Source organism: Aulostomus chinensis, chromosome 1 (genome assembly GCF_037954235.1).
Source record: "Aulostomus chinensis isolate RoL2024-O1b breed Wild chromosome 1, RoL_Achi_v1.0, whole genome shotgun sequence".
Lineage (NCBI taxonomy): Eukaryota > Metazoa > Chordata > Actinopteri > Syngnathiformes > Aulostomidae > Aulostomus > Aulostomus chinensis.
In genome coordinates, this window is record NC_141320.1 from 66,453,645 (window position 1) to 66,597,823 (window position 144,179).

Sequence of the window (144,179 nt, forward strand, 5' to 3'; positions counted from 1 at the left end):
CTATTTAAAACCAACAGACTCACAACAAAGAGGTGTGTTTTTCCCTCTGATGGCCGTGACATGTTGCCAGAGGTTGCAGCCAACATTCTCATGCTTTATGTATGAGCTGCTTGTCTGTCCCAGGTGTCCATAACATCCTATGACAAGCCGACAGCACAAACAGATTGTGAGGTACTTGAATCTCACTGCATTAATGCCGAGCGCATGATGCTGTAGGTCACAATCCTAACTGCACATCCGCGGGTGGTGGAGCGGCAAAGAAGACGCCAAAGATTGATTTATTCATTTCTTGACTAAATGCGTACACATATTTGAAGAGTTGGGATGCTTGTCAGCTTGTCAAGTCAAATGTAACAAAGGTCACCTCAGAAGACATTTATGACCCGTAATTTCTCCCAATCTGATTCCAGTCCTGCTTTTGATTTAAATTAATTTTTCTTCGTAGGGAAACAGCCGTTTTGTTTACATCTGGCTCACAGATTGCACCTTCGACATGTGAAATATGGCACTGAGATTGTGACAGATGTAGACCTAGCTAATTCCTATCCGACGCTGCACGTATTAACTTACACCGGGGAGCTCCTTGAGCATATGGACGCCAAGGTTTTGCAGTGTGCTCTTCAGAGAAGCAAAAAATCCTCAGTGTCAAATATTTGAACGCCACCTCTGCTGGTTTATTTTTAAGGGACTGTCCTACCTTCTCTCCACTGCTTAATTCAAGCACAAGAAATCAGCGTGGAAATCTCCCTCCTTTGAGCCTCCCCACCCCGCTGGTCTCCACGGTGCTCTCCTTAAGCAGGTCGTGTATCCATATTTGAATGCGCCACCGGCTGCGTAGGTAAAGACGGGAATTTGTAGTGACAAGGGGAGGGCATCAGCTCAACAGAGGTACCTAAGGAAAGAGACAGTCTCCTCCCGTGAAGGCAGATGAGCCTTGTCAGCCGGCAGTTGGTGCAGTAATTATGAATGGTGCGTTGAATTTCCCTGGGATTCCAGGAGAATGGCATAATGGAGGAGGCACTAAGAATTTTATAAGCCAAGCTGGGGTGAAAGAAGGCAGGAAAATCAAACATCCACTGGCTCTGAAAGAGTGGCATTTGCCTTGTCTGCGATATGTTGTCTCAGTAAATAGAACACCAGCCCCCAGCAGCTGGGCTCTTATTCTTCTGTAACAGTGGTTTTTGTATTCAGGTTTTTCATTGATACACAGTACTGACATTGAGTGGTGAAGACTTGGCCTGCTCACTCACCTGTCGTTGGATGGCTTTGTGGTGTTGGGCCTGTAACGCTGACCTTTGGCCACCAAAATGCTCTCAGCTCATTTCTGCTTGAGATTTGAAGAAACTGTCTCAAGGTGTGCGGAGATCTAACACAAATCTATCACGAAAACCTGGGTCTTAGTGTCGAACCTGAAATGAGGGAAGAGTTCATTCTATTATGAAGCTTCTTGCTTTGGAGGCTTCTCCTCCTTGACAAGAGTAATCTTCGTTCTTTGAATGCAAATGAATCATTTTATAAAGTTATGAGTAATTCTCTTTCAGGTGCCAAATCGCTGCACCACTGTTTGCTTTTAAACACCTCAAATCCTCCTGCTGCAACGCTGTGTTCTCCCCTCCTGGTACAAATATTTCCTCAGGCCAAAGCTTTGAACATGCGTCCAATCAAATGTTAAATAATGGTTAAAAATGAATTAAAAGGAAGCGTGTTGTTTACCTTGCTGCTCAAATGCCCAAGCTCCTCCCCGAGGGCTTGAGGTTTCTGTAGATTGTGTATTTACCCTGCGGAGGCATCCAGGCTGACAGGTACATCTGTTCAGGTGAGCATCGCCTCCAGCAGTATCAGTGAAGCTGCTGCAGACTTGCTTAACATCCCAGTGGTTGTTAGCCTTTCCTTCCTGCTCCCCCGGTCAGCCTCAGTGCCCCCCCCCCCCCCCCCACACACACACACACATCACTTCAGTGATGCAAACCCTCCCCACTTGTGACTTGTGGTCACACCGAAGCTCACCGCTGATTCGGAGGTCCCTCAGCGACAGCTGTCCTGATTTCAAATGACATCAGAGTCAGTCCTCAGTCACTCTGATCCTGTCAAGGCGTCGGCTGAGATGGCGGACGGCCTATTTATACCCCAGTCACCTGATCTCTCACCCTTCCGCTGGCCAGGAATATTAACTTGACAGCAGCATATTCCGGGGTGTGTGATTGCCCCGGAGCCTGCAGATACCTTTGCGTAGTTTCTGTCTACCTTGATAAACACACAGATGTGGTCCAAACACTGGTTGGGGTCCTGGGGTCACCCCTGCCGAAATCAAAGTTTGATAGTCTGTCAACACTGAAGAGCGATCAGGTGTAGATCCATATACCCAGGTGAGCCCCGTCTGTCTTCACACCGACTGGAGTTATGACAAACGGCCACTAATTCATTCACTCACTCACCTTCTTTACCTCCTACAGATGGAAATGCTGTATATCTGTCATCCCTCCTTCCCCCTAACAGACTCATTTTTTAATGCTTTCATTCATAATACATGACATTAAGTGTCGTGCGATCCTGCCCCTTCTCCCTCCTTTTCACAACGTTAGTCATCCATGTATTTTTCTCTAACTGCTGGGTGGTTTTCAGGAAGTGCCGCAGCCTTGGATCTTTCCCTCCAAACACATTCGAGGTGTTGACCGACGTTGGACAGCGGAGGAACTGAATTGCCGTAATCACATTTACTTGGCCCTTATCTGCTTGTTTGACATTTTGTCTCAGCAGCCCGACAACCAAAAGTCTAGGTCGAGCTGAACCGCGAGCTGTCAAAACTCGCTGCTTGGCCCGTGCCATGTTAAACAGCCAACATCTGGGCCCACCGTAAACACTCAGCCCCTCATAATCAGCCCCACATGGCTGCGCTCAGGCTGCACGTGCTCCCGTCCAGCGCCTGGACGTAAGGAGAACTGTCAGGTCCATCAGAGCGTTGGTCTCGTGTGAAACGGATACAGCGTCAGGATTACAATTTGATAAATATTTGAACTGCAGCTCTCCTCCTATTATAATTAGGGCAGGTTTCAAACGGGCCCCCTGCGTTTGATCTCCACGCCATCCTGATACGGAGCTTAAGATGGGACATTTATTTAATTACAGCTGCACCGCAAAACTCCAGCAGCTGGCAGTTAAAAGAGCGCCCTCCCTCAGATACAGTTACACTCCCAGATATCATCAATCTGTGATTTCACTGCATTCCAGGAGTTATGTGATGAACGCTGCCGTTCAATCCGCTTTCCCTCAAGCTGCCTGGTCTAATTGTACTCTCTGCATTTCCCAAAATAACTTTTGACAGCCTTCTAAAACGCAGTGTGGCCTCGCTGCTTGTATACAGCGAGCTGGCAAAGTGCTTGATGAATTCTGGCCTTGAAATCTCTAATTCAGGGCAGCCCGGCGTTTGCTGTGGCTGCCCTGAAACCTCGCTCCCTTTTTACTCTGTGCTCCTGCGAGAGCAGAATCATGTCTGTCCGACCCGCGAACTGCAGATTTTTGAGTTTGTGCCAATTGATTGAATATAACCTCAAAGGTCAATGTTTAGAATAAAGATTTTCATCTCTTTTTTTCACCATAAAATCTTCCTTTAGCTGCTGGAATGATTTAACAACCATCACCCAAGATATGAAGACTTAATCTGCCAAATTAGAAAAAAAAAAAGCCATTCGTTAATTGGAAAAAAAAATGAGTAAAAAAAGCTGTAAACATATAGAATTGAATACTTTTATGTATTTCAATCATTGACAAACAGTGAATGTATCATTCACTGTTTTTTTTAAAGTTTAATATATTTTGAGGAAGTTCAATAAATTATGACTCATGGAGTGTTGTTGTTTTTAATTTTTTGTTATTTTAGTTTTGTTATTTTTATCACTATTTTCCCAACCTATAGCCTGTTGAAATATTTTGATTTTACTTTATATAACTAGCGATTTAAAAAAAAAATGTTTTTACCTCGGCATGGTCGTATTGCACTCTCATAAATCTTGCTTCCAATTTTACTTTTTCTTTTTTATTTTCTGTAATAGAAAATTTGTAATAAATAATCCTTTCCACTAAGCTTTAGCTTGTTAGGAAAACATAAAATAAGTTTAGTTTTGCAAATGAAAACTCAATTTGATAAATGAATTTGATTCTAATTGACCAAACCCCTCCGAGTGTCGTAATCCCCCTCAGGTTGGGGACAGATGTTCTCAGTACTGAGATCAATGAGGACTTGATTCTGCTGTCTTTGTTCCCTTCTGTTGGCTGCAACCACACCACAGTTTCAGTGAGTCAAGGAACACATGAAAGGTTCCAATTCACAGACATAAGAGCTTATAAATGTAGAATAGTTGGAAGAACGATGCCCTCGCTCCCATGTCTGCTGCTTTGATTCCATTTGGCTCTCGCCCAAGAGCCCACAGATTAAAACCAAAGTCTCACAATGAGCGTATCTCCACTGCCACCTGAAATTGATCACTGTTACGTATTTCAGTTTTCTCCGTAGCCGCCATCTTCCATCAGGTTAAATGATGCAGCTGAGTGTCAACTCAAGTCCCCTGATCCGGAACAGTGGCTGTGCTCGGGTGCAACCCCTTAAATGTGGGTTTGTGGGTCTTGCTGAAGCGGAGAGAAAAATCTGTTTGGAGACAGTTCAGTTTTTATCCAAATTAATCAAACTGGCCCCATATAAAGTGGTGGGTGATTTTTAATTTCTAAGTGCAGTAACCCTAAAAAACAAAACAAAACCTGGACTCTCTGTCTTTAGTTTTAAGTGCTCAAGTACGTGCTGGGTTTGTGATGATGCACAGTTTTGCAGTAAAACCCTGGGTTTTACTGCAAATATTCAAGCTTCATGTTCACTCTCTACTGTGGCTTTAAAGGGCAAATGAAGCAAACAAGTTACCAAAATTTACAAGATGGATTTCCATTCTAATCGGCAATTATACGACCGTGGACTCTTCATAGCATCGCCGCCATGATTTGCCTGTGGTTTCCCAGATGTTGGTTTCTAAACATGCCAGGAACGAGCAGAGGCATTGATGTGGCCTCACATTGTCTGCGCTCTGATGTGTTCTTTGACATTTTTCCCCTCAATTTGTTGAGTGACTTTTAAGCAAATGCTGGAAATGCTGCAAAATTGGGATTAGGCTTGTTTCGATCCGCTGGTTTAGAGCGAGTATTTTTTGTGTATTTTTGCCAGAAGATGGCAGTGTTAAGCACAGCAGAGTTTGTAGTAGGTCGCGTAAACTGCTGGTCAGCTGGAATTAAAGCTTTGTCAGAAAATTGGTTTCCATCTTTTTCTTTTTCAAAAAAGGCAAAGTCCCTCCAAGCGTAAAACAATCCTCACGTGAACCTTTTCTAATGTGAAACTCAAAAATGCATCAAAACACGCAAGGTGTGGAAACACAACTCGTGAGCTAAAGCTGATGATGGCCACCTGAAAAAAAAAATCCCTGCTGTTTTAACAACTCGTCTTTCCCTCAGATTGGATGTGAGGTATTTTATGTTTGGGCACCAGCAATCCTGGTTCCCTCTGGAACCACTGTTATGTAAGGTATTGTTGCAGCATGGGGGTAATGCAACAGTGCAGCTTATGTAATGTGCATTTCTGTACGATTCTTCTCCCCACAGAGTCAGGGGTGGCGGCCTGCCGGCCTGCTGCTGCTGCAGCCGCCATCTGTTTTCATGTTAGAATTATCTGTGGTGTATTATTTTGACCCCGACTTGCTTCCCTCTTATCTCCACCCTTGTTTTGTTATTATTTAATGTTGTAACACACCAGGCTCATTTAAAGTTCCATCTTATCAGATGAAAGATGTGTTCCCACACTGACATGCTCCGCAGACTTAGGTGTGTGCAGGAAGTGTGTGTGTACGTGTGTGTTGAGGCTTGTTCTCTACCCAAACCTATATATCATCCCGGGTGACGACGTGTCCGAGTGCAGGGCCGACCAGCGCTGGCCCTCAGGGGTCAATCTCTTAAATGAGATTTCAGCACCGCTGACCCGTGTTGTGGTTCTCTCACCTTCTGCCAGGAGGACAGGGATGATCTTTGACCTGGAGATCTGTGAGCAGCCACCGTCCTCCTTCAAGTAGCGACCCCTGAACGGAAGTCAACCATGCCTAAGCCTGGGAGACGGTGTGGAGAGGTAAGGCCTCGGTCTGTAGACGACCACAGACGTGTGAAATGAAAAGTGCAGCTCCAAAAGGAGAAGGCTTTGTGTTTGGGGAAAACGCGCCCTCTCGAGAAGCTAGGAAAGACGAGAGAGAGCCCCGTTTGTAAATGAGTATCTTTCTGTTTGATGCCAAAAAGACTGATGGACGGATCCAGCAGATACGTGTCCAGCACCAGGACAGCATCCATCAATGTGTTCATGTCCAGAACTGTCCAGGAAATGAATAATGCACTGTATAAAAACAGTCTATCCAGCTCCTTCGTCAGTGTGATCAGGCGGGGTGTCTGCAGTTGTTAGTCCTGCTGATCTTATCCTATGTTTTCATGAAATACAACAAATTCATTATATCATATGACACAAAAGGGCTGAAATTAAATGCCTGTTTATTTACCATTAATATTTGCTTGTGCGCTGTCTTCGGTGCACTCGCTTCATTTTATTTGTTTTGTGCAGTTATGTCAATTAATAATTATCAGCTATGATGTAACGCTGGTATTCTGCTGTATGCAGATTTAGGAGAAAGATTTTGGTCATAATTACTTGGATTAAATACCAGTTAGAACCACTGTCAGACCTAAATGGGGACCAGTAGCATTGACGCCGCTGTGTGGGACTGTAATATTCCATATTGCAGTTTTACGTTAAACAATCCACAGTTGACTCTTGTTAGGTATTTGTTTCTGTTCAATTAGCTCAAATATTTAACACACACCACCAGTGTTGTGGTGCATGAGAATGTTAACGCTCCGAGGCGGATAATGCAGAGGAGCATACCATGTCCCAGAGGCCGGTTGTAGCCTACATACAGGACTGTATGCACACGAGCGCCAGAGCTACACACACTTGCTGGCGTCCTGTATAGAAGGTCTTTAATGTGCATATGTGCAGTTGTGTTTTTCTTTCTTCCTGACATTTTTCAAGTGCTGTATGTATGTCATTAATTGAGTCTCCAGCTCCCTGGAGTGGTTAGCTCTGCTTGCACTGGGGGGATAGAGGGGGAAATGCTCTGTGTGTGTAGTTGTCACACACACACACACACACACACACACACACACACACACACACACACAGTGATCGCCTGACGATTATGCTTGATCAGTGTCAAACACAAACTACTGCAGCGGGCGCTTTGAAAAGGAATATGTTGTGTGCGCAGACTTTTTCAGACCCTTAGTGGTGTTTCTCAGTGAGCGCACTGATTTATCCAGTTCACCCAGATCTGAGAAATATAATCTTTTTGGTTTGTTCCTTTGGTGATAAAAGCAGCACAGTCTACATATCCATCCTAATATTTTAGAAACGGAGAAAAAAAAACAGCCCTTTTTTGTTTCATTCAGAGAGAAATCAAATTTTGTTTGCAGAGAGGTTTACGGCGAGCAATAAAACACATAAAATCACAGCCCCTACACCACCTGGGAAACATAAGTTGATAAGAGCAGACAGGGAGTCGATACCTCGTTATAGAGCAATATAAACTCAATCATCAGCGCAAAACTCCAAGTACTAGAATGTACACAAGGAGCCACATTAGTTCATTTGTCAAGTAAGCCGTAAATGAACATTTAGATCTTTATGTACTCTGTCGCTCAGTTGCACACTGGAGCGGCGTATAAAAACATTGGCGTGGCTTAATGACAGTGGGTGGAGACTAAAAACCTGACCTGCAGAGAAGAAACGCTGCAGCTCCGTAATCCCAAAGCAGGTGGCATACGCTGCTCTGCGGCAGAACTGTCCCAAACACACCGTGAGGAGCCCGGCACATGCTGGACGGAGCCTTTTCCCTCACAGGTCAGACAGATTTTTGAGACTGACCTGAAACTGACAGGCGTTCTGTGTTTAATGCTCTGAAGAAAACGCTGGCGCTGATGACCTCGGCAGAGTGTTCATTTGTCAGTGAGGCTCTGATTTCATGTCAGACAGGGTGAGGCAGGGCAGAAACGACTTCCTCGTGTGAGAGGAGCTGCTACAGTCAGGTGCTCTTCTCCACCTCAGGGTTTGACTGCTCCAAGTGTGCCGAGTATACAGTCAGAGGTTCTGGTTCTGTACCGAGTGATAGCACAAACTAACTAATTTATCAGTGTATCTGAGGATGATAATAAAAATGATTGATGATAATTGATCTTCTCCCCTCAGAGGGAGTTTGCTCAACCAGTCAGCCTCATAAAGGTGTTGAAGCTCTGAGCTGTTGCTCTAACTAGCCTCCGTGGAGTACGTCCATGCAGCACGGGAGCTGTCTCAAGCGTTGGCAAACTCATCTGGATTAAAGCAGCATGTCTCACTTATAGCGCTAACATGCATGTCTGTGGGAGAAGACATGGGCCGGCTTTACTTGTTTTCTCGAGGCCCAATCAGAGGAGTGTTTCTTGCGGTGCAGGGCGGCCCTTACAAACAGCGCTGAGGTCAGTCGTCTGGAATCCCTCGGTTGTTTAGAAGCCTCTGTTGTTACAGTTGGGCTTTTCTGGTTGAGGAAAAGGAGGCATGAGAGAGCGCTGGACTCCCAGAGGGAGAAAACTGAGCAGTTTGACTAAAAGTAGAGAGGAAGAGAAGTGTGAAGCTGTATAAGAGTGAAAACCTCTACACAAAGGAGTCAATTATATTCCAAGTACCACAAATCATGCTAAAAAATAACAAATAAGTGATTTAAAGCTAATCCCAAAATCTTATCTTTCCTGTTTAGCAGCTGATAAGACGAACTGAGGTCTGGCAAGCCTCACTTTTATCAGCCAAGATTGCATCTGCAGCGTGGAGAATCATGCTACCTGACACGAGAACGTCGTCTCACTAATGATTGCAGTTTTACGACCAAAAGGTGAACCAAAGTTGAAGCAAATGAAAGAAATCCCTTCAACTGACTCTGCTCGCAGGGCTGTCTGATGAAAACGAATCATTGCGAGCAGTTCTGCCTTGTAGGGACAGAGAAGTGAGCGACATTAGCGGGGATGTCATGTTTGATTGGGGTTTATTAGCACTGCCTGTATTGTTCCTGTTCGTCAACAGACTCCCAGGTAATGTGGTGATAATCATTGCGGAAGCCTCCATCTGCTCGTTTGTGGGGAGGGGGAGCTGCCCTCGTTTCCAATCCATTTTCCCAGGTGCTGATGGGAGGCCGCGGGGTGGAGTGGCAGCCCTCTGGAGCGGCGGCGCTCACCAACCAGGTTGTCTCCGCTTGTACCGGCTAATGGTTCAAACCCAGCTGGCTTCAATTTGGAGCCAGGCTCTTGAGTAATACATTTTGCACTTTGGCTCACCACCAAGAGCACGGCATTTTGATGCTGCACGCTACAGCGAGTCTATCGCTCAGGTGTTTGGAGCGAGCGCCATAAAATCTATAAACAATCCGGTCACTGCGGCTCCGCGATGTCATTGCAGGCGGCGGGGTCAAGGTGTGGCGTATCGAGAAGTGGATGTGGAAGCAGCCAGTAGTGAAGGGCTGTCTCTGGCTTGTGAGAGGCAATTCTCCACGCTTGTAATTACACGTCTTTAATTGATAACGCGGAAAAACTGCATTGATTTGGTGTCAGACGAAGGAGTGCTGCGCCCTGGCCTCTAATTACTTCTCTGTTCTGCAATGTCAGGTTCGCTTTCTGCCATCGCATCTGCGGCGAGGATGCAGTTGATGAGTTCACACCTGAGTAATTTTCTCCTCCGTCCACTGCCTGTAGCTGCAGGAGAGGGAAATCACAAACATGCCGTCAGATATGATTCCATGTGCTGGAGTGCCCCTGAGCCACGTGTTGATCTGCCATCGGCTGCAGGTGACGAGCACGAACCTCTCCTGATCAATATCACAGGATTGGTAATAACCTAAACTACTGGGGTGCATAGGTAGGAGCGGTCACTCGAGTCCGGACTGCCATATTTCATTTGACATCATTTCTGTCATGCTGCTGAAAGAACCGTGAATGTGTGAATTCATTCATTGTGCACCAGTGCTACAGAGAAAAGGGACTTCAATGGTGAAATGATTGATTTTCTCACATTTCTCCTCATGCACCACTTTGTGACTCCAGAATGCAGAAAGAGCCAGCCACGTATACTTAGCTTGAAGCTAATGGAGACTGACAAACTGCCACATGCCTCGTCCAGAATAATCCACGTTGTCTTAATCCAGCTGTGTGCACAGTAATCCGCAACCAAATAGATGTGAGATGAAAAGACCTTCCTGTTCACCATCACTCTGACCTGGTGGTGTTCTTCTGGTGGCTCAAATAAAATGGCATGTTTTATGAATTCTGGATTTCCTAAGAAGAGTCACTTAAAGGCAAATTGTACTTTTTAATTGAAATATCCCTTTAAGGGTTCTATACATTTCCCTGATTGTTGTTTGACCTCTTCACATTAAGCAACAAATCAATGCAAAAAGGGAAAGAAAGAAAATGGCAACGTAGACTATGAGGCCGTGGACGAAGGTTCCCAGGCTCCTGCCCCCCCACCTCCACCCGCTTGGCAGCTATCACTGTCAATTTCCTCACCGTCTAAATCAAAGCGTGACGCGTTGTTACCTGATTCTGCATAATGCAACCAATTTCTGCAAGTGTGTGAGAGTGCTGCTGCTGAGGTGATGACAGAGCACGACCAACTGGCCTCACATGGGACTTCCTGAACTGCAAAATGATTTTAGGGCAGAGGAGAAGCAGATTCCAGAGATTATTTTTTTCTAAATGCTTTTGAATGTCTTGAAAGTGAGTTGCTTGAAGACGTAACGCTGAGCAGATCAGATCATTTGAACGAAACCGGGTACTTTATTCCTCCTCTATTTTTTCTGTTCTCTCTTTGAAAGATTAGCGTGATCCATGATTTATTTTTATTTGCATTTTGCAGAACAAACTGGACTACGACCAGGATTTGCTGTGTGTGCACACCCCCTATCGCATCTAGTTTTTTGCATTTCAGTTCCTTCGAAGTGTTTGTGGGAATGTGGTTCTCATGTCAGGGAGAGTTGTGCCTGACACGTCATACTTTCAGATTTTTTTTTAATTTTTTAAAATTTTTTATTGACAAGCCTGTAAAGGGAAGGAAACCCACCCTGAGTGGCTCACCTAGCAGTGGAGGGGGGATGACATGATGCTTCTCAGGTGTCACCGCTGCACAGGGAAAGCAGAAATACAGCATCACAAGTAAGAAGCAGTGATATGTGGACATGCAGTATAAATAAAAACAGCATTCACACAAGGAAATAAAAATATCATCAATAGGCACAAGTGGACATCAAAGAGAAACAACTAACATCAAAAACCGTTGAAGTAATTAATAAAGGCAGTTGTTTTTCTCTGACTTCTCATTTTACTTCCCTCGTTCGGAGGAGAACTATTGAATTTCTGGTGACAAGTAAATAGGAACATAGTCCTCTTTTTTTAAATGGTAAAAAAAAAAATTTTACAAAATCTTTCGACAGGATTGTGTAAGCAAACAATTCAACATCGGTTTGTGATATTCTTCCACTCAAACTGACGCATGGAAAATAACAAGGCCACCTCAAACCCGTGGGAGGAGCTCGCACCAAAAACACAAATACATAAATCTCCTGTGTGAAACAGTGTTGGAGTTGCCTGATTTAAGATGCTTGAATCTGATGGACAAAATACTTGCAAACTGGCTTTTGAAAAAAATGCCTTCTCAGTCTTCTGCACCTGGTGAATGAAAACATCGGCGCGTTTAGATGCCTCTGTCACCACAGTTTAGTTGTTCTGATAATTAAATGCACCCCTGAGAAAGCACACCGCGTTCTCCTCTTCTGAGGTGTGTAAATGTGACTTTATTAATGTCTGTTTTAGAAATAAAGAGATCGGCTCCACACCAACAGGAATGCTTCAGAGCCATTTAACATGCTTTTAATTAGATTTTAATTACATTACCTGAGCTTAACAAACCTGTCGTTGTTGAGTTTGCTGCCAGATGAATTTTGGAGGAATGAACGAAGACAAGCAGGGAGTTATTGTTGATGCACAAGCAGGGAAAAGAATTGTGTGGTGTTAAATGAGAGGTGTGTGTGTGTGTGTGTGTGTGTGTGTGTGTGTGTGTGTGTGTGTGTGTGTGTGTGTGTGTGTGTGTGTGTGTGTGTGTGTGCGCGCGCGTGCGTGCATGGGGGTAAATAGCTGGGTTAGAGAGGAGGAGGGGTGTGTCTGTGAGAGCATTGTGAAAAAGTGTGTGTGAGCCAAATGTGTCAGAGAGTGTGTGTCTGAGGGAACTTGTGTTTTACAGCAGGAATGTGTGTTTCACAATGTGTGTGTGTGGGGTTTCCCAGCCTGTAGATGGAGCTACACTCTACACTTCTCTCATCCTCCATCTGTACACAATGAATGCATTGTTCTCCCCCCTGCAGCCCCCTCACTCACAATCCTCTCTCTCCTCCAACAGATTTGGTATTTATGTTAATGTACACCTCTGTGGATCTTTTGCCTCCCAGTGGTTAGATACCCTGTTGATATGTGGCTTTGCTGCTTTGTGTGTGTGTGTGTGTGTGTGTGTGTGTTTGTGTGTGTGTGAGCATGTTGTGGGTGGATATGAGCTTGTGAGGGAAGCTGGAGGGGTTTAGGGAGTCATAGGACAATTCCTGAGACGTTTTCCTTCCCTCCAGGAATCAGAGAGGAAGAAATAAAAGATAAACCCGGCCGCCAACAAGCAGCTTTAAGAAGAACTAAACTAAACAGGAGCTTGATGTTGTGAACCTGCAGACTCGGCATGAGCAGCATATCTATAAATGTGGACCTGAAGGTCGTGTTGGACCTGACGCGTCTGACATTTGACCCTCAAGTGTACCACACGGCCATTAGAACTCTTCGCTCCCTCCTCTGGTATCTGCTGCTTCATGTCTGCCTGTAGAGGAGCAGCAGAAGTAGCTCTGGTCCTGCATCAGCATCTGTTTTTCATTGCAAGCATTTTCAAATTCGAGTTTGATCTCCAAAATCTGACATTTCATTGTCCCCAATCCAGTTCTACTGCATGTAATCTTGTTGTGGCAGCTTGAAAGGTTTTAGGCCTCGTCATGGTCTTTTTGTGGTAACAACATGAATGGTAATACGGAAATAATACCATGAAACTCTCTTTTGGCCGCAAGTCACATCAGTGAGGAGAGTTGTGTGTGAACATTGATCCAGGAAAGTTGCTCTTCATCCTGACTCTTATCAAACATGAAACCAAAAATCAGACGAAGAAAAAAGGACTGACAAATCAAATTGCAGGAGAAATGCAAACCCAAGCACTTTCAGGATTCTAATCTAATCCACCTCCAGGATGAACATCAAGAAACGTTGCTTGGGTAAAGGTGCAAACAGTGTTCAAAAAAAGAATGCAGCATCATATCGATGACGTGTGAGGGATGGGAGGTGTTTACTGCTTCGTTCCGTCGTTCAAATTAAAATGTAAAATCAGGCTTTAAAGGAATGGTCTGTCACTACAGCCCCTCAACAAGGCTGCTGAAATCCAGCCTCTTGTTGTTTTGCATAACGAACAGATGAAATCAAAAATTACTTGGTGGTGGCAATAAAACTCAGGAGTTAAAATAGAGGCCAAGTTTTTAAAAAAATGTTTGTTTTTTGTTGTTTTTTTTAGCAGGCTCTTCCAACAAAGAAAATCAAGCAAAACTGATGCGATTTTCTTTTGCATGCTCGTTCAAATTTGCTAGGAACTTAAAGAAGAAAGATTAATGTTGTAGTGGCCACTGGAAGCGTGATACCAGTGTGACTGAAGGCTCGAATCAACCGTTTATGGTGGGATTTCACAACATCCAGACATGCAGCGCGTATCACAACATGGCGCTCTTTGGAAACCACAGCTGATGATATTGCTTCAATGTCCCTATTTTTCTCTCTGTTAATAGAAAGAATGAAAATGTTTAGTTTCCTTGTTGCTCAGCCCTCTTTGTCTTAAATTACATGTGATATTAGAATATTTTAGGATAATATCATGGCTCAGAGTATTAAAGAAGCAGTGTGCATTACAGCGGTGGTAATTCTGGCCCCTCAAACGGTGTGTGAAATGGAGCTACAGTCAGGTCATTGTTGATCCCCACCTCTAATAGAATAATCAATCTTGCTTTTGGCAAGTCTGCCAGATTAATTTTTAGCAGCTAAACATTTACCAGCCCAGCTCAGTGCCGCACCGCAGTCTACCTGCCTCGCCGGGCTGGCGTTGGATCCTTCCGCAGGAGCCTGAGTTGATCATCTCTGCCTTTATCTGCTGACATCCTTCCACCCTTAAAACAATTGTATCTTTCCAGTTTGTCAGTCACAGATTTATTTCATGTAAAACACTCACAGAAGGCGGATTAACGCTATCTAGTTGTGATAAACTCTTATCTCCTGGCTCCCCAGAGCGCTCCGAGGGTGACCTGTTTTTGCTTCCCTCCCTCGCCAGCTCTCTACCTCCGCGGTTTCATCATTTAACCATCTGGGTCCTCTCCCAATTTGCTAAATCTTCTCAGAGCAGGAAGTTTATGAGGAAAAGGTGAGAGCGAGGTGAGGCAGTAATGGATGGATTTCATACAGGAATTAATTAGAAAGGACAAACACACCGGGAATGGACTGCGGGGTAATTACGTTTATAAATGTGTCAGCGCAGCCAGTTTTTACGATTTAGCAGGTACAGTACATCACAATACAGAGTGAGGCGAGAGGTTGAGGCGAGGACATAAACATGCCCCCGTGTGTGTGTGTGTGTGTGTGTGTGTGTGTGTGTGTGTGTGTGTGTGTGTGTGTGTGTGTGTGTGTGTGTGTGTGTGTGATTATCTGCCTGTTCAGGGTTTACATCCAGCAGGTAAACTTTCGGCAGCTGCAGCATCCTGTACGCTCAACTGAGGTTTACACAGCATAAACGCATCACTTCCTTCTCATTTAGCGTGATGTAAACCATCCATATACCCGCCAGGACACTGAGCCCCGTCCTGTAAAAGCAGGAAACGTTACCTTTGGCCTCGAGCGCTCTGGGTGGCACTGCCATGACGTGGCCTGGGGATTAGCCTGATGACAGGTTGTATCCATTAGGGTCGGCCATCATGTGAAGTATTCACTTCCTCTCGCCGCCTCCCAGTCCAGTCACAGGTTCACCTGGGTGAAATATTTAGAAGTCCTTCTAAATATCCCTGCTGTGGGTTGGCTGCTCTTCCGGGGGAGCGCCGCTGTCACGTAGAGTTACAGCCTGTTTACCCTCTGTCTCATTTACATCTCCAGCAGCATCTCGACCGTCTTTGCTGTGTGCAGTTAGATTGTTTTAATGAATATACTTACACAGCAGGTTGAAATGTGTGGAGGCACAAATTCCAACCTGCTGGTTTGAATCCTATCAAGTGTGTTCGTCCTGTTTGATGACGTTTTAGTCAGAGAAAGCCGTTTCACTCTCCTGTGCTTTTAGTCCATGAGGTGAGTTTTAATTTCTTTCGTTCCATTCAGTTTCAATCTTGATCTTTTGATTCAAGTACATGATTTGGTGATGGGATTATTGTCAATTTCAGTCTCATTATTCTCCTCTAGAAGTTTTGTCTTCTTTTAGTCAATTTGATATGGATTTTCCGGAGTAATTCACACTAAACTTAACCATTTAAAGGCGGGGAAGCTGATCACGGAGAAGTTAAGACGGCATGAAAAGAAAGCAACGCTCTTCTACCTTGCAACATTTTCTTTCTCTGACAGTTTAGCTCAGTTTGCCACATTGAGATGTAGATTTTTTTTTCTCCTACCAACCAGTATTTTCAAATTTTCTGAACCAAAACCATATTCCCTACATTTCTGAGGAGTGCCAATCTTGGACTTGAATGGCGTCTGAACACGGTGAGACCGTCGACATCGAAGCTGGTCGAGGGGGACGAGTCCAACTATCCGGACTTTTCCATCTTTGAGTTTCAAATCTTTGCATGAACCAAATAATCTCTCTTACCCTGATGTAGTTCTACTTTCATGTTCAGGAAATGGTTACTTTTCTTTTCAGGACTGTTTAGCTTTGCTGACTGAAGTGTGAATTTCCGTGTTGACAAAAATAGTCTTTGACCTGAGAGGGTCAATCTGTCAAAGCTTCAGGAAAACCGAATAGTCATGAGTTTCTTTTCCACACACAAGCCCGGCTCTTGAGGGAATCTATGCAAATGCATAAAAAAAAAAACCTTGGATGTAAATATGTACTTCTAATATATTCTGAACTGGGGCTTTCATACATACATACACAGTGCGTGAGGGAAGAAATACACCTCGTCTCGTATCTTAAGAGTGTGGGTAGCAAAGGATGCATGTAACCTCATTCCACATCCGACACTCAGTGACAAATACATAGTTTGGGGCAAATTTCCATTTCATGTTCGACTACACCGCACATCTCAAATTAAGAGCGCGGCATTATCATCGACAAGGAAATACATTGCGTTAATATTCTCGCTTCACAGTTGCCAAAGAATTAGTTCAGATCTTCGCATAAATTAACGGTGGCACAGTTTAAAAATAAGTAGCTCAAGGCCATGCTCTCAGAGCAAGGCAGCGAGTGCTCTGCCTTAATTCACCATTTGTTTTGATGTCTGCATTTGAAGAGTTTGTTTCCAGGACATTATAGATGCATTTATATGGAGAGAGAGGAAAAAAACTCATTACCTGAAGCTCATCGTGCTGAATATGCAGAGGATCATGTCTGAAAAGCGTTCAAGCAGGAACTGCTAGTTTCTTGTACTTTGCTGTTATCAATCATCTGAAGGTGTGGCTGCTCCCAACTTGAAACACACTCCATTAACGTGGCAATTTTTAGATTTAACGTAGCATCGTGAGCTAAATGTTGATTGCGCAGTGTAATAGCTGTAGATAAGTAACACTGTCTGAGTTTCCACTCATCCTTTCCCGTCTGGGTTGGTAGTTTCCACGCCAGGGGGAAAACATGGCACCAACAGTTGGAAATGTGACGTTCTCAACGTTATTGTCTGCCTCTGTTCTGATCTGTTTCTGTATGGATCAGCAGAGGGAGTCCAAAAACTCTGGAATAAGTTCTTTTTGAACGCTGAGTTCCATCGTCCTCACTGCCTGACATCAGGTCCGTGGTGAACATGAGCTGAGGATGTTCCCACGACATAAAGTCTTCCAGTTGATACCACATTCATCGATTTTGTAGCTTTTTATGCGTCTTAAAAACAGATGCTTGTGGGATGACCCCCAACCCCCCCCCGCATTGGTGGATTTTTCTTTCTTTGTATGAAATCATTCACTCCTTCACTACAACAAACATTTCATTCAATTTTTTTTCCAAAGCGTTTAATCGCAACCGTGTTGTGAAGGCGTGGCTGCGTGTCGCCAGCCAACACGTTGACGCCTTCATCTCAGCCGCCCACCTGTGCAGAGGATGAACCACTGGCCTTCACTTTGGATGCTACACAAGGTGAAAACAATAGCAGCTGCGCACTGTCACTAAATGTACTTTAACTATACTTTTAATAGGTGTAATGCTCACAAAGTGAAATGAATTAATGTCAAACACATTAGTGGCCACATTATATGTGTGAGTGTAGCTCCACGGTAGAAAATGGCCATAAGTGCAGTCCATTTACCATTTACAAGAGTGTAAATCCCCAAAATGTGAGTAAATATAGAAGAACTCTTCACGAGGTCCCTGCAAAGTGCACTAAACCGTGTCCCTTGATCTCCGTACTGCTCCGCTGCTTTTAGTGTTGCCTCCTTTACGATATTAATTCACTCCAGAGAGTTTATCGGTTATGTGACTCACAGGTACAACTTCTTCTTTTTATGTCTGCACCTGACATGAAGCACAAGTTTCCCCTCGTTCTCTGCTGGTGTCAATGCCACAGGAAGTGCTTTCTACACTTTCTCTTCCTGCCGTATTGTGTTCTGTCCTTGACATGACCTCTCCGTACTACTGTCTCCCTGAATCCACTTCCTGTCCACCGACAACCTTGAGTATTGTTGAGTTAGCAAGAGTTAGCAGTTGAGGGTGTGTATGTGTTTGTGTGTGTGCGTGTGTGTGTGCTGTCGAGGCCTCCTGGGTCATCGCTGCGGGAGTGAGGATCTCCTCTTGATACATGTGTTCCAAAAGCCTGATCTGGATTCAAGCTGGACACATGCCAGTCCGCTCCTTCAGCCTTCATCGCCGCTCTTGAACGTGAATGTCCAATAAAAACAAGAAAACAAAACAGGTGTTTCCAGGGCGACGTCGGCGCCTCTGCGCTGGTGTACAGTCTGCAGAACCGGGTGTTTTTGGCAAGATTTTGAGAAATTTGCAGCCTTTGTTCCGCCTTGGCCTGCAAGAGAACATGCCAGTTTTACTGTTATTGTTTTCTATTCAAACCTCAGTCGCGTATTTGAACCAAGAACATTAGGAGACATCCGTGACATCATCGGAACAGGTGACTGAGAAAGGAAAACGGCGCCTTGTGTTCAGGATGGTATAGCTGCTAACTGCTTTCCTGTGTCTACCAACTCAATAAATGTGTGATTATTCATCCAAAGTACGCGACCCTCTGTCCACTATTAGTGTTCTGAGTCTGAGAAGGATTTATAGCTCAGGTTCAGCGTGTCGTGTTATTATGCAAGCGTTAAGACAACATCCTGCATGAATACAGTGACAGTAACCGCCGTTGTGTAAACCCGAGGATTTCTCAACAGAAAGGTGTTTCCTCTGTGAGTGTGTGTGTGTGTGTGTGTGTGTGTGTGCTATGAACAACAGTTACCTGTAAAATGACTCAGCTGATTCCCCCTTTTTGAAAAATCTGATGAAATAAAGGGAAGATCATCACGTTTACAGCGTGTGTGGCCTTCCTGTAGCCATCAGTGAGTAACCAACCGCCACTGCTCTAACCACAAAATGTCAGGTGCTGTTAACACACACACACACACACACACACACACAGAATAAACCAGACGCCTCAAGTTACAGGTCAGACAGGCCAACAGGTGGAGGGAAAGAAAAGTGGGGAGAGAGAGAGAGGAGAGAACTCCTCCACCACAGCCAAGAGTTTTCATTTCTTAAGTCGGTCAACGAGCCATTCCCTCACCCCACCCCCCCTAAAAAAGTTTTTAATTATCTCAACTTTCCTCCCCGAGCTGTTTGGCTGTCAGCAAGTGCAGCTTCAGCCTCATGCTCGGCTGAACATCCCTCCATCCATCCACGGCAACTTACTGTAAACTCGCAGGCCTCCAACTTCTCTCCGAAGGGGCTGACAGCACTTGATTGCTCCTGCCTCCATGACCCCAGTTAAGAAGCCCACAGGAAAGAGAGAAAGTCCAAATAAACAAGTTGTTTACAGAGTTCTGGATCTATCGATGCTGCTAAACCTGGGATAAATCCTTCCCACTATTTTAAAAAATAGAAACTTAACTCAATGAAAAAATTTACCAAGGCGCTGCAAGTTATTTGTCTTGTCTGGCAAGGTTTTCTTCTAAGTTTAACATTTCGAATTATTCATGAATTTAAAAACAACCACCTCCGCTACAAAGAAGGAATGAAAACGTAATTCTTCAAAGAAGAAGTGAATTTTGACCTTAAGAATCATTAAAATGCTTCCAATGATCACCAGTGGACAATTCAAGACACATTTTAAGAAAGTTTCCTTGAGTATTTGAGTGTACTTCTGTCCATTTCAGAGCAAAATATTACACGCTGTACTCCACGACAGCCGTTGATGTGACTAGATGTACTAAGTAAAATTCCAAGTCAGTTGGAGGATTTTATGCCGTATTTTTGGATCACCGTTCCTCCACCCTGCTAAAGATAACCTGGAATGTTTGAGACTGTCTCTTGGCGTCAGACGACCCCGCAGTTTCTCAAACGAACCCTCAGGAACCCTGAAAGCGTGCGGCCTCTCCTGAGCAGTCAAAGCAAACCTAAGAAGGTTTATTGGAAATCCAAAGGGAGATCTAAAAGTTTCCAAGACGTCAGGCTTCATTTTGGGGAAACCACCTGAGACAAAATGTGGTAGAATCAGTGGAGTTCAAAGAGAACAGAAGAATGGAGGTGTGGCGCTGCGAGCTCGCTTGGAAATTTAAATACACGTCACTCATGCGTCTCCCACCTGCTGCGACTTAGCGATCCCAGCACTGATTCTGTTGTTGTCACCGTCTAATCACTCCCTTCAGAGGTGTACGGGGTGGGGGGGTGAGAGGTGGGCTGGGCGGGTGGGTGGCATCTCTGTGGCAGGGACAGGTTTTATTTGACAGGAGCGCCGCCTCTATCCCACGGTCGAACACAGGAAGTTTGATCAGCGTTTTGTCACAGCGTCGAGGGGGGGCAGAAAAGGTGGGGTGTGATGGAAAATTATAGAAGTGTCAAGCCTCTCTTGTCGCTGTTCATTCAGGAGAGAGCCTCAATTTGAGCGGCTGCGGCACATTTTCATGCAAATAACGCCGTCGCAATTTTTTCCCTGGCGTTTCCCTAATAGCTTCTTACAAATGATGTGCCATTACAAGGAGGTTTATTTAAACAAATTTAATACGTCTTTAATCAACCCTCACCCAGCGCCTTTCAAAAGGTCACACGCCACATCAGGACGGGCTCAATATAACCCCCCCCCCACCCCCGCCCCGCCCCTCACATCTCAGTATTAGCTCAAGGAGGGCGAGGGGGAGAGAGGGAGAGAGAGAATTATTTCACGGACAACTCATTTTAAGCAAATCTTTATTTACATTTTTATTCAGTTATTAAATTTTATTTCAGCGTGAGACAGGAAGGGTGGGGGTCTCCCTCCTTGCACCTCCACACACACACACACACACACACACACACACACACACTTGCTTATGAAGTCATCTAATCTAGGAGGAGGGAGTGCGAGGACCTATAGTAGCACGCCTGACACGCCGCGGCCCTTGATCTTTTGTGGCGTATACAAAGAGATGGATATGAAGGCGTGAGCTGCACTTATACTGCACACAATAAACGTACAAGGAAGCTATTTAGCATCGTTTACAAGTCGCACATAAAAGTACTATAAAACATCATGTTTTAATGTATTTGCTTTCATTTTAATTCAGGGAATGTATGGAAAAGCACAGTAACTGCTTCTGAGTAGATGTTAAAAGCTCCTTACTGCCATCAACATGAACTTGTGATGCCATAAATACACTCCAGAAATGTCAATATTGTCAAATACTGATTAATATACAGGAAACCAGCAAAGTTTTGTTTTTAACAACTTGATTTACTGTGAGCGGTTCCTGCTTGCTCGTTGGTGTCTGGAGGGGTTGCTGGTCCCTCACCTCTGCTCCCTCCATCACCTCCTCCGGAGCAGCAGGGTGAACAACCCACATAGCACTGCCTCCTCTCTTCTCATCATTTTTTAAACAATTGTTTCCTTCCTCTGTGAAATCATGTTGTAGGTGTGAGTTTTCCCACACTCTGCCTTCTAGAGTTTAGGAGGGTACAGTTTTGCCACGTTGGGGACCTGCAGTTGCAGAGCAGGGCTGCCAGAAGTGGGACCTTGGGGCCGAATTTGATGTTTTATACTGGAGGTGTAATGATAATGATATCAATAATAATAATAATGAGAGTTTAAAAATCATGAAAAATTCCTTTTCGCATACAAAATACATTTGAACAACAAAAAAAAGTTTGCTTTTGGCCCCCACCCAGACTTGGAGTGAGAGTTCTGGCCCTCCAAGGGAGAAGGACTTCATGTCTGTGTGTGTGATGCTGCTCATGAAGGAGAGGCTCCGTGAATCTACAGTGGGAGGGAAGGTAGTTTGCAAGTTGTTGAAATTAACCCTGCTGTCTGAGATGACGTGTGCATTTGTCCTTGTGCGTTCTCGCGTGTTGTTTCATTACCACGGTCACGCGCGTGACACAACCCGGTGTCAGTAAACACACTCATTTAAATATGCGACAACACCGCCGTACTGCTGAGAAATTTCAATATGCAAGATTGGGAGTGTGACCTAGAGGTGAACGCTGCCTCCTGCTAGCCCCGCCCCCTCCTGCTGGCCCCGCCCCCTCCCCCCACTGTATGCAGGCTGCACATGTATGCGACACGCACCAATCCTCCCATCATGCCTTCACATCGGCGACGGACTTTAACTGTCCGGAGTGTTTGTGAATGTGACGTCTAGATGTTTGTGATGCGATGCGTGTCAGTCATCGATACTGGATTACTTCCTGTTTGTATGAAGCTTCAGCCTCACACCTCCAACCAAATCCCACGTGGCTGTTTTGGGGATCAAGTTATTCCAAGGGTTTAGGGGGTGTTGGATCACGGCGGCCGTGCCGAGCTGAGCATCTTAATTTTGGGGGGGTTAACCCTTTCCAGGCTAATGCCTTTTTCTCAGGGTGGCATTTACACAAAATGAATTGCTTGCTTAGACACAGCTAACTAAATAAAAGACAGCGGGGGCTGATACTATGAAAAATGGATTTTCATTACTGTTTCATTGATTCTAGTAAATAAGGGCCCGGGGCCTGCACCGCAAAGGCTGCAAAACGGTAATAATTTAATCTAAGGTGACACAGACCAAAATGTATGTGGACAAAAAAATCATCCCTGAATATTAAACAAGGGCCCCGAGACAAGCGAGAGGAGGGGGAGAGAGTGTTTGCAGGCGCATTTAAATATATGCAGATTGCCGTCCAACCTATTTAAAAACAAGAATTAGGTATTCCTGTCATAAATCACGTTTGCTGCTACGGATATGCCTTGTTATGTCGGTGTTTAACGGAAACCTGAAAGGTTAAAGTACTCAGTGCATTAAATTGTACAAGGATAATTAATACTTTTCTCCTGGCTATTTATAAAATATGGAAAATAGAGTCGGCTGAACTGTGACAACACACTCGTTTGAGGAGGAGGGCGAAAATAAAGAGGGGAATAAAGAATGGCAGTAACACACATTCACGCACATAGCACAGGAAATCACAGCACTGAAGGAACAAACACGCTGCAGGCTTTTTTGTTGGTAACCAGGTAGAATGAGATCAGATGGAGTCGATTGATTTTCAAGATGGTCATTTAGCCCACACAGCCAATAATCTCCACATTGTTACGGAGGTGACACCCGGGGGCTCAGGAGCACTGATGTCCTTGTGCGTGTCACTAATTAGTGTCTGTCTGCTGCAAACTAGTGCAAACTCCCTAATTTGACAAGTCTATTCCAGAGGTGTTGACCTCTCACTCACACTGGTGGCAGCGCCGTCAGAAGTGGCACCTCTGAGAGTGAGGTGTCATGTCTACCTGACTTTGTTGCACCTCTGCTGACACGCTGTCGAGGTTCCACTCGCACCGTTGGCCTGGAAGCGACGCGCCAACTACGTTGGCCACTTTAAAGAGCTGATGTGTGAATGCAAACGGTCGGAGTGCAGTTGTTACATAAAAAAACAGTGGGTCATTTGGCAAACCGCGGCCTTCTTGTGAGCAAAAGGCGACTTGACAAGTGTCCGGGCCCATTACGCCGTGTTAGGCTATTCACCGACTTGTGCTCCAGTGGTTATTATGGGTGCCTTAAACATGCGCCCAGACGATCATGTCAAGGCGGGGAGATAATAGCCTCAACATACAAAAGCACAACATCTGGAGCGAGAGGGTCGATGGTGCTGAACCGTGGCCAAGGTCTGAGTAAAGGTAGAAGCATTTTTTCATCTCCTGTTAATTCCCTTCCGCCTTGTGAGCATCCTCCAACAACAAGGCGGCTTTTTCTCCTCGCCGTGCAGGCCTGCGTTTTGCACTCTCCTCCTGACTGGGCGCTTAGTCACTAGCTGTCCTCTCAAACTGTATCCATCACAGCTCAGGAGAGAAAATAGAGGAATAGTTAAACTGATGTCGGCGCTGCACTGAGCAATACTTCAGTGAACCGTTAAAGCTGCTCAGATCCATCCCTCCCTCACTGCTACCACCACTGACCTTTTCCACATTTGCCAACGTCTGAGCGCCACTTTTCATCTTAATCACTTCGATTAGGCTGATTCTTTTAGTGGAATGCCATGTTTAGACCAACATGGACTCCTGAGCCGTCTCCCTTCAGGCTCGAGGAATGTAGAATGGGAGAAAAAAAAGACGGTGGAAACGTGAACTATTAGAAGGACAAAAAAAGCTGTCAAACTAGAGAAGGCCAAGGTTCAGGACGCCTAAAGATGGAAAGAGCAGGATACATTTCCATGTACGAGCTCAGCCATTTCAGCTTAATGTGAACCTGCTGCAGACCCACACGACGCCACGTGGGTCTTTCCTTTCCTTTGACCTTTTTTGAGTCAGTACATTAATAATGTGAGTCACTAAATTCTCACCTAACTGAAACACCATGTAGCTTATTTATTAATCTGATAAGGCACCAAAAATCACTGCAGCGTTCACAGGGAATTCTGATCACTGGCAGAATTAAAATTTGAAAAATGAAAATAAAATCTGGACCGTCCTCCGTCTTGAGATATTTTGATAGTAAAATAGATGAAATAATTTGAAGAAAAGGCAACATCTTTACATATTTTAAGATATTGACTGTAACACACCCTTTAATGTTTCAGTTTTGATCAAAATTTGGTTATTTTTTTAGCTCTTGAATTCCACTAATAAAAGCATCAAAATAACATTCAGCTGAGACGTGGTCAGTTTCCTCCAACTGGATGTTTCCAAGTCAGGTAGGTTTAGGGGCAGAGGCAAACTCAAGATGATCCACCAGCAGTTATCACTTAAGAACTGACTGGGATTCATAAAATATTTGCTTGCAACAATTAGACAAACATAAACCAAATAGTTCTGGTTTCTGCGAATGGAGCGAGCCTCTGGCCATGCTGGAGTTGTTGATAATAACAAATGAACTCGTTACCAAGTTCCCTTCTATTTTATTTCTCATCAAGCAGTGGAAATTAGTTGATTTGGCGGCAGGAGAGAGACGTCTGAGAAACCATCACTCGTGAGGGACAGAATGAGGACGGTGATAACCTGGTGAAAATGATGAGCGTCACCAGATGTCTAAAAGCACTGACCAGCTTGTAGACACCAGTCTTACGTTACACCCGGTCTAACCACACGCTATCTGCTGATCTACAAAAGCACAAAAAAACCCAAAACTTGGAGCAACATGGAGTCTAATTTCTTTGTGGTTTGTGGTGTAATTGCATAACAATGGAGCCCCCCCACCCACCACCACCCACCCCTCAGGCCCCAGGTATCCTCTTATGTCCCAACCGATGGGAAGTCGGCCAACCACAAGCCTCCCTGAAAACGGTTGTATCTATTCAAGGCTTTGGTGGAAACACCTTTGCTTCATGCAGACAAATGCAGCAAAGGTTACATTTCCTTCCGTGACTGTGGTCCGTGTCAAGATCAGTGAGCATTCTCACCTGCCACCCTTAGTGGAATCATGTGAGTCGCCCACGTCCTGATGCAAATTACAAGCTCCAGCTTTTAACCCTTTAGTTTCGAAGGGATCCATCACTGCCTTGAGCCTGCCCACTGGATGTAGTCTGGAACAAATCACCTGATTCCACTTGGCTCAGACGTCAGCGCTCCAGAGCAGGGGTGCCCCCCTCCTCCCCTGAGGGAGGCCTGAAGCTGACACTTGATGGTTTGCTGCAGGACACAAATAAACTCATCATGTTGTTAAAAATCGTTTTTAGCTGACATCAAACTGACATCCTGCACCAGGTGTTACTCTGATGGATTTATGAAAAACCATATTGATATGAATGTGAAAGAACATTATCACCCCACAAAAAAATGAAATGGCCTCACCAGTGATTGACAGTAGGATTTTTTGAATATCATATTTCATATTTTACTATGAGGTAATAATTTATGTCGAGCATCTGGTGGATCAAATTGAACCCACTTTGGGCAGCCCTGTTGTGGAGCATCAGCTGTCAGTGTCAGAGGTGAGACTCATAAGGCCTCCGCCAGAGTCATTTTTCATGGAGGTTTGAAACCTGCGCTTGCAAATTCTGTTTCTTCCTCTCACTGAGGCTGAGCAGTGTCTGCTAATGATTGATGGACTCACCTCTTGGCTGCGCAGCTGTGGTTTTGTCTGAGCTGCAGCTGAAGGACGTTGGGATAGAAGATGCGACCGGTGAAACAACAGATGCAAAATGCATGGAGCTGACATCGTGGACCAGGATTGCTTCTGAGGGATTCAAGGCTTCTTGTAACGTCACATCCTCACTCATGCAGTTCCTCACCCCGGGTTATTGCTGTTTTCTAGTTTGACCGAGGTTAGCACCACACTCGCTGCTGTTGGATGACCTGACTGTATTTGGGAAATTCTCCAAATGCTTTTACATTTTGGCTGCAGCTGGCAGGTTCCCCAGTCCTTCCAGCTGCATTGGCACAACATGAACCATCAGTTGGATGCTCCTAAACCTAGTTGGCTTAAAAAAATGGCAGAAGGGTTGATGAACCCGGGAAATGACCAGTTACTGTTTGGAGGGGAGCGCCTGCCGCCTCGCTCCCTGCATGCTGGGAAGTGCACGCGTTTGTTAGTGGCTGTGCTTCTTTCCTGTGTCCATCTTCACAACAAATGGCATCAAGAGTTCTTCCTTTAGTTTGATACGTTCTGCTAATTGTTAAAAAAAAGAAGAAGTAATCAGAGCCTAAGACTTGTGTTGTATTGTTACATCGGCGCGTTAAGAACGGGCCTGACAGAAGTGACGGCAATTTTTATGTCAACTTACAACATAATTTTGCTCATTGCGGTTTTCAAGGCGTGCGTATTTGTTCGAACACCCTCAGGAAGGAGTTGTGACTGTGTCAATGTGGCAACACTGAATTAAAATTTTGTTTTCATATGTGCTCTTGTCCCTGTTTGGCATGTAAGGACAGGAAAAGACAGTCTCTGGAAACATTTGGGGAAACCTGAAGATCCCGTTTGCCAGGTTTGGTGATGATTTTAGCAAATTGCGGCTGATAAAAATCTATATGGCAACCACTTCCATTTTTCCGGCTCCAGCAGCGTCACTGGAGGCAAACAGTTACACGCTGAACACTTTTATGCTTTTTCCTCCTGTTTTTCATGAAGCACTTGAATATCGCCAGGTTTCCTGAATGGTGACTTCATCTACGTTTTCCGTGGGCTCTTTCCACCGAGCAAGTTTTGAAAATCAAACATCCATCTGATAACTCGTGTGAGGTCGAATCATCTGGGCCACTTTTAAAAAGCCAGTGTGGCAAGTCGATGTTGTGTTTCGAGCATGAGGTTCAAAAGTTGTGTCATGAATGAACCTCCAACTTTGCCCCGTCGGTGGCGCTTGCAGTGCTTCATTTGGGTTCTTTGCCCTTAAGATTTAAAGGAGCCCCTGTAATGTCAGCGCCCTTAATTCCTCATTTCCTCACAATCTACAATCTACAGGACGATCAAGTGTGCCAATCTGCTGAAGACTAAACTGACAAATCTTCTGGGTATTAGCTTCCCTCACATCAGAGGCAAAGCCACATGGAGTCACTTTCTAGTTAATTGACCAGAGGTTTGCTATCTCGCCCTTCTTCCAGGTTAGGTAGGTGTTTTTAGTTAGAGTATAATTTACAGTCTGTGGCACTCAGACTAGTTAGAGCACATGAAGAAACAATTTGGTACATGTGTGTCCTCACAGGAGTCCCTTGTGTTTTGGGGTTCCTGTTGCTCGGAGTGTTTTCACTCCTAACAAACCTCACTGTAATTTTCTTGGACTCTAAACAAGATTTCCAGACATCTCTTGTCCTCACCTGGCCAAACAAACAGCACCAAAGGGTTTCACGGAGCTCTTCCGGCACGCTTGCTGAGTGGTCACCGTATAGCTTCATGGTGATATTACAATAAGAGTGCAGATGCATACAACCTGGCTGCCGTCCCACATCTGCAGACGGATGATCTCTGGCTGCATGTGCAATATGTTAAGAGGCCTCCTGCTGCTGGCGGAGAGACACCTGCATGATTGATGCTCCCTATTTAGCGGCAGGGAAGAACAAGTGCACCTCCACCCAAGGGAGTGTTTGCTAGCATCTTGTACTGGACATCTGTGGGTGGCCAGAGGGAGATGGGAAGAGACAGTGGAGGCAGCACTGAAGACAAAGGGTAAATAACTGAAGAAGATACAAGGGAGTGAGTGAGCGAGAGAGAGAGAGAGAGAGAGAAAGTTGAAATGAAAGAGAGCAAGCAACTTACATCTGTTGCTCATTATCCTTCTGGCCTCCTCGCTGGTAATCGCTCCATCTGACATAACTCACAGCAGACCTCGCTTTGACTACAGATGGGAGTCGACGGGAGGGGTAGAAGTTATTCAAGGCAAAGATGCAAAAGGTACCACTGATCCCCAAATTCAGCATCATTACAGGGAAGGTCCTTTTTTTTTTTATAAGTCTTTTTTTTTTTTTTTGTCGCTGAAATAACAAAAAAAAAAAGAAACAGTAAGTAAAAAGTAAGAAATGACGTCTGCAGTGGAGGGTAAAATAGTGTTTTATCATAATCAGATTCTCCTCGGCATTTCTCACATCATTGAGTTCTGGAGGATGTGTCAAGGCTGTTGAGACCTCTGCCTGCTCTTAATCAAGACGTCTCGAAATGAGATCTGTAGTCGCTGCAAGGAGGCCCCGGGGCCTGGTGGCCCTCTTGTACACTCGTGAAGGTCAGGCCCCTATTGTGCTCCTCCATGGTTAAGTGTTCTTTTTCAATCACGGAGCTGCTCGCGCTCTCAGAGTATCAAAGAGATGTTTGCAGTGTTCAGTGTGCACATTTTTTGTGTAATTAATTTTTTTGATTCCGTGAGAGCAAGAGGGACATTGAAAGAGTGGTTTAGAATTCAGTGAAGCTCCCAAAATATCTCGACTTGTCAAGCTGGCCAAAACCGTTTTGGACATTCCTGCAGACCCTTGATGTTCATGACCTCAGCCGTGTTTTACAGGAGCGTATAATGGCGGCATTTCAGTCTTGTGACAGGGATCAAGCCTCTCAAAATGTGTGAAGTTGCATTGATCTCTCAGCTGACTGCTCGTGGCCACATATCCTCAAGAGCCGGTCGCGTCTTTGTTTTGCTGGATGATTTCGTACAGTTGTTGTTCAGTAATGGCCGTCAGAGTGATGCCCCACTCTTCATCGGCAATGCTCGGCAATTTTGAATGATTTTAATCCCCTGATGGAATCACATATTCAATTTCCTGGTGAGAACGCTTATGTATTATTGCTAATAGCTCTGTATGCTAATGCAACAATCGGAAGGAAAGCAAACTGCTAGCGCTGCTGGTTGTGATGCAGCGTTTGTCTTGTTCCTAAAATCAGCCTTCAACTGAGTTTGTACTGTGTAGTTTTGTTTCTGAACAGCTTAGAAGCAAAGACGCCAGGTAGCATCGGCAAGTTTCCTCCTCTGATTCTTTCTTTGTATGTTGAGCGAGTCGCTGTCTTTTAAAACATATTTTAACATTCTAGCATTTGGTGCCAACTACTGTAAGAAGACACATAGTCCAGCATTACACAGCAATGAGCCGCCTCTGTGGATGACAGCGGCCCAGCTAGGTAAGGACCTGGAGCAGCTTGTCTTTAGTACACGATGTCTCGGCGGAGCCTCACAGGCAGTCCCAGTAATGCAAGTACACTTTCTGAAGGTGTATTTTCAAGCTGTTGTTGAAGGAATCAAGCCGACATTTAAAGGAAAGAAGAAGAGAACTCCAGGAAAGGCAGCTGTAACAACACAGACGGGCAGGCGACTCAGAGCAGCGGCTCCAGGTGACTGCACACCTTGACTTCCATTTATCAAAACCCTGTTTACTCTGGCTGACAAGGCCGAGCCGCCGAGAAATTGACTTCCCAGGAAAGATGGATGCTGCGCGCTCCGCATCTGTGAGAAACGCCTGGCAGCTGTGGCCAGAGGCAATTCCCAAAGATGTGGAGGGGAACTTGTGTTGCGCGGAGGTGGCAATCTGCTCTGAAGTACGTCTCGAACAAACATGTGACTACATCATGAAAGTAGATTGGTGGCAGGATTCCCTTTGGTGCGGCCGACACCTGGGAGCTGCCCATGTAAAGGAATGTCTTCAAGTTTGGAGTTTATGTTGGATTTAATGAGTTTTCTTAATCATGACGTCCCCCCCCCCAAAAAGGAAACTGAGCTGTGAAGTAATATATTTTAAATCTTAAAGTCGTCAGCACAGATTTAATTCATTACTTGTTTCTGTTTGGACAAAATCTTGATGGTTTTCTGGAGTTCATCAGAGATTAACGCCTCATTTCCATTCATGAAAGTTTGGAGTCTGGAAATCTGTTCACTCACTTGGAAGTCCATTCTTTTTCCTCTGATATCTTTTTCGTCTCCCTCTGAAATGTGAAGCTCCTCTTGATTGCCCTGACTATGCTGAAAAGAATTAACTTTTGTTGCAGAGTTTGCGCGAGCTGAGAGAAGCTAAGAAGCTACTTGTGAGCTAACAGGCTACTGCTATTATTGCAGCTCGCAAGTGTTCAGTGTGGATATTTCACATCTAGGTGTTGAAAAACAGACAAAATTAGCCTCCCACTCGGGTGGTTTCTATCGCCTCGTGTTGGCGTGCTCTGCATAGTATTCAAAGTTAAAGATGCCAGATTTCAGTCCATAGAAACAAGATTCAGGAGTCACAAATCTGTTAATGAATGTTCAAAACAGACCTCAGCAATCACCTGCCTGCAATAACATCATCCAGATATTGAAGTCCTTGATGCAGAGATGCTTTAAAAAGTTCTCTCTTCATTAGATAAGTCAGCAGAATGTGCTGTTGGGCCCTCATCGTGTCATCATGTTCATCAACAAACTCTCAATTAAATTTGTACAAACCAGTTGACACACAGTAACCTTGGAGCTCTCAGGGCCCCGAGACTGCCGGGGCCCCGGGGCGATTGCCCGCTTTGCCTGGATGGTAATTCAGCCCTGACTTGCAGAGCGTGAGGTCCTCAGTCCTTCAGAGAGGAAAGAAAAAGCTAACAAAAGTAAGATCAAAGTTCACTGTAGAGTTTTGACTTCTCCGTGGAAACAAATTATGCTCATAAATATGACTAAATGATAAATAATCCTGGTCCACTGCTACTTCCTGTTGGAGCTCCAGTTTCACTGCCCACACAGCTCACACTCTTTGGCTTTTGTAGGGCAGCTTCCATGTGACACAATAATGTAATAAGGTAAGCTTCACTTAAATACAGGAATCTGAGGTTTTTTTACTGCTTCAAAAGGATGCATAATAACGTGCTTCTGAAATTGCCTCTGGGAGATGGATAGGCGTGTAGGAGGGTGGGAGAAGATGTAGAAAATGTTCCTGAGCTCAGATAAGCCAACATTTCCTCCCCTGTTTGGGTTTATTTTCCTACGGCTTTAGAGTCAGGCCTCATATCCCACGCTACAAAGCCTCTGCTCAGTTGAAACTGGAGCCATCTCAGACCTGGACTTGCTGTGTCCTTTTGCGTGACCCCCGCCCCCAGCATCGACCCTCCAACTGATATTTCCTGATGGATGCAGTGAGAATGTCCTGAGAAGATCATCTTCAAACCACGTACGTACATTAGTCTACTTGCATTTAACCCACTGCAGAATCAAGGGGAGAAAGTAATCAAATCGTTATCAGCACTACTTTACAGCAAAATGGCAAATCATGCGTGACATCTTTCACGCTGCACTCAGAAAAACACACGTTAAAATACGAATCCCCCCTGCACCACACGACTGCTGCTTTAGGGTTTGTCTTCAACGTCACAGAAAAGGAACAAAGTCCAACCGAAATCACCTTTGATGCTCTTTTGGAGTCCAAATTAGATTTTAGGTCTTTTTTTTTTAATTTTTTTTAATCCATTGGTTTAACTTAAATGATATGAGTGATTTGTTCCAACCATTTGGTCGCTGTGGAGCGACGAGGAACTTGGCAGCATTCAAATAGCGTGACTTTGCTGTGGTTCACCAGGTTTAGGTTCACCAGAGTGTCCTGCGGTTATAATTCATATGACCACGAAGTGGCGTCTGTCACTGAACAGTCATTTTGGATGCATTTCCTGCTCATCATCTTTTAGAACATCTCCAATAGTCAGTGTTATTAAAATGAATAAAGTGTGTCTTAATGTTTAGCTGGACTACGCCGAGTGCAACAAATCGTTATCAGCGGAGCAGCTGATTAATAATGAGCCTTTAAACACGTGAAGGTGCTGGACAGGATGTTGCTGTTAAGAAGTCGGACAAATTGGAGTCAGTTGATCCGTCTGTGGTTGTTGTGTTGGTATCTTCTGTCTGTGGTGGAGAAACGTGTGATGGCTGGACGCAGCTGCATCACAGGAGCAACAACCCTGACAGTCGCAGTGGCGGGAGTCATCGTGGACCCCTGAAGAATTTTACTCAAGGTGGCACAAAGTAGAGAAACAACGCAATTCAATTAGAGTTGTACTTGAAAGCAGTCCTTCTGGGGTAACCTGGGAATGGCGTGGGTGCAGTCCCGTTTATAAACCGGTCTTTTCTTTTTTCTTTTTCCTGTTGCTGAGGAAAATAAACGGCATGGAAGCCCCCCTCTCCCCTCAGGCTCTCTCCCACGTTTAGCATGTTATCCTCGACATCTGTAATAATAAGGGGTCATTTGTTGTGATTACGGCTTTTTTTATCTGCGACCTGCATCTTCTATCCACAACATCCCTGTCGTTACACCTTCCTCCCTTCGCTGGCGTGTTTACCCTCTCCATGATAAACTCTCGCCCAGGCGGCTACGCTTAATGCACTGGTACTGTGACAGATGTGCTTACTTAGTTACAGTGTACAATAATATACAGTAGAGTGGTGGCCACACTGATGCAATAATCCTGCAGTTGTTCTGCAAGTGCTCTGGGAGCTAATATTTAGAGTTTTATCCAATCTATTATAATTGCTGCCTCAGTCCCCCAATACACTCTTACTCATTTACTACATCATTTTAGGTGTTGTTTGATTTTGGAAAAAATATTTATGAAGAGAAAGGCAAAGGAGAGTCATTGTACATAGAAGCTAAAGGTCTGAGCTTTTAGGGGGTGGAGGTTTTGGGGGGCTTATTTCATGTTTTTATCTGCAACAGAGGCAGAGGAGTAAAGACTGGAGCAAACCTTGTGTTTAGGAGGTGATTTGCAAGGCTTTCGTTGAGTGTTTTTCGATCTTGATGGTTTAAAATACCAGTTAAAGCTAAATAAGAACTGCGGTATTCAAGCAATAAAGAAAACAGCAAATCGCGTGATTACAGTCCCTACTTCATTTCAATATCATGTTAAGATTGTTAAGCGACTAATTTTTCAAGATGGAATTATACGAAGACATGATAGTCAATAAACACTGCAAATCTAAATGTAAAGTGTTCTCTATTACTTAGGATTACTGCAACTACTAGAGTAGAACTGCGCTCCCAGCTGGGTTCGCACTGAAGGAAGACGTCTTGTTCAGTCATGCTGGAAGTGGACGCAGCAGTCTGAAGTGAGGGGAAAACATTCTCCTAGATTTGGTTGGAGCGACGAGGACGAACTGTCAGAGGACGTGACAGTCTCGCGCCGGAAGAATAATGTAACTTGTCAAAGTGGTGCGAGGACTCGTCCGGCGTGGTGACGAGCAATAGTAGCGGTGTCAGAAATGTCCGAGGCCGTGACACATTAAAAGGCAACGACTTCCTCCTGAACCGGCGTGAGGTTGTGCGCAGAGAAATTACGTTTAAAGCATCTTTCTTTGTGTTGAAGTTCAAGAGAGTCGGCAGCATCACTTTTATTTATCTTGTCCTTTTATTGCGCTGATTGTTTTATTTTCTACCCATGTGTTACATTTGTCTATTAACTTGTCATCTTAATGTTATGTTGAGACATTTATAGGCCTATTTTTCCAATTTAACACCATTTTCATACTTGATTGGTAGTGTCTTGGCAGATTTGAGCACTATTCATTGAAAGTAACAGCAGAGAGACGCTGCGTTCCTTAACTGTGCTCATATCTTCCTCCATCTCTATTATCCCTTCCTCCACACCTTAGAACAGATTAAAGCATCGCTCGCTCACAATCTCCCCACAAATCTAACAGGATTAAGGGGATGAAAAGACACACTTTTACGTTTCCAGACAATTACCTTTTAAGAACCCACTTTAGTACTTTTTGTTTGTCAAAAAAAAAAAATCCCTCACCATTTTCTGAACAGATACAAATCAGTGACACAGCGGTGAATAAATCCATTTATTTTAAGCATTTATTCGCCTCTTAGTCGCCTTAAAGGGTTGCTTCACCCAAATTACAAATAAAAAACACACTGTTGTCAGCGGAAAATAACCAGATGCAATTGTATATTTTCTCTTCCAAATTAAAGTACAAAAACAACAAAAAAAAAGCTCTTCAGGACAACATGTACACGCAGGTTCTGACCTCTTAGTTGCAACAGTAACCACATCATTAAAGTGACCGGCGATCTCCTGAAAGCTTCGTGTCTGGACGTGTCCTTCATGTCATTTCAAGCCACTTGAATGAGCAACACTTCCTGTTAATATTAAAAAACAAAAAATAAATATCTCTCTTTCTCCAGTTTAACAATGTCGGAGATTTTCCACACAACTAAGCGGCATCAGTTTACATCCTCGCTATTTTTTTTTTATCCTTATTGTTTACTTCTCAACATACATTTTATAATGCTAATACAATATTCTCTGAATAAAGGTCACGATCTGATTGTCCTCCATGAAATCGATGCTGCTCTAATGCAGAAGGAGTACAAGAATAGGAACATTTGTTTGTGTATTCAGTACAAAACAATGTTTAGTTTATCCCACAATAGTATCCAAGGAGTACCATCAGATATGTGAAGTTTTACTCCACTAATACTTTTCTCAGAAATATTTGGAGATCAGTATCGTGTTCCGTTTGAGACCCCATGAGTGGAGACTTCTCCCATGCAGAGTGTGGATGTCAGTGAAATCACACACTTCCCAATCACTGCTCAGTGGAACTGCAATAATGACTCCATATTTATGCTCTAATCATGAAACAGGATGTCGAACTGAGCCAGAATGTCCTCACTTCCTGTCCTGTGAGTACATCTGGAGCTCAAACGCCGTAATCCAGTGAAGAGAGGCGACAGAGAATTAGGCAGGTGGGTTTAGCTGCCCCCCCCCGACTCACACACACACACACACACACACTACCACGGAACGGTCCCTCAACCGTCCAACTCCCCTCCGTCATTAAATCTCAGCCCCAGGTTAACTCTGTCTTGGCTCAGGCTGCCGCCACCGCAGCCCATAACGGCACATGGAAACTTTCAGATTTAAAATGATTGATTTAACCCATTTAGACCTAAAAATGCCTGAATCCCTTTTGTATTTTTTTTTTAAACGACAAAACCTTGAGGGTTTTTCTGATAGAATTGTCCACTAAAAGCTGAATTTCTATGCCTCTGTCACAGACAGAAACATGGAATCAAACCAAAAAAGCTCAGACATTTGGCTGCTCTGGATAATAAATTGCCCTTCTGTTCAGTACATTTTTAAAAATAAATTAAAGCACCTAATATGTTGTTTCATCAGGCCTTAGAAAGACAGATTATTTTGGACAGTAACTTTCTTGTGCTTCCTGCAGGGAAACACTTGGGTGTCGCTGACCTGCCACCTGGTAAACGCTGACGTACGTCCAGGCCTGGTTCTTGCTCTCGTTTATGGTCCACGCTTGCAGACAAACCACAGATCAGTGTCCAGATGCTGCACCAGCGTCTTTACCGCCTTTTATGGCTTTTAAATGATGTAACACCCCTTCTAAACTGTTTCCTAAGCAGTTCTGCTGTTGGTTATGACACCCACAAGCTGGTGTAATTGTTCCTGTGTACTGTAGTTATTTGGGGTGAAATACTCCACTTTATAAACATGCTGGAAGAAAGATTTCCAAACTCAAATGTCCTGATGAATTCCATGAGAGATGCTCTTATCTCTCTGAGCAAGCTGCCCCCCCCCCCCCCCAAAAAAGAGGAGTCACCCAAACCCCTGTGTAAAAGGCCAAACTTGCTGCTCCAAAATGAGCAGGAATAAATTCAATAACAGCAATTAAACAGGAGGAGGAGGTGCAGGAGCCATTTGCCATTTTTCCAACGGGGTTTGACGCATGATCGTGGCATCACACGTGTTGTTCTGCTGATTGGCTGAAGGAGTTTGTCTGTCAAGACAAGAACTCCACCCTCTCACGGCGGGGGTTGTAGACGGGAGGGGGTCCAGGCGTAACCTCACGGCTCAACTCAGCTCAGGCTATCATTCCACACCCCTGCACCCGGTCTGGTGAAAATCCATGTAATCCTGCTGACGGAAGGTGAACGACGCTGATCACATGACCTGTGATGCTGAACATTCACTTATTGTTGACGGAGTTAGAATCCCTGCAAGTATGTGGGATGGCAAAGTCATCTTTTGTAAACTTTTTTCAACTATTAGATTAAATACCGAAACATGCTGTATAGTGACAACAACAATGCTCTTTGTTTCTCTCACCAGTTGTAGAATAACAACAATGTAACAAGCAAGAATAAAGATGGATATATTGTTATATATTTTTTTAACATTTCAAAAAATCACGCTGTGCCCCGACCTCCCAAAGCATCCCTCGCCCCTCCGTTTCTGTCTGGACTCTCATGTAGAGAAGCGCTTTGTTACTAGAAAGCAAAGGCAGAGCGAGCAGGCGGAGCGTAGCTTTGCAAGTAAGTTAGAAAAGTGAAAAGGTAGACAAACAGCACATCAATAGAGCAAGTTCAGCAAATACAAACAGAGAGAATGTGCAGCTCACAGCAGGTGGTTGGCGGTTGCTTGTCTTTTTCCTACAGGCATAAAAAACTGTATGGTTAAGTGTGTGTGTGTGTGTGTGTGTGTGTGTGTGTGTGTGTGTGTGTGTGTGTGTGTGTGTGTGTGTGTGTGTGTGTGTGTGCTCCTGAACCTCCCCTGCATTGTTTTCTCTGTGTGTTAGCATCGACACGCATGCTTGCATGTACGGTTGTTTCATCCTCTCAGGCTCTGAGGAGGTGTGTGTGTGTGTGTGTGTGTGTGTGTGTGTGTGTGTGTGTGTGTGTGTGTGTGTCTGTGTGTGTGTGTGTGTGTGGGGTATGGATCGAGTCAGTGCAGCCAGGCATGTTTTCAAACACATGCTAGCGGTCGGATCAGGGTTCCTTCTCAGGTTTGACACTGTGTGGGGGGGGGGGGGGGGGTGGTGTTTGGATTCGACACAAAACAGGTTGAGGGATCATATGGAAGGATTCACCTTTTGGAAAAAATACTACTACTTCCAGTACATCGGGTTGTGGTCACCGCCGTTGTGATCTCTTAAGTTTTCCTTCATTTCTGCAAAGTTTGAAAGTGAATTTTTAAATTTTGCCAACAGAGCACAGGTAGGGCTAGACTGACTGATCCAGGACCAGCGAAGAGTACTCGCCCCCAGATTCCTACTCATCCTCTGAAACGGATAAAGAAAAGAAAAGTCACATTTGAAAGTTAAAAATAGGAGAAGGGAAAATGTGCCAAATGTAATAACACATCTGAAACCAAACACTAAAAAAAAAAAAACGGTATTAAGACAGAGGTGCAGCAGGTAACTACAACAGTGTTAAATGAAACCAAGATGGAGGAAACATAATATTAGATCAGAGGAATAAATACAAACAGCACACAGCAACTGAAGAAATAGCAAATGAAAGAAATTTGGAAAAACGAGAGAGGGGAGGAAAGTACCTGCACTAAAAATGAACTGCTCTTGAGAGACCCTTGGACTGGTAACCCTGAGAGAGTCCTGCAGGCAGGAGACGTCTCGCGTTCGTGGCACATTTAGTCGTCCGTACAGCCGAGTTCTGCAGAAAGAGCAACTTCTCCCAGAATAACTCAGGAAATAATGACAAGTAGGGATTAATCAAGAAAACGAACGAAGTAGCAGGAGCAAACATCACATGTGGCTGAATGATGGCGAGCTGACATGGGTGTTGGTCACACAACATCAAGGAAGTGCGTGTTTTCTCTGTTCCTGAAAGCCACCAACCTTTCAAGCTGCTTGAAAGTGTTTGAACCCAACATAAAGCACGTTAAGCCTCGTTTTTACCGTTTTCCCATGAGCCCTGCTGCTTGATCTGTCTACTCCTTTGCCTAAACAGGACCCCCGTGTCAGAAGTCGTTCAATCCTTCCACCATCTGCCGTCACAGCGCCCTCCCCGTTTTGTGCCGTAAAGCACTCCAGCAGGTTTCCCTCAAAATATGAACAGGTGGCTCGTGATGAAAAATGTAGTGTAGAGACAGGCTGACGGTCTTATCAGCTATCTTGTCTTTATACAAGTGTAGCTGCTCATTAGTGACATTAATATTAAAATAAAGATTAGAACAAATGTTTATGGAGGATCTCAGGTGAGAGCGCCGGCGAGCTGGCGCCGGCGCAGCAGCTTAAACACTGCAGCAACACTTCAAAGTGTTCCCATAGAGTTGCATAGAAGAGTGTGTTGGAGAGCAGAGGGGGACTTTAGCACACCAGATGGACTCTGTCACGCTCCGGCTCGAGGCCTATCTGCCGGCCGCAGAATTTCATTAGTAGCTTGGCCGCGGTCGCAAGTTTGAAGAGCATAAGAGGTTCGATCAAAGGATTAGCAGCACATCTGAAGCAACAAATGGTCCACTCTTTTTTTTCCCCCTCCATTTTTCTTTTTTTTTATTCTTACGCCCTCCCACCTCCACAAAGTGCTTAGACCTGGCCAAAGTAGAGCAGGGGGGTGGTGAGAGAGAGAGAGAGAGAGAGGGAGAGAGAGTGGCAGCAGAAAAAAGGTCCCAGTCTAATTGCTAAGATGGAAAATGACGTTATAGAACCTCTACTGCTGTGAATTAAGGGAATTAGACAGAATGCAACGTTTGATTCACCACCTTAATTTTTTGGTGCATTTCCTTACCTTTATAGTGAATGTTTACTTCGTGTGTATCAGAAAAAAAGCAGATTTTTGGAGGGTAATTTTCTAACTTGATTAAAAGCTCAGTCAGAAAACAAAATCGGCTGATTTTTGTACGCCTTTAAATCAGTCAAAGTTTGCTTTGATGAGTTGCGCTCCTCTCTGTGTAGTTTTTCAGTCAGTGTGGTTGGTAAATGTACGTCACATGTACATTTCATGTGAAGTGCGTGTCAGATTGTAGCGGTGAAATTCCCTCCTGACGGGCTGCTGGGCTGTGAGTGCTTAAAAAAGGTGACTCAGCTTGACTTCTTGGTGGAGTTGCTTGAACGCTCGGCTAAGTAACAGTGTGTCGAGTATTTTCTTTTCCTCCTCCTTCTCTATTTGATCAATGAACTCGATTACTGCCATGTCCTGAGGATCCTCCACCACAGCACTCCCTCATCCACTCCTCCTCCTCCTCCTCCTCACTCTCTCCCTCCAATGATGCATCACTCCAGACAAACCTGACACCTCCACAAGCCCCCCTAAAAATCTCGTCTACAAGAGGGGCTTGGTTGGAGCACCCAGGCTTCCTCCCCCACCACCACCTCCTAACAGCACCCAGCCTCCGTCTGATTCCTCTCCGCAAGGGTAGCCTCTAATAGATTCCCCCAGCTCCCATGTATTATTAATGCTTACTGCTCTCCAAGGTGGCAGTGACAAATAGGGAGCAAAATTCACTGACTAGCGGTGAATGTACTTTTTAGTCATGCTTGAGCTTCCTCTAGTCCATACCGCTGCCAGTTGGAAGATTTCTTCCTTCTCTTCCTTTCACTCATCATCTTTCTTCCTCTACTTTTTCCAGCTGCGAAGGAAGAGCTCACACATCCCTCCTCAGAAGGGCTCATGGGAGTACAGTAGCATACAGGAGGAGGAAAGGAAAAACAGACGTATCTTTATTTTTTTCTCTTGTAGAGTTCGTTTGTGCAAGACCGGACTTTATTTACACGGAGCAGAATTCACGCGGTGTGACTACCTCTGATGCAAACATTTTGACTTGTTTGCATTTTTTAGCTGTTTATTCATGACACATTTTCTGTGAAAGGCCCGGCAGCGATGTGGTGATGCTAAAGTCTCACAGTTACACGAGGATAAAGGCTAGGTAGGCACGTAACAGACTCCCAGCTCGACAGCTCACCACCAGCCTCCAGGGACGGCATCTACAGAGGTTAACCCAGATTTGTGTGTCTCTTCAGGCCTTCACCTCCTCCTGACTCCGCTACCTGGATGTGACAGAAATAGGAGCAGCGCAACAACACGGAGCTTTTCCCTCCGTGAAAACAGTTCACAACAAATCACAGCCTCCCAACCTGTCAGGCGCCGTGCACCAATCAGACAGCTTACCTGGAAGTGGTCGCCTGAGTCGCTGTTTGTGTTTCACAAAACTCTGAGTTCAGAGAACATATGCCACGCGGTTAGCGCCTTGATGCAGAACACCTCCTGGTGATGTTCAGGGTGGGTTTCTATAGTGAGACCCAGCTTCACATATTGAGCTGCAGATGGAACGCAAACGCCATCATCTTAAAGCTATCATGTAGAATTTGACTTTTTTGTCACCAGAAACGTGCCTGCAAGCGTCCTCACATCTCACTAAAATACTTGCCTTTGTCACTGGCAAAATGACAGCAAGTGTTCAGATGTGACGCTAAAAGCTTTTTTGTCCTCAGAAAAAGGCTGCAAATGTCTGGAAATCTTACTGAAAATTCCTGGTTCGTCGACAGAGCGGCCCAACATCTATTCACTAGTTATCCACAACTGAGATCACCGAATAAAAGCAGGCTTCCTTTTTTTCCACTTCTCCAAAGAGTGTCTCAATTTGAGATTCGGTAAGATTTGCTGCTGTTTTCATTTCCATGTCTAATAACTTGTGGGGGGAAAACAGCATTTTTATATGCAAATGATCAATTAAGGGAGTGTCGACAGCCATTCATGGGTAAAGATGGGAGTGGAAATCAGGCTCGTGCACGTGCATACAACATCAGCATGATTGAAATTTGTAAAAGTGGACTATGCATATGCATGGATTTATAAACCAGACAAAAAGAGGGCGCATTGCTGCCTTTAGAGAAGAATCTCAAGTTTTCTGTGCCGTGGCGTGGTAATGACCTCAGAGCGCAGAGAGTTAAATTAAACAGGGAATACAACCAGAAAGACTGTCTTCTGCTTTAACACCTTTATTCCTCAGTGTAATAAAATATGTTGAAAGGCGTTTGGTGGAAATAAAAGGTCTTTGCATTGCGTATGAACCTATTAATATCTGTTTGATCAAGGTTTCACAGGAGAGCTCCTCCCCTGACTCTTATCAAGGCGATTCTTCACAGGTTGCCACTTTGGTTCCGCTGAAATAAGTAATTACAGCGGTGGGTCAAACCTTTTCTCAATGATTTGGAGGATGGAGGTGGAGGGTTCAGTGCTCCCTGTCTCACCCCCCTTCACTCCACTTACCAACCAACCCCCCAACCCCCCACCACCCCCACCCGCCTCCGTCTTCATTCGCTGAGCGCCGTGACGCGAGAACCCACTCTACAGCTGTTCCCCTGTTGATCAATTAAAAACATGCTTTGGTGAAATAATTAGCTGACATTTGCTCCTACTTAACAGATGTTTCTGTGGATTCTGCCGGTATAAAAGTACAGAGGTGGAGGAAAGGGTGTGTGTGTGTGTGTGTGTGTGTGTGTGTGTGTGTGTGTGTGTGTGTGTGTGTGTCTGTGTGCACGTGTGTGGTGCGTGCGTGTGTGCATACATGGAGGGAGGAGGAAGGCACTTCCTTTGCAAAAAAAAAAGGTTTCTCTCTTTGCATTTCAAAGTTGTGTACATCTTTTAATGTAATTACGAGAGGTGGGCCCTTCCCTGAAATGATCTGAATGCTAATTTGAGCGTTGATCATCATAGTTAACCATCGTTTACATAATTACCCTGTAATTAGCATCACATTAAAGCAATATTATTGGCATTAAGCAATTAATTAAACCCAAATATGGACTGTTGGATTGTTTGCCTGTGCTGCCTTAATCGTATTTATTGTGGTGAACCAAACCAAATCCATTGTACTTCGATTGCCCAAACAAGGATTTTCACTTGGCTACTTTTGGCTGCCTTTGAAGGCTCCTGGAGTTGGAATATTGATTCAGATCCCACTTAGAAAACAAACAGAAAGTGAGTTTGTGTGGCCGAGTTCTTATCATCCACTGTGGCCTCTTCCCTCTCATCATCATCACCGTTAATCAAATTAATACCATCATCACTCCCCCCATGCAATGTCTCCGGCAGATGAAATTCCCTCTCCAGAGTGAGGAAGGGGGAGACGGAGGCACAGCTTCCCTAATGGCGGACGGCTTGTCAGGATTAGGGCAACGGGGGCTGTAAAATCTACGCCTGATGAGGTGACTAGCTCTCCCTCTCAGCTCCAGCGCCTTACAGATTTGCCCACCTCTCCGGAACTTTCTCCCCCTTCGCGCTCCCTCTCTTTCTCTCTGCTTTGAAGCTTTTGAGTGCATGCTTCGATGCCATCCATCCAACTTTATGTTTCAGGCTAAATTGGCTGATTTCATTACCATTCAGGTGTGGAAGGTGGGGGGGCTCCTTCTCAAAAACCTCCTTAACTATTAGGAAAAAAAATGCAGCTGAGGGATGTCAGTGCAGGCAGGGTGAAGCAGGTGCAAAAGGTTGCCAAACGAGACGCCGGGCCAACTCCGGCGGCTAATCCCCGAGGTATTTAATGAACTTTTTCTCTTAAACCGCCTCTGCTAATACTCCGAGGCCACGCTCTTACACGTAGCCAGAGCACTAGAAGCCACAAAGACGTCGAGCGCTGTTTTATACCTGTAATAGAGGTTTTTAAAGAGCAGGTCCTCCATTTAGAAAAGGAATTATTTAAATTTGCAGCTCTTTTCAACCTCAGGCTAGCCTGTTTTTGTGAAGAAATGTAAGGAATGTTATTATTATTATTGAGAGGTGCATTGCCAAGCTGTTGTGGGAATTCCAGTGGATGTGTAGTTTTCGTGAAGCCCGCAGTGCTGGAGATATTTGAGCTCCCCGTAACCTTTTTGCCGCTCTTATTTTCCTGATTTTCATCTTTTGCCTTGTCTGATTTAATAGCACCCCTCCACACCCGAACACACACATACATACAAGAAAAAGAACGCCAAAGGAAAGATCTCACGAGCAAGGTTGACTGTCAGAACAATTGGGAGAAAATAAAGCTTCCTCGCTGGCAAATTACCTTTCTGCTTGTAATTCCAGAGGTTTTAAACATTAAGTGAACAGGCAGGCAGGAGAGGAGACACAAAAAATACTGGAAATATCCCAGGGCTATTTCTTTTTGCTCCAGACGCAGAGAAACAAAATGAACTCCCAAGTTCAGGTTGAGGCTCAGCGTAGCCCTGGGGTTGGACCGACGAAAGTGTGTGTCTTCTCTCACCTCACACACACATCCAGCCGTCCTGTTGTAAATGAAGTGACAAGACAATTTGCATTACTGCCCTTGACTTACGCCTCACACACACGAACATGCACATAATTACACACCGCCTCACACTTGCAAATATTCATCATAATGAGCGTGTTTGGTTATTTTACCTTACAGGTGTTCCCCCATCTGACAGCATGAATATGTAGCTGTGTTAAAGTGGAAGAGCTGAGAATGGGGAGGGGCAGGCGCCAGTGTTTATGCCCGTTTGTAGTCATGTGTCACGTCGGGTTTGGATCTCGGCGGTAAAGCCTCGGGGTTAGGTGTTAGGTTCAACACTTGCGCAGAAATCAGGATGACCTGTGCTGCCTGGGGGGCTGCAACACCAAGCACAACAAACTGACAGAGGCAGGGGGCTCACACACACCGCCAGGGTTGAATCATGGGAGGAGGAGGAGGAGGAGGGGGGAGGGCTTTTAATTGTGTCAGGGTGTAGGTTTAATTCCTTCACCCAATTTTCAGGGCCTGGTTCTGGAGTCCTGGTTAGAACTCCCGCCCTCACAAACTCAGACTTGGACCCAGAAAGTTAACAGTGTGTGAAATAATGAGATGGAAGAAACGATGCACCCTAATATCGTAAGATCACGCTTTTTAAATCACATCTCTTCTTCTTTGCTCATACTGATGGAAAAAAGACCAATAACTGTCATTTCTGGGTTCTTCCAAATGTTCTGGAGCAAAGAAATCGATTTGACACTAATAATCTTTACATGTGGCCCTCAGTACAAACAAAGTTTCATGTGAACTCAGTTTTTGTTCAGTTGATACCAAGGTTGATGAGTATTGGCTACGGAGCAGTTGCACAGGCAGAGGTCCATGAATGTGCATCTCTAAAGCAGATGATCCTGTGACCTTTCTGGACTCTAAATGCAAATGCAGCAAATCATCATATTGCAAAAAAATCTTGCAATTTTAAAGAGATAAAGAAACAAAACGACGACTAATTCCGTTCTTGCGCTCACCCTCAGTAATCTGTTACCTTGGTGAAAGTGTCAACAAAGACTGAGGGGGGCAGAATTCATGTCCGCCCCGGTGTTCCTATTAAGTGGCTGTTCCTTCTCCCAGCGTTTTCCTGCTGTTCCGCTGCAGCTCCAGATGTAAATGCTGTTTTCTCACTCTGATCCACGACGACATTGACGTGACCGAGGCTGCAGATGCATCCGAGGCCGTGACATGAATGATTCAGCCCTTCTTGATAACCCTGTAGCGCTGCATGCATCATCACGTAAGGGCCAGTCAAAGGTCACCGTAAAGATGTCATACAAGATGCAACTTGACAAAGGATGTGCAACAGAAACACGACTTCAAACTTCATAACTTAATGAAAGTGTGACACAGAGCAGCGGCCGTATGACGAGGAAGAAATAAAGAAACCGCTGGAGGAGAATGGCGTCAACGCCACTGTGGCTGCCCACCCGTAGCAGATCAATAGAGTGGCCAAGCATCCGACACCCACAGTGGCATGTTGGAGCGCAGGGCCGGGAATAAGTCTGGGGGTTCAGGGTGCGCCGGTCCATCATGGCGTGTCACAGCAATGAAATGAGTTGTCTAGAGCCACCAGATCAATGGCTGACATAAGAGGTGGAGAGGGAGGGCGGGAGGGAGGGAGGGAGGCGAGCAGGCTTCCAAGTTATTACCTCCACCTCGCTGTCAGAAATCCCGGCGTGATGCATTACATGTGTTCCCTGTTATGTAGTGTGTGTAAGGGGAGCACAAACAGAGGGGAACGGGAGGAAAAATGCAGTTTCCGCTCCATTCATCCTCCATATAGCTTTGTGTTTTCAGCAACGGGCGCCAGAATCACCTCCGTTTGAAAATATCTCTCTCGCTGTGGCGTGTGACCCGTGCAGCTTCTAAATGTCCGCTGATCTCCAGGTTCACGGCGAGAAATACATCTACTTACCATGATTTCTCCAGTTTTTATATTTAGAATTCATCAATTTGAAAACAGGCGAGAACAATGTGAGAAGACCCCCCCCCCCACGCACATACACACACACACACACACACACACACTTGGATGATCAAAAACAAAGACGAGGAAATAACTCTGCGACTAAAGACATCTGAAGAACAATCCGCTGGTTTCCCCCTCTGAGCTTGTGATGATGAATACCATTTAAATAAGGGCAGGCCCCGCCCCTCGAGTCACTTGATGACAATTGATCGTGACATGCTAATTTTTCAAGGGTAATTTCCAAAATGCGGCTCACACGTAACGTCTGGACTTATTAATACAAACGGCGTGGCTCGGCCTCCTCGCACCCCCTCCACACACATGCGCGCACACACACACACACACACACACACTCGCTCTCGCTCCCCGTTCAGCACGTGGCGTTGTTCGTCTGCTCCTGGCAATAATAAATCACGCTGTGACAAGTGGCGCACTCTTAACCTTGATGGACTGAGAATCAACGACCCCCTTCAAATAACGGCTGATTACGCGATTGGCATCGATCATTGCTCTTGTCTTCTTCAATAAGGAGGTGCTTATTCCGCCTCTTTGACCCCCGCGTCCCAACCGAAAATAAATAAAATAAATAACTAGGATTTACTGAACCTCTAATTCCTCCACTGATGGGTGTTCAAACCTGATAAAATGGTGCTTCTTTAACCCCCCTCTATCTCAGGATCCTCCTCTTGAGGTTTTTAGATGTAAAATATGAATTTTCACTCACACATTTTCAGGATTTAAAGTGAAAGGTCGATGAGCTAAAAGGTTCTTGTGTTATTTTTACTTCCACCTCCCACTCGGGGAGTTCCAGGCGAGCCACGGGTGCTACCTCAGGTCCAGCACGCCAACCTGTCTGTCAGTGTTACTCACAGGGGGGGTTGAATGAGCCATGACAGGTGCCAATCCGCGGCGCCCGGCGATAACGGTGTCACCCAGCCGGCGCTCAGAGGCGACCTCGGCAGCCGCCTTTACAGACGCCAAACATTTGAAGTTGTTTAGGAATAACAAAGCCGATGCTGTGTGAGGCGTCCCTGCTCACTCCCGGCTTGATTTATGGCCTCTGAGTTGAAGTGATAACCTGTTTAACGCTCGGGTGGATTATTATTTTTGTGTGCGTGTGTGTGACATTTACCTTGCTGTCACATGGTTTATGCATGCAGCTGGTGATGCTTTTGACATTCTGTCTGCTGCAATAAGGATTCACACAAAGTTTATCACCAAATCAGCCCTCTGATGTCATCTTCTACCTACTTCGTCTTCATTAAACTACAGCGCGTCTGATCATCACCTCAACAATATGACAGAGGAATGGAGTATCTGTTAAATATCAGGCACCGTGCTGCTGCTTCCCAGAGGAGACCCTCTTCCTGTTTACACTGGGTGTCTGTGGGGGGGGCGAACAGGTGTCAGGAGCCCCCGCACACATGTACATCACCTCCATGTATTTGTATATTCAAAGTAAACACACACACATACGTGAGGGTGACTAATCACGTATAACGTAAGCGCATGTGAGCGTGATCAGAAATCCGTATGTTAAAATATCAAATATTAAAATGTCAATTTACAAATTAAAAATACCTTCATTGCAGGAACAGGTTTCGTGACTGAAATCTCTCTTAAATTAAGTTTTTCTTTTATTTTCTGGCCTAAAATACTTGTTTTTTTTATTGCTGCATCAAACCATCAGGTCTTAAAATTCTCTCATGATAGGATTTATATATATATATATATATATTTTTTTTTTTTTTAAACACTGATGTTGACTGTCATGTGTGCCTCTTGCGCGTTTTACAGTTTACATGCAGTTTTAAATTTCATTCCATGCTGAGTCTTTGCTGGCTAAACTACAGTCCCGCCAGGTGTATTTTTCTAATTTCTAGCACAAAAAATGTCAATAAACATAAAATCGGTGGATGAGCGCCCACAAGACGTGGATGACGCCGGATGCTGACCCCGAGAGATGGTAAACACATGCAGTTTTATGGGAGATTTCCTGTTGTTAGCCGTCAGTCTCCGTTTGCGTCAAGCTAAGTGTACGTGGCTGGCTCCTCCTGCATTCTGGAGTCAAGCAGAAGTTTTGCAGGTGGGGAAAAAATCTCTGTGAGCTCAAGACTCACAAAATACTTTTTTTGGGTGAAGTGTCGTTGTACTTGTAACACATGACTAATGTAACGCTGCTGGTCTTGTTCCGGATTGTTACATGATGGTTGAAAGAAGGTGGAGTGGTGTTTATTGGCTACCCCCCCCCCCCACACACACACACACACACAGATAGAAAGCTAGGTCCAGCGCTGTTTTCCCTCTCTCTCTCTCAGCAGATTCCCCCTCTGAAGCCCCTCTACTCCTCCCACACAGTGGAGATCAATTTGTCTTGCCGACAGGAATCTATATTTTTCTCATCGCAGGTGCCGCTGCTTCCAGGTCACCCCACCCCTGCTCGCCTCACGCCCCCAGCCCACCACACCATCACCTCCTGACAATCTGCTGCTGTTGCATGAAGAAACGAACCCAAATCCATGAATAACCTGCATATCTGAACAACTAACTTCTTGCTAGTGTTGAGTGTGCAGTGTCTGAGCCGTGTTCTCCAAAGGTGTTCCACAGAGAACCTGAGGGGGGGGAAAGTACTCAAAAGTGGTTAGGAGGAGAAGGAAAAAAGCTTGCTATCAGCTGGGGAGCTGGCGAGGGAGGGAGGGCTTTTACAACACGTTTTCCTCCCGCCGTTGTCTACCTTGGTCCAAGGAAGGACCAGCGGGCTCCCAGGTGGCCGCCGCTGCGATCAATACTACACAAGAGTTGAATTAGACCTCACATCTACCTTGGCAGAGGAAGGGGGCCGACCTGAAATCCCTTGAACATTAACTTTCTTTCCAGTGAGTTAACCAATAACTGGATGAAATGAGAGGGAAAAGAGCAGCTGTCTTTCCTGTTTCTTATCCTCTCCTCGCTCTGTCTCTTCTTCTCATCCTTGCGTCTCGCTCTTGGCGCTCCAACTCTCAGTATCTGTTTTGCCTTAAAAGAGGCAGTTGAGCATAACTGAAATGCACAATTAGCAGATATCCAGAAGAAATGGGACACACACGCACATGTGCAAGCAATGCATGCATGTGTAAGCATTGCGCGCACACACACACACACACACACATTTTTCTTCATATACCCTTAATTGAATCATGTAGTGTCATTGACTGAGGCCTCAGCAGCTCATGGCGACACGTTTATCTGTGCAGTAAAATTAAGATGTCATTGCTTAAATCTGACGTTCTTGAAGAAACCGTCCTCAAGGCAGCTTTGTTAGATCTCATCCTGAATTTGTTGAGCATCCTGGAAAGTTCATCATTGTTCAATTAACGTTTCACTCAGAAAACACACGCAACAGCCTGTGTTTCATGATGCTGGCAGGATCCACGGGACTGTTGCAGTTGGATGATTTTGCAGATTCGTGGTCTGATGGACATATTGTGCGTCTGCGGACATCAACAGTGGTTTTTTTTTTGTTACATTTCTTAAATTTGTATTTCTGAAGTCTTTGTTGCCACAAATTCTAATTTAAGTCATTTTTTTTCAACTGAAATAAATCAGGCCCCTCATGTCGAAGTTCAATCTTTGGAGCCACGACTCTACCTAATCCTGCATTTTTAATTATAGTTGCACGAAAAACCATATTCCTCCATGAATCCTTCCCCAAATGGAAGTGCAACCTCAGTGCACGACTAATGTGTTACATTATTTTGAAAAGGCCTTTCAGTGTCTGATTCCTGCATCCACTGCATCTCCTGGTCCTCCTCTGATTAATGGCCCTTTTTTGCTTTTCTTGATGTGAAGAACAGAGATTTGTTCAAAAAGAGAACCAATAACAGAAATAAAGAGTTCTTGTTATAACATCGGGTAGAGAGGACAAAAGCAACACGCACAAACCTCAGTCATTGTTGAGTCTCCTGGCGCTAATCTGAATAATCTCGTATGATTGTTCTTTTTGGCAGGTGAGCAGCATCGCCGTCATCCTCCCCCTGCACCTGCGACCCCCGTCTGCTGGTGGATCAGGTAGGTGGCTCTCCCCAGCCAGATGCCTTCTGCTGAATTCGGGTCAGGAATGCATGCACACCTCACACCGAGACACATGCGCGCGGGCGCGCGCACACACACACACACACACACACACACACACACACACACACACTCTCACTCCTGGATCAATAGGAAGCACTCAGTGCAGCTGACGCCCTTTCACACCTGATACCCCCCCCCCTCCCCCCCAACAGACACACTCCAACCTGGTGAGGGAGCAATTACAGCGGACGGCAGGAGTTACCCAGTGTCCCCCCTCTTGTCTGGAGTGATATCTCCAAGGATTACAGGTACTTAGCTCCCATTATGTCTGCTCTATTACCTGCCTCTTAACACACACCCGCTCTCTCTGTGCTCGCCTGTTTGCACAACAATCTCTCCCATCGGCCCGCTACCTTTTCACCCCTCAAGGTGCGTCCGTGAGTGTGTGTGTGTGTGGAGCCACGAGTCTGTGCTCTGACACGCTCACTTCACACAGGTTTTATGAATGTGCTCTTAGTCTGTCTCTCACCTTCCCTTTTTTGTCACACAATCACATTTTTCACTTTTTGTAGTTACACAAAAACTGTCATGTCAACACACCTGTGCGCACACTCAAGATTCACTCATACAAATTATATCCTCGCTCTCTTTGAGCACATATTCATGGAGCTGACACACACACACACACAAGAGGTAAGCTGATCCGTCTGACAGACAACTGGCAGCTTGGAGAGCCGAGAGCGCTGAGAAGGTAATTACCCGTGACAGACGTACCTGTGTAGGTTTCACCTCCTCCTCTCCTCCCCCTCCTGCCGCCTCGCCTCACTCCAACCTGTACTTATCACAGTTACCATCTTGCCGCAGCCACTGAAGAGGTTTAATTGGAAGATTAAGGTGTTTTAGGCATCGATTTCATGTCGGCTCTGTTTGTTTTTTTTGTTCCTGAGCGTAGAGGCACTTTCCCACCTCTGGGGGCGCTGTGTGTGGCTTTTGGCATTTCAAACTATGTGAGCTGCAAAAGGCTGAATATTAGGAGTGTTATCCGTCCCTGCTGCTGGTTCATTGAAACAACTGTTCACAGCTTTTACAAGTGCTGATATTTTGTCAACAGTCCATCCTCTCCTGATTGATTTTGTGGAGTGTTGGCTCACCTGAAGTCTAGAGTGTCTTGATCTTATTCCTCCCCTCTCTCCAGATTTAGTGATGATACTAATCCTCTCAATTAGCTTTTCTCTCACTTTACCATTAGCCGGCAGATGAATTATCATCGTCATGGCGAAACCAGCACTGGAAAACCATGATACCAATTTTATAAAATTCCACAAAGCTAGTAGCGAGCGTCGCGCACATGTAGCTGGTGCAGCTCGGCTAATGTAATGTAAGCAACTTTCCAGAAAGCCACACTCGGTCCTTTTGCACTTAGAAGCCGTGTGGAAGGAATGAAAGCATGCACCTACTGCTCCTACACAGGTTTGCATACTGTTAATAATTTCACATCTCTATCGGCCAGGTGTTAAAGGGTCCCTGAGGTTTCATTTCATCAGGAATCAACAACCTGTTATAAACACCAACCACTTTCCCCTCTTTTCTCCTGTCAAACCGCAACCATCTGGCACCAAGCCACGAAAATAGACTCAAAAGCGTTGGTAACAATTAGTAGTCGTTGTACCAGGGGACCACACAACAACCCACCTGTTTTTCATACCCTGCCACCCCCCCCTCCCCCCATCAGGACGCTATCAATAGCCAGACACCTGTTTCCTGCCAACGCAAGCTAGGCCGTCTATAGCTGCACCTGTATGTGCTTACACAAGAGCCTCGAGAGGAGCATTTATGTGGATGGGACTGCAGGGCTGATATCAGGCTCTGCTAATGCAATCACAGGAAGGACAGGGAACACTTGACGAGCGTGAAGCAAGCCAACGGTGGGGTGAATTCACTCGAATCAAGTCAGGATGTGGCTTTTCAAAAGAAGCTCGAACGGGAAATCTTTTGACCCTAAAACGACTATTCAGATGATTAAAATGATTGGTGTGCGTGGAGGGTAATCTTCAAGCAGGGGAAGATTTAAAGGGACAATTAACATGACGAGTAGTATTTGGCCATTAACGTTTGTTGTTTGGATCTGACATCTCTGGCTGAAAATGATGAATCCTGTCTGACTTATGAAGTCACATCTCATGTATTTAGTAATCTACCTTTAGGTTCTGGTTGCTCGTTATTTAGCCTGATTTCAGCCACTATGTTGCTGATGGGGCTCGTATTTATGGTAAATTTTTCTTTTCTCGATCATCTGATTCCAGGGTCTTTCTCGCTACAAAAGTAGGGTTTAGTGTTGTTGCCTGAGCTCACCAGCTTGGCAACTTGTCAGCGATGTTGTGATGCAGGGATGAGGGCTAACCCAGAAGTTCCCTGCAACTCTGCAAAACTCATTTCTGGGTTTTAGGGCTCATTTTCCCACCGCTTCATGAGTTCTAAATAATAGAGCGTTGGTCACTCATTCAGAGGGGAGGGGAACAGTCACGTCCCTACTGAACAATGTCACACCTCATGTATGTCCAGTGGGAATGTCTAATACGCGTGTAGGATCTGCAGTGATAATACAATACAATCTGGGTTCTTATGGATTCTTGCAGTACCGCAGGAACCCCACATCTCTCAGGCTCCAGTCATAAAGAGGACGGATTGTGAACCACAGGTTGATTAACCCTGTGACTTCAGCCTGATAGTCAATCAAACAAACCCTTATTTCAAACAAAACAAAGGGCGACTCATTAAGACACGATCTCCGCAAAGTCAACAGCTAGTGCCGTCTGTCTGGCGCAGGCGGTTATTCAGCGGGGAAAGCAGTCATTCAGTCAATCCATTACCTCCAAACCAAACAGAGCCAGACATCAAGGAGCAAGCTGCAGAGTCAAGCATGGAAGGGCAGGTGATTAATGCCAACACAGTGTTTCCCTGTTCGCGGCCAAAGTGTTATTGATTTGATTTTGGAAGGGTGAGAAAAGGTTAGCATTTGCGGGGCCGTGGTTTGAGGTCAGCGGCGTGTGATGGGGAGCCCCTCCCTCCTCTGTAGGGGGCTACTGAAGCAGTCAAGCAGGAAATGGAGACAATCCCCAGCCAGTGACGTTCTGTCCTTTACACCAGCGATATGTGTGAAGTCGCCAGCTATTGAGTGCCACATACTCCTACACCTAACAGGCGTTATGACTGTGAAATAGCCAAAATGGCAGGAGGTATACGGTGTGAGAGGGAGAATATGGGTTAATACACGGCACTGATGGAACATTTCGTCATCTTACATCAATCAGAGAGAAGCAGCAGGTACAACAGGGTGAGGAAGTCTCGATTTCCTCATTTCCATTTGAATAAAAGCGTTCAGCTCACAAATCATGAGAACTTGTAAATAAATGAGCTTCATCCAAAGCACCCATGCTCCCCGGTACGTCAGGTACATGACAAGCTCACACTCCCAGTTAATTCTCGACCCCCCCTGCTCCCCCTCCCTACTTTCCCTTCACTCCATGTCATTTTCAGGGGGGAAAAGGTGCCGTCGTCATATGACAGTAATTAACAACTGGCAAAAATATCCCCTCCCTTAACATGAGGTGAGAAATCACAAAAGCCGGAGTTATTTTCTCATTAATTTACCAGCCCTGTTCTCCTCTACGCTCCAAGACAGCAGCACGAGTCCTGAGGTACGAGCTTAATAAGGCCCCGTACGGTTTGTTTGGGAGGGGGAGGAAGAGCTGCTGCTGATGAAGACTCGGGCTGAATTCACTGTACATCTTTGATTAGGCTCACAAATATACAGTATGCCTTGTTTTCTGTGGTAACAGCGACTCGGTGTCGGAGCGCTGTGCATTCTCTCGTTTGTGTTTGATATTGTAAAATAATAACTTCCCCTCTCCAATTTTGAACCCCGGATTCCAAAAAATATTTGCAAAAGGCGATGTGACCGTGTGCATTTCCATCCACCACAGTAGAAGTTAGGAGCTGGTTTTTTCCTCTAGGCCAGAAAGCTTCATGAGCGTTGGTGAGAGGAGCAGAACAAAGAGCCATCAAGGGGTTTTTTCAGGTCCCTGCATGACCTTCAGCACTCAGGGTTCCACTCGGAATGTACCAACCCTTAAACAGGTTCCTCAAAGTGAACGCCAGGACCTTAGAACCTGTTAGGAAAGGTATTTTAACCTTTTTTGAGAAGATGGTCAATCTGACTTAAGGACTTCTTCCTCTGGGTTCATCAACCTGGGCATCGGGCTTTAAATTGCTGCTGAAAATTCAATGAAAACTAACAAATTATCAGTGACAGAAGATGAAGACGTGTGGAGGACAACACATCAGAAAACTCTTGGCTCCGGCGGTCTGAATTCTAGGTTAGATTTAAGTCATCTGGCATCAAAACCTGCAAACTCTGACAACAGATGAAGCGAGTTTAGGTGTGAGCCCCCAGGATGTCGTATCTTCTGCCGACTGTGGTGGCCTTTCAGGTACATTTTGGACTGTAAGTGAATTATTTGACACGTCATCCACTCGACCGTAACTCAGGGTGACCCACAGGGGCGTGTACGTCACGGACACGCGTAGGGAACGCTCAACAGTAGAGCTCTAAGACGTATGAGGACCTTGCTGCTTTCTCAGCGACCGACAGATGGTTTGATATTCACAGATAGCGGTCTTTATTTTTTACCCTCCCTCTGTCTACTTGGCTACCTCTACCCTCTGCTCCTTCAGCTTCCTCGAGCAGTAATGGGATTTGACTGAAATAGATTTTTGAAATCCACCTCTTGCAGATTGAAGTTGGCACCACCTCCCTTAGCACCTTTAAGCAATGTTTGGCACATTTGCAGCTTTGCACCTTTGGAGCTGTTCAAGAAACTCACACACTCACCTCTGTCATGTGAGCCGTGCCTGTACCTAATTACCTGATTTTAGAGTTGGCCGGCATCATTCAAGTATCTGGCCGTCTCAACCCACAGCTCCGTTTTATTCTCTCTTTCTCTGCGCCATCCTGGATTTCTGCTGCCAGACAATTCCTCCATAACTCACACTCTCAGACTGAAGAAGCACCTCCTGGAGGCCTTGGGGATGTCAGAGTTTGTCGTTCAGGATTGTTTTGGTACAAGAGGGAGAAATAAGACAAAAGAGCCCCCCTTTTCTGCTGCCATACACCCCACTACCTTGTCACCCCCCTCCCCTCCTTCTTAGCCACATTGCATCAGACTAGGGACTAGGTGCCATTGCGCCTGCATATTTAAAACCACCTAAATGTGTGGAACAGGTGGCGCACAATGCACTCGTTGTTATTTGGTTCACGCAGTCAAGATGGCAGATTTCATAATGCTTTCAAATGGCACATAACAGGGAGAAGCCTTGCAGGACTGCCAAGAACAATTTCGCCAGGAGCCAAAGAGGAGCAGCAGGCTGCAGCTCGTACCTTTTCAACAAAGTGAAAAGGGAAGTAGAGTGTCTCCAAACGCACATTGTGGGACACTAAATCACCTTTTAACAATCACGTTTGGTTACTCCATTTTCGTAAGCGTTTTATCACTTGTAGCGATTTGAAAATGTCGAGAAACAGACATCCAAAGCAAGGAGAGAATAGGAGGTGTTTTTGTTTGCGAATGCATGACAGAGGAAGCAGAGACGGGGCAGGTCTCTTATTAAAGATTAAAACAAGCGTTTCCTGTTGAGAAGAAATGAAGTGAAGACACATCACTCATGCTGTCAGTCACGCATCACCCAGAAATTTGAAATACATATCAGTTTCAGGATAGAAACAATGAGAGCTTCGACCGTTTCTGGCCATTCATATCAGTATTGACATCAGCAAGGTTTGTACATCATCATATTCAGGAAAAACTCAGCCAACAAGGTGAAAATAAAATGATTTCAGCCTAATTTAAGACCACTTCAACTTTGCTGATGTTGGAATTTCTCTTTTTTAAGAGACCTATAGTCCTCTTCAGACCATTAATCGTGAAACGTGCCTCCTCTCCCCTTTAAAAATGAATAAAAACAAAATTAAATGTTTCAAACTGCTGATGTCCTCCCGGTCAGCCTCTTGGCGAACCTGACAGCGTCTCATCCGCCCTTCAAATAAGCCCACAGATGTCGCGAGGACTCCCCCACCTACGCCACCGCCACACACACTCGCTCGACCCACCTCCAACACTGTTTGTAATGAAATCTAACACTTGGAAGAGGAGAAGTGGACTGACCACCTGTGCACCGAATTGTCACAGACACACAGGAGGGAACAGAGGGAAGAGGGGGAGCACGGGGAGACGGCGGGTGAAGACGGAATATTGAACAAATGTTGGTGAACAAAATGTTTCAGTGAGCAACTCCTTCGATGAAGCGTCCCTTGCTGGCTGGAGGCTGCTCATCTCTCGCTCTTCATACTCAAACCAACGACAAGTACACGTGCATATAACCGTTGGCCAGGAGCAAGACACCGGGACGGTAGCTACCATTGCGACGCAGTACCGGGTGGGTTTTTGCAAAAATGTCGGCATTTTTGCAAAAACACAGGTTTCTAGTGCAACATCAGTTCACTAGCAGCTGGTTTTCTGGAGAGCAAACGTCTGGACATTTGCAGTCACTTTCGTAGCAGCATATTTCTTTGTTACCCCCAACTGTCGTTTTCCCAACCCGAGAGGCATGTCTGATATTTAGCTTGATGTTATCACTGCGGGGGTTGGTGCCGGTTACTGAGTGCTGGTGTTACTGGACGTTTTTGGGATTATGCACGGAAAATGGTGCAGAACTTTTCACAAGCTATCATACGGATGTGTCCTGAGAATACTGACTCAAGATTGTTGTGGAGCGAGTGTCCTGAGAGGAGCGAGATGAAGTTTGAGAGGGTAGACAGACACTGTGGCAAGAGATGAGCTTGTTTTCTGATTGTAGCACTTGTAAAGACACACACAGATACTTCTACGCCACAGTAAACAATAGTTTCTTTGAAACTGAGCTAGAAAGAGAGGATGGGTGAACACACACCCACTCAAGCACACCTACACACACACTCTCCATGTTTTGTGACAAGAAAGGAACGCTCAGAAATGAGCCCTGACATGGCGTGTCACAGTCACAGGCCTTGATCAGGATTCGCTCGCAGGACCTCCTACTCAGCACACACACAAACAACACAGGATCCAGGCGGGAGGGGGAGGTAAAAAAGCTGAGGGCCATGTTGGAGGAAAAGGGGAACCCGGCAACATCTGCAGTCTCCGTTGTTGATAGCGTAGCTGCCAGCTTGGAGTCTGATCACAGGGCTGGAGATTCTGCAGTCTGGGCTCTACCTCTTGGCCAACCTCCCCCCTCCTCAGATCCATACTTCCAAACCTCCTAGCTACCACCTGTTAGTTAATTTGCAGCGACGAAAGGACACCGTGCTACTCAGAAGTCAAACTTCTCCTTCCTATCTCCGCTCGTTTCTTTGTGTGCATCTCTCTACATCCTCCTCTCTCTTGGAGATTCGCTACACCCACGACAGAGTTTTTCCGGACTTGGAAAGGTTCAAGGCGATCTTTTTTTTTTTCCTGTCTTCCCCCTGAGTTGAGGCTTTGATGTGAGAAGACTGGAGTCACAAATCCTTGTCCATTTACCATCAGAGAGCATCCCCTAACTCAGGGCTTGGCACAAGCCCACATGGCTAACGATTTGAGATACTTTAATTAGGCCAAAATGTGTCTAAAGATGCAGTTGTGCCCCCAGACTTCCAGAGCTTCCCAAGCTAAAGAGATAAATAGGCTAAATTTCTATGTAGCAGAGATTTTAGAAGTATTTTTTATCGTTTCATGTCTTTCAGCATTGAGTAATTCCTTGCTGGAGGGCCTCATGTGGGCGGGGCTCACATTTTTTGGAGCGATCCAATCGGGCTTGATGCACTACAGAAGGCTCAGCTGATGATTTACTTAAAAAATATCTGTTTTTGCTCTGTTCAGTTTCAGGATCTATATATAAAGGCAGCAAACACGGAAGACAGAAGCTCAGCCCCAGAGTCACTCTGGATTTCTCCATCTGCAACTTCTGGTGTGATATTTGGAACAATTTAGACACTGTAATTTCATTACTCCTCGAAAATCCTCTCCAGCTCGACACAGTTCTTTTAGATTGTTAGAGAGCAAGACTCTCACAGTGACACGTCACTGTTGAGAGGTATTTTTGGAATGACATCAGCCAGCTTTTTTATCGTATCGTATTTAATTCTTTTTCCTCGACTTCTTGTGTCTGTAAATTTGTGCCCAGTTCCTCGTTAATGTGAAGACCTTTCACAGGCGCTCAGGGATGTTTTCATCCCATCTCTCCATGTAATTGTGTGTGTGTCTGCTTTTATCTGATAATCTAAAGTCTTTATCACGTTACTCTAACTGCCTGAGTGAAGGTGGTTATTGGTCAGATTTGCTGGCTTGTGTTTTCCACTGTTAGACGTGAATGTGACCACTCTGATCCTCACCAAACCCGGTGAACCGTACAACAGGAAAGACACAATGACGCTTTGGGGTGAAAATCCTGGCGGTTTTGTCACCACAAATAAACTGAGTGGACTTTAATTTCTACACCACGTCATGTTTTTTCATGTGGTGAAGTACATGCGGTACATGTACGAGTGTTTTCATCCAGCGAGTCACCGAGGATATGAATACTAGCTGTTGATCATATCAGCAGCGTGAGGCTACTGGCTTGATAGCAAACCTGCTGTCCCTTCTCCCTGCCCTAAAGATGGAGTTCATAAAGTTATTTTTGAGTTACAGTCTGGCATCCATGAGGATTTGCAGCAATAGATAGCACACTTTTGTGTGTCAGCATCGATCCCCCCCCCCACTCCCCCTTTAATAGAGGAGTAGCTTCTTCAAAGCCCACTGTTTGCCCAAAGCAAGCTCGAAAATCTTGCCTTTCAAAGCTCCATTCTGTCTTTGTAGTTACGATACATCCCCCCCATCCCCGTCTCATCGGGTAAGGGTGAGGGGGAGACAAAAACTTCCAAAGGTGGCACATGAAACCCCCCCGTGTAGGTGTGTGAAGTTCTGATAGTTGTGTCCGTCTTGGAATCGATACAATCCCCCCCTTAAGCCTGAGAAGTAGCCAGAGACGAGGTATTTCCAGACCTTAAATCAAAAGCCTCTTCTTCACAGAATCAGCGCCAGACAACTTTCACCACGCCAGGCCAAACGAGAGCGCCACAACTTGGGAAAAGTGTGTTCCGCGCCGTCGTCTGCTCAATTACAACTTGTTTCTTTCTTCCTCTGTGTCTGGCTGTCGCCATCGCTGTCTATCTCTCGCTGTCTCACTCTCCCCTCAAACTACTGCGAGGTGTTAAAAAGGAACCAACGGGGGATCTGTGCTCCATTATGCAGGTCTGTTCCTGTGCTGTCTGTTGCCGCCTCTTCGCACCTCATATTGCATTTTTGCCCATTGAGACACACACGCACACACACACACAAGCACACGAGGGAATTGAACTTTGGCAGCCAGTGTGGAGTTTGTGCCAGGTGTAAGGCTAAGAGGTGCCTAACTTCTCCTCCACCCCCTTAGGCCATACAGCCATGTTTGAAAAGAAAAGACAAGAAAAGTGGTTGTGTGATCCAGGCGCCCATTACACGCTGTGTGGGCGAAGCTGCTGCTGCTTTTTGTTTGTCTCTGCTGGCCGCCTGATTCTGCACAAGCTCCAGTAAAGGTACCCGACATTTTAATGATCAATATACCCTCGTCACTTTAATCTGAGTCACAGAAATCCACACATTTAACCTGTTTTCTCCCCGGCAACTTTGTGCTTCCTCACCATCTGCCACTAAAGGAAGACTGTGGCTTGTAGCTTGGTGGCTTTGTCATGAAATAAACTGCTGGTATCACTTTAAAAATATTCCCCAATATGTTCGTCACAAATACGGGGTCAAAGGTCAGCAATGTACCATCTGGTCATTCCATAGGCTCTAAATTTAAGATCACGCTGCTCATGGAAGGGAATGTATTTGATGAAGAGGAAAATAACCTGAACAGCATTTTAAGGGTGATGAAATAGAAAGTCTGAGTTTTACCGTTGGAAAGCTGTTCTTCTGGCTTTGCTGTGGAAAAAGTGGGAACAACACGGAAGCCACGAGAAGTCGCATTTGAGCGCTCAGAGCCCTGGAACGGGACGTGAAAGGCTGCTTCCAGCTGTGTGTGTGTGGCTGCGGCTCTGATTCCTCGTTTGCAGTTTCTACAATCTGCTTCAAATTTGCTCGACATTGAATCTGCTCACAGCTGATGGAGAGTGAAGGAAGGGATCTGAAGGTGATTGGTAATAGCTGTTGTAGCTAGTCCAGCTCACTCGCTAACTCTTGCTACACATTATATAGGATCATAACATGGGATTCAGTACACAAATTAATCACATGACGATTAACCTAACATGGTTTTTTTCCCATGTTTCTGCAAAGATGATGTCAGCTCAGTAAAGCTCAGATTAGCTGAGTTGTTTTGTCCGTGTGAATTTTCCACGTGGGAATCTGGTTATTCCAACGTCACGTGAATGCAGCATGAGACGAGTCACGGGTTACCTACTTTATGAAGGCGTAATGAAACGCATCATTACAGCATTTGGTCGGAAAAGGCAAAAGAGAGAAATGGGAGCCGTTTATCTCTCTGAGGCTCTGTACATTAAACCCTCTTTCAGAGAGTTTAGCAAAGCAGCACAGTGAACTTAGCGCTGACTTACATGTACTGTGTGTGTTTTACATTTGTGTCGTCGTGTCTGGAGTATCAAAGCCCACCGGAGGCCTGACTTCATGATGCACTTACAGTTTTAAGCCTGCGCTGCGAGCGTTCTCCTCAAGCTGCGCTGCCAGGAAATGAAAGTCGACATTGACCAGCCTGCCCACATTCAGATCCACTTTCTCGACTCAACAGGCGCTCTCGTGACCCCTCTCATCGCCCGCCCCACCCCTATCGCTGGTATGAATAATACATGGCGCCCCCGCTACCTGTTTCTATGTGTTCATGTGAGGTCGCGGAGGCCGAGCTTACACACACATGAAAACACACTCAGTCAACACAGAAAAGCAGCCAGCGAGTCTGGCCTCTGGGGCCTGACCCTGCACACGTTTGGCTCACACATATACACACACACACGCACGCGCACACACATACACATACACACTCTCGTGCATGGTAAGATACACACACCTATATCTGAGCAAAAGTAGAGACACACACTAGCAAACAAAGCCCACACACACTGTGTACCTTGGAGGCAAGGTTGGGGGTTGAAGTGAGCACTGCTGGCAATAAGGTGAGCAGCTGTGCAGCGTCGGGGATGAAAGACGAGCGTCAGGAGGCTTTCCACCGTGTGTGTGTGTGTGTGTGTGTGTGTGTGTGTGTGTGTGTGTAGTCAATCTGTGTGTCTTTGAGCGGACATCTGAGAGTCAGTGGTGGTCTTTCTGCATGTGGAGAATCTGAAAGTATTTATTCAACCTTCTTCTTCGACTTTATCGGCTGATGTGCAGAGTGTACTTCTTAGCCGGTGTATTGGTACTTCATACTGGAGTATACAGTATATGATGCGAGTTCTCAAGCAATAACCACCCAGTTACTTATTGGAGGGGCTGATTGAGGTCTTTGTAACGTATGTTGGTGATAGTTTGTGTGCACAAACTTAAACCATGAACCTGATATTTAACAGCCATTTCTGGACAGAAAAGCTTGAATTCTGAGCAGAAATGTCAGCTTTTGTTCTGAATTTATACGGTTAAAAAAAAAAACATAGAATATCTGGATTATGTGAACAGGAAATATTTTACTTTATGCATTTGAATAAGAAGTTTAATGGGACTAGTGACATTTTGTCTGAAGAACTTACACACAAAAATATGATCGACTCAGCAAAATTGGCTTCAAACCAACCAGCTACTGTACTGAAAAGCATCGGGACAGTTGTCAAGGTCACATGATCACGAGTCCTTTTTTATTCAGTTATTTGTTGTCTCCTTTTCATGATGAGCGATTGGTTATCACGTAGAATAAGCAATATTAATATGAAGGGCTGGTGAAATGAAGCGACAGTGTTGTGAGTAAAACACTTTTTGTAATTGCATTTATTGTGATTTTTGATGTGATGATGAATTGAATGTATTCATTTATTAAAGGTGAAAGTCTAGACTGCAGGTGAAAGGAGCCGTTGTGGTTGAGAAGGGTGAAGTCCGGCTGGTTTTGCTTCCCTGAACCCCTCCCTTGTGTTGTTTTTCTCGTCTTTCGGGCATCCTGCATATGCACATGTGCTCTTACATCGTGTGTCTGAGAGTGTTGTGGGGGTCGGGGTGGTGTGCCACCACGCCTGCAGCTATCCCCTCCTTCCATGCAACCTGAATCCTTTTGGAAAGGGAAGTGGAGTGTATACAAGTGAGATGATCAAATAAATCAGCTGGATTCGTCTCCTCTGCCTGCCACATGAATATTAAGCACATTAGGATCATGGGAGGAAGTAAATATGTCACGCCTGTAATCCCCAGTGAGCTGCTGGTCACTTTGGGTTTGTGTTGCAGGAGAGACGAGGACTATTTACTCCAACATGTGAGGCATTTAGGTGACGCTCTCAGTGATTGCAACAATGAAACAAGGCAACGGAGCCCCACCCCCTCACGTCTCCTGGCCAGTGATGCTGTCTCCCTCTGGGCCAATCAGTAAAAAATATGTCACTTTGTTCTGGTGTGTAATTGCACTTCCCCCCCAGAGACAAATAATGCAGTTTGGAAAAAGTCTGAATCAACTGATTGAATCAAAATCTGAATGTTTGACATCAAACTTGAAGATGAAATGGGAAGTAGTGAATGTTTGGCACCTTAAATCAGAGGACAGGACAAACGCAGGACATTTACTGGTGTGTTTCTGGTGAGGAAAGCAGGCGGTGTCGGTGAGTCGTTTGCAGCCGCGCTTGTCTGTTTGAAGTGGGTCTGTTGTGCTGTCACAATTATCTTCATCTGCAACTGAGAATAAAATGAATGTCTGGCATTTAGCTTGAGGTTCTTGCTACAGGCGTTAGCTCAGGCCCAGTGGTCGCTCCCGCTGTTGGACATTCCCGGGATTATTTCATGAGGATACGATGTCACATTGTTGCATGTCCACATGCACATTTCTGACATGTTCCACGTATTCGCACGCTGCAGATCTGTAGATGGGATGTGTAGAGATGGAGGAGAAAGATGGAGCCAACATTAGCATCATTAGCATCTGTGTTTTTCCTCCTTACTGCCATTCATCACTTTTAGTGTCCTTAAGGGATTTGGGACACAAATAAGTCTACATATCAGTCATGAGACCTTCCATAAAAACCATATTCACTGGGTTGAAGGAGAGAGAGGAACGTTGCTCCTACAAAATTCCACAAAGATCAGATGTGCAGCCAGACACACTGAATCAGGCTCTAACCAGGCTACAAGAGAAAGCTAGCACATCTGAGTGAAGGCTCCCTGTGTGTCTATTTTCTCCCTCTCTGAGTCACTCCTGGCCCTGGCGAGGCGACCTGTGCAACACCTTCCCCAGGCCAGATGGCGGTGTCGAAGGCGACAGGAGCAGCAGAAATCTGCCAGAGCAATCTGCTGCGAGCAGGTGTCTGCTAATTGTCTCGGAGAGCTGTGGCAGCGGCAGGCACGTGCCAGTGCTACCTGAGTGGAAACAAATATCTTCATTTAGCCCCGCTTTGTCGCACTTTCAAGCTCTGATAATAGGCAGAGCCAAGGGGAGGACGGTGGGCTGCAGCAGGCAGGCGAACACGAGTACCTTTGTCAAACAGAGAGAGCCACAATGGCTCTCATCACCACTGGCAGCAAAACACTCTTGACAATCATAATCATGCTTAAGTGGATACAGAAGAAAGGCAAAACAAGCTTTGGCAAATAGTAAAAGCAGTTTTGCATGAATGTGCTCCGGAATGGGATGACGTTGACAGCCTCTGGAGACGATGCTTTCATTGAGCTTGAGTGTGGAATTCAAGAAAATGTTGCAGATCGATGCTGTGAGATCTGGATGTTACTGCAATTAAACCAAAGTAAGAAGCACCGAGGCAAACAGAGAAGTTTTGCATCATTCCTCGAGTATGTTCCTGTGTTGCTCCAGCAGAACTTTTCCTTTATTATGCTGCCGTTCACACATGGCTAAGGAGAGCGAATTCCGCTCTGTGATTTATTCAGGCACCGGCTGGTTGCTCCGTAGACTCTGACATTCCCATTGTGTATTTTGGGGGAAGGAGGGGCTCTGGGAAGGGATGTTCACTCTGACAACAGAGTTTCTCCTCCTTGTCAAGAGATCTTTCAAATGGAGCCGTCCGAGCGTGGAAGAGGAAGCAAAGTGCTGCTAATTGAAGTGCTTCTCTGTTTTACTGACTTCCCACAGCAAGTTTTTGTTATTGTCCGTATTCCTGCAGATCCCTTAGTTTTATGTACTCCGAAACAAGCTTTATCGAACAAAGCTGACTTGTTCGGTTTGACGCTCCTCACAGCAAACCTCTTCATATCAGACAATTAGCAGAAGGAAAAGCTAATTAATGCATTTTTTAATCGTCTGCTTTGCAAATATTGTGAGGAAGTTGAACAAGATGCGGTAGGTGGCGCGGGTTCTCCAGTCAGCACATGGCAGTATTCTGACGCTCGTTGCTCACATCAGCACGTTTCCACTCGCTTCTCAGAAACCGAAGAAGGAGAAAGCCTCTGATCTCACAGCTGATCAGTCATTCAGTGAAGAGTTGGCTTGAACCAAGCAAAAATGAGCTGAAATCAGTGTAGGACTGAGGAAGCTGTGTTCCAGCAACAGGCCTCGAGGTACCACAACTCAGTTAGTAACGTCTGGCCGTTCTCGAACTGCAAATGTTTGCTTTCCCAAGCACCTCCAAACACCCGACAGCTGAAACTAACCAGGTTTGACCCCTGCAAACGTAGGAAATTGCAGGGAAATCGAAGCAGATAGAGCAGGTGGAGGTAAAGTGGACTGAAGTTAATTACAAAAGTAAATTACAGAGCTTTTACCAAATCCCCTGTAGGAGTGCATTGAACCACGGTGCAGGAACATCAGAGAGTGGAAATTTCTCTTGAGCTGAGGGACCGCCACTGCTGCCCGCTGCATTTGTCCAGATGCATCCTACAGAGCGCTCCCCGCTAAGGGAGAAGCGAGGCCAGCTCTATTTTTAAATCTTAAATAAGTCCTTAAAAGCTTCCCACGATACTGATTGATCCCTTGACCCGGCTCTCCTCAGGCTTTCCCCTGGTCCATTAAGAGCTGTGTCACCAGAGGAGTTATAGCATTACCATGTGTGGCCTCTGTTGTTGCTCAAGCAGGAAGTGCCCAGTCAGGTTTAAGTGTACTGTTTCCCCACAAGCCCCTGTTGAGATCTGACTCTAAACCTGCTTCCTGCCGTTTGTGGCTGGTAGGCTGAACAGCCCGGGTCAGCGCTGGACTGCCTCAGAGCTCTCTGCCTCTCCTGCTCAGTGCCCTGCTCCCTCTCAGCTTGCTTCGCCTCCATGTTGCAGGCTGCAGAGGAGCACCATGCAAAGCTGCTCCTCCTAGATGCACACTTCTGATGTGAAGCTTCTGGGGAGTCTGGTTTTCACTCATCCAGGTCGTGGTATCTGCTCATTTTTTCAGTAAATAAAAGAATTAAAAAAAACAAATTATTTAAAATAAATGTCCCAATGTCTCGTTAAAAACATGCAAAACAATGGCTGCAGTTGTCTCAACATCTCACTCCAAACATGGGTTTAGTCGCCTGGACATGTCACACCTGGGTTAGAGAGGGATGATCACGCATTCATCTACCTGGAGAGACGTGCTGTACATCCTCCCCCGCTACCTGAGGCCATGTCTCTATTCTGTTTCTTTTCTGCTCCATCTTCTCTGCATTTTTCCCAGTTAACTGGATAATTACCAAGGTAAACTGGGTTTGAACAGGTGCCTGTTTCCCATTCTGGGGCAGGAAGACAAAAGTTCCCCCTGGATTTCTTGCCTAAAGCTGTCCTCTTGTCAGAAGAGAGACGACTTGCTGGGAATAGTTGTTGAGAGCGCTTGTAAGGTGTGTGGTGTCTTTGGCTCTGTAACTGCGAGGCCTGTTTTCAGCTCAACATAATGAATGCAGCAGAACTGGCATGAAGCAATAGAGGGAGAAGGTTTGTCAAATTAAAAATGCCAGCTTTATGAGATGCTGTTTGAATTTTCTGCCGCAATATTCGGCTTTATTTTCTCCTGCTTTCTGTAAATAATGATCAGCTGTAATGCTGCAGGAAGACGTTTTGTCAGAGAGGTTCGGAGGAGCCCGGCCTCCCGTTCATTTATTTACAACACTGTTTTTATTTCTTCTCTTGGTACATTTGAGTGTCATTTTACTAGGAGACAATAAAATGCAGTGTTGATCCAGTTATTTTACACCATTTTTTATATGACAGGCTTTATTGTGCGTTATGTTGTAGCTCATTCCTCAGCTCCGTACAACAGCTAGCCAGTGTGTAATTACAGCTTGTAGCGAGCACTCAGACGGAGCGATACGTGAATGAAAATCTGCGGGGGAGCTTGATTTATGAAGCCTCGCTGTGCTGTGTCTGGAGTCCCAATCTTCTCGCTCATCTCACCTCTGGGGCTCCACACCCAGACACGGGGCTGACGAGAGAGGTGGAGGGTGGCCTCGAATGGCCTGGATCTGGGTCTGGACCACCAGGCAGCCTCTCTCTTCCTCCACCCCCCACAAACATCCTGAATTTCAGGAGGAAAACAAACAAGTCTTTGCAGAGAAAGACCTCAAATCTGAGAATTCCCATACTCGAGGCAGCTCATGCAATTATCTCACCATTAATCGTCTCAACTCAATGATTCAGTCTTCCTAAATTCCTACATTTCCCTCTATAATATTTAGAAAATCTCTGTCTCGTCTGGCGTCTGCCTCCCCCCGATGGTTTCAGTGGCACTGCTTCGTCTTCATCCACCTGGAGGAAGTGCCTGATACGGAATCATTCAGCTAGAAACGGGTGTAAATGAGCCTTCACTCCTGAACTGTCACTGCACGGGAGTCTTTGTCGAGATTGTGCTACTTTGGTTATTTAAGTTTGTGTTTATTGTGAAAATTGGCACAAAACCAGATTCTGATTTGTACCAATAAAAGGTACAAAGAATTTGTCTCGGTATGTTTGCTAATTACAGTAACGGCGTTGGAAACAAGTCCTCGAGAGTCTTGATAAGTGGAATAAAAGTAAATCTAAGATGAGAAGTCTGTCTGTAGAAGAATGTGCTGCAGCGAATGCGAAACCAAGGCACCTTTCAGGTCGAGCCGTAGAAATCCAGCCTCCTGCTTCACATCCTCAGGCTCTTTTTCAATTTAACACAATTTACATTTCCTAATATGTTTCTTTTCATAATTGAAGTATGATGACGACGCCATAAGCTCGCCGGACGGCACAGCTGTGTGTGCCAGCGTGCTTGGCTGGAGATGAATCAGTGTGTTTAACTGTTTGTCCTCACAGTACCTTCGCTGCATCCAAGCAAGTCAAGCGCATCAATCCAATATGGTGTCATCTGCCGAGCATGCTGCACAGGTGTTAGGAGGGAGCGCACTGGAGTCGGTAAATCTGCCTCTATGTCAGGCAGAATACTTTTTCATTTTTGCAGAAAATGTCTCTTTCTTGGTCCCTGAAGCTGAAGCGCAGGGGTCAGATGTCACCGTAGGAGGTGCTGATTGAATTTATAGAAATATTCAAAGCAGAGCATCAGGCAGAGCCTCCCACTTTTATATGGAAGCCGTTTCCTGTTTCTGTCTGCTGCCGAGGGGGAGGGATGAAGGTTTTAGTGGACACTTCTATCGCGTTTGTAGGGAACCTTCAGGTTTTAGGAGGTTATTAATAAAAGTCAGGCTTTTTTTTTAGGCTTTCCCAGGTCTAAAAGTGTCGTGGCTTCCATGTCGGCATGAGGGGGTGAAGTGGCCTGTGCAGTGAGTTGAAATGGTGCAGTAAATCATGAAGAATGTCCTGCAAAATACCGTCCTGAAGAGCAGGCTGAGAACTCGGTGGCAGATGCTTGCGTGCTGCCCTTTGACCCTCCAACCATTTCTCCTAAAAGTAAAATGAACAAAACACGTCCAGCAAGATGTTAGGAGGCGTCATCTCCTGCTTTACTCTTAGTATTTTATAGTTTGAGCAACGGTTTATAGGAGGAGTGACTTCATTTTGTCGAGTTAAGATTTTATTCAAAGCAGCATGAAGTTTTAAACCTGTAAAAATAAGTCCAGCTTATCAGAGTTTAACTTTAGGCGCTATGTTTGCACTTAAAAGTTTTTAGGGGACTTTAATGAACTTTAAATGTTCATGTTTCAAGTGTTATGATTCAAGAGGTTTACACCTCATTAAAGAGTAAATTAGCTCATCTTAATGAGCTCTGGTCAGCAGGCCTTATCTTTCCTCACGTTTTTTTTCCATCCTCAGTCGTGCTCTGGTCAAGCCTGGCGTTGCTATGGCAGCGGCCGTGGTCACCACCCATCCAGGAGCAATGGCAGCATGACCATCGCCGCTGATGAATTTTAATCTTCTAATTGTCAGTGCAGCGCTGTCGCTGCTTCACTCTTGTGAAAACAGAGATTAAAATGTATTTGGCACTCGTATCCGTTGCTTTGCCCTTTGAGTCGGCCCACATTTTACGAATCACTTGTGGCCACAAGACCTTAAAGGGCCACGAGTTGGACACCAAACACAGCCTTTGGTCTGACCTTTGATTGCCCCCGAGGGCACGTTTTACCAGACGGTTATTTAGAGTCAGCATGTCATCCGTGGATGGAGTTATCTGTGCTAGGAAATGATCTGACGCCATCCTGGTTTAATACAGGTTGGAGAGCCCAGAAGGAGTCGCACTTTAATTGTCCAGGTTGTAAAATGTTTGTGTGACCTTTTCGGCCGAGGATGGATGAGAGAGGAGGCTCGGAAGGAAATTGCCTGGCAGCTTGTTTAATGCAGGTGGAGAAATGTAACCCACTTGGTGATCACCAGTAACCTGGATAATGAAGTTCCCTGAGAACATAAAATTTATTGACCATTTTGACTGTGGACTTGTGGAGTTATACACATCACAAATGCAAATTGTGAATAAATCAGCACAACTCATTAACCAGGATCTAACACTTGTTTAAATGCCACGTCTGCGTCCCTTTCCAGTCGGGTCGGTCTTAGTGTTCAGGGAACCACTGGAGTCTCGAGATCGTGTGTCTGAGGATTTGTACCTGTGAGAAAGGTTAAATAAGGTATAAAATCTGACCTTTGTACACCGAGTACGACATCAGCTGTCCGGGAAGCTGGTTGGAACACCACTCTCTGGTTTCAGTCATTATTAAACTTCCAAAAATGATTTCACACCACTTTGCTAATAAATTGTCTTTGAAAATCAACGCTTTTTCTGACTTTACCTGAAATTCGCACATTATTTCAGCAGAATGTTTTCCCCAGACTAAAGTCCTCAGTTCATGTTTAATCTGAGAGCCTTTCGTCCCAATCGGAAAACCTGGATCCAGATTAGGAATATAGTACCATCTGAATCCACAAAAATGGATCTTCTGGACTAAACACTGCTGAGGAATTTAACCAAAATTCATCTGAGAGTTGTCTGGAAAAAATTCTACTAAACAAGCAGCTTTCAGTATCCAGCACACCTCATAATATTACCCGTAATTCCACCAAATTATATCAAAATTTGTCCAACGGTTTTTCAGATATCCTGCTGACAGACACACTGCAGTGATCACCCCGCCCCCCCCAAATAGTACTATAATTAAACTGATTTATTATAACAAAGTATCATATCTGAGGGTCATAAATCATGTCTGACAGTATCTTATAAACACCTGACTGGCGTTGTTCTCCCCAGCAGCCCTGCAACGACGCCCATGCGCCCCTCAACATGCGCTAATTGTCTGCACTTCCTTCCACAACAATTTCCTAGCCAGACCTCTTAAGAGCTACATGGTGATTATACAATAACCCCACAGTTGGCGGGGGCTCGCTGAGCGTTCTGTGACTTGAGAGGAAAGGAGAGTCAGTCATTCACTCTCCGCTGACTCTTTGACCCGCCGATGAAATGTGCTCCCGCAGTAGAACCGCCTCCTTTGTGAGCCCACTCTCCCTGCACCACTCCCAGGAAACTCAGTTATAAGATCTAATCTAAATTAATTAAAAGGAACATGCTAACTTTTGGGTCCCCAGAGCCAGAGACGAAGATAGAGACCATCTCTCCTGTGTGCTGTATCAGGGGGCTGAGACCCACGCCAATTAGCTTAGCACAATGAATGGTAGTGGATGGGAAGTGTTAGCATACCTCTATCAAATAGACTTTTCTCTGTTTGTGCTTCAGTTCTGTGTTGGTCAGGAAAGTAGTTCTGGCTACGTGTCTGATTCAGTAATTTCAACTTCTTGTCATTGTAAAATGTTACTTCAGGCAGTTGAGAAGAGCGTATTTGTTGACCTTTGACACAGTGATGCTAACAGTTCCCACCTAGTCTCAGTCATTGTGCTAAGCTAACTAGTCTCAGCTCGCTAATACAGGAGAGCAGGGGCTCTGTCTACCTCTCTGGCTCTGAGGGCGATGCACAATGCATATTTCCTAAGACGTTGGTCCTGTTGGGGTATTTCCTGCTGACCAGGACTTCTTTCCTTCTCAGTGCTGTAATTTCACCTCTTGTTTTGCAGCAACATGTAGAAAACTCACTTAAGATATCAACTTGTAAATGGGATCACTGTGATTAGAAAATGTGTTTTTCCAAATATGCATTAACAACAACATCAGTTTTTCCTCTGTCTTGCTTGGTTGGCTGGTGATGGTTTATTTAGATAGGAGCACACATCACGGAGCAGAGCCATCAGTATATAATTCATGGCCGCCGCTCGTCCAGGTCTACTCAACAATTACAGCTGCACCTGAGTTACCTCGTCTGACACCCTTAAAAAATGACTCCCCATTGATTAGTAATGGTCTTTTCTGTATGAGAGCCATTTAAAACCGCAGCCCTGCTTCACCCATTGACCCTGCAGCACTGTGGGGAATTCTCACGACTCGATTGTTTAGACAAAGGTGAAATGTTTATTCCTATTAGCCGGCTTCCACATAAGATACAGTATTGAACCGCCACTACGTCTGATCGGCTATCACAAATTACAGCCGCTGTGTGGACGCCGCTCTGCTCCGATGCTACAGAGGCATCAGTGAGCGTGGTGGGGGACATGCAAACACAACCTAGGAAGGAAAAAAAATCAATGGAGTCTAGTCAGATGTTAGGTAAGTTGTCCCCGACGTTTGCTTTAGGGACATTCACAGTTGTTTAATAAGACCCCGAGCATCTCCAATCAATGAGATCCTTCCATTTCCCCCTTTTGAAATCAATGAGGCTGCTTGATGCAACACCGCTGACTTGTGGAGAGGTGCCGTGATCCCTGGATCACACTGCAGCTCTTCCCTTCTGAGGTATTAGAATACAACGCAGCGCTGGATAACTCAGATTATACATACGCGACGTACACAATTTACAGCGCAGGCACTTAGCAGAAGAGAGAAGCACAATCATAAATCCATCATTGCAAGAAATTAACAAATGTAGATGTCAAAGCCAGACCACAACTCCTGTCTCAAGAAAATTGATGGTAAATAAAGTGTATAAATAAACTACAAGCAGTGTGTAACTCCACCACGGCCGACGCAGCGGTAAGGTCAAGTGCATTATTTTTCCCAAAGTGTCATGTGCTCTTACAAAACACTTAAATGACATAATGGGTGTGAAATTAAACTCAGGCTTCGCACATCGTAAAGAAAACGCATATTAGAATGTAATTTTTTTGTGTACTGCTGAATCTGTACATGAGGCCTGTCGAATGACGTACTGCACATGGAACAAACTAAGTCTCATTGAATATTTCAGGTGCAATATGAAGTGGGAACACAGGATATAAACAGTCTTCTGCACAGTGAGAGCATGCTAGTTAGCTTAGCATAATGACTGGTAGTGGATGGGAAGTGCTAGCATGCCTCTGTCTCTGCCTCAGATGGAGCAGTTTCAGGATCTTGCGTAGTCCAGCAGGAATCCTCCTCACCCTCAGCCCTTAACTTTGTTTATGTTGACCAGTTGCTCAGACAGCTGTGGCGCAGATTTATGGGTAAGAGGCAACATGGAGGACTCATCGATGCTGATTCTCAGTAGACAGGAAAAGTTTAATCAGTTCGGAACGATCTTTGGTGCTTTGCTGCCATGTCGAACTCCCTGCAGGTTTCAAGTATGTGCTTTCGTCTGACAAGATTTATTTCATGTTTCCTCTCAAAGTTTTGGATCTGCCCTCAAATCTAAGGGGTTCTTCCTCCACCAAGTCAGCACTGGTGGAGGTAAACGTGTCAGCTCTCTGCTAAAAGACAAAACCTAAACCTGAAAATGGAGAAATTCATTCTGTTTTAATTTGTTCCAGGTCTCCCCCCCTCCTCCCCTGCTTCCCTCCCCTGTTGTATTGATGCGCGCCCCCCTGCCGAGCCCCCTGCACTACCAGGTATGACTAACTGCTATCTTGCTCCCGCGACTCTTGTCATTTATCTTGCTCTGCTATGCTGGCCGGCTGGCTGCACAGCACGACAGCATACAGTGACAATAATTTGCACTGATCGGACCCCTCTGCCTACCCTGCTGTTACAAATGGCAATCGATTATCATGCAGTTGTGCTATCGACTGTCCAACACTTGTATGTACTGCTGTGTGTGTGTGTGTGAGAGAGTGTGTGAGGCGGCGGAGGCTTGGTTTGTAATTGCTGAGGTGTAGCAGTGACTCCTGCAGCAGTAGTCAGCTGTGACTCGTCACAGACGGACGCTCCAACCTCCATGTGAGATCACAAATACGGCTGCAAAGTATTGAAAAGGACTTGTGATGATTTTATCCCTCAGGTGGAGAATTTTAAATCAGGCACACAAGAGCAGAAGCTTCCCCACAACAACCCAGCTTTCTCAGGGGCTGTTTTAGATACATAGACCAGTTTTATCTGTCACTTAAACACCTCTACGGCTTGAATTGACATCCTGTCTGGTCAGTTTTATTGAGAGAACAGTCTCCAGCTCGGGCAGAGCTGCTGGACCCACGTGAACACAGACCATGTAAAAGCGGAGGTCTTTTTTTTAAGGTTTTGTTTGAGACAGCGAGACGAGGATGTCTTGAAACGACATCCAACTTGCTAAACGGAGTCTTTTCCTCAAGAATGTGTTCAAGTTGCAGGCTGAGAATCATTCCGTCAACTTGAAATAATTTAATCTCACGGCTCATTTAGACTTTCCAAATCTTATCGGACCGAACGGATCAACTTATGACAGTAAGACGAGCCATAAAGTCTACAAACTGTACGTTTAAAGCAGATATATCCTCAGCCTCGGAGGAGTCTTCATGTGTGAAAGCTCCGCGGTGTCAGAGTGGGGCAGGTACTCTCCGATTCCTGTCAGTCTCCCTGCTGTATCCATCTCCAGCACTAGAACATCGCTATCCCAGAAATAGGGTGCGTATAATATTGATGACGGCGATATGTGCCGTTTAATCAGCTCTATCGATCCGCTCGGCACCGTTGCCTTGTGCAGCCGCGGTGCAGGAGCGCTTAAAACAAGAGGGAGTGTTTGATTCCCCTGTTGGAGCTACATTAACGGCGCCTGGGACCCTCCCCCCTCGGCGCTCCGCTCTCCACCTCTCCTGTAACTGCATTGTGCTTTCACTTAATCAATACTTCTAGCAATTGCTCAAATTAAAAGGAAAAAATAGGTTTGCTGAATCCTCACCCGGTGGCTTCCTGTGGACTCCTGGCGGCTGCTGTGGATGGCAGAGCACTTACAGGAAGTAGGGGGGAAAGGTGTTCGAAGGGCTGATTGATGGGCTGTCTCAGCACGCCGCTCACCCACTCAGGCTGCTGATCCACAGCTCCTTCGTCACTGCAAACACACAAAAGCTCCTCATTTACACATTTACAAAGCGTCTATTTGAATATTTTCTAGCCTTACCTTGTCTATCAGACTGCATCGGTGGTTTTACACGAAGGCGTTTATCGACTTCCATAATGGAGCCTCTTTGTTGTCTTGTATCTGCAGGTTTTCAGGCAGCACTTTCAAAGGCGTCAAAATGTCAATGTTTGGATATAGGTGATTTGTAGGATACATTTCCTCTTTTCTCTGCTTTTTTAACCCACTTTGTAATCACTCAGCGAACACCTTTTGAAGTCGGGGGAAGTTCAAAGCGAGGCAAGGGAAGATGGCCCCTTTGCATTCCCGTCGTTTTATGTAATTGGCGCTGTCTTCCGTCTAGGCTGAGCTGAAGGCTGGAGGCCTTTATTAGCAGCAGCGCAGGCAGGTTGGGCTCACCGACACTTACACGTTCCAGGCGCCGTCGTGTTGGTGTGCGTGCATATATGTGCGTACGCACCGCATCAAACAGACAGCATCCAATGGCCAATGGGTGGGTGTTGCTGAGGAATGCAATTACTGCGGTACACATGAGCAACACGTTTGGTGCAATAAGGTGAGCTGGTGCTGTGACAAGGTGGTGCATACGTGTTTGATGTCTGGAATACGCATACATAAACCGGTGACTGTATGATGTTGCAGCTGACGGTGGGCTGTTCCACATGGCCCTCGGTGGTTGGATTTAAGCAAACTGCTCAGATTTGTGTTCATGTTGGTGCTTTGCTTCATCTTACTCACGTTAATCAAAGAAAAAGTTACAAGCTTCTTTCAAATCAACCAAAATGCTGCTTGGTTTGTGTACAAGAGTTGCCAGAAAACGTTGCTGTTTGAGCGTCAAAGCCAGAAAATGCATCCGAACGACTGGGGATTCCAAATTAGTGCAACTTACTTGCAGTAAAAAGGTCACAATGTAGAAATCATCACGCCACGATGTCATGGCAGTGCTTGAAATGTTCCTTTTCTGATCCAAGGCAAGGGTTCCCAAAGGGAGGGTCGCAAGGCTCAGATGCTTTTGGGAAGTAAAATATATTTAGAAATGATTCAAGTTAGCCTCTTAGCAATAATTGTTACAAAAGAAGAGAGTAGTTGGGGGTCAGGGGCTGAATACAGCAGACAGCTTTCGTTGAGGCATCTCACGATTGTTGAGTGTGCGCTGTTTGGTATTATCATCATACTATTTGTCATTTTTCAGAATTTATGCTCGGTTTTGTGGGACTTTACTCCTATTTTTAATCATGCTTGTTCTTTGGAGCATGTCTTCTATTCTTCCCAGATTCGCTTCACTCTGGTTCCCTTTCGGGGAGAACTCAGTTTTTGTTTCTTTAAGCATATCGCCGATTAAAAAAAAAAAATCTGTGAATTATTATGATTAAAAAAACAGGGTCGTTCCAACTTAAACCCACATTTCCTTTCCTGAAAACACTGAACATAAGAAGAGTCAAAACCGCCCTCAGTCTAAGCAGGAGATGAACAGCGTCTCTTCAGGGTTTTTGTAGTCGCCGTCTGTCCTCTGCAGGAGCGTCAACACACAGACACACATTCAAACATACATGTATTCAGCCTGCTAACAATGGTCACTCTCAGCCCTGCAGACCAGCATCCGGAGGAGGAAAAAAAAGGCATCACGAGTCAAAAGGCCCATTCCCCAACCCTCATAAATTGCACGTAACTTGATTACAATGAGACGATTATACCTTATTAGCAAGGGTATTATGGCGTCTCCTTACTGGGCCTCATTATGTCGACGTGCATCTGTGACTGAACGTTAGCACTTCCTCTTTGTCTGTGCATGTGTGACCCGCCAGACATTACTGCAGCTGGAGTCAGCCTGCTTGTTTTGGAGCTCCTTGGACCCACTTTAAAAGAAAATTACTTAACTTTTCCACATTTTTGGCGTCAAAATCAGTCGTGTATCTGACCGAGATTTTTTATTGCTGCAACAGCACCTGCTAAATGCTACGCAAAAAGGTCCATTGCACTGGACAGCTTGCAAAGTCCAAATGTGTGTAATCATCTGAATGCAAAGCAGGACGAGGATATGCCAGCTCAGCAAACCTTCCTCGAATAAATAAAGGTTTAAAAAAAAAAAATCAAGATAATGGTGAGGTGGTTTGCAGCGCAGTCCTGCGACGGGTGCAACATTTTACTCCGTGTCAGCCGCTAAAACGGGAGCGACTGCCATATAATCTGTTTTTAATGGCTGCTAATGCAGGAGCACCTGTCATAGCGGCGACAGCATCCCCCCCAATATAATCCTAAGAAGATTACACGTGTTGGGAGCAGGTATTCGTGGATCCATTATTGACACGCTGAAGGATGTCTTCTTGTGTTCAGCGTGCACGCGTGCTCGTACTTTCCCTCCACTCTGTCCTCCGATAGCAGCAGCAGACAAATCCAGTTCTGATGTGTGGAACCAAGAGGAATATGTGATGCTAACCCAGCACATCTGGTGCATTTTAGCCTTAACTGATCTGAAAGGAACACCCTGAAGAAGGAGTGAGCGCCTCCGTCTGAATGAGGCCTTTTCTGTTTTCTTGTACCAGAAGAGGAGCGTGGACAGAACAGCAGCTCATCGCAACCCCTGAGCTCCTCAGGCATCTGGACAGGATTGAACCTCCTGCCTGTGTCCAAGTCCAAAAACTGTCGTCATTCAGTGAACCCTGCTTGTCATTTTGAGCTTCTCTCTGCTTCGGTGTCGTCAGCAGGATGTCATGGCACACGGGGCCCAATCCAGATGTGCAGCAGGATTGTCGCCATCAGTAATCACGGTCATCAACTCGTGCAAACACGCTGACTCAAACAAAAGTCCAGGGAACCAGCACCGAGCCTGCGAAGCAGCTTGAAGAACGTCACTGCGACTGTTCTCCCGCTGCCGTCCCCTCCCGTGTGACACCACTGAACGGCAGCTTTCCTGGAGTTCCTGTATCTTGCCTGGGATTTGACATGAGTCTGATATTCTGGCATCTTGACGAAACTTTCCACCCTCAGTCCCCCCCCCCCCCCGCCTCCCCTACATGACAGCCGGAGCCCCAAATGAGTGAAGCTCCACCTGACAAGCCTCCGTGGGGGGTGAGGAGATGGTTATAGGTACAGCCGGCTTGGAGGAGGAGGGGTATGGGGGGGTCTGCTATTTTAGACCTTCTGAGGAGCTCATTAAGGGAGGTGTTATCAGCACGCCCCTGCCTAGGTGATGCTACCGGCTTCCGCAACTTTGCTTGCTATGCCGCCAGTGAGTCAATTTTATTCACTGTTAAAGGAAGAGGAGGTGTGTGTGTGTGTGTGTGTGTGTGGCAGGTGGGATGGAGCACACAAAGCCAACAGGCCCGTTTCTTTTGCCCCTCGATGTCCCAGAAGACACACCTCAGCCCTCGATTGTCAGACTTGTTCGTGAGCCTGTCTGACAACTATTGGACTCATGACATGTGCTATGATAATATTTTTACCTTTTCACCGACTGAAGCTCGCGTCTGTCTGGAATTCCCTGCCGTACCCAGAACCCCCTCCGCCCCGTCTTTACCTCTACCACAGATTTTTTATTTGACTTGAGAGTTTACTCTCGCCTTGCAGCGCCAATCTTATTCCCAACAGCGCAGGAATCACGCGCCAAGGAGACGTTGACGGATGTCTTCTTCCATTCACCGGAGAGCTGTCGCCCTGGACAACGCCGGCAATGACGACCAGCCTCTGACACGCTCCACTCCAGCTCCCGTCTCTTGACACGAGCCTCCTGCCGCCATTGCCAGCACGGGCCGCCACCTGGGAGGACAGCGGGATACGCTGCAGTGATTCACCTATTACAGCAGGCTGCAGAGACGTGTCACACACACACACGTGCACGCGCGCACACACACCTTGACCGTGGCATGCACACAGCTCCTGGATAAGCGGCTGCCAGGAGCAGCAGAGGGGGCAGGCCTCATGTGCACAGAGCAGATGTACAAGACAGGACATGAAAAAGGCTGGAAAATAAAAGAGACAGCAAGAGTGTGTGTTATTCTGCAGACAGCGGAGAAACACACACCGATGTCTAAATCTACCTTCTTCCCAGCAGCACAATGGAGAGATTACTCACACTGCCAGGTAGACAACAAAACGTGAGCTGTCAAAGCCCTCGTAGCTCACCGCCATGAGAGCTAATCAGGGTTGAAGCACACCCAGGTACACTATCTTTTGCTTTTGAGTGCACACATTTCTCGACATTAATCCCCTCTAAGCCTTTGCAGCTAATGTAATCTAATTAATGACTTCTCCCCCCCCCCACCCAAGTCTGCTGAAAACCTGAACTGCACCAACTATGTATCTGTGTTTTTAATGCATAAGGTGGCTTCATGCCAAGGCACAATGTTGCATTTGTCCAACTCTAAAGCTAATTATTCATGAGCCGATTGAACAATAAACACCAACACAACAGAGAGGAAATGTCATACGTTAATGTTCAGGTAATTGTGAATGTTTCACCTGAAAATGGGCAGCAGGGGTAAAATGGTCGGACATCAAAAGCCAAAACAGCTTGTTGCTGCAGCTTCAAGGCGTTCGTTAGCAGGAGGGTTGTTGCAGCCAAAACTTTCAGTGCAGAAATTAAATTTGAGGCTTTCTTAAATAAAATAAAATGTTTTTTCTCCTTAATTATCCTGAAAAAACATGTCTGCATTTTACGCTGATGCGAACTACAAAGACTACAAAGATACCTAGTCTTAACAAAGATAACTTCCTGTTGGACTACAATCATACCTCATCCTAACAATGCTAACATCCTGTTGGACTACAAAGATAACTTCCTGTTGGACTACAATCATACCTCATCCTAACAATGCTAACATCCTGTTGGAATACAAAGATACCTCATCTTTTAAAAAAGATAACTTCCTGTTGGACAACAATCATACCTCATCCTAACGATGCTAACGTCCTGTTGGACTACAAAGATACCTCATCTTTTAAAAAAGATAACTTCCTGTTGGACAACAATCATACCTCATCCTAACGATGCTAACATCCTGTTGGACTACAGAGATACCTCATCTTAACAAAGATAACTTCCTGCTGGACTACATGCATACCTCATGCTGCATTTTACGTTGATGCGAACTATGAAAACAGATGACATGACATGCTAACTTCTTGTTGGACTACAAAGATACCTCATCCTAACAATGCTAACATCTTGTTGGACTACAAAGATACCTCATCTTAACAAAGCCAACTTCCTGTTGTACTACAAAGATACCTCATCTTAACAAAGCCAACTTCCTGTTGGACTACAAGCATACCTCATCCTAACAATGCTAACATCCTGTTGGACTACAAAGGTACCTCATCTTAACAAAGCCAACTTCCTGTTGGACTACAAGCATACCTCATCCTAACAATGCTAACATCCTGTTGGACTACAAAGGTACCTCATCTTAACAAAGCCAACTTCCTGTTGGACTGTAAACATACCTCATCCTAACAATGCTAACATCTTGTTAGACTACAAAAATACCTCATCTTAACAATGCTAACATCCTGCTGGACTACAAACATACCTCATCTTAACAAAGCCAACTTCCTGTTGGACTACAAACATGCCTGATGGCCTCGCTGTGCATTTCGGACACATTTGGCAATATGTACATCATTTGAAGTACCACTTTACGAGGGTTAAAACCAATTCAGTAACTCGACATTAAAAACAAGTCACAAACTAGTACTGCATGATTATGGATTAACCTAAAAAAATGTCAACCCATGAATGATAAAAAGTTTCTCACTGTTAAATAAACCTTTGTTTCTGTCTATCTTTCTGCATCTGTGATGTCATAAGTCGTCAACCCGTGTTCAGCAGTGTTCATCAACATGCCTGATGGTTGTTGTTCTGACAACAGTTTGGCATTCCCAGCCAAGACCTCATTTTTCGAATGATTCTGACACAATTGGAATGCCACCAGATATGCACATTAGCCGTCGTTTCCAACGCCTCTGTATTTTCCTGATGACGATCAAATCCAGCCTTGCTGCCCGTTCAGTAGTTTTCCGTCTTGACCTTGGAGCTTCGCCGTGAATGTACAGTTTTGTTTAATGACGGGAGCTGCAACCATGAATTGAAGCGGCTGTAGAGAGAAATAGATTTTCAGTTCACACAAATGCTATTATCCACGGCAGGTCTCTTCCCTGGCTCATCCTGTGAGCCCCTTCCGTTTCCACAAACAAACATTTCTCCCCGCTCTGTACAAAATAGATCAAGAAAACACACAATTATCTCTAAAAACTGGAACAGATTTTTATTAAATTAACCTTATTAGTGCATTACGGTAAGCAAATGCCAAAAAAGGAGTTCCTCATTTGCATTAAGATAGATTTTTCAGGTTGGCTGCACAATTTAATTAAAGAAAAGATTAAGAATCATTAACCAAGCTGCTCTACCTTGCAGTAGCGACAGGCTTACATCTGACTCAGGTTAACAGAAACCCAGATGGCGGCTCCCTAACTGTTGAATCTCCGTAACCACATCAGAATGATCCCATTAGTTTCCAGGGGTGGGGGGGTGGGGGGCAAAGTGAGGGAATTCTGGAAATTTGCAACACTGGTGCAGCCAGAGGCCAAGTTTCATGTGAGGCGCCCGTGATGGGGGAGGAGGTGGGGGGGGGGGGGGGTCAGGGGTGACTCAGGTGGCCAGGGTTCATTTCAGGCTTCGCCATCCAAATGGAGAACAAATGAAAATCAGATTTGTGACGCTTTGCTTCCATATGAGGAGGGGACACAATTACCTGAAGCTCATTTGGACATAATTCCAACAAATAAAGCCTGGTGGAAATGTGGCGACAAATAAGGGCGGTTGTTGTCTATTAGGGCCGCCTTTGGAAGACTTGAGATCTGCACCGCACTTCTAATATTTGTGTGTCTGTACTGGGGGAAGTGTCCGTCCTCCCGCTCCTCCTCAGCTTCTCATATCATACCCTCTTCGAAGATGAATCCGGCCATGTTGGATCAGTCACTTCCTGTTTTAGTGTTTACCTTGAGACTTGTTTACTTCCTGTCTTTGTTTTCCTGAGGTTTTTGACGCTCACCTTCGTCTTGTTTGTCACTTGTTTATTCATTGCCTCCCCCTCTTCTGTTTGCGATGTTGTCCTCCCTCCACACAGGAGTGGTTATTTTTTCTGGGAATCATTTCAGACGTTCTGCATGCTGTGTTTGCATGGTTGCCTGTTCCTCGTCCGTACTTTCCGTGAAGCTGCCAGCTCTCCTGTTAGCATCTTCCTCTGCGGTTTTTAAATCATAAACTCAGACTTTGTAGTGGGGCCAAGTTTTTCCTTAAAAACACGATGATAGCCTACTGTCATAGTACTTGTATGGATAAGTACTGTATGACAGAATAAAACTGCAAATGCTGCATCATCGAGGATCCAACTTTGCTATTGCTGTGGGTGAACAGCGGCCCAAACTCATGCATCCTTTACTCACTTAACTCATCAAACCTCAAGTGACCACGGACTTCTACAATCAGCCAGTTGAATTAAATAGCCAGGGATCAGTTTTGGCTGCAGCCGGCAGTGAGATGGAAGAGCAACATGGACGCGAGAAACAAAAGTAGATGAGGTAATGTTGGGTAATGTTTGCCAGACAATGAAGCGAGAAACACAAATAAAAAGCATGAGGTTTAATAGTAACTCATATTTGTGTCCTGTGACAGCAGAAGGCAGTATATTTCAGGATGAAGCTCTTTAACGTCTGACTTTCTCCAGATCTACTGTCATGGAACTAAGTCAGCGGCCGCCGGTCTGCTGCTGCTGCTGCTGCACACGCCGCAAGCCAAGTGCAGAGGATTTGACGTCCTCTCTGACCACCATAGGGTTAAAGAATTTGGTATGCAAATAATTCGGGAAGGATGTTGTTAAAAGTGTGAGAGAGAAAGAGACAGAGAGGAAGAAAAAAAAAGAAGGGAGGTACACATCCAAACCCCTAATCCTCTTGCTTTCGCCAAAATGACAAATGCAGGAACTGAGGCATAAAAGAATCACTCATGTATGGCACACTTGAGTATTACTGCGAGGCACCTGCATTGGAATGAACAGATACAAATAAATACAAAATAATGCAGGGTGGGGGGACGAGGGGGGAAATCACTAAGAAGCTTAAAAGAGTCTTCTGCGTTTGAATGCAATCAAGCGCCATTGAAATGATACCAGGTGCCTGGCAGGTGGAGGGAAACAGATGCGCCGGGGTTGGCAGCCTCGGCGGCGTACAGGTGTGAAAAAAACGTGCCTACTCCCTAATTACCGATTTAAATGCTTAATTTCTGTGTTTCAATATTGATTGCTACCTTTCTGCTCCTATTTCCCTGCGGATCAGCCCGAGTATTTGTAGGACGGCCTCGTCGCTGTGTTTCCCTCCCTTTATTCTCCCTCCTCCTTCTTTCTTTTTTTAAATACCCCCCAAACAAATCTGGGCTTTTCTCCTGAGCGTTGCTCTCTGTGTGTTCATGTTTGGATTCCTTCCCAAATCATTCCTGAGTGATTAAAGGGTGTGTGTGTGTGTGTGTGTGTGTGTGTGTGTGTGTGTGTGTGTGTGTGTGTGTGTGTGTGTGTGTGTGTGTGTGTGTGTGTGTGCGCGCGCGCTTATGCTTGTGCGTGTGTGTTTGTGTGTGTGGAGGTGGTGCTGGGGGGGGGGGGTCTTCGTTATTTGATGGCAGGGCAGCAGAAAGGCCTGCTCGCAGCGTCGCTCCTCTTCTCCCTTTTTAGATTGGATCATATACTGGTAATGGGACGCACAATCAATGGCCGTGCATTGATGCCAAAATCCCCCCCCCCCTCCCCACCCCTCAACTCCCCTGCTCCTTTCAGTGGATCCAGATGGATCTTTATCTGGTGATGTATTGATGGAAATCTCTCCTCTCATTTGCTGGCCCTCCTTCCTTCCTCTTCCACCGGCAAATGATAGACTGGTGTACCTGCTGTAATTTGTGCTTCATTCTGAGACGGAGAGAACACGCCGCGCTGCTGCCATTGTGGATGAGTAGAAGATGAAGGTGATGCTCGCGAAGCCTGGGAAATGATGGATTGTATTACACCTCACCTTCTGCCAGTTTATTGGGTACACCTAGATAAGGGGTGTGTGTGTGTGTGTGTGTGTGTGTGTGTGTGTGTGTGTGTGTGTGTGTGTGTGTGTGTGTGTCAGCATGAGGCTAATCTCTGTCAACACAAAGAGGACAAATTCTCTTTCATATCTCCCAAAGCCATTGATTGGTGAAACCTGTCATATTCAGAATAGCTCTGTTACCAACAGCAACACCCCTCACTCACACACAAACACACTCACACACACACACACTCACATTTATGTATCTGAGAATTAAAGTGAACAGAGATATTTGATATTTTTAAAAATCAAACAATCAAAGTCAGAATGAGTAATCTGGCTTGTGTGACGCCAGCGATGTTCATCACGTCACATCTCTGCCGGAGCTGGTAGAAAGTTCACCTCTGTCTGCGCCGACTGCCTTCACCACCACGATCCGGGGCGGCGGCTCATGCTGGGACCGGTCCAGGCCCACCGCGGCGGCTCTCGTTGCAGGCCAACAGCTGCCTTTCCCAGGTGGCCTGACATTTGAGTCGCAGCCGGCCAGATTAGATGGAAGGTGTACGATGAGGGACAGAAGGCAGGAGGATGATGAAGCAGGAGAGGGAGGGGACGGGGGGTGGGGGGGCAGGACGATTAACTTAGTGCCAGGTCCTTCTGCGAACGGGGTTGGAAGGCAGGCGAGCCCAGGGGACAACCTGAGCCCCTGGATTTCAGTCCAGATGGCTGGCCAAGACACCCCAGAGGACCTCTCTTATTGATTTAGGAGGGAAAACAGAGAACCTGGCTTTGCTTTGGGCCCGGCAACTCTACCGTACCAGACCTGCATGGCTGCTCCTCCTTTTTTCCCCCCCTTTTTCATCCTCATCTCAGGTTATCTGCGCCGACCCGAGGGGAGGCGAGCAAGGAAGCGGCAAGCAAGAGCGAGATATGAATATAAGTCGACTGATTTAGCAGGTTGGATGTAAAACGGGTCACACTTTCGCAGGTCTAATCCCCTTTTCTTCGCGGTCAAATTGTGCGCTGATATGAGACGGTATCGGCTCCCTGGAACCAAATAGAGCCTGAACTGTGCAGGTCTCTGTTAATACAAAGAGCTTCTCAGATAGTGAGCAGCTGAGAGGAGATGTGGAGATAAGATTTGTAGAAACACATGAAAGGGGACATGGGTATAAATATGTATGCACCCCTTGGAGTGGAGCCCTTTTTGTATGCCCATTAGTACAGTTTTTGTGATTCTGTCTATCTGTTGTCATATAGCTTCACCACCGAGTCAATTATATCCCTCACATACAATAAGAAGTGAGGGTACATCCAGTCTGAACTGCCTAATATGAATAATGTAGGAAAATCACACAGACATCAGAAATCCAAAGCAAAGAAAGAGAAATATTGGGGGAGATCTGAGGATACCTGCAGCACTGACACAACGGCACTACTGAAGAGAAAAGAGCAGCTACTGAGGCCCCGGCGCCCCGTGCAAAGAGCTAGCAGCAGCTGGGTATATTAGGATCTCATATTTGTCAATATGGTCGATTAGCTATGAAAGAGATCTCTTCAGCGAGGGACGGGAGCAGGGCGGTATCTGTAACCGGACGCCCACGCGCCGCCTGACAAGGTGGACCTTTTTGTGTTGTTGCGAGTACGACTGCATTGACGTTGTTTTCGTCTACGGCGTCCTGTGTTGTGCTAATGAGTCTAATGAGCTACTGTTTACATGTTTGTGCTGCTCTGCTGCTGGCACCTAAGGCATGAAGAGATTTGGTGTGTGTGTGTGTGTGTAGGCACACTTAGACCTGTTAGATGTGTGGATCATATATTTGAGTGTATGGATGCATCCATAGGAGCCTGTGGACGTATACGTTTATAATTAGGCTCAGGAAGGCCAATCCTGCCCACATTCTTTTTTTGGACAGTTTTTCATATCTTTGATGAGACCCTCATTACCATTACAGTGGTTTCAAGTGTTGAGTAAAGATACAGCGTGCAGCAGCAGCATTTGTACAGCCTGAAATCATTCCGACTGCCAAATGTTCATTAATACAGATAGAGGCTCGTCTGGACGCCTCCATCAAACTGACCACATGTTGGGAATCTGCTTCCATTGCAGCTACACACAGTGCATTCGCTTCATGTTCTGATCCACTCTAATACCTGTCAGAATTGTTTACGCAGACATTCAGAGGCCTGAAATTCAGGGTTCTTTCCCTCGGAGCTGGAAGCTGGTGGTAAACTCACTTCTGCAGGTCATGGTAGAGGAGGGTTCAGCAGAGGTGGCGTGTGTAGGACTTGAATATGTTCAAAGCACATTCCTGATGTTCTTCAAAGTATATATTGATTAAAGATGTGTCCCTGAGACCAAACTCTTCAGGGGTTTGTCTTGGCTCTGGTTAGCGTGAGCTTCCTATCTCAGCGGCCATTTGTCTCTCGGACTAAACGGTGGGATCCTCTTCAACACCAGCGCAGACCGAGACCGGCCGTCCGCTCACTCGTTGTCCGTTGCCTCCTTCCAGGATGACGACCGTCCCAGCACTCGTCATGGGATCACGTTTTCTTCTAAATCGGTCCAGAATGGGAAAAAAAAGTGACTCTGCATCTCATTTCTGAGTCTTGATTTGAAGATGTCTTTTATACCTGTAACTCTGAGCTGTTTGTGTGTGTGTGTGTGTGTGTGTGTGTGTGTGTGTGTGTGTGTGTGTGTGTCTGTGTGTGTGGTGATAATTGAAGCCCAGTCTCTCCGCTGGGAGTGGGCTGATATGAGCCTCTGGCTGCCGAGTGGTTTGATGCTGAAAGGTGTGTATTGTTTTATCACTCAAGTGTTGCTGTGGAAAAGAGGGGTGTGACAGTGCTGCTAAAACCTGAACCCGGTTCAGACCTGTTTGTAGACCTCTGGAGAGACCCTCATAACAATGAGCAGTTCTAGCCTCCCTCCTTTTATCGTCTCCTTCTATCCAGCAGGAGGACGCTTTACTGCTGCTGTACTGGACGTGCATGTTAACCATTCAGGAGCCTCGGTGTGTGTGTTCACTCCACGGAGGTGAACGTAGTGAATTATTCACCTGGAAGAACATCAACTGACCTGAAGTCAGTCGAGCAGCAGGTTCAAAGATGTTGGTGAATCAATATAATCAAACCTTGGGTCACCTTGGACCCGTCGTCGTACCGCCAGCATCTCTCATGTGACACCAGTAAAAACAACCCGGACTGGACCACCACCAGCTCCTGACAACTCTTGGTCTGTTGAGAATTAGGTTCGCATCTTCATACTATCACCTTTGGTTTTTGTTTGTTAGGATTATCCTGCGCTCCGGGTTGTCCCCTCCCTCCCTCCCTCCCTCCCTCCTTCCCTCCCTCCTTCCTTCCTTCCTTCCTTCCTTCCGTCAGTCCTTCCTTCCTTCCCTCCTTCCTTCCGTGTTCACTGGAACACTAATGTCTGCACGGCGCTGCACTCAGATATGGGATTTATAGGTCACAGCTGCCTACACAGCTAAGGGCAATATGCTATTGTTCTTTATGCCTCAGTACAAGGTGTATTAAACACACATATGTTACTAAATGAATATTTAGATTACCCTTTATTATTAGTCTGTCCTGGAAACATTTGAATATCACCTCAAGCATTGTTTTGCTTATCTACGCACCACCACCACAACCCACCTATATTCCTCTCTCTGTGTCTGGGGGGGAAACGCCACAGTGTGTTCAGTGATGTATAATCACCTTGAAATTAATTAATCGTAACACAACAACGCCGGCGATAGCATCAGCGCCCGTGTGGTTGCTGCTTTTGTCTGGCCACCCGCTCTTTCTTCGGGTTGCTGAGGTTGCTGTCCTGGACGCCGCGGAGCTAAAATGGCTGCTATCTCAGAGCTGTATGTGTGGGGTCTGGGCGAGTAATTAATCTCAATGAAGCCCGTAGCTGAGCTAGGTATGACGGCCTGGAATTCAATTACCCCCCCCCGACTGCTGCAGCCGCCATCAACGGCGACACTTTCACAGGAGGAAATATGCCGCCTCTATTTTCTCAGGTTAATATAAGCCACCTGAGCCTTATCATCATTTAACCAGCATGCAGATATTGTCATAGCACGCGCAGGCGCCTGGTTTGACTGGAGTTTCTGTCATTAGTGGCCCTCAATGTGTGTTCAATTAGAGCTCAGATAAGACTTGGAGCCATTTTCATAGTTTACTCAGCAACTGTTTTACACGTTCCTTTGTTCCTCCTGGAATAATTCAGACTCCTCCCCTGGTCACCGTCGTCAGCTTGTTTTAATTTGAAATTCTCATTTTCTGACAATCCTCGCGTCGGTGTCGCTAATGAATGGTTTGATCCTGTTCCCACGTTTAACCCGTCTTCAACCACAAAGGCCAGTTTAGACCAAAGGTTCAGGAGGAGACGAAGTGGAACTTGTGACGTCTCTCAGTGTAAAAGACTGAATGGTGCTGCTGCCCCTTTGGGTTCCCCTTCATCGCTAATAAGTCTGACTCATAGAACCTAACCACCATTCTTTAGTCTGCAAACACAAAAGGTTTAATAATCTGTTTTTAATCCAATTTTCCATGGAATTGATCTTTTTTTTCCAGCTGAATTTTAATACAATTGTTCCGTCCAGTTACACCTACATGAGAATGTTAATATTGCATTATTAGCCAGCCCTGGCGAGCAGCAGCTAAAAGCAAGGGAGCCCATCAGTCCTGCCTCGTAGCGTTTCGCTGCAGTGGGAACACGCTCGTCTACAAGCTAAAGACAAGCCAGGCTGCTGTTTGTTTGCGTCGTCGTCACCTCTTTGATACGTATACAAACACAACATCCCCAAAAGCCGCCCTCACTCGGAGTGATGAAGCCTTCGCTGCCTCTTCACTCACTTTTACCAGCACAATAAGCTGACTCCCTCTTTCAGAATGAGCTCCTCATTCTCATTGATTTCTGCTTGACAATACAGTGTATTTCCACTTTAATTATTTGCATGGCTGCTTTTTGCAGAGATGGACGTCAATATGGCAGAAAGCAGCGAATCCCACCAAACCTGAAGTCATTAAAATGAAGTTCCTGTACCTGCTGTCCCTGGAGAGGACACATGTGGCTGATGAGGAGGAGCTGAAGGGGTTAATTGAGCTGAAGCTGCTGAGATTTGTTTTCAGTGTGTTGAAGTCAATCAGGTTTAGGCTTCCAGCAGCATGTGGGTGGGATACGTGAGGGGTCTCCACATGAGTTCTATGCAAAACAAAACCGTTAATACACTCAGTGAGCGTGACGGCGCACCTTCCATGAATCAGGCTGGGTTTAATCCTACCTGTCTCCTCCTCACACCAGCGCCTGTCTCGCGTGCTTCCCCTCGTCTTCCTCTCCTCTTCCTCTCACTCCCGCTCAATTATCCAGCAGCTCTTTGGCTGTTTATGTATTTATCCAAAGTTCATGTACAATATACATGCACACATTGTCTCCGGGGGCCGTGAGAGCGGCTCAGCGGAGCGTGGCGGCTAACCACACCGGCAGCAGGAGAGGAGGTGGAGGGACCAGAGCAGATTAAAGCTTTAGCAGGAGTTAAAGGCAAACCTGGAGGTCGCTGGTTTGATTCCCAACACCCGCCGGGTGAAGATCAGGCATCTACCAACTGCTGATTAGTTGCCTTTGAGCAGGCGAAGTTTCATAGTGCTAGCAGGGGAAACTTTGATTAAGGTCAGGAAACTGGATAAGAGGGAGCTCAGAGCTCAGGTTAATCGCGGAAGTTTGAGCCGTCCTGTCTGCGGTGATAAAGATTGAACCCTTCAGGAACATCCCCGACTGAGGTCTGCACCCCGACAGCTGGGAGAGCCGCTTCCTCGGTGCAGATTCGAGAAATCCACAGTATTTTCATTTTCATCAAACCATTCAGTGACCCGCCTCCAATCGCAGAAGAACCGAAGCGGTCGGGGACAGGATGGAGGAGCCCTCTCCACTAGGGGGACACTGCTTCTCCTCCAGGCTGTCAATCATCCACCTGAGCTGCACCTCCTCATGACAACGAGATGATTGGCGGACTGCAGCTCTGTCAGCAGTCGCCCCTGCAACAATCGACCAAACTCTCACTGCAGTTGGAGGAGGCTTCAGTTGACGATTGAATGGATGTTAGATTTAAAAAAAAAAAAAAAAAATCTTGTGTCAAACAGTGAGAGGAAATTCAGGAGGCAGTGAAGTAGGGAGCACCAGGCTTCAGTAAAGACAAGCGAAGAAGAAAAGCAGAGGAGAGGGTCTCTCTCTTTTTCTTTTTACAACAGAGTGAAACCCACAGGGGAGTTGAGGGATTCCACGGAGGGAGAGGCAGGTAAAGGCTGCCTGGAAACTAATTAGAGGCCATATCACAACAGCAGCAGGGCCTGAGCCACTTTCACTCAGCAGCGAGGTAAACAAAGTGCTCGGCTGCTTGTTGCTGTCACAGGCCAGATAAAGTGGTATTTACCTTTCACTTGTGTTTTTTAACCACCCGTACTGCACGTATGTACAGTGTGTTTGCCGGCATTTACTCTGACAGAGCGACAGAGAGCAGGGAGAGAAGTGGTTGCACAGTGCAATTATAGACTTAGCTTGAATGGAAATGGAAAGGACATTAAAGACTAAAGCCTTATTTACACATTACCTGGGGATGTTCAGTGATTTGTAATAACTGCAGGAATCGTTGGTGAGCCCGCACAAATCGGCTTAATCTCTAAAGTAGGAATTCAACCGCTCATGTGCTGCTTTCAAAGGGTGCGTCATGTGATAACCCTGTTCAACAAAGACGTTCCTTTCTGTCGTGTGGGTTGTGTAACATCTTTGCGGTTGTTTGAGCGGGGATCAATTTCACTCTGTTATAATTCGGTTGACTTTAATATCAGCGTTCATCCCTCCTGGTTAGGTTTAGCCTCCAAAACATCAGGGTTTGGGTGCACAAAGGCGCTTTTATGCAGTTTATGAACAAATGGTGTCAGTGAACGCAGCCGTCCACACTCACGCTGACGAGGGGATCGGACAACCACGTTAGGAACGTTTCAACCCTCAAACCTGCCTCCTGCACAGGTTTCTTGTCCTATGTACGGAGGGTTTTCCTGCTGTCATTTGACGTACTACGACGGAAATACTACCGTATATGGAGGGCATCGTTCATGCTCAGAGATGGTCAGTTGTGGTGATGTCAGACTTGTGATTGAAGGGATTTTGAATCTTTCAACAAGAAATAAAACACAGCCAAACAGTGAAACAAAAAAACCCAGCTCGGCGTCTTTGCGGTCTGTTCTAGTCCCACCCCTGTCATGATTGTATTTACATCAACCACATCAGAGCTGCTCGCCGCACCGATCTCAACAATACAAAGCCAATTAAAGAGGTCTTCTCACCCCAGACCCAACCCTGCTTTTTTGTCTGTATTCCGACAATTTCCAGCAACTCTAGCAGACACCTTAAGTGGCGCTAAGTGATCAAAGAGGGGAGTGCATATTGGATAATGCAATTAGACGAGCTCTGAGAGAGCGCAGTGACAAAGAGAGAGACTCAGAACAGATAATGGCTTGTAAACAGAGGACATTACTTTACACTGAGATGATTCTGATCCCGAGCCGACACCGGACGCTCGATTAGCCCGGTCCTCTCCTCACTGGATCACTCTGCTTAGGAAATGAGAGAAAATGGCAGGATCTATTCGTGCACTAAAAAGTTGATTCTCTGGCTTCTCTAATTGCCAATATTCCAGTGAAAGAGTGAATCTTGTCAAAGAGGATTTCTTCCTCCCAGCTCTCCTCCCGCCAGCAGCCTCGCTCACGTTTCTCCTCTCTGCTTGTCATTGGTCTCCTTAACAAGAGGACATAAGTGGCGCCTCTCATCATGCTGGAGATCTGAGGAAGAGAAGGAATGTGTGTGTGTGTGTGTGTGTGTGTGTGTGTGTGGTCATGGCACTCAGGGTTGTGGTGAAGAAAGGATGTGGCGGTTCCCCCCCCCTCCCCAGCCCCCCACCCCAGTGCTAAATGACTCAGGTCAAACGGTCAAAGTGTAATTATCACCAAGGACGGCAGCGATCGCCTGTCAACCTGCTTACCTGACATTAACCCCCGTCTGAACTAACAGGAGCCCCTCGCCGCCCCGGGGAGCCAGATGCTAATTTGAAGCAGAGTTTGCAGTTGGGGGGGGGGGGGGGGGTTCGGGTGGGGTAATTGTGGAGATCTAATAGGGATCAGTGCTGTGGGAGCTCTCCATACATCTGCCGTCTGGCTAAGGCCCACCGCACCTGAGACTCAGGAGTTTGGCGGCGGTCGCGCTCCCCTGTAGGCTTTGAAGCGCCACGGCTGTGGCGTGGCAACACTGCTGGCACAAGTCGTGTGTGTGTGTGTGTGTGTGTGTGTGTGTGTGTGTGTGTGTGTGTGTGTGTGTGTGAGGGGGGCAGGCTTATGATTTGAAATGTAGCAGTGGGGGAAGACAAGCTGATAAATGTGATGCTTTATAGTCACAAAACCTGCAGTCATATTTTTGGGGTGTATTCCATTTCTGGAGAGCACCCATCCTGCGGCTACGCTTCCTAAATAATCACTGCTGTGACTTAAAGAACCACATGACTTTGTGTCTTAAGTTTAAAGGCTAAGGCTAAAACACAACTATAGTCTGTGTATTCAGGTGAGAGTGTAATAACACACTCTGTGTTGCCAGTGTCGGTTTGCAGAAAATGAAAAATACGCTGTTTATCCAGGAAGTGTGGCGTTAAAACGATCTCCTCTGATCTACAAAGAGCTCATCACCAAACACAGACAAAATGAATAAAACCTGAATTTAAAAAAGTAACCAAAAATTAAATTTTGATAAAGGGTCAGAAGTATTTGGGATTTCATTCTTAAAAATAAGGAAATTCTACAGAATTGTTTACCAGACATTGAATGCATTTCTTTCGTTATCTTTGAACTTTTTGCTAACGAACTCCTCAGTGTTTGGAATCTTGCACCACAATGATTTCATCTTTTAAACAAAACTGTAGATCTCCAGTGAGCAAAGAGCTTTTCTGACCAATCATGTTCTCCGTCCTGCTATGGCACGTCTGTGGGTGCAGGTACTTTATGCTCTGTATCTCTGGGTGAGGTGAAGTGATGGGCGCGCCGTGCAGGACCAAGACCCTCTTGTAAACCAGATCACCTCCACACTTGACTCCTGCTTGCTCATTGTGTCAGTGCGACAAGGAGAAAGGGAAGCAGCCTCCTGGTCATCTTTAATTCATGCGATTAAATATGCAGGAGAAGCCCTCCTTGTACCAGCTGTTAGACGCCGTTAGTAAGCCATAATTCAAGAGTTCAAATCCGAGCAAATTGAGGGCGAGGTTGGACAGAGCGCCGGCCAGCGAGGCATTATCCTCCAGCTGAGGGGAGAGGCAGGTTCAGTCAGGTGCAGCGCGAAGCGGAGGCTCGTTAATCCTCACGGCGGCTGAAAGATAAAGCAATGCTCTGGCCTTTTAAATGCACATATGGGAAAATAGAGGAGCTCAGAGGTGGACATAAAGGCTGACTGAAACCTTCGCTGTCACGCAGTGATACACAAGCATTTCTCACAGCCTCTGCTGCCCTCAGACGTGACGCTGCAGGTACCCACTTCACTGTGCTCACAAGTTCCCAGTTTCAACTCTCAGCTTCTTTAACCCTGGTTTCTGCTGCGCTTCTGTCCTGAAGGTTGTTCTGGCTTGAATTTAAGTTACTAAAAATTGAGGTCACGTGACTTTTGTTGTCACAGGTACAGTAAATAGTGAGAAAGAGGATCCAGCACTGAGGCTGGCGGGTTCCTGCAGCGCCATAGAAAAAGCAGGTTACAGGCATAAATCACTTCCCAGTCACCAAACACATTTAACTTGTGATGGCATTGATAATCAACACTCACTGAGCACCCCCGGTCTGTCTGCAGCCCCCCAGGGGAGGTCGAAATCAGACTGAAGACCCTCAGGGTGCCACCGCCACTGCCAGGTCAGACCATCTAAATATGAAGTGAATTTATTAGTTTTCTGAAGCGCTGTTCCTACAGACGGCCGAGAGGCGACTTCAGCAGTCCATCGCACAGCTGACAGATACAGACTCAAAACCAACCACCCACCCACCCACTCACCCACACACACACACCCACACACACACACACCCACACACACACACACCCACCCACCCACCCACCCACACACACACACACACACACACACACCCACACACACACACACACACAATAGACCAGTTACAAACTTTCAGGCGTTAAGTAGGAGGATTTCTGAACCGTTCATTTCCCCAATTCAAAAATCAGAGCTGTCTGTGTCCCCTGTTACTGGGATATTGTGATTGTGTGTGTGTGTGTGTGTGTGTGTGTGTGTGTGTGTGTGTGTGTGTGTGTGTGTGTGTGTGTGTGTGCGCACGTGTGCGCGCGTGCATGACTTTTTGGGTGTGAAAATGCACCTCATTGATATGGTGCACCTGCATGAATGTATCGTGTGTGGTTACATAATTTGTGATCTGTGTGTGTGTGTGTGTGTGCGTGTGAGCATGTCTGCAGAGGAAATCACCATTTCAATATAGCGCTGATTAAACTTCCCATTTACCGTTCTCAAAGTACACAGGAACCTTTTCTTGGCAGGTTGCCTCCTGCAGCCGGCCCTGCCAAGCTCTTTGAAACTCAATCAGTTTTTGGTGCTCAGATCACTATCCGCTCCTTAGCCGCTCCTCGCAGACCCGGCAGCTCACGTTACAGGCTTGAAAAAGAACGAAAGAGGCTGGTAGTTGGTCGTCCATCAACCCAGCCAGCTGGCATCAGATCAACACCTACCGGGTCCAGCAGGCACCTGTTGGGAGTCTGCAAGGTGCAGCACACTGCAAAAAATAGACTCCCTCATATGGAGGCAGCGGAACCAGACAAACGGGCCCAGCGTGACAGACCGCTGTCGGCTTGTTCTTGGAGAATCTTGCACAACTCGACAATCGGTCCGCAGTTGTCACCTCATTCCGCCCATCTGGGTTGTAAAGCACAAGGATGTTGAACACCACAGAACATCTGGCAGGGTGCTTTATTTAGTCGGTGAACTGAGATCTCGGTAGGAGACGAGTTGTGTCTGATTTCCTCCGTCGACTCCGTCAGACTGCAGCGCCAAACTCGTAGGATTTGACGCTGCAAATTCTGCGTCAAGTGAGAGCCTGGATCCAGAAGGGTCCGGTCAAGAAAGTTGAAAGTCCCCAGATTTCCAGTCAAAGCTCCAGATCTGGATCTGAAACCCCTTGTTTCCACACGTGTACATGATGTGTCCATACTCTTGTAAGATTTATGGAGCGTTTATATTGAGGTTAATTGAGAGGCTGCTGCACCTCATGTCTAATTGCCAGCAGCCTCGCTGTGTGTGACCGTATAAGACACAGGAGTCGAGGGGCACATTCCTCCTTAAATTCTAGATTTGCATGAGTCTTTTAAGCAGAGGAGACGTGGTTTCATGGGGATAATAGACGTATACGTGAAAATCCCAGTATTTCGAGTGTAAAATCACGGTGCGTCACATGAAAACGCAGTGGTCGTGTTAGAGAGAAGGCTAGAGGCTGAGAAAAAGAGATAGAGTGAGAGTTTGACCGCGGTGACCAGGGGAATTAGAGAGAGAGCTTATCCCGACGTCACTATCAACATGTATAAGCCCAATGCTCCATTTCAACCCCAGAAACCTGCCGTCCAATCCATCAAAACACGACTCCCATCAGCATAAAACCTCCCTCTCCCCCTGTATTTGTCTTCCTAATTAATTACTTCACATGCCACAGTATGTTTTTCAAATGATAGATGATGGAAAATTATAGCGGCCGTATCCCAGGCACAGCCGGCGGTAGATTTGTGCAGTCAGCTTCCAGCCTGCATTACCTGAGTAGATCTGGCAGCATGCCTGAGCACTCAGACAGGACGGGACAGATTTGATTTTTGGCGTGTAAGAGGCTTTTTAAAAAATGTTTCTAATGCCGGATTTGGTAGGTAAGCACAATCTGTCGTGTTCACCTACGTGATATTATCCAACAAGGACACGAGGACACACAAACAGAGAGGACAAGTCCGAGTGCAGGAGTGTTTCTGAGGACAGGAGGAGATCCGAGCTGGTGAAGAGTTGACAGCAGTGAGGGGAAATATTCCCATAAACATATTTACATCCCTGCTACTCTCTAGCTTTGGCTTTGTGTTTTTCATTTATTGAGCAGATTCTCTCGTCCTTCATGTGAAACAGCTGCTCAGCAGCGTTTAGTCATTTATTTTTGGTGTGCAGATTGTAACTCCGATTTTCCACAATTATTGTATTTAATATTTGGAGGATTATAAAAGTTCCTCTCCACATTTGTGAGTGCTGAAAAGTCTGTGGGTTCGGGTTTACGAGAGGGCTAGAAGAGCAAACATATCCCTACACCATGCTCCTGTATCCAACTCAGCGTTTTAGGGGGCTTGTACTTCTACTACATTTCAGAGGAAATACGGTGAACCTGAGCTGAAGCTGAGGAATATGAAGTACCGTTGAATTCAGGCCCTGAAAATTTCCAGAGGGTTAGCAGGAAGAACTGAAACACCTTCAGAGTGAGCAGTTGGCTCCCGAGCACTGGAGTACACAAACAGACCTGTATTTTCAGTACTCAAGTGAAATCAATGTCAAGTATCTCTACTTTTACTGAAGGAGAATTTTGACTGGAGTCACTTACCTGCTAGAGTACTATTTCATCTGGGTATTTCTGCTGTTCTGTCAGCACAGGAAGTGCGTCCAGTACTTCTACCAACACAGCGGCGAGCACGTATCTCCGCCATGTTGACTTCCACCAGAAAATGTGTGAAAATGCGTTTTGTTTTTCTTTATGTCCAGGATGGTAAACAGAGCCTTTATTGTGAGTTTGCCATTGTACTAGAAGGTTTGTACTAACTTAATGATGGTTTTGCGAGTGAAGAGTGGAGTTCCTGGCTTTATCCTGTCTTTGACCCATTTTATCCGCGTTCCAGTCAAGATATCAAACATTGGATTAGGAGTTTTCCATGTGATCCCCCTCATGGCAACAGAGCGAACTCTGCATCCCAGAAACGTTGCAGAAGTAACAAACAAGCACGTCGACAGGAGCTTCACTCTTTTCTCATTTTTGATCAGTGGTACCGCCCCGGGCCGGGTTTTTAATACTGATTCCAGCCCTTTGATTCTCACTGCTGTCCGGTTTTAATAATGCAGGCGTGTTCACGGGTGGTTTGCCCCCTACCCCAGGCTCCGTCTCCCCCCGCCCCTCCTCCTGACGAAGGCCGCCTCCTTCAGGCGATGTGGAAAAGGTCCCGGTCGGACAGGAAACACTCACCGTGAGAGAGGAGTGATGAGCAGTGGGGGTGTGAGAGAGAGGAAATGCAAAGAAAAAGTTTCTTTTCGTCATGCTGCGAGCACAAAAGAGCATATTAAACACACTGAAGTTTATCAGTCCAAATTAAGTCTCGAATTCACAGCTTCTTTAATCTTTCTGCATCTGAAACCATTTCCTCTCCTCCCCGTCGCTGCCGCCCCCTCGTTTCCTCCCGCTAAAACACTCTCCCCATGTCGAAAAACACAGAGACACATAAAAAATTAATTACTCCTCCAACCCCCCCCCTCCCCGTCTCCTCATTTCCATAAGATTCCTTTTAAAAAAATGTAAAATTCATTTAAAGTAAGTGGTGACGTTGTCTTTGAAGATCATGACAACGAACGTGGATCAAAGAGGAGGTTCTCTACAGATGAGCGTCTGATTAGCATAATGAAATTAACTTGGAGACAAGAATCTCTAATAGGTGCAACAAAAATGCTTTAACAATATTTAAGGAAAATGTTGTTTGTGCTTGTAAGACAACAATTAAGGAACTTGTATTCAATTAACACTTACTCTGATGAGCGGCTTCCTCCCTCATATCAAGGCTCCGCTTCAGTTTTTCCCTCCAAACCTGGCGATTCTTTGCTGCATTGTTCTTCTAAAATCGGGCCATGAAATCGATCTAAATTTGCATATTCACAGCCGTAATTGCAAAGCTGCCAGATAGTTGTGCTATAATTGCAAACTAATGACTGCAAAATTATTTGCCAACTCCCGAGATGTTGAGGTTTTCATGACTGACAGCTCCTGCAGGTTTTAAGAAAGGAGATTATCAGGAAATTTCCCTGTGAAATGACTTTTAACCAGAGTCGCTGTGGTGGCAGCGTGGGATCCGTGAACGCTGTCTGGAACCCAAAAACCCCACCCGGGTTGCTGAGACTCGCCCAGTCCGGCCGCACCACTTCCTCATCTGCTGCTACAGATTCTTACTCAGCTTCAGAATCGGTCAGCAGGTCTGCAGGAACCGTCATGAGGTGATCCATGAGGGTGGAACGTGTCTCGTCAGGTCAGTTATTTTGCTTCATCATGTGCAGATGAACAGAAATCAGCTTTATTTCGTAGTGGTCAGTGCTGGCCAAACCGTCACACCTCCCAAAGTGACCTGGTCAAATTCCTTCTTTTGTCCTTCCAGCCGTCCAAGAACCTTTTTTTTTCTCTCATAAATGACAACAAAAAAACAGCAAATCCTGATATTAAAGCTTCTGGGAGCACAAAATGTTGGATATTTAACGATCCATTGATCAAACAAATATTTTTTTTTTCATTTTCTGTAGATCAACTTATCGATTAATTGTTGTAGCTCACTGAAACTGTTAATAGCTTGGAATAATCAAACACGGCTGTGGTTGTGGAGTTCGGTGGCACGGGCAAAGAAACGCACAGAAAGATGTGAGCAGGAGGAAGCGTGACCACCTGGTAACATGTGGTTCAGTTTTCATGGCCGGTGAAAGAGTTTCTGGAGTGTGTTGACATCTCTGGAGTGTGTTTCTACTAAATCTGCATCCCATCGTCGAGTGGTGCCATTTCAACCCCCAGTTTAGTCTTGCAGGCAGAAAGCAAAGCCTGAAGTTTGTGTAGCTCCTCCCTGACATCTTCTGTCCTGCCTGGAAGTCTGAATCGAGGGCTGAGGAAGTCCTGAGGTGTGGAAGAACATGTCATGAAGTTCTAGCTTCATTTCGGAGCTGTTATCCGATCTGAGCTCGGTCCTGCCGCACAGGAAGTCCCACCTTTTATAGTTAGTTCAGAATAATAAAGGAAAGACGTGAACTGGATTAGATATCAACAAAAAACCTCTGAAGGATGGAAACAAACCAGAATGTCCCCTGTTCACTAGGAGTGGCTTGTGCCAGAGCCGGCTGACATCAGCCAGTTTGTCCAGATATGTTGCGTCTTTGTCTTGTTCAGTTTGTAATCTGACCGGCGCTCCTCTCAGTGGGAGTCGGGTGCACCCCCCCCCTCCACTGATAGAGAAAAGAACGCCGTCCTCTTTAGGCCCGACAGTAATTGAAATAAATTACAAGAGTGGCGCGTTGTTGTTATCTGTGGTTTGTTAACAGCGCCTCCCTCCTGCTCAGGGAAGGAGGACGACGACGAGGTTCCAGTGACCCAGATTTAGTCTCCAAACATAAATAAATTATCACCCTCCCCACACACTCACTCACACACACACACACACACACACACACACACACACACACACACACACACACGTCTCCAGTCTCCTCATGTGCATAGTGTACCTTCAAAGTTGCAAATAGAATTTAATCATGGAGAAATGAGGATTTACTCACATTCTTGCATGTATTCATGCATATGAACCAGTCCACACACACACACACACACACACACACACACACACACACACACACACACACACACTTCATGTATTGATCCAGCAGTGCATTACCTGGGGTAAAGGTGGAGGAGGCCACAGGTTTCTGACTCCTGCTGTTCTAGATGCAGTACTGGTGTCGTCCAGAACTGTGCGTCTCTCTTCATTCTCGTTGTGATCCATTTTTTAATTTTGTTTTGAAGAATTCTCCACCACTGCCAGATGCACAATTGGACATTCATGTGTTCATTTCTCTGGTTCTCCCTGTGTGTCTCCCTGTCCCTCCGTCCCGTTCCACCCAATAAGTGTTGACGCAATACGTTACCAAATATGGTCATATACGATCACCTGTCCTGCACCTGGACGACTGCTCTGAAAGTTGGGGAATTAAACTCTCTTCGTTTTAGTGATAATTTATTGAGTTTCACCTGAGGTGTCAGATGGAGCCCTCAGCCGTATTGATGACATTTCCACACCTCCATGCTGCTTGTCTCTGCCAATTTGTTTGTTTTTATTTTACTTTTTACATTTTCAGTCGTTTCTGAGGAAATATTTCATGAATAATCATGGAGAACAAAGTGCCTTTGCTTCGGATGGTGATGGAGTTTCTTGGCGAGTGTGAGGATTGGTCGTTTTATCCCTGGCGGTTGTGAACCTGGAGCTTTTGTGGCTGTAACTCCGCTACAATATGAATGAAAGTGGGGATAAAAGATGGAGGCGTCCACTTTAAACCTCTCCGGCTGTTTATCTGCGTGCTGTTGTGTGATTGACCTCCTAAACTCGTCTCTCTTGTGAAAGATTACCTGATAAAATGCTGCTGAAATCATTTTCCAGCTGGTCCCTGTCCTTGGTAGCCCCCGAAACACTCGCCGTGTGTGATAGCTGACCCCAGTAAACAGCCCTCTTTATTCACACCACTTTTGTTTAGAGAACAGCTTTGGAAAAACAGGGTTCTTGTCCTCGCACAACAAAGTCATAAAAACAGAAGAAATTGAGACTGTGCAGGAGCGATGCTGTTTTTTTCGCAGGCCTGTCTGTCGCGGCGGCGTTTTTAAGAGCGTTCTCTGGCGACTGCCGTGACACTGCCATTCCCATGCCCTGTCGAATTCTTTCCTCAGATCCCAGGCATTTAAACTGCTCCCTCCCTCCCTCCTCCCTCCCCTCCACCACTCAGGATGTAGCCAAGTCCACTGACCTATGTGGGAGTGGATATTTTGGAAGACAGCCCTGGCTCTTTCACTCTCTATTCCTGTCCTCGCACGTTCATTAGCCTGGCCTCAAGAGTCAGAGTGTTTACATGTTGTTATCATTCCTCTCCTATCGCTTTTCTTCCCTCCTCGCTCGCTCTCTCTCTTTGCTTTTCTCTCCGTGGAGGGATGTTTTTTCTAGGTGGGGTCATCTGCTGTAATAGATTCATGTGTGTCACATTAGAATTGCAATAATCACCGAGTACATTAAATATACATGTGTTTATCCCGGTGAGGCTGTTGGAGGGGCTCTTTGAAAGCCTCACAACTGGAGCCGCGGCTGCACCACGGAGCCGAGGAGAGAACCTGAGGGAGCCGATCTACGGAGAACGAGAGGTTCTGCGTGTCACAGCTCACAGGTGCTTTGTACACGGACGCTAGATGGACGCGAGGAGCCATCAGGCTTCACCTCCGATCTGTCAGACTAAACCGAGGGCAAAAAAGTCCCTGTATGGAGGAGCAGTTCATGAGCAAGGCCCATTATTTCTACTTTGATTAGTGCTGTTCAACCTGTGTGAAGCAACTTTGAGGACCCACAGATGAATAAAATGTATTATTAATATCATTATTAATAAATCCCACCAATATTTCACAGCCAGAAGCAATAAAATACAGTTGACTTCGACTGTATTGATGGTCTTCATGGGACGAATGTGGATTATACCTGGGATGTAAACTGCCTGTTACACTGACATCTTAATATGTCTTCAGATATGGAGCAATTCCTCAGAAATGCCTCCATAAAAACGTGGTTGTGACTCAACTACAAAAAAAAAATACAAATCTTTAGTTTCAAACCTAAAAAGCAACAGAAAGAAGCCAATATTGACAGTGATTATTTCATTTTTAATGACTAAAGCCCCGCATTCTGCAGCTCCCTCCTAACTTGCAGCGACGCGGAGGATAATGATGGCAGGTCTTTATTTTTGTGATCACGTCAGAACTAATTCGCTGGTATAATTGACTTCAGGGAAGAAAGTTGATCAAATGTCCGAGTTTACAGATGGTTGTTGCCTCGCTGCGAGAGGTCAAGGTGGAGCAATAAGGCTGACCGAGTCATTATTTACTGTTGCTTCAACGGATGGACGTTTTCCAGGCCGGGGCTCGCGCTGTTCACATTACAGCCGAGCAGAGGAAATAATGACCTGTAGGTGCTCAGCTGTGGGAAGGAAATTGGTCTTTCTTTTCTTTTTTTATTATTATACTCCAAAGCTGCCAGGGTCTCGTCCAGCCCCCCCCCCCCCCCCGCCCCCCACCCTTCCTCCTCCCCGCCCTCCAGTCTCCCACGCTGCACGCCGCAGCTCGGTTACATCACTGGAAATGTTTGCTGTTTTCTTTTCTGGAACTTTTGAGCTTTTTCTCACCTTTATTTTGTCTCGTTGCTGTTATGGAGAAACTTTGTCATCGTGTCGCTGAAACATGTTTAGTGGTAGTGGAGCTGCTGGGTTACATAATTCATCCATGACGTGGCGTGAGGACTCATTCAGACCTCGTTCAGCTTCGAAAATTCCAAGTATGCTGCTGCTCTGACTCATGCTATATGAGTACTTCAGGATCATGTTGGTGTTGAAGGATACTTCTGGCACTTTAAACCTGCTTATTGACTCTCGGGGTGTAAAATGAATAAATAGTGACATCAGTGTGAGCTGACAACGCTGTGATGGGACTATTTCTTGCGAACATCCAAGAACAGAGCTTGTTTTCGCCACTGTCTGTGTGTAGTGATCCTTCCCAGCACATCCTCAGCTCTCATGTTAGCACTCACCTGCAGAAACAAGCGTTTTCAGGCTGCATTCAGACCAAATCTGGCCCCGCAGCAAAGAGTCCAGAAAAGTCACACCAGTGTCAAAACCTGATGTCACGCTGCAGCAGCCAATCACAGAAGCCGGAGATCAGACAACAGCACTGCAGCAGCTGCTGGTCAAACGTTTGACTGATAACAATCGTTACTGCACTGATCACTTAGACTCTCGAGGATGGCGAACGGGGCCAAAAGTGGGTGTTGCCACTGTAATTGCCGGGGGCCTGACCTCTGAAGTTGAGCTGAGGCAAAGTAGATGTTTCTGGAGTTAGATTTAGTCAAACTGATGATTCAGAATGTCTCCATGTTGGCTTGAAGGAGAGGATCTGCTGCTGGTTGCTTCTCCTCACCCAGCCAACCGTCCTGACTCTGGTGTTTAAAGATGCAGACTCTCAACATGTTTTGGAGCCTGAGTGAAATATCATCAAGAGTAGAAAAAAAGGGCCAAAACTACCTCCCACCTCAGTGGGGCAAACTGGACCACGCAGTTGTTCTCAGGTCACAGACTCACCTGACAGCAGCGGCGCCGTCGTCCTCCTCCATCTTTGTTCTGCACTGATTCCTCTGGCGGCCGGCGGATTCAGAGGCAGCTGAGAAGAAAAGGAGCAGCGTAGTTGTTAGAAGTGAAGAGAAGTCAGGGCCCAAGGCAACTAATCAACGTATTACTAGTGTCACCCCAAGTGAAATCAACTTTTCTGGAGTCTCGTAGATTCTCCTCCGTCGTCTTTGAATGCTGTCCTACGAGACGTCTGAAATATTCACTGCCTTTTGGTTACCTGCTGTTTCAGTAGGTATAAAGCCCAGACGAGGCGCGTCTTTCATGTCTTTCTGATGGCCTGTCACTCGCTCAGTGGCACAATCTATCAGGCGCACTGCGGACCCCACGTTTCATCGCCGTTAATCAAAATGAATAAACATGCATAATTGTACAGAGCGGGGAGAAGTTAGGGAGATTCAGAGGGAATTTTCAATGCCCTATGAAGTATTAAAACCAAGCTTGGCCTCATTTTTCCTTTCTGTCTTTTTTTTTTTTTTACCTAACCTCCCTGTACTTCCCCACCTAGCTTCCTGCCGACTGCACCAACATGTACACTTCTGCTTTTCTCCACACGTGCTGCTCTCAAACACACAAACCATTAGAACAAAATATTTACTTTCTCACAGACGTATCTCCGTACTTCTCCTAACTTTGATATTCCCTTTGATTTCCAGCACCCCCGTGCCTCCTCTTTTAGACATGTAGAAGTTTAAGAAATCCGCGGGTTTGATGTGATTTTTCCCGCCTTTGTACATCATAGGCAAACATGAAAAAAAAAGTGCATTAACAGACAGGCAACGAGCTCAGGCAGGGAGTCAAGATTGACATGTTTTTTTATTTTGACAGCGCTCACCCTCCCTGCTCTTGGTTTATGATCATAAATAGTGCATGCTGCTTATTACGAGGCCGCTTCCCAGCTAGTGAGTGTGTTGCTTGCCGGTGTTGGCAGACAATTTGCCAGTACACATGTGAGACATTATTAGCGTTTCCCTTTCATCCTGCGCTCCAGTCCTGTGCCATCCATGCAAAGCACTCTGGGATAGGTTGCACTCACTGATTCTGCACGGTGCTCGTCATGCAGCTAAATTTGATGGGAAAAGCGCATAATGTGCCTCTTCTTAGATTAAATCTATCTAATGTGATTATGTGGCAAAGACACAGGAGTTTATGCGAGTGCACAAAAGCCGGTATGATGACAGAATTTCAAGATGTTTCACGTAGCTCAGAGGAGAAGAAAAGAAGGCTTTTAATGCTGCATGGAGCAACATCTGGCTCCAATTACCCACTGTGAGGTAGGTGCTGTATTAAAAAAGGAAACTCAAAGGATTTCCTCTCTTAAAATACACATTATCCCTTAATTCCTCCCTAAATTACCACTTAAGCGAGGCCTGTAATTCATAAACCCCGGTAGTCCAGGTCCGCGGTGGCTGCAGGAGAAACTCTGTGTCACCTTGACCGTGGAGGTAGCTGTCCTTGGAGAGCGCCGAGCAGAGTGACAGGGCCAAGCCAGTCAGAGAAAGAGATTAGCGGCGTGGTCGCACCTCTCCCTCCTCTCAGATAGCGCCCCGCTGGAGTGGCGAGAGAGGTGAGGAGGGACATAATGGCCGATGGACCCCCTCTAAAAGGATGTTTTGCGAGAGGTGGGAGAGGAGGTGGGGATGGTGCAATCCCCGGGGATAGATTTGCAAGTGGAGATAGTCTGATTCACCTCTCCCTGACACCGACGCCAGGGGCCCGGGGCGAGCAGTCAGCCCGTGGTCAAGGCAAGTCCGACCCCAATACCCCACCGCTGTCCTCATGCAGAGAGCCCTGGCAGAGAGGTAATTTGATGCTAGGTTTACTCCTGAGGCTCGCTGTTGTGGTGCGAGCGCCGGTGTCACTGGGTCAAAGCTGAAGAGTCGATTAAAGGAAGCTGGCCTGGCACGCCACGCTCACTGGCAGGGAGGCTCACAGGCTGAACAAAAGGTACAACATTTCTGCGATAATAAACTTTCAAATCTCAGTTGTCCACAATGTCAAAACACATTACAGGACTCTGACGTTTATTGTCTACATGCTCCGCTGTCCGATGTGGAAGCTGAGCAGGCATTTCCTTCCAGATTCCAGTGGTTTGATTTGGGACTCGTTTCAACGATATTTAAAGGGAATTTATGGTTTCATACAACTCTACAAGTCTTATTTTCATACTTTTGGCCTTCACTCCTGTCATTAAGAGCAACATAATACTGTTGTAGGAAGTAAGTGATCCCCATAAACTGCCTGTTATAAACATCCGCCAGAGTTTAGAGGCCAACTCCCTGCTTGAGCTGCCACTTGGAGTACCTGTCGGCAGGCTTCCTCAGCTCATTAGACTCCTCGTTACCGCGGCGATATCTTTGGTTCACCTCCCAGTCCATTTCAGAAGAACGGTTCTTTCAGACCGTTCACCCGTGCAAAACCCGGTACGACTGATTCCTGCGACCCTGCAGAAGGTGGAACTCCTTCCAAAATCTCTGTGGTGAAAGCATGCCTCAGAAGTGCTGGAAAAGTCACACACATTGAATTCAAGTTCTGATAAACCGAATATTTTTTCTCTAATAATGCTTATATTTATTAAAACAGCTCCGAGGCATCTTACCATTTGAAATATGAAGTGGTCGAGGACTAAGAACCATGAATGAAGCGGAATAATATGTCCTGCCAGAATTAAATCATACATGCATGAGATGTAAAATATGTCACATGCATCTGAAGATATTTTGCAGCTACAATGTCGTCTAAAGTGACCTATTTATTTCACTTCTAGAATGGAGGAGGCTCGTCTGTCACTCTGAGCAACACAGACAGTTGTTAGATATTATTTTCCTTCATAAATGTCTCAAACGGAGGAAAATTGAGTGTCTGGACTCGCTCAGTTTTAAGTAACATTTTCCCAACCTGGAATTTTCCTGACAGGAGTCCTGACTGAGCAGGTATCAAGGCACCGCAGCCTGATCTCACAAGGTCTCACTCTGATTTTTAATTGGTGGAAACATCCGTCTGAACCTGCCGTCCAGCAACCACGAGGGAACGTCGTCTCCAGCGATCCGCCTCAACCCTGTTATTAACTCAAACAAGTCGTTTATTTCATCAGGAGCTGCCCTGGAACACCAGACTCTTGGAGTGGCTGTCCAAGTGTTCCTCAATCTCCTCTGGGAGCTCTTTCATTCACCTAAACACGCTCTGCACGCCAACACTGACACTTTCTCACCTCTACCCACCTACCAGGCCGCTCTGTCTGAGACGCGGCGGCCTTTCAACGCGCGCTAGCTAACCTGAGTTGCGCGATTAAGGACGGATTTTGCGGCGAAAGTTTCTTTACTGCTACAAGTTGGAGCTCTGAGGCTGATGTTCCCTCAGTCGCTGGCAGAAGCTTCACCCTTTCCACAGTCAGTTCAGCCACAGATTTGTGCGCAACACGAGTAGCCGCGATCACACACTTGAAATTGTCCGGCAGGGAAAAATGGATTTTAATTAAGCCACAATCTATATTTGTGAAGTGAAACTCTCGAGGCGGAAAGTCCATGTTGGTTTTCTTTCGAAGGTCGTGTGCGTGCAGGGAGGTAACGCGCCGTTGTCTGCTCCGTCATGTTCCGACGTGGTTTGGCGTGTGTGGCAGGGCAGGGGTTGAGGATGCCGCAGGCAGGCTGCCGCCGCCGTCGTGCAGGAAGCACGCAGGTGTGTCAGTCAGGCTGACTGCGATTTTGACCTCAGCCAGAGGAAGAAGGAGCTCTCACAGACAATCTCCAGAGCCTCGTCTCCAGGTTCTGATCAGGGGTCCAGATATCAACACTAACAAGACAATGAAAGCATGGGCTCAGCATCAGAACGCTACAACTCAAGAACTGTTGAGTCCGACTGTAGATTTGCTTTTGATGCTCTGATGTTTCTGGCTTTTAAGTTCTTTGCTTTTATGTTCTTTGCTTGGCTTCTCACGTGTTTGCAGCTCGTGCTGCAGCTCCGATCCAACTACTACTCCTTCAAGTGTTCACAGAATTAATCCTTTTATTTCATCTGGAAAAATCCTGCTGTTTTTTGTTTTTTTTTTGGCTGTAGTTCTGCAACTCCTGTGCTTCTGTGGATGGTTTGTATCAAAAATTCCCATTTTACGCTCAGAGAAGGCTAATATGTTAATACTCTTAAGTGTTTCTGTGTAATTGGGATTCACCTTCCTAAAGAGTTGTTTCTCTGCCATGTTACAATATTAATTGAACTATATGCATCATGTTAATATGGATTTATGCAGCCTGATTAGAGGAAGAAGGGCCTTTAGACTTGCAGCAACTCTACTTTCCTCTCCATTTCCATTCCGCCAGCATCAAAGCTGCATCATAAACTAAAGTTTCCACGGCGCCGCACAGATAAGCATTAACTCTCACATTGATTAATCTCTGTGTTCTGCTCCAGTAGTGAACACAGCGTGTTGCTGTGTTTGTGAAACACCACAAATGTGAGGATATCCTTCTTTAACAAGGGGGTGTGGGGGTGGGCGGGGGGGGGGGGACAGCACAGGTCTCTGTGAGTCTTTGGGGGTAATTTAACACAAACACAGTGAGGGAAACAGACTATTTCTGAAGGTTATCATCCATCAAACGCTGAGGAGAATGTCCAGTTGGTGGCTCCAGCAGGCTTAGAATAGCCTTTTGTTCAAACACCTTTAATAATTAAACACCTACTCAGCCCCTCAGGCTTCACAAGATTGAAGACTTTCGCAGAGAGGAGGAAGAAAAAAGCCTCCCTTCCCTTCGCCGTGCTGTTGTAACCTGGAGAGTTGCACCTAATGCCTTTTCCTTGCACTGAGCAAACCCCCTCTGACTCCTTTAGTACACTCATAAAAGAGGAATACTTGAAATACATCTGTCTGCGGCGCTCTACAACACACATTAGTGGAACTTTTCATGGCGGTCCATATATTAATGGTGGACTTGGAGTCGTGTTTGAGGCTGCTGACTGATAAAAGTTGGTGCCAGTTTTCAGTAGCTGATACACATTTCACAATCCTGTTAATGTCTCAGGACGGCATGTCAAGGTGAAGTGTAGCAGATTATTAGTAATAGTTTCCATCATCCTCACAACTGAAGGACTTTAGATGAATTTAACAGCATAATTGTGGAGTCGCTGCATATTTTAAGACCACGACATCATCCCGACCCAGTTTATGATGTCGCCTCTTCGCCAGCAGCTTCTGTTTGAGTTCCTTGCAAGACATCAGGGTTAGGGTTTCTGGGATTTCTCTTCAGCCAAACTAAGTTCTAGAAACACGCCAGCTAATGAGAGCTCAACCCGTGAGCGCTCCGTTGTCTTTGACTGAGAGTATCAAAACTCCAGCTTCTACCAGGGATGGACCCATGCCTGCTCCTAGAGCTTCAGGATTTTTTTTCTTTGGTCCTGGCTCCGCCCCTCCACCAAGGTCCCTGACACTTGGCATGGCAGTTTTTGATAACGAGTTCTGTCTTTCTACGGCGGAGGTGGTTACTGAACATGGAGCAGTGATGGGCAGGAAGGTGGCCCGGGCCATCCTGGCCGTCTCCTCTCCAGCCATGAGAGGAACAGCGATATTCCTAAAGGGGACAGCTTGTAAGTTGGCGTCAGTCAGGTAAAGCAGTGCGTCTCGTCCTGTTGTCAAGGACTGTTTGATTAGAACACGCAGGAAGTTTGTGTGTCAGCTGCGTCTCTCTAAAACGATTCACATGCTTTTGTAGGAGTGTATTTTTGCTTCCTGCCACATTAAACACTCACCCCGGCCTGTTCCTGATCCCCTGAGACCAAATAATGACTAATGCACCAAAGCAAAAAAAAAAGGTCTGTAGATACGCTGAGAACAAGCACCTGAGAGAGAACAGCTGTCTTGTAAAAGGTCAGTCTCCCACTGTTCCTCGCTCTCTCGCTACATTTCCGGCCTCTCGGCTTCGCTCCTCTACTTCCCACCCCCACCCGCTTGACTCCAAAGTCACGTATTTTGGCTTTTTCTCTCACACACACTGCTCTCACTCCCTTTGCGCTGCACCTAGAGGATTCTTGGCAGAGCCTGACCACCTTGTAATCCCATGTAGGGGAGAAAAAATGGAGTGGGTGGATGAATGTACTACAGGCTGGTTTATAAAACTTCCCTGTGAGTGGATATGTATGGGTCTCTTGAGGTGTTTATTTTCCCCGAGTGTAGTGTAGCTATCATCATAACGCACATGTGGCCCTCCCCAACACACACACACTCACACACACACACACACACACACACTCACACACACAAGTGCTTCTAAACATTGACAAAAAAGGCAAAAAACAAACACAAATCAAATTGGTTACATTTGGGTTGTTTTGGAGAGAAATTTCTCATAACCCGCTCGACTAAAAGAGGCTTTTTTTGCAGACAAATAAACAATGTTTGGCGTGATCGCTTTCAATAAATGCCCTACTCACATATTTGAGCGCTAATATTTATCATGAAATTGGTGCAGCCGCCAGACCGATTAAACAAATATCACGCTCCCACGTCTCTTATGCTAACATACATGCGAAAACCAACAGTAAACACACACACAGACACTGTCACATCCCTGAGCGTGTCAATAAAGGCGGCGTGGCGTTCAGCGGCACTTGAAGCTGCAAGAAGATGCATATTAGCACAGTCATAATAAACAAACCTGGGATTTACTGTAGCCGCCCTCGGCCCGTCCCTCAAGGTGATTCTCTCAATGTTACTCAGGGCGTTTTGGGGCGTTAACCGCCCCCCCGGCGCTTTGTGGGCGTGGCCGTCAGTTATGATTGTCGAGTTGAAGCTGTCGAGTCGAGAGGGGAAGTGTTTTTCCCAATCCTGTTCCTGGTGCTGAGTGGACGAGGCCCAAGTATGTTGACAAATATGCAGACCTGCATGACGACATACACACACGTGGTGGTGGAACACGCCAGCCGTCAAGCACTCATGCATCAACCTAACAGCGATGGATCGCCACCTGATTTTGGAGCATTCAGCGACGGCGTTAGTCGTATTATGATGTGTATGCTGAAGTATCGCGTTCGGGAGACGTCTATGGAAACAGCAAATTTCTGTGAAACTTTAGCAAAAAAAGATTCTCTGCTCCCTTGAAGTCGTCAGGGTGAACAGGGTGAGATGAACGTTATCAGCTCAAACGGATCGGCGTTTTAGAGCAGTGACCACGGAGGAGGCTATGCCAGAGAACTGTGACGTGAGTTAACTTTCACCGCCGGGAGATGGAGACGAGCGTGCCGCACGAGAGCGTGAAAGTCACATCACGGCGTTGAAACTCGCGGTTTGTAAAAGTGGTTCGGTGCATCCATGTGCTTTGTAAGAGCCTCTGGTGGCAGAGAGCTGGTCTCAGAGTTCTTCAGAACCACCTGGGCGGCGCCACGAGCGTCTAACCAGGATGGCCGGAGTTGCGTTTCAGGCAACTCGGCAATTGAGGTCGCAGCTTTTCATATTTCCAGGCATTTCAAAGAAACAGAGAAGTGTTTGAAAGGGAGGCGACGGGAGAACTGAAATAAATCAGCATATAAAATAAGGAGGTAATGATGATAGCGGAAGGGAGGGGGAGGGGGCGACAGGTCTCGACGGGTATTTCAACCAACTGCTTGTCAAGTGTGAGGCGGCGGCGGAGTGGCGTGACAGCTCTGACAAGAGTTAGCGGAGGTCCTTCAGCGTTTCTCTTTTGTGTGACAAGGGGAGGCGGGCAGGGAGGGCTGCTCAGCAGCTCCAGACAGCCGAGGTCGTGGGAGGGGTTTCCGGTGGGTCGCATTAACGCCAGCCTGCCTGTCATGACTCATGAAGTTTGCTGGCGGCAAGACAGAGGAGATAAAGAGCAGTTCTGAGAGGTAATGGAAGGTGAAGCAGGTGAGAGGTGAAGCGGCGCTACATGTGACCTCGCATGTTCTTCATCCTGGAGAAGGTGAAATGGCGGCGTGTAGCTGCTGAGTGACGGAGGACTGATGGGAGACAGCAGCTGGAGCTAAGCAGATGCCGCCATCTTTGATCCATCAGCATGATAACTTACTCCTCTGATGCTGGACGCTCCTCTCCTCAGGTGGAGGAGGTCCATGGTTAAAAATGAGACGCATTTATCATTAAAGGAAGGATCTGCAGGAGATTTCAGAGCCAGTTTACGCGTGTGGGATCCGACCAAGTGTCTGCTTCGGACAACTCAGAGACGAGTCCATCCAAAAGGTCTCTCCGCCCATGAAAGAACTTAATGGAGATCATGGGGCCCTCCAGGTGCCCTATAGCGAGCGCAGTACTTAGCAACAATGTAGCCACAGCAAAACAGTATATCACTGTCATGTTTACTTTATTGGATTTGAATATGTCGCCATTGGCTGAACTAAAAATCCATTTTAGATTCTCCAAACAAGGTTGGTACATCTTCATTGTTTGCTACAGCGCGAACCCCCCCAGAACCCAGAGATGTCCTCACCCCAATATTCCAAGGTATGACTACAACATGAGGATGTCCTTGGTGAATGCTCTTGTTCCCGTTCGGAGCACATCAACCCTGGACAGAGCTCACATTCGTTCCTCTCGGAAACTGAAGATGGAATCGTACAGTCAGGATATTTGGAGGTCCGAGCGGCATCACATCTCATGAGAGCCACAGTCAATACAACTGTCCTCTGCTGGCCGGTTCCACTTTTGTCTCCCGAGGTAAAAGTGCTTCAAGGAGGCGGTAGCTGATTAGCATGCTAACTTTAGCCGACGTATCTGTTATTACTTTGGCATAATGTCAAAAATGTTATATAATCTCATTCAGTTGCTCTTTTTGGTTCAGTTTTTTTTTTTGCATTTTACATGCAGCACCTCTAGAAATAGACCTGCGCCATGTTCAGCAGCTCCACACGATGCTCTGATGCCTGGAACGCTCATCCTAAGCAGTCTTTGTCTTGGAAGAGTTTGTTCAGCCTCAGCGGGCCATTTGTTTCTCTGCGTTTGCTGTTGTGTCTCTGCAGCCTGACAAACGGAGCCCGCCCTCTAAAGCAGCTCTTAATAACTGCAGATTCAACCATGAATATGAATATTAATCCCTCACCGCAGCACGTTGCTGCAACAGTCCACCACCACAAAAAAAGTTTTCATCCAATTATACTTCTAAATCAGCAATAATTACAAACCTATACACCATCTGCATATTTCAATTAATATTCAAATCTTGTATGTAGGTTTTGCATGCAAATGTATAATATATTCAGGATTAGGTATATTACAGTTAAATCTATCTCTATCCAGCCCCTACCTTGCTTCTCCTTAATAAGCTGTGTTCCCTGGTAATGTTCCTGAACTTATTATAATGCAATATTCCCCGGCATAAGAATCACACATCCTTAATATTACTTCTTGCAATTAACATGGAGCCGAAAATGCAGAGGGCCTCCTTCGTTAATTTGCACAGGCACTCACATATAATGCAAATAAGAGGGGGAGTAAACAGGTCTCTGTCTGACTTCCACACACACGCTCGAGTCAGTCAAGTGTTGCAAATCTAATTTAAATATATGAATGTTTTTTGCTTTGTCCATTTCCCTGAACTTGACTCGGCCGCTTCGCTTCGCCTTCAAAATGGGAAACGATGCTGCTTAGTATTGTTGCCGAGCAGTCAGAGGGATTGGGAGGGGAAAAAAAGCTCTGTAAGACGTTTGTCAATACTTTGTGCATTTGTGATCTTTCCAATTTATATGTTCTATACCCTCAAAGCTCCGGGGACTTCAATTAGACAAGTACCTGTATCCGCTGCTCTGCTCTACAGCTCCCAGGAGCCCTTGCTCCCTCATATCACGGAGAGACAGTTAATATTCCTGCAGAGGGGAGGATCTATAACCATAAACTAGTGCAGCGCCTTTGTAACATCCAAATAATAGTAGTAAATAAAGAGCTTACACCTGTATGGCGATGCCCGGTCGGCCGGCGGCGCCCCGACTGCTCCCAGTCAGGACCAGTGAGCACTCTTAATGGATAGGTTGATTTTAAAACACACCCAGTGCCATCAATCACCGGCTAGAATCAGGAGGCGAGTTGGCTCAAAGTCCCCTCCTCGCTCTCCTCCTCCTCGTTCACCAGGAGTTCGATAAAGACGGTGGGGAAGAAATGTCGGGGAGGGCAGCGGATCCCTGGGAGAATAAAGCATCAAACCCACTCAGCAGCACCACTAACAATAATAAAAATGCCCCGGCTTAAAGGTGACATTCCCAATTTACGATTATTTGTGTCTATAAAGTGTATTCCTTGGCTCCTGACTCATTCGCACCCCTCCCTTACAAGAACAATACATTAAGGAGGTTGGTGCCCAGGGTAAATGGAAATTCTATCCATTTTATTAAACCAGCAGGCCCCACTATACCTGAGACTTTCAATTTTGCCGGTGTGACCTCCAAGGAGACATTTCTGTCTCCTCCTCGTCTACCTTCGCCTCATTCAATTCCCCGCTCGCTGCGACCGGCCTTCTGAGCACCCGGGGGCCCGCAAAGCCGTTATGGATGAGCTCGGAGGCAATTCTGAAATAGTGAGAGGAGCGGAGCGTAGATCTGCTCTCCCTCCCGGAGATTTACCTCTGGCTGGAAGATGGATGAAATCAGCCTCTGTATCTCTTTAACTGATTGTTTTTCCTTCTGTTGTTTTTGGTGTAAAAGGAGGATGTTCAATGGGACAGCAAATGTGATGGATTAGGAGGGTGAGACTGGAGCAGACTCTACGGCCGCCGCCTGCACACTGGTAGAGCCGCGCCGTTTGCTCTTTTGTCATGATGATGAGTTCAGATACATGAAACACATTTGGTATTTGAACGTGTGTGTCGTGTCATGCCCCCCCCCCCCCCCCACAACATCTGGAGCGGTGTGGAACTCCGATGCTGAGTAGCGTCCGGGGCAGGTGGAGCTCACGGAGCCCGTCAGCAGCAGATCCGCCCCGTGGAGGCGAGACGTGTCTGCTGCTGAAGGGGATCTCCTCCTGGACAGGAAGCAGACATTACTGCTGCTCCGTAGCCAGATGATGGCACACGAAGCAGCCGCGTGAGTGATGGTGGGAGAAAGGAAGCAGCCTGAGACGCAGCCAAGTTCCTATTGAGTTATGGACATTTTCAGCAAAGAGCCTTCAAGAGCGGCACTCCTCACAGTGACTGAGCTCACACTTAGGACAGACAGTATAAATGGAAATGTCATCATTAGTATTTTCTCATTCTTCCCTGTTGGACCTTTCCTGCCTGTGAGGCGAGTGAGGGATGGGCGACAGTATCAGATGTGTCGACTCGCAGGAAAATTGTAAGGTAGAAATGAAATTGTACGACGCTGATTTAACTGTCATGATTGGAGCGCTGGGATGGTAAGAGCGTTCCAGTGACAAGCATGACATGATGTAGCAGATGAATTATTAAAGAAAGTCACATCACATCAGAGGATTGAAAGTAATAGTTGTTTGGCAGCTCGTGCTCCAACTTTTTTATCCTTTTGGAGGCGAGCGGTGCTGAATGCGATGGGCTGGATGGTGATTGGGACCGGCCAACTGCTGCATCAGTTCTGCTGCTATAACCGTGGCTAATTGTATGTCTAAACCCTCTTTGGGATGAGTGGCGCGTCGGGAATAGAGCAGCTCTGGGTTTGACAGTGATGGTTCACGGGATGACAAACAAACGTCACAGAGGATCAATGTGAGGAGGTCCATCTTCAAACACCAGAGAGATGGAGAATGACAAAACTGATCTTCCGTGACAAGGGCCCATGTCTTATCAGAGGCTTCAGGCAGGGCGCGTCTGTGTTTAGGGGATAGAGCGCTCTTCAAGGGGATGATGGCAAGAGGGTTTGGTCTAAAATCAAATACTAACTAGTAGGGAAAATGTTTTTTAAGGCCACTTGAGATCTTGTTCTCAAGATTTCATTTAGAAAGAAGAATACTGAGACGTGTTGCAGAAAGTTGAAGTGTTCTGCTACCTATGTGCTCTACTGCCCTCAGGCTGCGGGCGGAGGACAGGCCGCGATGAGCACCGCTCCACCTCCTCAAGCGCATCCTGGTGTTCCATCTCCAGCTGCTAATGGGCCGTACTCCAGGATCCAGGTCAGTGATTGGTGTGTAGTGCTGGTTGTGCTTGGCCTCCAGCTGGGTCAGATCCATCCTCTGGTCCACCCTGGGGGCTCCTGATGCTCTCCCTGCCTGGTCATGACAACCGTGTGAAATGGTTGTAGTCATGATGTCCGCCCTGTCCTCAGTGCTGGAAGTGTTCAGATCTCCAAACAGGCACGACAGTGGTTCAGTCAGCTTCCTGGAGGAGTTGGGGGGGCGTGGTTTAGCCTGAGTCGCTGGTTCAAAGTTATAGTGGCGGCTGCTGAGGAGATTTGCATGGATGCTGCTATGGTGTAGGTAATGCTGTGGCATAGATGCTGCTATGTGTAGGTGATGCTGTAGCATAGATGCTGCTGTAGCATAGATGCTGCTGTAGCATAGATGCTGCTATGTGTAGGTGCTGCTGTAGCATAGATGCTGCTGTAGCATAGATGCTGCTGTAGCATAGATGCTGCTATGTGTAGGTGCTGCTGTAGCATAGATGCTGCTGTAGCATAGATGCTGCTGTAGCATAGATGCTGCTTTGATGTAGATGCTGCTGTAGCATAGGTGCTGTAGCGTAGGTGCTGCTGTACATTAGATGCTGCTGTAGCATAGATGCTGCTTTGATGTAGATGCTGCTGTAGCATAGGTGCTGCTGTAGCATAGATGTTGCTCAGCATAGGTGCTGCTGTAACGTAGATGCTGCTGTAGCATAGCTGATGTAGCATAGATGCTGCTGAGCATAGGTGCTGCTGTAGCATAGGTGCTGCTGTAGCATATGTGCTGCTGTAGCATAGCTGATGTAGCATAGATCCTGCTGTAGCATAGGTGCTCCTGTAGCATAGGTGCTGCTGTAGCATAGATGTTGCTGAGCATAGGTGCTGCTGTAACGTAGATGCTGCTGTAGCATAGGTGCTGCTGTAGCATAGATGTTGCTCAGCATAGGTGCTGCTGTAACGTAGATGCTGCTGTAGCATAGCTGATGTAGCATAGATGCTGCTGGGCATAGGGGCTGCTGTAGCATAGGTGCTGCTGTAGCATATGTGCTGCTGTAGCATAGCTGATGTAGCATAGATCCTGCTGTAGCATAGGTGCTGCTGTGGCATAGATGCTGCTGTAGCCTAGATGTTGCTGAGCATACTTAGGTGCTGCTGTAGCATAGATGCTCCTGTAGCATAGATGCTGCTATTGCCACTGTATTTTTTTTTAAGTGTCTTTACTTTTCCAAACAGTTTTTATTAGCAGCTAAAAATTCTGAAGGTGTGAAGAGATCAGTTGAGAAAAGCAACAAAGCACACAATAAAACGTTTGCTCCTCTCGTCTTGTGTCCAAGTACACAAATCCATATACTAAGCAGATGTAACTTCTTACATATTTATATTTAAGGCATGTATATTCCATAACTGATCGTGGAAGTCAACCAGCTTGCCTGTGAATTAAATGTGTTTGAGATGAGTTTAGTCTCCCTGACAGAAATGATCTTTAAACAAAGACCAACCACAGGACGTGCGAGCGACTGTGTAACTGAGTCCAATTACCGGGAGAAACTAGTTGCTTTGTGGCGTTCTCTGATTCCATCAATAAGGTTCTCCTCGGTGGGTTCCATCATTACATCAGCTCAAACAGTAATTCTGCTCATTTATATGGATTTCATAATGTAATATCCCCAGTAAAGCAAACATTTAGATGTGTGCGCAGCAAAAGCAAACACATGCATATGAAAGTAAAGAAAATATGAAATTTCTCCCAGAACCAAATTGGCAATCACCATCCCTCTAGCCCATGGTCATAATGAAATTGCGCTCGCACCGGTTGAAATAAATGACATAATTCTATGTACACACAATTAAGGGAGAAAGCTACATTCAGCTCACTGTTAGTTTATGATGACACAAAGCAAAACCAAAGCCATAAATAATGAATACATCCATAATTATTCCGTCTCAGATTTGCATAATTATTTTGTTTTCCTTGGAAGCATCTGTTAAGGTTGCAGTCCTCTGCCGCTTTCAGGCGGGAGTGACCATACCTCGCCGCAACACACGCGCACACATGGAAATAAATTGGCATTATAAGGAAATGCTCTTCATTTATAATTAATAGGGCGGTCACAGTCGCACCAGGATATTACAGCGAATGCACCACTATTACTCTAAATGAGTGTTTATGTTGCATCAGTAATGCTCAGCAGCAAAGGACACACATGTATTATTCTGCTCAGAGACTTTAATTCCTCTCTCTTGTGAAACATTAAGCTTTACGCGAGGTAACCTGATACATCAGTACTTCCTGTCCATGTATGTAACACCCCCCCACACACACACACACGCACGCACAAACGCACACTTTTTACTGCTTTTGACCTGCAAGATGAGGTTAAAAAGTGTGTGAAAACAGAGAAGTACACTGTAAGAATCCAAGGTGATGTCATCAATAGTTCGACCAATAGAACCAAACGTATGCAGTCTCCCAGCATGGAAGATTAAGAGACTTCCCTCCTGATGAATGTGTCGTCGGGCTGACGAACCCTCCTACCAGGCTTGGTCTGCTCTCGTTCTGGACCAGAACTCGTCAGGTACCTGCTGACTGAGGCCGGCCTGCCGGCTGTGTGTTCACCAGCGCCCCTCCAGCTATGCATAACCAAAGAAAGCATTAGCCAGGTGACTTATCATGGAAGTCTGTGGCTGACCTTTTAATGCGCCTGTCATTGATTGCATAGCGTGGAACACTCTGTCCATCCCAAGGTGATAGATTATTCAATTAACTATTGACCTTTCCCGCAGACTCATTTGTCGATGGAAATGCTTTTATGACAGCGGTGCATTTAGAAAGCAAAGGATGCTGAGTTTTGATTTTAGGATTTACTGTGCACATTATGATTTCCGAGCCTCTTTCTCCTGTTGACTTTTTGATTTACATGGCCGTGTGATGAAGTTTGGCTGCGGCGAGGCTCCGGTGGATGGTGAGTGTCGCCGCCGTACCAGGATAAGCTCTTTCATGTCTTGGCAGGCGCGGCGGATTTATCCTGCCTACTTCTCCTTCACTCACACATATTTCATGGCTGAATGCAGCTCATTAATGTAGCCGCGAGCTATTTGTTGAAGTTAAGAAATGTGCATTTGTATTTGTTACTACTGTGGAAAAGCGTCGCCATGAATCAGCACCTCCAAGGTGCCCATTTGGCACTCCTCATCTCACTAGCCTGCTGTGACAGAGATTGCTCATTGGTATCAGAAAACAGACTCAGATGATGGCGCTGACATTGTTGTTTGGAGCCAGCTGGCGCTCCACCTCGTCAGCAGTTCAGCAGAACACGGGTCGGATATGAGCGCGCCTTTATCCTCGTTGGATGTTCGCTCTTTATTCTTGAATTACAGGGATCATTTAGCAAAAATGAAGAGCGACAGGAAGTCAGAACAATAGCAAACGCAGCAAGAAGTTACAGAGCCCTGGAGTGGCCAGAGAGAGAAGTGTGTGTGCGCGTGCGTGCGTGTGTGTGTGTGTGTGTGTATATATATATATATATATATATATATATATATATATATATATATATATATATATATATATATATATATATATATATATTTGTACTATGCACCCCTGCGCCAGACCAAACTCTTCTTCGATGTTACTTTTATCGAGATACTCAGCCTTTTTCTTTTTTTCTTCTTTTGGATTCTTTTTTTCTTCGTCTTTCTACCTCATATATGTTAACATGTTATCACTCTGATTTGTTAAATGTTGTTCAAGGTCTTGCGCCTCAGTTCCACTGCAGTCTGGCACATAAACCGACTCTCAAGTTACATTTTGTGACCTCAAAATATAAAAAAATAACAACAACATATTTTTTGTCTTTCTCCCTACTTGAACCAGCATCTTATATATTCTTTATTTCTACACCAGAAAGGGTGTGTGTGTGTGTGTGTGTGTGTGTGTGTGTGTGTGTGTGTGTGTGTGTGTGTGTGTGTGTGTGTGTGTGTGTGTGTGTGTGTGTGTGTTAAGTTGCCATGGAATCACAGCCATACAAAGTTGACCAAAAGGTCTGTGAGTTAATCAATCACTGCAGAACAGCTGGTTTTGGTCCTCGTGTCACCTGAGCGGGACTTTGAAGGCAAAGCTTCTGCCAGCGAAACATTCGAAGCATCACTGTGCCTTCACATGTGTTGCTCAGCTCTCTGAGGCTAACATGCTAACACGCTGGTTCAGGCTAAAAGCTGTGTGACTGTCCCACTCCTCTCCTGACAGGCTTGGGATTTATTAAAAATACAGGTGTGATTTCACCTTTAAGCTCCACCTCTTCTCATGTTCAGGTGGGTTGATCAGTCACGTGTGTTTGGTTGGACGTGTCAGCCTCAGGCAGGTTATACCAAACTGGCCTCGGGTGAAAGATGCAGGCGTGACTTGATGCCGCATGACATGTCTAGCCGGCGCCAGTTTAAGGACCCTCCTCCTCCTCCTCCTCCTCCTCCTCCTCTTCCTCCTCTGCCTGTCTTCATTGTTGTTAAAGAGGATGTGACAAAGAGCGATATCTGTAGAATGAATATTTAATCCCCCCTTGCCCTCCTCCCCTCCTCCTTGACTTATTCATGTTGGGAGGGCACATCCCTGCTCTCCACCTGTCACATTCCTTCTCGCTGCAGCAGCATGGAGTCATCATGGCCCAGTAATAACTTCCCTCTCAGCCGGCCGGCGAGCAGCCACATCTTGATCAAGCCATCTTCTCCAGATGATGCAGCTCGTAGCGAGGTGATAGATAGCTGATATCCAGAACACCTATTAAATATCATTCTCCCCTTTAGCAGTTTTGACAGGAAGTGCTCCCCACTTGTCAGAGCCAATTGGTTGAGGGATGGAGGGATTGAGCGTCTACAGGAGGACAGGAATATCGCAATTACCCACAAAGGGGATGGGGGACGGGGGACGAGGGGGGTCTGTTAGTGCTGTTTGATGTGATTTATCCGACAGCACCAGGAGTGCATTTAAACGGAGCCTTGTGACATTGACAGAGTCGTGTAATCAATTGGACTCGTCCAAGCTCAAGTGGCTGAGAAAGCTGCTGTCAGGGTCTGAGTGACGGTCCATCATAGCTCGCTCGCTCGCTCGCCGTCCCTCCCTCTCCTTCCAGTGGTGAGAAAGAAGAGAAGAAGAAATCACCTCCTCAGCTCAGAGAGAATCAGGCAGAATCCCTCACAGGAGGAGTCACCTGACCTGTAAATACTCCTCTGGACTGTAGAAACCCTGACGGCCCGGGTCCAAAGCTGAGCTGTTTAAGATTTACTCTCCAAGTCAGAGAAGCGTTTGTGAAATGGTTTTTGTGCATTCGGCAACCGTTTGTTTCTTATTTCCTCCCCTGCGTGAAAGGGAGGCGGAGTCACTCTGAAGTTCCTTTTATGCAGCAGCCCCTCTGCAACACACACACACACACACACACACACACACACTTCCTCCCCAAAACCATTTGAAAATGCACCTTTTCTACCTTTCGCTCGCAGCAACACGGAGTGTATGTGGAGGTGCACAGCGGCACCGTCGCCATCGTCAGGCAACATCTGTGTGCTGGTCAATAATTCACACATGTGCTCCAGTGTTTTAGTGTAAGTTTTGCAAACAAGGGTATGTTGCACTCACACCGACCTGGAGTCATGAGAAGGGTTATGGAGCCGCGTTAATAATGCACCAGCGCTGCATTTCCAAACCCCAGCACCATTCATGCATTTTTCAAGCAAGAATACTTTGCAGAGAAAAGGGGTGGCTAACGATGTTTTGTCTAAAAATAGCCCCCGATATATCTCTGCACTGTTGATCCAGCGTGGCCTTGTAAAACTGACACCGACGTGGGTGAGCTGAGATAGACAGAGCTCCTCCGTGGCTGCTGCCATCACGCCTGTCTTTCTCTCCGACTCTGTCTGCATTATTAGAATGTTTGACGTCTGTAGATTAAGTGTTTAATCTCTGACCTTTGACCTCTTCACTCTTGCTGCCCGAACCAAAGCCGATACTGGTTTTCAGAGTCGCTCTCCTCATCAGCTAATTCCTAAAAGGGAAACATTACATTGCACAGTAGTGTTTTTTTAATGTATTTATTCATGCATACATGTGCTTCATGACAGGGAAGCACAGGCCCCCACAGATGAGCAGGTCAGAGTTCAGAGGGGAGTGGCAGTAGAGGAAGTCTTGAGGAAATATTCAAATAGAGTTGTTCAAATACAACTCAGAGCAGAACTCCACCCAAAAAGTGTACTTTGTCTTCCAAGTACTCACTCATAGGAGTCTTGAGTTCACAAAGATGCTCCTCGCTCCTGCACCACCTCTCTGTGACCGGGGGTTGCAGGAGGAGCCAGCCACGTGTGTTTAGCTCGAGGCTAACGGAGGCTGACAGCGCTGGATCAAGTCAGGCCTGCTCGTCACTGCTTTTTATTAGATGTCTTTTAAAAGAGCATCTCGTACACCATTAACATACCACGTTTTCTACAAATTCAGTTCATATATTTTTTATAGTCAGTCACCAATGGGAGGGTTATTTAGATCCTACTTTTAATTATGTTCCTTTTATTAAAAATGCATATTTTTATTCCTGCGCAATCCACTTTATGAATAAAATATACAAATTTAAATCAAGAAAACAGTTGAAAACAAACCCATCAAATATCTGCTGAGTTTCATGTATAAAAGCTGTTCAAGTAAAGCTGTATTTCTGATAATGATTTTATTTCCAATTCCCTCAGAGATGACTTTAAGGTGTCCTCCCTGGTCGCTCGCTCCTGCTCATGCTAACACGCTAGCATTGAAGACGTCAGCTTTGTAGCAGCAGAGACAGAATTCTACCTCGGGGCTTCAAACGGAGGCTCTGGTGAAGGAGCTCTGAGTTCTCCATCAACCATCCCTCATGTTCATACTGAGACATGGAAGAACCGTAGCAGGAACATACGTCGAGCTGTGGTTTCACACGACCGTCCAACATCAACGTTGTGTTTGGAGCTGGAAGTAGAAGGAGATATCGGATCATTCTGACGGTTTAAGAGTGTTAGAAGCGTAACAATTACACCAAACGTGATACAAAATTAAAGTTGTGAAACTGAGTAAGACGGGGAGAGGGTGGGCAACAACACGCGAGGCAGCCAAAACTAACCTTGGGACACATCAGCAGTAAAAGGAGCTCCGAAAGTTAATGGATGAACCTACAAGTTGTGTGATATAACAGATCAGATTGCAGCTAATAGCCCACCAGGGACCCGTGAGGCCTGCAAACAGAAATAAAAGGAGCTTTAACGCGAGCGTTGTAGCAAATACACCCGACAACACTAAACAATGCAGCGGCGGACTTTCCCAGACCTGAATGTGCTGTTCCTGCACTTATTCAGATTTATTAAACAATATCTCATGACTGTTTGACTTTGTGTCAACACTCCAAACTCTGTGGCAGCTCTCGATCTGTTATGTTGCCGTTCCTGGTTTTAATCATTATTGGACGCCTTCCACTTCCTGCCTGAAAAGTGAAACAGCTTCGGAATGTCATTCTTTGAAAAGAAAACAGAGAGGATCCACAGAGGAAGTCCTCCCACAGTCCTCTGGTCTCCATGCACGCCTAAACACACACACACACACACACACACACACACACACACACACACATGCTCTCACTGATGATGCACACATATATTCCCACACCTTAAACTCTCCCACACAGTCAAACGGGCACATGTGTGTGCACACACCCTGACTCTCACTTATAGAAACACACTGATTCACTGACTCTCTTACTCACATACACACACACACACACACACACACACACACACACACGCAGGGCTTGCTGGGAAACATCAGACACCCAGGGAGGAAGGAGGACAGGCTTTTCCCACATTTAGACTCCATGGATACTTCAGATGTCAGGCTAAAAATAGAGCCAACGTTCACCAAACCAACACGCAATCATCTGCAGCTACAAGCCCGTCTGCTGCCGCCGCTGCTGCCACACCAGCCCTTCACCACCAAAACACAATAAGTCCGCTCAGTTTATCAAATCCTAACTGCTGTGTATTCTGATGCCTGTCTGTTATGGCCAGCTGCCTTTTAAAGCCGTCAAAATGCCACATAAATGTCCCATAAAAACTCAGGAGAGCCGATGAAGCCCCCGCGATAAATGGAAGAGAAACCGCTGTTTCACTGCAGCTGTTGGAGTCTCAGGCTGATGTCAAAGGTAAAGAAGCGTCTCCCAGCACTGGGAAAGCTTCCGTCATCATCAGCAACCAGTCGCTTTGTGTTCCTCCCTCACACCACTGGGACTTCTCGCGGTAAGGTGTTCTCAAAAAGAAGAGTCTGCATTTCCCACCAGCTCACCCTCCATATAAATTAGGAGTTTCCTGTCTGCCGGCGGGTTCAGGGGTATTTTTCATGGGAAAACTGTCCAAATTACACCATTTATTACAGCCAGTTGCTGTAAAAACAATGCTTGCAAACAGTTCCGCTTACAAAAATAGGTATATTTAGTAGGAGAGTCAGGAAAAATGAATGAGGAAGAAAAAAATAAGAGGAGAAACAAAGACGTAATATTTCTGCCGGTGATGTTTTCGTCTAAAACTGTAATAAATCCAATATAATCAACACCGCTATCGGGAAAATAACCACATCTGAGCTCGAAATAGTTTCATCTAGAAACAGCTGGATTAAAATGGACTTCAGGTAACATCAGGTATTTTTGGGGGGGGGGTACTTTGATGTCATCATCGCTGCGTCATCCTGATACCGATGAGAGACATGAGTCCGCTGTATTTTTACTGAGGGTAGAAGGACGTTTAACGTTGGGAAACCTTTGAGAATATTGCCCACATTTGACCCGGCAGAGGATGAACATATTTGGAGTTTAATTATTTAAAAAAAAAAAAAAAAAGGGGAGAATCATGGGTTTCTCCCCCGACTAATTACTGATGGACCCGGAGCGTCGTTAAATTCCTCTGGAAGTCATCAGCGTAGCAATCGTGTAGAAGCTCCAGACAGCCATCGTGTGATGCGTGTCGTGCGGTGTGAACATCGCCGTGAACCATCAGGAGCGCGCACGTCTTCATTCTCCTGACAGGGTGACGACACACGCTCCTTCCTGCTTTCACGCTTTTTTCACTCGTGGATTTTTTTTTTTTTTAAACGCCACCCTGCTTCATATTCATGTTTGACATATTTCAGTGTGGACCTGCAGTGACAGTAAAGTTTGAGGCGTGTCAGATGAACTCAGGCGCTGACCTTCCAGTCACACACTCTACTACTGCAAGACCGCCACTGCTGCCATTATGCAAAACAATCTCATTTCACATTCGCTCACTTCTCGGGTGAACACCGACTTGTCTGACCCAGTCACCGTCTCCAAATAAAAACCCGTCTGGCCTTTTTACATGTTCTCCCTGTTGCCCGAGTCCGTCCTGTTCCTGGCACCCAGTCGCCTTTCATTTGGTTCAAGTCTGCGTCATCCCAGAAGGGCCAGCGCTCGTTAAAACCCGGCGAGCAGATATCCACCACAAAGCTGAACCCGTGTGGCGAGCGGACGCCGTGATTAGAAGAGCAGAGCTTTGCGTTGCGGTCGAAACATCAATAGTGTGTGCATCATTCACAGGCAGCAGCGAGAGCTTGTAGAGATCCATCAGCGTCATCATTTCCAGGACGGCGGTGGAGGAGCGATGCTGATCTTCTCGTGGTCAGAACCCTTCCCCGCCACTTTTCCGCTCAGGTGATCAGCTGACTGGTCTGTCCTCCAAGACCAAGTGTACGACACCTGAACTCAAGAAACATGTTCTTGCTTTGCTGGCAGATACTAGTACTTCTTTGCAGTATTTTCAAATGACGACTGCAGACGAAGACCAGCGGTGCAGTACCGTCCAAACGCTGCTGTGTCAGAGTCGCTAGTTTTCGTGTGGCGCTCAATGATGTTGAAGGAAATAGGACAGAAATACACACATTCTCACAGGAATGTGTACCTGCATGAACAGAAAATGTCACAAAGCCACTTTCCACTCATATTCAGTGCATATTTATGTATCTTTGAAATGCTTTCTGCAGTGCGAAGAGATACTCAGTGGTAAATGCGTGTCATTGTGGGAGCTAGTGAACCTGAATGAAACCGCCTGCGGAGGTACGAGCGACACCCAGCCCTCACGCTGACGAGCTCGTACCTTAAATCAGTTCTTCCGGGACTCGTGGCTGCTTTGTAGCAGACACAGTGAGATTGTAAGATCCTGTAAATGCGCCTTCCTCCTCCTCCTCCTCCTCCTCCTCCTCCTCACATTTCCACAAACCAAAACCAAGCAGATCTCCATTTTCCCGCGACCACTTTCCCTGATTGTTTCTGGTACGGACCACCTTCCTCCTCATCCTCCTCCTCCTGATGCGAGGTGATGCCGCGCTCATGTATTTGCTTATTCCGTGTGCAAACCCTCTAAATCAGATTTATGTAGTTGCAGACGTCACCTCGCTGCACCGAGCAAAGAGACACCAGAGCACATTAAGACTGGCCCGGGGGAGCTGCGCTGCCCTCACGGGTCACTGAGGATTACTGCAGGAACCATCATTTTATTCTCCTCTGCCTCTAAATACATTAACACACTCTGTTTTGTCTGGAAGATGCTTGGAAGCACTTTTGATGGCATGTTGGTTGGAAAAGTTCGAAGTAACACATCAATCACACCCTTGTAATTTGAGCTCAGCATAATCACCACCTTTGTCTCTCGGTGTGTCAGAGGCCTGAATTGATGGCGCTGCAACCTGACACTGACAATGAAGATGCCGCTACACTTAAAAGACAGATGATAAATTTAGCCTCCCATATGGCACCGGCATCTGGCATAATCCGGGCGTTGGAGTGCACGGCGGCCGACTTGGAGGAGAGTGCCGCCGCCGCCGCCGCTGCTGCTGCTGCATGACTCGATTGTGTTTGAAATGCCAAAGATTATCTCTGGCTCCGTGTTGGGATATGTACCTCATTGATGTAACGTTTTACAGATGGTGCAGTAGCTGCTGTGTGTGTGCAGCGCCGAGAGAGAGAGAGAGAGAGAGAGAGAGAGGGTGGAGGGGGGTTGGGGGGGATGAGAGAGCAAAGCACCATAATCTCCTGATGTGTGATGACAGGTAGTCTCAAAGCAAAGCCTTTACACGCTGTACCTGCAGCGCTGCTCGGTTTGATGGGAGATCAGCGGGGCTGTCGACTCCGCTAACAGCCGGGGCGCGCAACAAATCCATTGAAAGACACAAGAGACAAACACACACCTCACACACACACACGCATGAAAGCGTGTGGAGTACATGTAAACACAATGTCAAAGAAAGGGAAGCACATAAGCCTGCAAATGCAATTGCACTTGATAGACGTAAGGTGAATCCAGAATCCAATCCACTTATCGAATCCATTCAGATCCAGGATCAAATCTAGTTAGACGGAGCGCCGCCGTTTGTCTCCTGCACAGCACACTAGTGTCTGAAGCGTGAAGACCCCCCGGTTCCCCAGCTCAGGCGGGACCCCTCCACTCGGCAGTCAGCTGCACGCGCTCGTGCTCAGGTGTGTATCAGTGGCGAACAAACATAGTTAAGCATTTATTAATGTGGCCCTTGTTGTGAAGTGGGGAACATCCTCCAGTTTAGCTCTAATCCACCAAGTTAACAGTAGACATGTTAGTTAACTGTTAACTAACTGTTAATTAAGCTGAAGTGAGCTCCATGAACAGTCGTCTGAACTGCAGGCTGTGGTCAAAAACACCTCCTTCATAGAGGTTGGAGAAATGTTCTTATGTGCCTTTAGGATTTTTCCACTCTTAGAAACACTTATGAATTAATATTTAACATTTCTCCAAAAATAAATGATCAAAAGTCCTTCTGTTAACTCTTTCAAGCCTCATCCTCGTGCTTTACTTGACTTCTCCCTGCTTTGAGTCATGATTTTATTATTTCCGTCCCTTTATCTGTTTCTCTTTGTGTCACTCACTCTAACGCGCCTTAGCGCTCACTCACACACACACGCACGCACACACGCACACACTCACACTCACACACGCACACACACACACGCACACGCACACACAGAAACACCGGTATCGGTCCTCCAGCACTCTCAGCTGAGCCACATCACAGGCGAGGAAGGAGTGCGGCCCTCCATCAAAGAGCTCTTTAAATGAAATCATGTCCTCTGATGATTCAAAGCAAACATTTCCCCGGCACACTCGTGGAGAACGAAGGGGCCGGCCCTCCTCTGAGCCAGGACGCCGCTGCAACGGGCGGTAAAATAGGAAAATGTCTGATTACACCTGAATGTCCAGGTGCAGTGTAGTGACACGTGAAGAACACGAGGAGAGGAACAGTCGCAGGTCGCAGTTGCAGGCTGGGTCCTGTATGTCTGCGCTACGGGTTGTTATGAAGAAACTCAGGGAAGGATGGGAGCATTGGCTGGGAGGAACCGGGGAGGAACCGAGGAGGAACCGGGGAGGAACCGAGGAGGAACCAGTTTTATGCAGTAACACCAGTCTAAAGTTCAGCAAAGATAAGAGTCAGCTCAGTTTCCTGGATCCGCAGGTTCTCTCGGCCCCTGCACCTCCCTCCGTCCCTCTTCATCAGCAGCTGACAGTGGCTCCGCCTCCCCCAGGAAGCTGCTGATCATTTCATTTTCCTCTCAGATATCCCTGAATTGAATTAATCCAGTAAAACCAGCTGAGCTCCACCTCACACCTCCTGCAGTGAAGGACACGTTTCCACTTCCCTCCTCTGAGTGACAGGTAGTAAAGTCTGCTGACAGGCTCGCTGAGGAAGCAGAGTTCATTATCAAAGTCATTGCCCGGCCCTTAAAGGTTATTCACTCCCCTCCTCACTCGTCGCGGAGTGACATGTTAATGGTTAATGTTGCACGCCACACCGTGAAACAGAAGGGAGGATGACGGGGGGATTATGGGGTGAGAGAGGCAAAAGATGTAGTGTGAAATAATTCTGGACATGTTTGGGAAACTTGTCACCTAATGACACCAGCAGGGGGGGTGGATAACATCAGAGGCCTCCTGTCGCTCACGGCGCCGCCACTTTTTAACCCTGCGTGTGCTTCGCTTTGCCAGATTGATGCGGAGGAAAGGTGCGGAGGGAGGAAGAGCGCTTTAAAGATGAAGAAGCGTTTCTCCAACTTTCACATGAGAAAAGTGAGAGGACACTAAACTTCCTGGTAATGAATGAATGTCTCACATCCACTTTAGAGGAACATCCTTTTCTCATTATATCGCAATAAATTTCTCTGGATGTGGCCTATATTTAGTGTGCTCCTGATCGCGGCCCAGAGATATGCGCCTCCTAACTCATGATTCCTCCTCCTCCTCGTCTTCATTCTGGCACCGCACCACATTTGCCCTGAGACAAATCTTTTCCAAAGTGAAAATGGAGATTTGTCTTCCCAGATGGAGGCATCAGACAGCGGTGGCTGGAGACGAGCTTAGGTGGAAGAATGGACGCGCACAACAACGCCAGTTCCTTTACACAATGAAAGACAAAAGCCTCTTAGAGGAGCCGGCTGCAGCCTCAGCCCTCGCAGCGCTTTCCCACTAACTTCTTGACATCAAGGCCCAGCTGAATGAACTCAGCCTCCCTCGCTTTTCTCAGGAAACGAGTGACATCCTGGTCCTCCTCGTGAGGTCACAGCGACCTACATTTATCCTGATTTGTTGATGTCCGGATGAGCCGCGGGACGACGATGCCTTCAGGTGCTCGCTCCTCGGTGCGTTGAGAGAACTTCCGCTGCTCCTTCATCCATCAAATTAACTCCAAAGTGAAGTTTCTGACAGATTTTTCAGTTTGACTTTCTTCTTTTCTAAACTTTTTTGAGATGGGGGGGGGGCATATTCACGAACATTTAAATCTCAGGAAATACATCTTTATGACAAAAAAAAATCAAGCATATTTCTTGAATTAAAAAAAAACTATTTCCAAACATAAAGATGGACGTTTCTATTTTTTATTTAACTTTGCATGACAAGACTTTTTTTCCCCTTCAAAAGATGTTTAAAACAAAAACAAAAACTTCTGATGTTTTTGGAAATATTTCCAGACAATTGCTTTTTTCTGTTTGTTTGTTTTTTTTATTTAAAACTGCAACACTCTGCTTTTTTGTCCTTAATATCTCAGTAAACAGCACAGGCACCATCAGACATATCCATGGTATTTTTAGAATTATTATCCAGTCCAATATAATGGTAGTGTTTATGGATTTGTATGAATTCAATGTGGTAAAACAGATCTTTTTTTTTTTCATTGATATCTGAGGAAAATATTTCATGGACCAGAATAGGAAAAAAAAAAAAAAAAAGCTTCATAACTTTGGAAATATCACAACCCAGTGAGGAGCTGCTGACTATGGTGGAGACGTTGAGAACTTTGAGAGCTGCAAGCCGCAGTAGAAAAGGTTTCAATGGAGTAGAAGTGTACTTTTCTAACAAGTACTGAACGCAGTAGTTCTGTGAGTATCTGCAGCAGGGAGGGGCACCGGTGGAACACTTCATGATGTGTTTTCAATCATTGATGGACAATATTGGAGTTCAGTCACAGATATATCACCAGGCCTTGGAGACACACATACACACACACACACACACACTCAGTACGTTTGCTCTTTCTAGAAAAAAACGAGATGAAATGATCAGACTTGTCCTTTAAATAAAAACAAATGTCAGATGCATAAAGTAAATGAAATCCAGTCACATGTGAGGCGGGTTGAGTCTGCAGGGGTCTGGTTTCAGTGCCTGTGCCAGGTTTCGGGTTTGGACTGATGTTTAGTGTCTGTCAGTCCACGAATGTTTCACTCTGGAGGGTGGAAAGGCTTGTCAACCTATCTGTAATGAACCTCTCTAAATCAGGGTGAGGCAGGCTTCACGGCGCTAACATCGCTTCAGCTCCTCCGTCATGATGGCGGCGAACATCATCCGCTGGCAAATATTAGATTTTGATTAAAAAGCCAATATTGGCTACGTGAACGGAGGAGAACAGCTAGTGATGTCCCTCCTGGGACCCAAAAACAACCCTCCCATATGAATCTCCACAAAAGACCCAAACAATATTTGGTTCCCACAGCATTTATTCATCCTGTTACACATCAGAAAGTTGTCATCAACATTTCCTAGATATAAATCAGTGCCAGGATCAGAGGGGAGAGGCTTCGAGGCAGAGTGCTCTTAAATCTAACAAAATCTAACACTTGAATCGCGGTCGTTCTGGCAGCCTGGGGGCACGGCGGCGGGCTCCAGGCGTCAAGGCGCCACCTCAAATTCTCTGCTGTGGTCGGGTACAGTCTCTCCCCACATGGCACTCATTTCTGGCTGCAGAGCTCCAGCGTGAGAGCCTGCTGCTTCTCCAGCGGTAAGGAGATGCCTGAACAATTACGCTGGTAATTAGGGGAGGGTGGATCTCCGCTCTGGCACGGCCGAGCTGAGCGAGGGCCCAGTGATCAAATGACGTACATTTCAGAGTTGTGAGGACAGGGCTCTGCCACGGATGAAATGAATAATTTACAGCTGGCGCAGAACTTGTGTTAACTGCAGCACATGTCTGCAGAATTGCTGGGGAAAAGCAGCAACTTGAAAGGAGGGAGAAGAAAAGAATAGTGCGGCGCCAAAAGATCATCAAACGCCGAGATAGAAGTGACACAACTCACACCCACTCCCATTGTGGGGTTCAAAAAGATCTTTGTCTTTGCTGCCTTTTTTCCTCTTTGTATTTGTTTCTTATTTGGGGAGGCGAAATCTTGTCATTAAAGCAATTTTTCTGCAGCTTTGGCTGAAGCGCCGGCAGACAAAAAGCTTTCCTGATAAGCTTAAATGGGAGATTTTTTTTGTTTCGCATGTTTCATTATGAGCTCATATTTTCTCTGGAGCGTAAACTGTGACCCAGAAGGCCTTTTAAGGTCCAAACATGAAGCTGCTGACCTTGTCAGACGTGAACATTAGCGAATTATATATTCAAAATAACGGAATTCCTTGATGTTTCTTGCATTTTAAGGGTGTTCTGTGTCCCAGCTGGCTCCTAATCCACAACTCGCCTGGTCTTTTGTGTTTATTTCTCCCCCCGCCACTTCTAATGTCTCATTCACTCGTAACCGAGCGGATCTAGACGCTCATTCCTGCGTCGCTCTGGACAGCGAGTGTCAGCTAAAATGTAAAATGAAACAATTTTTGCTCCCCTTTTCACCCGCCGTCTCTTTGATCGCCCTCACGACGTTGGAGAACTTTGATCTTGACCCATTTCCTCGTCTAGCAGCGTCTGTGGGAACAGCAGCGAAGCAGACATTTACGAGCCTTTCAGAAATCCGCTGGACGATGCCGTTGTGCGTCGCGTGACCGCCAACTGCCCAATTATTTTGGCCTCACACGCTGTTTTACCTTGAATAAACAAGACACTGATGCCTGTCTGGCATTACAGCGATGTTCTCCGCCTCCTCTGTCAAATGCATCCACTCTCGCTGACAGGATTTCTGGACTTCGGTAGTTCGTCCCGCTCCGCTAAAAAAACAGAAACACAACAAATAAGGCGCCGCATGACACCTGCGACCTGCAGCGTGTCACCCTTCACATGGATCTTTTATTTTGAGCACATGAGGAGGGAATTGTGGCCTATTTCTTTGGAGAATAACCTCTTTATTTGCAATTAATCCACACTCCTCTGAGCTCTGCCTTCAATTTAGTCGAAGAAGACATAGAAGGCTAGAGTTACTTAACCTCCGGGCCTTTGAAAGAGAGACGAAAAAAAAGTCGCAGACACATGAACTCAACCTAGATTTCTTTTAACCGACACAGGGAGCGATTCTCCTATTCAGTGTTAATAAAATGGCACAATTAAGCCATTTATGCTCCTATAGAGTGATATCTTCTATAATGAGACATGCAGATATTAAGCTACTTTCAGAGACGATGCAGCTCCATCACACTTGAAGCAGTTAGGTGTGACTGCACCTTCTTAATGCCAGCAAAACCTGATAATGTCAGATACCTTCAGCTCACAGGAACATCAAACTTGGGATGTATCACACGTTGGGTAGATGTTCAGGGAGTGTTTGTGCGCACAAATGCAGGAATAAACACTTAATATAGCCAGAATACATACGTCTACCGGGATGCGGCTGTAGTAGACACACGAAGAGACGGCTCTCTGTCTCAGCACCAGGACTAGTTTGAATAAAAGCTAAAACTCCCCCTCGTTGTTGCTGATAGCGAATTCAAGATGATGCTCACTTCCTTCAGGATCCATACAACGGCTGCCGCCAGCTTGCTATGGAAGCAGGTTGCAGAGGGACTGAGCTGCGTTCTACTGAGAGTACCTGACATCCAGTGAACCCAGTAGAGACGCAGAACCAGTTCGACCTCGGTAGAACCTTCCGTTTGGGCACCGTGCGGAAACAGAGCGATGTTAACAGTGGACGAATTTTGTGCAAAAAAAATGCTTAAGATATCATAAAAGGCTAGGAGACTTTCTGCTGACACACCGTGGAACTGGGAGTGATGTCACATTGTACCTGTTACCACCAGGTGTGCTCTGGCTGACTCTCCCTCGGTCCAGGCTCCGCCCCTCCACCAGCTTAGGTGGAAATCAGCCTCATAGGTTTGTGAAATCCTGCTGATGGACAAACGGAATACTAACAGAAGACTAACGTCCTTGTCAGAGGTGGAACTACGTTGAAGTAAACCTTTACTGCTGACGACGAGATTATCGCGCGCGCGTGCGTCCGTCCGTCCGTCCGTCCGTCTGTTGGAAGAACACCTCCCCCTCTGGAGATGTCCTGATTCCTGCGAGAGACTGATGATGAAAGTTTAAACAATCCGGGCAGTTCTCCAAGTTGATTAACATCAATTGTGTGTGTGTGTGTGTGTGTGTGTGTGGGGGGGGGGGTTATAATAAACAGCTTCTGAAGTACTAAAATTGTACTTCAGTGTGGTGATGGTGATCAACGGCGCTGAAGTGAGACAGTAAAGCTGGGAGGTTCTGCAGCTGCAGGTCCGGGTGCCAGGTGTGATGTCATCGGAACACCGGATCCGCCAGCACCCTCCCTCCAGGCCCGCAGAGAACCAGGCGGGTTCTCCTCAAGGAACCTCACAAATGCATCTCACTTTGCCACACTCTCTGCCGCCCCTTCCCTCAGAATTCCCACTAAAATATTCAGGAGCATCCTCCTGCCGCCATATTTTCACTTTTATTGTGCGTGATATAAAGAGGAGCAATTATTTGATTTCAGAGTTATGAAAACATGTATGTTATGAGAAAACAAGCAAGTTAAGCTTTAATTGGTGCCATTATTCATGGTGCTGGCAAGGTACTTACCTCTTTGGCACCTTTTTTTTCTCCTCTCATAAAATTGCACATTCATATTCCTGAATGGAGATGGAAATTTTCTTTATTCTTCCATAATTGGGATGCCTGGTGTGTACCTGCAAACTGGAAAACATTTCATTTACGTACCCGTCATTTATTTGCTTCTAATGCAACTATATTGCTTTCATAATGTGGAAAAATCCTCTCAATTAATACAGTAAATTCTAAAGTTAATACTGGCTGTTGTTTTTGAGTCTCCAGGCAATGGAAAGTCAGAATGTGCTGCAAATATGTGGGATTTGCTTCATCTGCTGCCAACTGCAAGATGTAAACAGAATATAAAAAACATTAATTTCATATTTCAAGATAATTGTTTGTTTGTCATCAGAGAAAAACCCTCCTCTTATTCATCTCTGCCGGAACTAAAAGACCAGATTGAATCAAATCAAGACCAATTTGGAGACAAAAACCAGAGCAAATGGAGTTCTACCCCGGACCAAATCCACCCATTAAAGACTGAACTGGCTGAAGTCTGATTAGAGCGTCACTGGTTCTCACCATTGTGCTCCAGTGTCATGGCAACAATTAAACCGCCGTGGGATCGATGAATCAAACTTTATGACGCTTCAAAAGCGCTAATAACACACCAGAGTTGATTAGTTGTCCGATTTATTGACTCTGGAATTCAGTAAATACATTCTCAGAGCACCGCAGTTCTGTGGCGGCACAAGCTCGGAATATTTGCTCCCCACCAGCCCGGGACTGGGAGCTGTTTTTATTTGGAAAAAGACGATGTTCCTGTTTTTGGAGAAGCGTGGAGCCCAGAATAACTCCGCATATCATCGTCACTTCTGATTGAGTTCATCTCTCACCCCCTCTGACAGGAGTTTCACCCAAAAGTTGAAGTGTTTTAGTTTTTGTTGTGTCAGGCTGCCGGTGTTTGTGACGCAGCTTGGGAACCAGTCACGCTGTGGAAGCTAATACGCGCACGCTACTGCCGCGTGAGCGCCAACTCTGACTGGCTCTCAGCCGCACCACAACATCAACCTGCTAAACTCTGGACGACGAGATCTCAGAAATGAAAAAAACACACAGTTTGAACTGCGGCAAACACACAGGAAACACAATTGAAGCACAACTGAATCAGCTCAGCGCCCCCTAGGGGATCCTAACCACACCGCAGGCGTTAGCATGCTGCCTGCTGATCCCCACAGGAAGCGGCTCTCATGCTAGCCCTGCTATCTCTGCATGCTGATGTCTCTCCACGGAGAATTCATTCTTGCGGGAATGCCAAACATTCCCAAGGGATTTGTTTGGGTGAAGCGCAGCCTCTTGGCCCTGGCGTTCCCCTCCAGACTGCTTGTCCAGGAAGCCTGTTTGCACACACAGGGATGCTGCGTGTTTGCATGTGTTTTAGACGTGCAAACACACGTGTGCACAATCAATCAAACACACACACACACACACACACACACACACACACACACACAGAGCTGGAGCCTTGGGAGAACAGACGAGTCTCCAAGCATCAATGACATTCGTTTCACACGTTTGACCCTTGTTTTTTTTTTTTTCTTGTTTTTTTTTTTTTAAGATCTTTGACTGGAGAGAGAATTTTCATTTTGAAAAGTTAGTTGTGTAAAGTGTCTTCAACAAACAGGAGGTGTGTGATGCCTGCATGTCACAATGACTGAACCCCCCAGGGCTGCAAAGTAAGCCATTTAGGGTAAAATATCTCTGCGCGCTTTCCTTTGATTAGCGACTCTTTGAAATGGTATAATGCTGTGATTATGTGAAAGGCTCGGCGAGCATGTGGTTGGAGCAGAATATTTTCTCTGGGACACAGGGGGAAATGAAGAAAATGGGCGAGAGAATGAGAGATAAAGTCGGGGAAGGAGAAGGAGGAGGACTATTACACGGAGAGAGCAAGCCCTCTTTGTACAGACATTGCGACGCCAGATGGCTTCTTCTAATAAATATTCAACCTTAACTCAGTTCCCATGTAACTTCTCTTTCTCTCTGTCTCTCGTTTTTGTACCGCTGCCAGCACACCCACACGTTTCTGGGCCAGCGAAATGATTACAGTAAAGCAAACAAAAAGAAAAAGAGGAGGGGGAGGCTGGGGGTGTTTGACAGAGGAAACTGGCCGACAGGGTCCTGTATACAGAGAGATAGGGTGGTAGTGTGTGCTGAAAGCTGTCGATTTTCTTTCTTCCCTTTTTTTTTTAAAGGGGGGGGGGGGTCGGGGTCTGTGTTCCAGAAGGAAAGAAAAACGTGAGAGAAGGTAGAGGAGGAGGAGGAGGAGGAGGGAAAATCCTCTGTGGTTGGAGTTGGTGTGATTGTTGGAGATGGAGCAGAGAAGGAGTCTGTTCTCAGGGCCGATTGTTTACCTAGCGGAGAGGAGCCGGTCCAGAGGCCTCTGAAGTGGCCCGCTTTGGAGAAAATCTAGTACCGCGTTTGTGCGATAAGCAGGAATTCTTTGGCGGTGATAAGAGGCGGACTGCGTCACTTTCAAGTTTCATTTTTTGAGCTGATATTTTCTGAGTTGCTCTCAACTCCCGAGCAGGCAGCAGCAGCAGCAGCAGCATGTGTGAATACTTAAGGTGGAATGAACATGAAAAAGCCCCTCGATTACTGTCACTCTTCATTGTTTGGAATATGGCAGATATTTATAGTAACGTGAACTTTCCCCGAACTGCACGCAAAAACTAAATTGACAGGCTTTTGATGACCCCCGTACAATATGCGTCGGTTCGAGTTGGGAGAAGATGGTGGTTTAAGAACGGTGAAAAATATTGATTAGAAAAAGAAGCTGACGGTGTGAAACTGATCGTTATAAGAGGACGTCGCCGTCACCGTCTTCTGTCAGACCGGACCGTCCCGTACTGGACCTCCGCTGCCTTCTCTGACCCTCCATTCTTCTTTCGCTGGATTATTTCGACTCAGATTAAGGCAACCAGGCTATGAGCCATCAGAGATGAACTGCTGCTTCTCACCCCAGGCGATGTCCCACAGTCCCTCACTCCAGACTCAGGTAGTCCACCACAGTCCTGGGTGTTTCTGCCTCCAGTAAACTAGCAGCAAGGCTAATAACCAGCTAGCAATCACCTTGACTTCACTCAGCGGCCATCTTTGTTCATTTTACCACCTGAGAGGAGGAAAGGGGGGGGGGGGGCCTGACAACTGGCTTCATTTTATTTTTGGTCGAGACAAGATGAACTGTCCTTATTAAACCCCCACCTCCCCCACCCCCCACCGCCATCACCCTCCATCACCCCCAGTTTTTATACGAATATTCATCGAGCAATATCGCTGGATTAGTCTGTGGAGAATTTGACAAATATGAGCGTCTTTCACGGGAAAATATTTTGGCACGTTTTTCTTGATGTGAAAATGATTGCATTAAGACCAGACGCCTTTTTTCCCCCCTCCTTCCATCGCAGATGGCGGCATTAGCGAGAAGAGTGACGATCAGGAAAAGTATGATTTCTCTTTTTGGTGATAGACAAGTTCAAATGTGTGTCATTAGCTTCTCCGCTCCATAATGACCTTGTAATCACTTCACATGGCAATCTGGCTCTTGAGGTGTGTGCCACCGTTCTCCTTCAACAAGAACCATTACTTAATCTCAGCCCGCCACGCTGCCTTCTCCCGACTCTGTCAGCTCATATTGTGGCTGTAATCACTAGACCAAGGCCGCCGCCGCGGCTGCCGTCGCCTCATCCCCGCGGTGCTATCATGGGAAAAGGCAGAACCGGGGCTTATCTCTGGGTGCACGGATATGACAGGAGAGGAAGAGGGGGACTTTACCCAGAGCTTTGTCTCATATCCTGATTGAGTTCACGCTCCCTCAGTCGCCGGGTGAACATCTACCTGAAACCAAACAGGTTCGGGGTGCAGCGACGTGGGCCGGGCTGGGTGGGGGGGGGGGGTCTGGGTAAACTCCACTCGAACAAAGAGGAAGTAGGGGGAAAAAACATTTGAGGCCAGATAATGCCCGTGCTGAGCCCCATTAGGATCGAGGTATTATCCCCTGGTTGACTTTGGCTATGAGAAAATGTGGCCCCCCCCTCTCTTGCTTTGCCGTTTCCCACTCATAACAGACCTGTTGGCCGTCGAGGTTTATCAAGCTCACAAATCTAAACAGGACAGGGGCCCTGACCGGGAGAGGGCCTTGTACACAGGAAGGACCCTAATTCTCTCTGGATTAGAGAGCAAGTTGCAATTTAGACAGCTGCTTGCTAGTAAAACCCCCGTTTGCTCGTCCCAGCAGCTTCCTACCACCAGGAATCACGCCGGAGTTTTCATTCGTGCCAATCTGGACCGTCACAGTGTGACTGACAGGTGGAGTCTTACCGTCATGCTGCTCACAACCGACCAGAAATATTTCATCACAGCATCATTTTTTTAAAATCACCTTGACTCTGAAGTGTGTCATAAGCCAAACGAGTGTGAGGTCTCAACCTCCAGCAGGAAATCACTCTCCAGCCCCGCCATTTGTTTACTTCACTCTCAGGATTTAGCACACAGTCAAATTAGCAGATTGCAACTCCAGTATTGAGAGTGTTTCCTGCTGCATTTGCCATCTTCTGGAACATTCAACTGCAGATTTAGAGCACTTCATATGTGTATGATTAGAAAAGATGTTGTGGTGGACAGTCTCTGACAGCCAGACTGTTAGGTTTTCTTCTGTTTCCCAAGGAATCATGAAAAGACACCTTCATGTGATGCAAAACTTGGCTAATATTGATGGCCAGATGTTGGCATGTTCAGTGCATGAAGTCACGTTCGTGTGATCGTCACAGCTCCTTTCATACCTGCAGCTCTGACTGCTACATGTTGTAAATCATGGATTTGCTGGTTGTTAGCAAGATGTTTGCTAGCAAGGTAGCTAGCAGGTCCGTGCACGGGTGGTGTGACACACACAGACAACCACACCCTTGAGCTGCTGCTCTGGTGCGTGCACTGGAAATCACCTGAGCTTCTTGTTGACTTCAGCCTGAGCCGACGAAGCCTTTGACATGAGAGATGTTGAGAAGTGTCAGCTGGTCTCTGGCCAGTAGAAAAGTAGCTTTGGTGTCATTTGATGCCACCGTTAGAAGTCTGTCTGTTGCATTCGCTAGAAAAATACTGCAATGAGCGACTGTCCATTTCTCCTGGAACGCTCTCCTCACGAGCACATGCTGGTGTCAGCCGAGTCCTTTCAGCTATCAGCTACAGGATGAAAGAGAGCATGGTGTCTGGAAGGTCATGAGTCTGATGGCCTGGAGTACCCTCCAGCTGAAGCATCCTTCACCAGCGTCTTTGTCTGCTGCTCTGGAGAGCTGCAGCGGCGACACGCTGTAGTGGCGACACGCTGTAGTGGCGACACGCTGTAGTGTCGCTCAAGAGTGAGAGCAGGGAAACGTGTAACACTCCTTTCTCAGGTACGTGGAGGTGTGTTCTCCCTGTCAGGTTGTTGTACTCCCTGGGTGCTGAAGCTGCAGATGTATGAATGTATTAAACCTGAGAGCAGCGATGGTGGTGGGTGTTAATCTCTCTGATGGGAGCGAGCCTCCGTCGTAGCCACCTGAGTGATTAACCTTCCTCACGTATTGCCGAGGATTGCAGCAGTCGCCTGGTAATTGCAGAGGCAGGACAAAACACAGAATGCAGATGTCTTTTTTATCAGCTGCCGAGGAGGGGAAACCCACCTTAATGTCAAGGTAAGCAGGCTTTGATGGCTGAATTAATTCTTAATCTGTTGGCACGGCGCTGCCAACACGGAGCGAGACGTGTTGGGTGGAGCGGGTGGGCGGGTGGGGTTTACTTCCTGCGACTTCTGAGAGATTTCCTGAAGGCATGCAAAACACACTTCTGTTGCTGATCCAAATCAGGTTTTTTTTCCTTCTCTCAGACATTTTGCCTCACAGCGATGTACAGACGAAGTATTTCAGCTGATTAATTCTGCTGTGAATTGGTCATAATGTGTGACTATCTGGTTTGTCACAGAGAAGAAAGCCTGCCAACGCCACTGATGTGGACACGAGTTCATGCACTAGATGAGTGAAATTAGATTTGTCTCTAACTCAGCTATTGTTGCTCCCTGCATGAGGCCTTTGTGGCACCGAGAGACCCTCACATCTGTGACCGGGACCTGAAGTGGACCCGTTTCAGTGCCGAAGCTACCGGAGAAACAGAAACCTCCCAGCTAGTTGCTATTAGCATGTTAAAGTTAACGCACTGGTCTGTGCCGGGCCTTGAAACGGTCCAGCAGTCTACTTGTCCTGCTGATCAAGTTAGAATCAGCTTTGGAGTTTTGTTGACTCAAACGTGTAAAGGCTGAGCAGAGGTTAGTCAGTTGTTTCTTTCTCTGGTTTTGGAGGTGAAGTTTCTCCACTAAACTCTCCTCTGGAAGGTGAGTCAGGGTTGAGAAAGGTTCCTCCTTCCTGCGCAGCAAGACACCATCCCTCTGTGAAATAGATAGCATGAATTTCTCTGTGTTAAGAGTTAATATAGCAACAACCCCGGTAAAACTCCTACAACTTGATCACATTTCCCTCCTCTCACCCTCTTATCTGCTAAACATGGCTGACATTTGTGTTGCAGCATAATAGCAGCCGTGTCTGTGCCCCTGTAAATGAGAATAACCTTAAAGTGAACCGTCATGCATCGCAGAGGTCACGCTTAATGCTACGTGGTTAGCGGTAGCTTGTTAGCAGACTGATCAAGTTAGAGCTGCAACAAAGCTGCACACATTTGCCAAAGAAGAGGAATTACAACCATAATCACTCTTGTCATTTGCACAGCAATTTTACTCCTGAATGCCTCGTTTTAGGGAGAAATTAAGACACACACACACAAAAAAAAATCGCTTGAGCTTCAGGTGCCACAGAGTTCACCCTTTTCCCCGCTCATCCTTGCCTGCAGCCCCTCTCTCACTCTCTGTCTTGGCTTCTTATTATCAGTTAATAATTCTTTCTCATTCAAGCAAATTAGAGAAACTTGACTGTGTTAGAGCGCGTCCAGCATGGAGCTGCAGGCAGAGAGGAGGCTAAATGGCAGAAATTCCCCCCAGAGCAAAGAGCGCATGAAGCACAACATTGTGTCCACCACAAAAGCCGCTCTGTAGTTTTGATCCCCTCTAATTTAATTAGCCCAAGAGGTAGTGCATTAATTTGCCAGGAATTCTTCTGATGCAGAAAGCCGCCCCCGGTGCATGGAGGGAGAGCGGAGAAGAAGAAACCTCCTTATTGCTTTTGTGCAGGAAATGTTCTTCCATCTTCCACGCCATGGTGCAAGCTTTGAGAGGCCTGATCTCTATCAACGGTGTGCATGTCATTCCGGGGACTTTTCCTCTCATTACAAAGATCATCATAATTTAATGCTCGTCTCTTCCTGTCAATTGAATCTTTGTCCATTATTTGGCAACAAATAAGAAGAAGAGCAGCGGTCAGTTAAGAGAAACATCCGTGTCAAAATGTTTCTTTATCTCCTTATGCAACCCTGCGTTCATCGTTGTTCTGTCTTCATGTTGCCTGGGGAACGGGGACCTCAATAGATCCAAAAACGGTTACAAAATGTGATCATGTTATTTAGCACACGAACTCCTCTCATCGGTGGTGTCATTTTAAAAAGTCAATCAAATGAAAATAGACACAATTGAATGCCATTTCGAGTTACTTCTCAAATTATAGAAAACCACAAACGTCTCAGTTTGCTTTTTAGTTTTCAGTTTCTTTATTTGTGCTTTTATCATCCGAACTATCAGATCCGAGAACTGACACTCAGGTGGAGTGAAGTGAGTGACATGGACCCAAACAGAAAGGCTCCTTTTGAAAGGTTTAATTTAGTTTAGCTATCAGTAGCACAGCAATTTGAGCCTGAGACCAAAGTCTGATTGAGTGACGATGCTTGATAAGAGCAGATGAGGCTGTTTGATAGCCAAGCTTCCTGCTAGCTTGTGCAGCTCCTTTGATAATCTTGAGACTCTCTTTAGTGTGATTATTCTAAATTGAAGAGGCTTCTACTTTAGTCATTAAAGACTCACTTCCCATTGTGTAATTAGGGGACTTTAGTGGTCCACTTAAAGAAACCCACCATCATTTCACACACTGACCTGAGGACCAGTCTCTGTTTGTCCTCCAGAGTCTTTCCTCCTCACTCTTCTGTGACTCGTCCTTGTAGTTTCAGAGTGAACCTGCAGGAGTTGGTCTCAGCTCAGGTGGATTTATTCATGGAAACAGATGAGGGTTTGTCGAGAAAAGCAAAGAACTACGTGACTGAGGAGGTTCCTTCTTGTCCTCGTGGTCTGGCGCCACAGTGAAGCTGCCGTGTGCTTCGCGCTGGATGCGGTCTTCAGCTTAAACTGGTCGGCAGCGTTCTGGGCTAGGGTTCGTAGTACACGTAGTACAACAGCAGTGAACACACTGGGTCTGAGGACGTTCTTACACGGGAGACGTTCTGCCTCCTTCAGTGGGACTTTTAGGGGCCTAAAAGAATGTCCGCTAAGCTGGTTCCTGCAGGGGAGACGAAGGTTGGTCCCTGCTCAGCGTTTGTCTCACTCAGGTGACACGCAGGACGCCAGTAACCGCTCCGCTCCTGAGGTCGTCCTGAACTCTCTCACGTCTCCTTCGCAGCAGCTTTGCTGTGAAAGCGCAACACGTCGACCCTCCAGTGATCCACTTTCATCTATAATTCAGACACAATCACCACCCTGGTCTCAGGTTAGCCAGCATTTGTTTTGCTGCTTTACCCCGAGGCAGAAATCCCTCCACTGATGTGTCCCCCTTTCCTCCGTCCTGCGTTCTAAGGTACATTCTCACTGCGGGGAGGTAAAAGCATGGCGTTATACTGGCACTGGGAGTGCACGGGCGCAGCGGGATAAATAATTCACCACAGCATGTTTGAACAGGTACGGAAATAATCCTTCAGCAAAGTGAGAGTGGATCTACTCCTCTAACAGTGAGGTCTCTAAACATATCGCCCAGGCCAGATGAAATATTAAAGCTTATTGGTTAGCCTGAGAGCGTCTCCTGTGCTGAGACAAGCAGGTGAGCTCCCTCTCCTCGTAGACAGGTTGAGATATCTGACACTGGTAAATATTACATGCAAGAGTGTGCTAGCTGAAGGGCAGGTGAGCCCACCCACAGTCTCCTGAGTCCACAGGGACCAGCTCAGGACTCCTGAACATCAGACGAGTTCACGTTACGTAAAATTCAGATTATCATCGTTTTAAAGCCAAAACAAGAATGAAAACGATGGATATGAAGACTTCAGTCAGAGAACAACACTTCAGTCTGAAGAATCAGAAATAGGTTCAGTAGGTCCAGACGTTTGTGAGATACTGGAACATTAAACCCCTGACTGTATTCCATCAGTTGACCTGGAAACTTGAGGGGGGGAGCAAGGTGAGGACTCGGTGTATGTGGTTCCCAGAGGTGAGTGCGGTTACCAGAGATGAATCTGGTTACCAGAGATGAATCTGGTTACCAGAGATGAGTCTGGTTACCAGAGATGAGTCTGGTTACCAGAGATGAGTCTGGTTACCAGAGATGAATCAGGTTACCAGAGATGAGTCTGGTTACCAGAGATGAGTCTGGTTACCAGAGATGAATCAGGTTACCAGAGATGAGTCTGGTTACCAGAGATGAATCTGGTTACCAGAGATGAGTGTGGTTACCAGAGATGAATCTGGTTACCAGAGATGAGTCTGGTTACCAGAGATGAGTGTGGTTACCAGAGATGAGTGTGGTTACCAGAGATGAATCTGGTTACCAGAGATGAATCTGGTTACCAGAGATGAGTCCGGCCTGTTGTCCAACGTCTGCTCCAACAAACAAACATGAGCTCAGCGAATCATAACTCTCTCCTGTGAGTAACAGTGAACATGGAGGCTAAACTCACTCACCCACTTTAACCTCTTTGTTTTTTGCCCTGAGCGTCATGGCAGACCCCAGGAAAGGATGGGGGGGGGGGGCTGGAGACAGCAGCCTCATGGCGGCCGCGGGCTGGAGGGATGGGAGGGGGTGAAAGGGGGCAGAGGGGATAATTAAGCGAGCACGGTGACAGCTGCAGCAGGTCCCGAGCAAAAGGCCTGAGCTCCACTGAGCTGAATTAATGGCATCAGTGGAGCCCGGCAGCACCGCTACCGCCGCTAACATTGGATCATTAATTATTAGCCTTTTGACAGAGCTGGGCGTCCTAACCCCTCACCTGCCTGTCGGCGAGGCCTCACCTGTACCACACACACACACGCAAACACACACACAGACACACACACAGACACACACACACACACACGGCGGAGGAGAAGCATCCCTGAACAGAAGCTTGTTTTTCCTTCGACAGTGTCGTCACGTCTGCTTCCTGCTCGTGTCAAGATGCATGCTGGGATATCACCTGTCTCATGCTGCTATAATTACACAAATGATATAATTGACACAATTGAATAATATAAGCTCACATTTTCACAAAGGGGAGCACACGAACACACCTAGCAGAGGTGTGATGCTGATGCAGTTATTAATAGACAAGCAGCCTCTCTAACACTTGAACGGTAATGAATGATCTGTTTGAGGGAGTTCAGGCTTGAACGAAGCCCAGGAACACAAATGCTCTATCAAAGGATCTTCAGCATCGGCAGCCTGCAGGAGCTAAGAACGGCTCTGCTTCCTAGACTTAGTTTCGAGGAAACTTTTTGGCTTCAAGCTCACTTCTTTCAGAGCAGAAGAGGAGCCCTGAGTGACAAAACGTGATTGGTTGAACCGGAGGGCGAGGCTACAGACGAGCCCGGGCCACCCAATCCAAAGTGTGCTCAGCTTGTCAGCACTACGGCGTAAACATCAGCGATGCTGTTTATCCACGCGATGATGAATAGACGCGTTGTTTTCAGGACCGCGGTTTGCATCACTCACAGAGGTTATGAGCAGCAGTCCTTGGGACATTTCTCCAAACATGAATCTGCTGTTGCTAATTGTCGTAACACTCCCCATGACAGACTCGGCCCACAAAGAGGCTCTCAGTTGGATGGACCCGGTCGAGAAGTCGCAAAAACAACAAAGTATTGCGAGATGACTCCAACTCAGTTTTGTCACCTGATCCAGTGTCAGAGGCGATGTGGTCCGTTCAGCCTCGCTCTATCGCCGTCAGGGGCATCGAAACTATAACGGTGTTTTAATATTTAGTGCTTCATCTTGTCTGAAGCCTCACCGGTGAGGGGGGGGGGGGTATTAGCATCAGCCTCATCACTCTCATGGCCTTCATTATCAAGAAACCACGGACACGCAGTTCTGATCTCATCGTCCATCCTGGAACAGAGGGAATCATTTTAGGGGGTGGAGCTAATCCCAGCTGGTCTGCCCTGACTGGCGAGGCGCCTACCGTCACCTGAACCCACCATCAGATGTCAGTAGTCAGTCGTTAGTCTGCACAGGTTGATGGAGATTTCTCAAGTACTTTTGCTCTAAATTCTAAAAGATTTTCCACCTGAGGAAAAAGAGAGCAACTCCTCCTCTTCCACGCTGCTCCGCCAGCATCCCACCACAATGATTAGTCTCGCTCTTTAAAGGCAGAAAGGGGGAGAACCGTTTAGACCGTGTTCTTAGCTCGCCCCGTCCCTACGTGCGAGGTCTGTTTCATCATTCCCAGAGGTCCCTCATGCATCCTCCATGCTCTCCTTCTTCCATACCTAGTGAGGATGTGAACGTAGGCAGCGGATGAGGTAACACCAGGCAATCTCACCATGGTGCCTCTTACATCAGGTTGAGATGAGCTGCCAGACCATCACAGCTAATCATGGTTTCTGCTCTCATAATTGACCTTCCCCATTTAATCAGAATCTAGTCAAATCCAAAGAGACGCGGCCAGGGCCGGCCTGGCTGGCTCGCAGGAGGAGTCTGGAGGAGACGGGAGACGGGAGACCACCTCACAGGCAGATCCAGGGTCTCGGCCTTCATTTATAAGCCAGACGACTGTGGGACGGTCGCAGGAGTCCCATCCACACGTCTGCACGCCTGCTGGAGTCATTTCCTTAGTTATCAGGCTCATAAAACCACGCTGGCAAATTGATTTCTCTCTTCCAGGATGTCTTGTGCCTAATGTTACTTTGATTTTACACACATG

At 46.2% G+C, this 144,179-nt stretch overlaps 1 long non-coding RNA gene across 1 annotated transcript; it reads left to right on the top strand.

The window, feature by feature from the left end:
* The first annotated feature begins 6,063 nt into the window (after positions 1-6,063).
* LOC147272830 (uncharacterized) lies at positions 6,064-71,910 on the top strand. The gene is made up of 4 exons (XR_015115981.1): positions 6,064-6,154; positions 49,369-49,429; positions 49,648-49,743; positions 71,878-71,910. It is a non-coding gene; the product is annotated as an uncharacterized LOC147272830 (long non-coding RNA).
* Positions 71,911-144,179: the final 72,269 nt, after the last annotated feature.